Source organism: Barbus barbus (assembly GCF_936440315.1).
Source record: "Barbus barbus genome assembly, chromosome: 49".
Classification (NCBI taxonomy): domain Eukaryota; kingdom Metazoa; phylum Chordata; class Actinopteri; order Cypriniformes; family Cyprinidae; genus Barbus; species Barbus barbus.
Genome location: NC_136727.1, coordinates 6,610,596 through 6,754,774, shown reverse-complemented (window position 1 = coordinate 6,754,774; position 144,179 = coordinate 6,610,596). Strand labels below are relative to the sequence as shown.

At 37.2% G+C, this 144,179-nt stretch overlaps 1 protein-coding gene across 1 annotated transcript; it reads left to right on the top strand.

Moving 5' to 3' along the window:
* Positions 1 to 40,702: 40,702 nt before the first annotated feature.
* Positions 40,703 to 105,745, top strand: LOC306867316 (contactin-associated protein-like 5; the record flags this gene model as incomplete). Its single annotated transcript, XM_079412917.1, has 24 exons — positions 40,703 to 40,915; positions 56,723 to 56,833; positions 58,475 to 58,668; positions 60,481 to 60,628; positions 65,692 to 65,895; positions 67,868 to 68,052; positions 69,118 to 69,261; positions 78,143 to 78,407; positions 79,155 to 79,298; positions 80,207 to 80,378; positions 88,193 to 88,299; positions 88,424 to 88,543; positions 90,755 to 90,955; positions 92,985 to 93,141; positions 93,312 to 93,439; positions 93,898 to 94,068; positions 96,141 to 96,359; positions 98,545 to 98,784; positions 101,104 to 101,328; positions 102,778 to 102,911; positions 103,890 to 103,977; positions 104,182 to 104,385; positions 104,468 to 104,539; positions 105,543 to 105,745. The coding sequence occupies exons 1-24, from the start codon at positions 40,831 to 40,833 to the stop codon at positions 105,743 to 105,745; spliced, it is 3,921 nt and encodes a 1,306-aa protein (XP_079269043.1). The 5' UTR covers positions 40,703 to 40,830.
* Between the last annotated feature and the right edge of the window lie 38,434 nt (positions 105,746 to 144,179).

Genomic DNA, 144,179 nt, shown 5'->3' with positions numbered 1-144,179 from the left:
TCAAACTACTACTATAAAGCAAAATTACTTGACTTGAGTTGACTTGACTTATGAAGTTCGGAACTTCATATTATTTTGCATTGTCACATTATTTTAAATCATAATTTGTATAATATTGCTATTAAGTGAATTGAATTTAATTTAGTATAAAATAAAATTATATTTGATCTTTTATGTTGTATATTATCATTTCTGTATTGTATATTTAAATGGCAGTATAGGCAAGATGAAAGATTATGATATCTCCTATCTTTACTCCGTTTATTTATGACTTTGACATTTATTTATGACTCACTTTATTGCTTTGACAGTTTATGCCTTTACTTAATTATTACTCTTATGAATTAATTATTCTTATGACTTAAGACTATAATGATTGAGAAGAACGTATTCATTTTACTATTTATTTTTATTCAGATTTTTTATTTAACTATTATGCCTTATTTGACTTATTATATGATTTATTGTAACTCATTCATTTGACTTCTACTTTCTTTTTTATGACTTTATTATGATTTTTTTTACTTTTTATAGCTTATGACTGATAGTTTATTTAATCATTATAATGGTTGAGTATTTATTTAGTAATGTTTTAGTTATTACTTTTTAATGACTTTTTATGACTTTGACTTATTAATGACTTAAGATTTAATGGCATTAAATACTTTGATTTATTAACTCATTAATTTATATTGTGGCAATTTTTATGTTGCTGTTTGATTTATTTATGACTTATGACTTATTTTAATATGATTGATTAGAATTTAGTTTGACATTTGATTTATAACTGACTTCAATTTATGACTTATGGAATACTTTAACTCATTAATTTCACGATTTATTTTTTTTATTTAAGACTTTATATATTTGTCAATTATGATTTATTACTTTGACTGACTTGCTTGACTTTAGACTTATATAATACTTCATTATGAATGATATTTGTTATAGCTTAGTTTGATTATTTATTTATTTGTTTGATTATTGTTTACAGCATATATCCGTGTATATGCATTTTGTTTTAAGGCAGCAGCTATTTGCACTGTGTAAATAGCAATGGATTCTATTTACACTGTTAAAATAGAAGGATTTTCTGCCATTTATACTACTTATTGCAAATAGTGGCAATTATTTGCACCTCAGTATTGTAGTAAATTATAAAACAGTACGCAATAATAATGTATTGAGTGTAAATTATAATGTTAATTCAATTTATTAAATGGGTGCCACCTTATAGAGACAATAAAGCCCTCCCTACACATAGCCTAACCCTACCTCAACGTTTTGATTAATTCTTCCATTTTTATTGAAAAAAAAGTTAGGCAAAAGGCAGATTTGAACTCTGGTCGATCGTAGGGCTGCACGATTAATCGAATGTGATTATCATGCCCCCCTTTTTTCAGTAAAGCCGGTTCTGTAAAATCACAGACAATACAATCGCACGATTATGAAATCGAAGAAATCCTTCTGCTATAATGACTCCTGTTTGTATAGCTTCTCAGTGAACTATGGCTCTGTGTAGTATATGCTGTTCCATCTGAAAGCACGTGAAAATACCACATTTAATAACATGTTTTTACTCCAAACCCCCTTAACTCCAAACTACTTCAACTCACTTCAGAATAAGGCATGCAACTGATAAGATACGTATGACAACTAATCACGATTGCGATTTCATTGCGATTTATTGTGCAGCCCTAGTCGATCGCATGAAAAAGACTGCGGCACACGCTTTTACCACCTACGCCACTGAAGCTGATATTTAATGGTCGTCTTTTGTAGTATTGACTCCCCCAATCACACGTTGGTGGACGGAGTTAGTGTAAATAGCCTCTGCCAACAAGGTGGGCTATTTGCACTTAGTGCAATTAGATGCTTCGTTATTTAAGTGTTGCAAGTCTTAAAGTAATCTGCACTAGTTGCCTTGTTTTCAGCACATGGGCATTTGCACTAACAACAGAGCGGACAAATTACTGCTGGTTAAGGATCTTGGCTGTTGATGTGAAGGTTGTAGGTTCAGCTCCACATAGCAGGGGACCCTGAAACCAAAGAGTCATTGAGATCATTGTTGCAGTCCGTCCCCATTGGGCTCTTGAGTGAGGCACTTAACCCAAGGTTGCTCCTACGGGACTGATTCTCCCTGCAATTAGTGTACCGCGAGTCGCTTCAGATGAATAGCATCTGCTAAATGGCCAGTAAATGAACATTGGCACTAGTGTCCAAGACCCGTATTGAGACCTTAATAATGTTTCATTAGATTGTGACATTTCTTTGAAGACTTCACCCCAAAGTGTTTTTTGAAGCTTGAAAGCTCTAGTCTACATTCAATGTAACTGCTTGGAAAAAAGCTACCAGCATATTCCTCAGAATGTTCATTTTGTGTCCCACATAAGGAAGACATACAGGTTTGGATCGACCTGAGGGTGAGTAAATGATGACAGCTTTTTCCTTTTTGTGTGAAATATCTCTTTAAGATCCCTTGGGTTCAGTGAACACAGAGTGGTTCTAATACAAAGCCGAACAATGAAAGGTCAAATGAGATAAAAGTAAATCAACTTGATGTTGGCTTCTTGTAGTAAGTCACCTTTATTCACATCTCTCAGATGATGCCCTTGACTTTGTGAAGAGGGGAGTGTATTTGTGAAAGAGTTTGAGAGTGAACGAGAAGGAAAAACACTCGTCCCACACACACTGGCCAGTGTTAATTGGTACAGTTTTTGTGCTGGTCATATATTTTGTCTTTTTATATCTCATGAAGTATGTGGGCTAAATTCGAATTTTTTATGGCCTATTAATCCTTTAGAGATCACGTAGATTTCCATTTCTCTCCCCCTCCTCAGTCTCACCTATGTTATTCCTTCAATTTGCATGATACTTGACTTAGCCTATATCCAGTAATCTAGAGACACACTCGGTAAAACATAACACGCATGTTTAACACATAAAATAATGAGCAAAATAAAATGAGTATATATAACTATAAATTAATTCAACTATATATGGACTAAATGTATTATTTATTTATTTAACTATTCCCCCCCCCCTTTTTTTCAACATACATTTAGTTTTTTATCTTGCTAAAATTGTGAAAACACAATGTTATCTTATTAATTCTATTATTATTATTATATTAACAAATTTTAACTGAAATAAAATACAAGAAAACCTTAACTACCCCCCCCCCCAATTCAGTTATTGATTTCATGTTCATTTAAACTTAATGCACAAAAGACACCTAAAACTGAAATGAAATAAAAGCAATAAGCTATAAAAATACTATAAAACATAAAACTAATAAAATTGACAAACACAGAACAAAATTACAAAACACAAATTAAAATGTTTATAGAAAATATATAAACTAATTCGTAATGTTAATAAAAACATTCAATGATACTAAAATAACACTGTATATGTATGCAAACATAATGATGATGATTGTATAGTAAATAGGCTACTAGTTGTATATTAATAATATTAAAATGTTATTTTGTTTATATGATAACATACTATATGAAGACAACTATATCGAAAATACATTTTAACCTGCTAGCAAATTATTTTACTTAATCAATTTAGTCATCTATATCAAAAAGCCACAAGCCTCTTTTTCCAATGAACTTTTTTTATTAGTAATTTTAATTATAAAGTTACCACACACCACAAGAGGATATCAAGACTGCGACAGATTTCACAAGGGAAAAAAGGCCTCTGAACACTGTCTCACTTTCATTATCACGATATGGAAAATTATATTTTATCATCTGACTTCCAGGCCTTTCTCTCTTAGATGATTGGGTGATTAAAACACTTGCGGCAGAGGACAAACAGGGATCCATAGACAAGACTAATGTATACACAACTGATCCCTCAATGCTGTGGAAAAACGCAGAACCTCCGCATTGTGGTAAATAATTGAGCACCGCATGATTAATTATGCATTATGTAATACACTGTCAAAGCAGAAAGTTTTATTTTGTACCCAAATACACAGAGCCAAGCTCATTTTTTTCTCCTTTTTTTTTGGATCTGGGTCAAAATGTTTAACAAACGCAGTGTGCTCCACTTCGCCGTGGGTCTGACTGGTGGTCGACGTGTCAATCGGTGACTAATTGTTGCGAACAAATCCGATTTCCCAGGAGCTCTAAATGCTTTGAGCTCCATTTCTCTGGATTTCTTTATGCCAGGTGCCTCAAGTTCGTTAATTTATTGAAAAGATTCTAATTAACTGGTTCTAGAGGGGGAAGAAACATCGCAGCAAGATTTATAGGTTGTGCAATACAGCTGGAAGGTGGCCCGTCAGAGTCACTCCACATAAAACTGCTTTCGCTCTCTGTTCGTCGCATATTCACGTCTTCTAAATACGTGGGCAATTACATTATTCTGAGGTAATTACCGTAAATTCAACTGCCTGAGGAAATGGCAGTTCTTTCTACATAAAGGCACGTTTTTAGCACAGGCCTGTAGGAGTATATGAGCTGCTGGTTTTCAACTGAGGAAAATAGGTTGCAGATCAATTACTAATTAAATACCAGTTGAGACTAATTGGTTTCAAAGTACCGAGCCACGAAATTGGAGATTCGAAGAGCTGAGGATCACAAAAACTGTCAACACGTGTGACTCAAAACCAGCTTTAGCATATTTTGGGAGCTTCTTTCCCTGCTGTCTCTATTTTGAGCTTGGTTTTAGATCAATACCCAGACTCCCCCAAAGTGTCCTCTTTGGGGTAGACATCATTCACAGAGTACCTCGTTGACTGCTCCAGTTGTACACCCTGCTCGGGGCTACTAGCTTGAAGGATGATGTCATTACAAAAACTGTGCCATCTTACATTTTGTAAACAAGCGGCACTATGAACTGGGCGCACAAGTGTTGCAATCCTCAGATGTTATGTGGGTCTCGTTCCTCATGTACGCCACATCAAACATCATGGTTGGACCTAAAACGTAATGGCATCAGTCAGCGAGTTTCCATTACAGATTTGAAGATTTTGCGATATTTTATAAATGTCGATAAAAAGCTGCTGCGAATTGACAGCTTTTCCATTACTCAATGTTATGTGACTAAAACTTATTTTTTTTCCCTCTCGCGATAAATAATTGTGACAGATGTTGGCATTAATGGCCCCTTAAATTTGAAAGTGGCCACGTATGAGGTGTTTCTTGGAGGTTGTAGTACATTAAAACATGATTATGTGACATATTTATGGCAGGTGACCTGTAAATGTGAAAAAAAACTGCTTACATTGCAATTTAGCAAAATATTCCTTTTTCGAATTGCCTGAAAAAAACATCTAATGCGAGCATAAAACTGTTTTGTGATATATGGGAGTTTTTGAGAAATTGATGCGTTTCCATTGGCATATTTATTTTCGCAATTTTAGTTTTTGCAATTTCAAGGATAATGTCAACATGGACATCTGTGACGAGAGTCAAGGTTAGTATAGTATTGCATTTTTAATGCCAACAATTTGTATGTTTTCTTTTCGATCTTCTTTATTATTGTTTTATGACCTAAAAGTGTCTTGGAATCAGAAACCAGATGAAGATGAAGAAGAGCTTGTTTCAATACATTTAGCAAAAAGATTGACCTGTATATTTTGGTATGAAAAGTTTAAATTTGACTAACTTTTGCAAGAATTGTCCACTAGGGCTGTGCAATTAATCGCATGCGATTGTCATTTGCATCTCGTCAGTAAAGCCGGTTCTGGGATTGGTAGTTTATCGCCATCACCTGCTTTCAAATGGAGCGGCATTTACTACACAGAGCCTTTGTTCAATGACAAGCTAGGCATAATCGCAGATGAATCGCATTCGATAATGAACGTGAAATTGCCTAGCTTGTCATTGAACGCATGCGATTAATTGCACACCCCTATTGTCCACAAATCTCACCAAACAAAACTTAAAACCGGCTATTAATCCAATTTCACTTAACCTTGCTTGAAAGGGGTGTAAAAATATTTATTTGATAAATTTTATAGCTATGTAGTCTGAAGCATAAATGCAAATTTGTTTTTGTTGTTTTTTTATAAAAAAAAAAACAGTGGTGTCAGAAGAAAAATGTGGAGAATTCATTGTGATTGACATAACTAAGGAAGTTTTGGTGGAAAACAGAGATAAAAAGTGACCATCTATTTAGTTTTTTTATGTTTTTCAACCACTATTTTAAACATTTTTTTTCCATTTTGCTTCTTTCATTTAGTATTTATTTTTTCCAGTGAACAAAAATGCTTTTGTTGTCATTTTAGTATACAATAGTAATTTGAATTGAAGCATGTAAAAATGTTTTTTCCTTTTTATTTTTTTCTTGTTTTACTTGCCAGAAAGGCCCACACTGAGATGATCAGGATGGCTTTTGTGGCGCTAAATCGAGAGTAAAAGTGGATCGGCTGGCAACCGAGAAAAGGCCTGGTCTGGTTTTGTTTGATAGTTTGGACTGATATGTATTTTCTCAGCGTGAGTATACTCGGGCTCTCATTGTCAGAGGCAGAGCAATCAGAAAAAGACGACTGACCCACTGAGAACCGCAAGTAAGCGGAACGCAATAAGCCTCAAAATAAAGCTTGACGCCTGCACGTCTCCTTTGAATATAGAACAGCGACTGGACTCTAGTTCAACTCTGTGATTGAAAATGAAACTACAGGGATAAAGACCTGCTCCCGAATGCCCAACAAATTGCGGTAAGTCACATGTCCACCAATCGCCATTCGCTCAGGTAAGTTGTGGAAAACTAAGATGTCTTTTTCCTTCAAAGAACCCACTGCCGCAATCACCACTGCAGTTTAGAGAATGAATGGTGACTTCATAAGAGGCAAGGGCTTTTAAAAGGAGAAAATTATATACTCAGAGCTCATAAGCTATAAATGCATTAAAATTACTTTCCCATAAATTACTTGTGTCATCATTACAAATGGTTTCATTCCCATGCGTAACAATGGAGGCAGTTTAAACTGGAATGGTTTAGCTCCAGTTGAGTTTATTGAGAATCTGCTGCGTGGAGTGAAGATTAATAAGAGATTAATTATAGGAAAAGACAAATCATAGTCTAATTGTTTAAAAGAAAATGCCACATCTTCCTAAATACGGAGACTGATGATTGATGATTTTTGTTTCCAAAAAGAGCAAAAAAAAAATGCTGATTGACCCCCCCACCCCCACCCACACACAAAAAAAAACAAAAAACGATGTGTTCTTGCATTTCAAAAAGCTAGACAGAATGCAGTAGTATTGAATAGAATCCAAAATGTAGGCTTTGTAACTTTTTTTCTGGGCCTTGACAGTGTTATTTACTTGGCAGTCAATGGGGACAGTCACAAGCCTCCCAGTTTTCATCCAAAATATCTTAAATTGTGTTACGATGATGAATGAAGCGGAATTTTTAATGACAAAGGGGTAAGCAGGGATGGATTAACGCACGGGCCCCGCTGGGCCCTACTGGGCATGTGCCCAGGGCAGTGGATCAGAAGGGGGCCCAGCCTAAATACTCCCGTAAAGCGATTTCATCCGTGGCCCCTCAGATTTTTGAGGCAAGAGGATTTTGAATGCAGCTTCCAAAAGACAAAAATAGCCAAATAATATTTTTTTTTTATATTTGAATGAATGAATGAATGATGCATTTATATAGTGCTTTGTGTATTGCTGTACACCCAAAGCGCTTTACAATCATGTGGGGGGGTCTCTCCTCAACCACCACCAGTGTGCAGCATCCACTTGGATGATGCGACGGCAGCCACAGTACAATGGAGCCAGTGCGCTCACCACACACCAGCTACAGGTGGAAAGCAGAGATAGTCATAGAGCTGATCAAGTGGATGGGGATTATTAGGAGGCCATGATTGACAAGGGCCAGTAGAGGGAATTTGGCCAGGAAACCAGGGTTACACCCCTACTCTTTACAAGAAGTGCCATGGAATTTTTAATGACCACAGAGAGTCAGGACCTCGGTTTAACATCCGAACATCTCATCCGAAGACGGTGCTTTTTTTGACAGTATAGAGTCCCCGTCACTATACCGACCCACACAGACCTCAGGGTGAGCACCCCCTGCTGGCCTCACTAACACCTCTTCCAACAGCAACCTAGTTTTCACCGGAGGTCTCCCATCCAGGTACTGACCAGGCTCAACCCTGCTTAGCTTCAGTGGGCAACCGGTCTTGGGCTATAGGGTGATATGTCTGTGGCAATTTGATAAACGATCACACCGGTGTTATTAGATCGTTCAGCGAATGCAGATTTGAATTTAGCAGCTGATGATGCTCAGCACATCATCAGCTGCTAAATTCAAATCTGAGTTCGCTCAACTTCAAGCTGACTGGCACGGAGCATTAAAACCAATCACACATGATTCTGTTGAGCTTATGAGTACAATGGCCAATAAGAGGCGTTCAGATGAGGCATCGCTGAAATAGCTGTGTTTTATTCAGTGTGAGTACTCCCTGAATGAATTCTGCTCTCTGCCGATTTCTCTCATCAGAAACAACAAAGTGCAGATGTGCGTAAAATGTACTGAGTACTTTATGTACTGAGGACTGACTAAATGTACTTTAGTCAGTCCGTGCCCATGGCACCGCTGCGCCATAATCCGTCCCTGGGGGTAACTGACTTATGACAATTTTAATTTTGGGGTAGAGTAACCACCCTTTAACTTTTCTGTTTCAGCGTGTCTATGGTAGCTGCCTAAAAATATGATAAAAGTATTGAATATGACTGTTATGAACAATATTTTTGTTACAGACAAATGAAATTGAAGTCATTATTGACAGAAAATCACATTTGTGTTTACTTAATGATTCCAGACAGTATTGTTTTGTAATCAGTTGTGCGAATTTAAATAGATCTCTGGATAATTAAAATATTTTCAGTGAATAACAATTTAAATTTAACTTAAATTTCAGATTTTTTTTTCAAAATAGGTCCTGCAGAAGAACGCAAGTGATTTGAATTACTCCTAAGGCACACCAAGGACCATAACAATAAAACATATCTTTTTAAAAGATTGTTCAAAATGTAATATTTTTGCAAACTTTTAATGATAATGACACAGAGGAGCGAAATTGTTGGAATCAGCTGATAAATGATAAAAACATTGACAGCCAAACATAATCCATCCTGTGTTTAAGGTCCTGGAGCATTTAAAATGACAGATGACAAAACTCTCCAGTGTATGTTTATAGTAAATAGAACGTTATCATGCATTTGTGTGGGTGCGAAATAGTTATCGTTCTTCAAATGCATGTATATATTTTTGTCTTTTTTAAAACTTTACAGAGAGAAAAGTGCAGCATGAACACTCTTCAGCCAATCTTCTTTTCACGAGTTCACACTTACATATATTTAGCACGATAAACGTAATGCGTATTTGGCGAGTATGGTAATACGTTATTGGCGTGCTGTCCTGGGGAAGGGCTCTGTGCTCGGGAACTGCCCGAACCCAGAGTACCCCCCATGTGGTGAGAACTGAATGGAAAATGGAGGAGAAGGGGTGGTGGAGGGATGCTGAGTAATCGTCAAATGAATGGAGGTATGACGGCTGTATTTATATCCATGTACTGATGAACTTGATTACGTGCCACTTGTGTCTAATTAGGCTAAGTATCTGACGTGCTCCTCCCGAACTTTGTTAATTAAACATCATTTCACGAGTTCACACTTACATATATTTAGCACGATAAACGTAATGCGTATTTGGCGAGTATGGTAATACGTTATTGGCGTGCTGTCCTGGGGAAGGGCTCTGTGCTCGGGAACTGCCCGAACCCAGAGTACCCCCCAAAAGCAATATTAGACAGCCGCCATCTGAGATTTCCCCCCCCAAAATACGCACTAGAGATCTGGCGGGAGCTGGTATAAGAGTAGCGTAGATGATGAGCCGGGGGAGCCTGAGTGCTCTGAGGGAGCAGTTTGGCATGCGTGGGTAGGCCCCTCCGGCCGCTGGTGTGAACTGCGCGGTTGAGGGCGACCGGTCGGGGAGGGCTCAAACCGATGCTCAACGGTTGCTCATCACGTTGGGACGGGTGAGCCTTGCCCACCGATTGGAGGAGCAGCGTGATTGATGCCCTGACCAGGAGGACCCGAGTTGCCTGCAGTGGGACAGATCACGGAGTCGGCGTACGGGCCCTACTGGCTGTCAGCCCCTGCTAATTAGAGGACAGAGGGCGTTTATCTGACCAAGAGGACCTATGAAGCCTCCGACTAGAGCACAATACTCCTTCGTCGGACGAGTAGGACCTATTGGTTTGGCAGGTAAAAAGAGTTTGGGCCACCCGACAAGGATGCTCTCGCAACATCCGATGGGAGATCAAGACTCACGGCATCGAATGGATAAGCATGCCTGTGGGTGGCAAGTATAGGAGCCCAGCCGGGAGAACTGCGTCGACGTCCGACACGAGACCAAGGCTACATGCCGGCCGGAAGGTCCTCGCCGGGCGGGTAGGGAGAAAAGAAAACCCGGGACTGGTTTGGCTCTCGCAGACTCCGATGGGAGATGGAGACTCAGGACATCGAACGGGTAAGCTTCACCAGGCGGGGGGAAAAGATGTGGGGATAGAAGGGATAGTTGGACAGTGTTCGGCGGGCGGACGAGACCCGTAGCGGTAGGGTTGGGCCTCGCCGCCTGTCGGACGTAAAATTAGGTGGGAGGCAAAACTGTCACCGACTCTCTCCGGGATCCCAATACTCCCTGAGTCGAACGGGTAAGTCTCGCCGTCCGTAGGATGAAAACGATAAGGTCTGGCTGGGAGGCTCTCGCCGACGCCCGACAGGAGCACAATACTCGCTGTATTGGACGGGTAAGCATCGCCAAGCGTAGGACTTGAAAAGGTAAGGTGTCTGGCCGGGAGTGCTCTCACCGGCGTCCGAAGGGAGATCAAGACTCGCTGTGTCGGACACGTAAAGACGAAAGGGTAAAGTTAGGTCGGGAAGTTTTACCGTCATCCAAATGGTGGGCGTGCCCACCCGTTTGATGGGTTAACCTCGCTGACATAGTAGGAAAAGGTGAGGTAGTCCAGCCGGGAGGCTTCTGCGTCATCCGACGGGAGATCAATACTCACAGGTCGGATGGTTCGGCCTCACCGGTAGTGGACTGAAAGCTAAGTTGCTTGACCGACCGGTATGTAGTGATCGACTGGGGTTCGATATGGTGGTGCGGGCGGATAGAAAATGTAAGTTTGCCAGGCTGGGGCTCTCGCCAACATCCTGACGGGAGCTCAATACTCGTAGTGTCAGATGGGTAAGCCTTGCCGAGCCAGGGATTTGAAAAGGTAAAGTTGTCAGCCGGGAGGGCTCTCGCCGGCGTTCGTCGGGATATCTGGGCTCACCGAATCGAACTGGCTAGACGGAAAGGTAAAGTTTAGTGGTCGGGAGACCTCACCGTCCACAGACTGGAGATGGGTACTCACAGCCTGTATGGGTAAGTTCGCCAGCCGCAGGTTGGAAAAGGTAAGTTGTCTAGCTGGGAGGCTCTCGCCGACGTCCGAGGGGAGCACAGTACTACTGTGTCGGACGGGTAAGCGTCACCAAGCTCGAGACTTGAAAAGGTAAGGATGTCTGGCCAGGAGTGCTCTCACCGGCGTCCGTCAGAAGATTGAGATTCCCTCTGTTGGACAGTTTAAGACAGAAAATCCGTTGGGTAGTCGGGAGGCTCTCGCCGACATCTGACTGGAAATAACATTCGCAGTCTGGATGGGTAAGTCTCGCCGGCCGTGGGATGGAAAAGGTAAGTTGTCTAGCTGGGAGGCTCTCGCCGACGTCCGAGGGGAGCACAGTACTACTGTGTCGGACGGGTAAGCGTCACCAAGCTTGAGACTTGAAAAGGTAATGTTGTCTGGCCAGGATTGTATCGCCGGCGTCCGTCGGGAGATTGGGGCTCACGTATCGGACAGGTAAAGACGGAAAGGTATAGTTGGGTGGCCGGGAGGCTCTTGCCGTCACCCGACTGGAGATGGATACTCACAGCTAGGATGGGTAAGGCTCTCCGGCCGCAGAATGGAAAAGGTAAGTTGTCCGGCTGGGAGGCTCTGGCCATCGACCCACGGGAGATGGAGGCTCCCGGGTTGGATGGGTGAGTCTCGCCGAGCGTGGGACTCGAAAAGGTAAGTTTTTGACAGTTGGAAGGCTCGCACCGTTAAAATTATTTATTTTTATTTATTTTTTTTCTCTTCCTATCCAATGAGAGTTTGGTGGGCTGTTTTAATGTGGAACTGATTTGTTCTAATGTAACTTTGGAAAGCTTCTGAAGACCATCTGCCTAGAGTTTGGATTTGCTGTTTGGAGAGGCCTTTTTGGGCTGCCGATGTTGCTGCCCCAATGCGAAAGGAGTGGCTGGAAAAATTTTTAGCTGGGATGCCTGACGATTGCAAGACTGATTTGAGGTGTTTTTGGAACCAGAAGCGACTGACGGGTTTTTTGGCGTCGTCTATGAATAGGGGTTCGCGGGGAGATTTGGCCTGAGAATTTCTGAGGCGGAGATGCTCTAAGACGGCTTGATAGGGTTGAATGGGAGAAGAGAGTTTGAAAATGTAGATGAAATGACCTTTCTTTGCTTGGTCTGTCTTGCTTTGTTTGATCAGAAATGCGATGGTTTCGCTATCGAGAACTGTTAAGTCTGAGATGGTGGGATTGATGTCTGGGTCGAATTTGGAGGTGGTGGTGAGCTCTGAACATCTCAAGAACCCAAAAAATGCCAGAATGAACATGACGTCGAGTGTGCGGGCGGTACTGGGGGGCTGATAGATGGTGCGGAGGGAGTGGATACATTTGGTGAGGATGTCTAAAGTTATGGGTAGTCTGGAATCGGGACGAGTGGGCCGAGATCGTTGGATTCCTTTGATTAACATAGAGGTTTGAGAATTGCTTAGTTCGGGCGAGGGAGAGCCATACATGAATTTATGAAAAATTGGATGCCGCTTAGGTAACCTCTGATGGAGCTGATTTGGAGGCCTTTGATGCTGTTGAGAAAAGAGATAAAAGAGGTTATTGAAAGTAGAGAAAAATCAGGAAAAAGTAAGTTATAAGATAGGTGGAACGACTTAAAACATCTCCATGCTGTCACGTATGACTGGAGGGTCCTGGGAGATACCGCCTGGAGGATGGTGTTGAGTGATTCATCGAAAAGGGGTTTTAATGGGTGCGTTACGGAAATATTAGTTCTGAATAGTGAGGTACTGGAGTTGGGAATTGGTCCGCCTCTGGTGCCAGCATCCTGAATTTCTGCTAATATTTGTGCGCGGACGTTGTTTGCCACTTGTGGTGGTTCGGCGGCGATAGCGTTCGCTGGGATGGGCATGGGTGTGGCGGTGGAGAGTGAATATTGTGGTTTCGCTTGCAAGAGAGGGTTGGCTGGGGGTGGAGCAATGTTTGGCAGCTCATGGGGCCAAACGTTAGTCTGGGCTGTAATTCCTGAACAGGAAGGGGCGGGTTGCAGGGCTGAATGAGGAGGCCACGGAGGCCCAGTGCTTGTCTGTGCTGTGAATACTGAGCCATAGGGCTGCGGAGCTGAGGGTGGTTGCCCGGGTGGCCCTGGCCACGCTTGGGCCGCGGGCCCTGAACTCGGAAAGGTGGGCGGCGGGGCAGAATGTGCCGGCCATTGCAGCCAAGCGCTTGCTTGCGCTGCGGGCCCTGAGTTTAAGAAGGTGGGCTGCGGGGCTGAGATTGGTGGCGGAGGCGGCCAGGCGCCCACTTGAGTTGTGGGCCTTAGCATTAATGAGGGAGGAGCCGCGGTGAAATGCTGAGCTGCAGCCAGATTCTCGCCTGGCCTTGCTTCGGTGGAATAGGGGGCGTGGTCTTGGTTTGCTGCGGGCTTAGCGCCGCTGTTTGATGAGCTGGTCCTTGAGCTGGAGGAGAATGGAGGAGTCTGCCTTGGTGTGTTCATGGATTTGCTGGGTTTTTTCCCCTTCTTTGGGGCTGGAGTGGATTTAGGAGATAGGTTAGCTGGTCTTAGATTTTTATACAAGTCATATAATTCGGCTTTGGTAAACTTGCGTGGGGCCTGGATGTCAGCGTTGCTTAGCGCCTGCCTCAGGCTCGGCACGGTCCATTTTTCTATGGGTGGAATTGTTGGCCTGGTGGACTGGTATGACGACGCTGGGGAAACAGGTGGTGTTCTCGCCGGAGGAGATGAATGAGAACTTCGGCGTTTTGAGAGGCGAGAGGCTGAACGGGTTGTAGGCCGCCCGCGACGAGGAGCCTGGGGCTCGATTGCATTGCTGTGCGGGGAAGCGGAGATCCTGGAACCGGTTGGTTGGGGTGTTGCCGCCGGGGAAGAGACGGATTCCGCTCCTGATGAGGAAGTATCGTGGCGAGACATCGAGGACTATGTCAGACGAGCGAGCAGGATGCTGAGTAATCGTCAAATGAATGGAGGTATGACGGCTGTATTTATATCCATGTACTGATGAACTTGATTACGTGCCACTTGTGTCTAATTAGGCTAAGTATCTGACGTGCTCCTCCCGAACTTTGTTAATTAAACATCATTTGTGTTCCACAGACAAAAGGAACTCATACGGCACAAAACAAAAGTGACTTAATGACTGTGTTTTCATTTTTGCATTAAATATATCTTTAAAACCACAGCTGCATCTACAATCATACAAAGCATCATGCTTAAATCAACCTGTTCTGCAAATCTGTTCTGCATCTCAGCCCAAAGAAGACTAGACATCTAATCGAAGAATCTCAATTAATCAATTAACAAGACAGCTTTGTCAATTTTAGGTAGACTGACGAGACCCCATGGGTGTTGGGAGTTCGAGGTGCATCGATCAGATGGTGTAAATAAAACTAATTATGCACTTTTTTCACCCATTGTTTGTTTTTAGCATCACAGTGGTGCAAAAACACAAAATAAGCTACATTATGCACCTAGCAGGAGGTATAGCGGAGGCCATCTGCACCCCTCGGCAAAACGAATAAAGGGGAAAAAAGTGACTAAAATTCTAATTTATCCTTTAAACATGCAGAACGTAGCCAGGAGGCTGTTGCAGTGCAGTTTATGTAGTGTAAATGAATAACATGGGGATAATTGGGGCAGTTATTTCACGCTCACATGGCAATAGATGATAAACTCTCGTGTGCTCAGCATTTTGAAACCCCTGTTAGACGTGTTGGTAGATCTGTATTCGCTAAAGATAAACTCCCAGACATGATCATAAATACTAACCTTTTTTTTTCTTTAGATTTGAGTGAGAACAGCAGTCCAAGAGCTGCTTGTTTTTGCGAAAGGTGTCTGAACACCCAGTATGGTACAGACCTCCTACCAACTGACAGCTGGCTGTAGAGCAATTTTGAAATATTTTGAGTCTCAAGATTCTTGTAATAAAACAAAATCTAACTCTCAACACGAGCACAGAAATCCGATGGACTTAAACTGACGGAGAAACATGATCCGTATCTAGAGACCTGAATATCAGATAATTGAAGGTGGGATCTTATTACAACCACCCAGAACCGCCTAGCAACCACATGGCAACCAGTGCAGAGTTGGAATCTGAATTAAATTGGTCAGGAGTTTCGGTAAAGCTTGGAATACACTATGCCATTTTACAGTCTGAACAAGTTGACGCTAGTTGAGGAAAGTCAGAGCCAGTCTGCAGATTACAGCTGACAGATTCTACAGAAAATCACATAGTGTGTGATGGGCACAGACTAAAATTTTTTAGCTTCAGACTTTGGTTCTATCCAGTCAGAGGATATCAAACATGTTTGATATTTTCAGCCGATTTTAGAACACGTTTTCATTTGTCATGTGTCTCCTAGCAACAAGCCACACATTTCTGCATGAGTTCGTTGTGATTGGAACAACTTTAAAGTCTGGTTGTGTATGAATTTAAAAGTTGTGTAGTGTATTCCAGACTTTAGTTGAATCATAATTTCAAGACTTTGTGAAGCCAATATTAAAAAATTGTCTTGACAAACTTGCTTTTTAGTTAAATTTTACAGTTAAGTTGAATTCATTTGAATTTTACTTAAATTCAAAATCAATTTTTTTTTGTTTTCCTAGCTCAATTCAAATTCAACAATAGAGTGCTGCAGGGCTGACTTTGGTTGGTTGGTTGGTTCCACTGTCCTGAAATCGAGTATTTTGAATGGGTTTATATGTTGGCCAGTAGTGCACAATACAACAAAATCACAACATAACGTATTGGACTAATATCGTTGTGTTGCGCTACTTTCACTGTATTGCAGCTTGTTTCCATTGTGTTGTGCTATTTTTTTGTTGTTGTTGTTGCAGATTGTTTCCATTGTTGTGTGTTAGTTTTGCTGTGTTTTGGCTTGTTTCTGTTTGTGTTCTCTGTGATCGTGGCTCTTTATCGGTGGTCCAGTGTCGTACAGTGAGAGAGGTTCAAAGACAGCCGTTATCACAGTCTTGTGACCAAAAATAGCCTACGATACAGTTTGCTGGAACGATCCACATTTACCAACCAATAAAAATGTGACATGAAATCACAGCGACGTGGCACAAAAACATAAAACTCAAAACTCTTATCCCTTCGTCTTTTGCCGCTAACAATTTTTTTCAACACACATGAAAAATACAACTGCTAAAGTGTGATTTATCATGCTTTTTGTTTACGACTAGCGCATGCTGATGCCATTTTATTCTACTATAGTAACCTGTGTCATATCGTACGAGTCAATAGGTGTTATCATCGTACAATCTACACGTCGCAGCCAAGTTTATTAGACCCATGTCGCACAGTGTGCCATGCAGTGATCTTATAGGATTGCTAAAATCATGCAATGAGCTTTGGGCTTAACACAAGCTCAAGATATTTTCATTTCACATTTTATTCTATACCCCCCACCACCACCTTTATTTTTGAGAATCCTTGTCTTGAAAAGGCAGTTGCTAACAAGTGTCTAAAGACTACAGAGGCTGTCGGGAACATTAAATGTCATGACGCCAAACTCCTCTACTTGCTAGTCTAATTTCACAGCCTTGTAGTGTTTATAATCACACTCTTTCGAGCTGTTCTGACTCATATTTTCAAAATGAAAATGTAAGGCTGAAAGAGCTGTCGAAAGCTTAATGGTGGTGACATCATACAACTGTGGTTTAGTTCCTTTAAAGCCTATGTTAAGCTTCTACTGATTCTATTTCTCTATCAAAATTCAGTTCAAGTTGTGTTCATTTCTCTAAATTATCATGATGAACAAAACATGTAAGCATCAAACATTTGTTGGTCACACAGCTTGTTGTCTGCAATCCAAAAGCCAATGAAAAAATTGTAAATGTTTTTTTTTTTTTAAAGGAACCAGTGTGATGCAAACTTCCGGTTTGGCCAGCAAAAACATGTCATTTCTGCAGCACTCTATTGAACTGAATTTTACAAGCCATTTTCAGTTCAGAACGGCAGCACAATAAAATAAAAAAGCACCACATCTCCACAATAACTGCATAGCAATGCTCTGGCAACTAGCCAATCGTGGTTGTGCCTTTTGAACAGCCTAATACCAGGAAGGAATTGAATTATCAGGAAAAGTATCACGCAATACTATGAGTGTGTATATTAACAGAATAATTCTTCTGATTAAGTGTGCTGCCTTCATTAAAGTCCCTCACAAATTTTTGTATCTCTAGTGCTTGAGAACTTGAAACAGTGTAAAAGTATGAGAATAATGTCTGTGTGTGCGAGAAAGAGAAAGTGTGAGGGTATTGCATTATAGCATTATCTACTTGGGAAAAAAAAAAAAAACCTCTGAAAGAGATTTATGCCCTCCTCAAAAAGCACCGGGCCCAAACAAACGATACAGTTTGTTCTTCTGTTGGAATATCTGGCTAGTTCTGCTCTAATGCAATATAAAATCAGTTTCTGTCTTCACACACACGCACACACACATTTTTATCCTTTCTAAGGGTCTATAAGACTTAAAACTATTAAAAGCAGATTTCAGATTTACTCGGAGTGCTAACCACTAGACCATGGCTCCAACTAAAGTTTTAAATGTATTTTTAACGGTGTTTAAATGTCAACTACAATGTCTGCTTTGAAAACTACAAAAACACTAATTTTGTGAAAACTGTATTACGTTGCATGATTTTGTGTTCAGTCTATACTGGTGTTACGTGAGTACAGATCTGGACACAGGGGTAAGTATGAACAATGAATGGTTTATTGAATTGGTAGGTCAGAATTGAAGACGGGGAACTTGAGGTGGGTAATCCAACACTGAGTTTGTCCAGGGAGGTGAATACTGGGAGTAACAGGAATCCTTTGCCTTTCAGGAACTTGTGGAGACGGAGACCAGGACAACAGGGGGACCGGAGATCGGGAAGCACACACCTCAGCGTGAAGTTTGAAGCTGCAGATGGCATGCACAACTGGAGGAAGAGAATTCAGGTAAGTAACACAGGTAAGTCACTTTGCTAGTATCAGACGATAGTACCAGTAGGGTGAGTCCACTTCGCATTAACGAGATCGGACAATGGATGAAGCTGAGGTGTGTGCTTATAAACAGTGCCTGATTGGTGAGGTGATAAGGGACAGGTGCAGGTGATTAGTATTCAGGAGAGGCTGTGCGTTGTGACTGGCTGAGGGGAGAACCGACCTTGTAACAACTGTAGGTATGTGCTCAAGTGCGTAGTGTTTCTTTACAAGGTAACATCGCCAACTACTGGCCTGGCAAGCAAAATACAGTGTTTTTAGTCATTCCATGTGAATGGGAATCGATTTGACGATGTTGTCATGTGTACACCAAAGTTTCCAGAAAAAATGCAAAGGAAAAACGTGAAATGTATTAGTAGGAGCCATGGCATTGTGATCAATGCACATGTCCATTAGTCCAATGAGAAAATTTTAATTCAGCTCGCAATATTTCTCACTACCATGTATTATAATTTATTTATTATTATTTTTTAAATAATTTAAACAATTCAACACATTCAAACAGGTTTGAATTCAGATTTCCCATATAAGCATCACAGCTCATTTTTCAGTGTGTGCCAACTATTTTCACACAATTTCCAAATTAATTTTGGTCGTAAGATTCAAAGAGTACTTAATCACGGCAGTCATGATCGATTAATTTATTTGATTAATTGCTGCCCCACTGGATATTCATCATCAGGTTCTGCGCAGCACAGTTTTGTAATAGAATTCGGATGAGTGCTGAGAATGGGAAACGTTCCTTGGCCATTATTCCTGGATATGTTCACACACAGCCCAGAGACATGCAGAAAAGTCTCAGAACAAATATTGGCTCTATACCGCAGAGGAGGATGCTGCCGAGGTTTCATTTATGAAGCACAAACTCTATGAACTGCACTGAGATTTCGAGTGAGATGTTGCAGGATAATGTAGACAAACAACAGATATATAAAGGAAAAACAAATATTTCACAAGTGCTCCTGACACTACATTCGCTTCCATGATAATGGGACTCTCTTTCTTCGTTTCGTTCTGCGTTTCTTTCAAATGACTCTAAGGAACCTGCATGAGTCTGAAAACAGCCATATAACTACATTACTCAGTTCTCTCATACAGAAAACAAATCCTGTGGAGTTCAGACATAGATTGAGGTGATGCTGGCCCATCTTTCTTTCTCTTTAAATTTCGTAAACATCATTACAAAGGAAACTATTACTTATTTCTTACTTCCTACATTTGTAACTTGTTTGTTTGTCTATATATCATGAGAAATAGCTTTTTTTTTCTTGCTTATATGAAATACAAAATAATGGACAACATCAATATGAACCATGTCACTGAGATAAGTCAATCCTAAGAGGTCATTTACTTTAAGCATTAAAGGTACAGAGCAGCAAAAACAACTTGAACCACAAAATAATGTTATTTTGAAACATTGCATAAGTAATTGTGTATATACATACTTTTGTAAAGTTTGTTTCAGGCTTAAAGCAAACTGTTTTTGATGTGTTCCTGTGGCAACATGATTTAGGCCTATAGCAACGCTTGCATACAGGTGTAGTAAGGTCACTTCCTTCACCTTTGTCATCTGTTTTTTATCCAAAGTAATGCCATATTTCACTTCTACTGTTCTCTTTATTTATTAATTTTGGGTGCGCTGTGTTTCATCTGTTTGATCCATCGCGTTGTTCTGTTGTCACATTTACCAGTTGCGCAGCAATTTGGGAAGCACTGCCACCTACAGGTGCATTTTGCAACAGCAGCGTATGAAATACCGAATTGAGCTAAATTATGATATCGTACCGTTTGAAATATAATATATACCGGTATTTTTCCAGTATCGGTATACCGCGCATCCCTACTCTACCCTCAATACCACGACTGAGGTGCCCTTGAGCAAGGCACCGAAACCCCAACTGCTCCCCGGGCGCCGCAGCATAAATGGCTGACGAATTCCGAGTATGGGTCACCATACTTGGCAGTATGTCATGTCACTTAATTCACTTCAAATATGATCAAAGAATAACATGCCTTGTTAATCCTTTTGATCTATTGTTTAAAACAATCACACAAATATAACCTTTCATTGGAGAATAAGAAGTTAAAATTGGGGGAAATATCATTATGAAATAAATGTTTTTATCTAATACACATTAGACACAATTAACGGCACCCTTTTATTCAATAATTTTTGAAACTTCCATTTTCAAAAAGTTTTATAGTTTTCTCCTATAATGCCTGATGAGGTTAGATAACACCTGACAAGAGATCAGAGACCATTCCTTCATCCAGAATCGCTCCAGACCCTTTAGATTCACAGCTCCATGACGGTGCTTCTTCTCTTCAGTTCACCTCACTCATTTTCTACAGGGTTCAGGTCAGAGGACTGGAATGGCCAGCAGAAGCTTAGTTTTGTGCCCAGCAACCCATTTTTTGTGTTGTTTTTAAGGTTTGTGTTTGGATTATTGTCCAGTTGGAAGATCCAAACATGGCCCATTATAAGATTTCTAACAGAGTCAATCACTTTGCTTTTTTTATCTACTGGTATTTGATAGAAACCATGATGCCATGTGTCTAAACAAGATGTCCAGGACCTCCAGCAGAAATATAGGCCCACAACATCAAAAATACAGCAGTATATTTCATTGTACACATGGGGTAATTTTTATCCCTATGTTCACCAAACCCATCTTGAGTGTTTGCTGCTACAAAGCTACATTTTTTTGTTACATCTGGCCATAGAAGCCAGTCCCATTTGAATTTCCAGTCGTGTCTGATAACTGAATATGGAGATTATTTTTTGGTGAAAGCATTTTCTTTTCTTGATTTTTTTTTTTCTTGAAGCCCTACCAAATAATATGTGGTGATGTATGGGCTGTTTGATCATTTTTTTAAAGGTTTTCTGACCCTGAAACTCAACCTTTTTCTGCAATTCTCCAGCTGTGGCCCTTGAAGAGTCTTTAGCCACTCAAACTCTCCTTCACACCGTGCATTAGGACGATATAGACACACGTCCTCTTCCAGGCAGTTTCATTACATTTTCTGTTGATTGGAAATTCTTAATTATTGCCCTGATGGTGGAAATGGGAATTTTCACTGCTCTAGCTCTTTTCATAAAGCCACTTTCTAATTTGTGAAGCTCAATTATCTTTTGCTGCACATCAGAAATATATTCTTTGGTTTTTCTCATTGTGATGGATGATTAATTTGGAATTTGGGCTTTGTTTTTTTTTTGTTTTTTATATTTCTGTGAAACAGGAAGCCATGGCTGGATAATTTCATGTTCATAATCACGCTGGTGTGCTCAAAATTGTGAATATGAATGGGAATACATTTCAGATATATTGTACTCATAAGAATTTCTAGGGGTACCAGTTTTTGTCCAACATGTATTTGAGAATAACACTTATTTCATAATGATATTTCCTCCCATTTTAAATTCATATGCTCCAATGAAAGCTAAGATTTGTATGATTTTTTTGTTATTTTTTATAAAATATTAAAAGGATTAACAATGCACATTTATATTCACAGCCTTCTTTGACCATATTTACCAAGGGTACCATCAATCCTGACCAGTTGTTTAAATGTAGCAGCAGTTTGAAATGTACTGATAACCACCAGTGGTTGAAAAAAAAAAAAAAAAAAAGTTTGTTTCAGGCTTAAAATTAAATAAGCTTTTTTGCTTTTTTATTGTCTTATTTTATGTATTTATTTATTGTTTGTTTATGGAATTTTTTTTTATTTTCAACAAGACAAGAAAAAAATAAATAAAATAAAACTCATTTTCATGCCTGAAACAAACTTTACGCAAGTGTAATTACAAATGCTTTTAGCTACGTTCATTAAACTGTTGACATGTTTATAACTGATAGTGCATGTTAAATAGATTACTTATTTTGTTAATAAAATGTTATTTTCAGCTAAACAAACTTTACACGTTTGTATATACAAATGCTTTTAGCTACATACTGTAAGCTTGATCTCATACATCAGGAAAATGAATGCCTTGCACTCTTACTAAAATGTATTTTACAGAGCTGAAGATTTTTTTTATACTTTACTTGGAATGCAAAACAAGAAAAGGAAAAAAAGCTTGTTTAATTTTTATGCTCAAAACAAACTTTACACAAACAGAAACTTTACGTGTAAACAGAAATGCTTTTAGCTACTTTAGTTCAGCTGTTGGCAAGTGTATAACTAATAATGCATGTTACGCATGTATAATTACACACGTGCAATGCATCAGCTAAGAATTTGCATATTTGCACATGTATTTGCTTGCTTACAGCTCAGTATGAAATGTAGCTTGTCTTCTTGAACTCGTGTCGTCCACAACCATGTGGTTCTGTGCTCCACTGTTGTCTTCCCGTTTCTCAATTTCAGGGGCAGCGCTATTGTGGGTTGATTATCAACCACCATCACTGGCCCAGTATGTGTGGATCTTTCCATGCCTGTTTCAGATCAATGCAGTTGCAACCTAAGCATTATGGGACGGTTTCATCCAGGCACGTCAGCCATGGCTCTGGCCTGACCGGGACCTTCGATAATGAATCTGGTGAAATTCAATCCAAGACGAAGTTTAATGTAAGTGGCTGATGCTGGATGCTTCATTCAGAGCGATGCGATTATGATTGTACGTCAGGAAACCGAATTCAAGAAGAGAGCAGAAAAATTCATCTGAAAAAAGACACCTGAAAAACGGTGGTCTGCCTCATTCTCTGTACCATTTTCTTTCTCACTTTCTGTCTGAGAATAATAGATCAGAGCTTGGCACCTGCAGAGTGCTCTGCGGGATACTGAGGGTCTTCATTTTCATTAAACACAATAGCCCGGGGACAGCATATCCAGCCGGTCTTATCTAGAAAGAGAAACATTTTGGCTGGCAAGGTCAGTTCCATTTCTTCTCATTTCCTCTAACAGACAAACAAATAAATAATCTAATGAAACTTCCTTCACAGGTGGGGTGTTTATGGATGGTCCGGTTTGAGTCACAAATAAAAATGGAGCAGGGTGGGAAGGTGCCTTTTCATTCAGACTGAATGAACCACATTTAAATTTAATAAATCATATTTTGTGACACTGGTATTAATTAAATTATAACTTTTTAATCGTGTAGACTCAATAAAGGAAATCTGTGTTTGAAAATGATTGAAAGGATTTTGCAACATAATATCGCAGATGTCAAAAGTTCTGTAAACATCAAAAAAAGGAAAGAAAAAATATTCTTCTTAAATAACAGAACATTATACTGTAAAATATTACTGAAAATGTTGTAGCTGTAAAAGAGTAAGTTAAAGGTTGTAAAATCTTGTAGCCGAAGTAGATTAACTTGCACAATTTCACTAAGCTTCCAGGTATAAGACATAAAATGTATTTAACCATACAATATGCGTCATAACGACGTTGTTGACCATACAATATACTTAATTTTACAGTACAATATTGTGAAGTAAATAATTATGTTATAAAATACTTTTTGCAAAAAGTAACTACCTGTGGTAAAATACATTTGACTATATTAAATTAACATTAAATAATTATAAAATAGATATATAATGAATAACTTTTTTTTTTTTACCTACAGTACAATTCTGAAGGTCGTAACTGAACCCTGTAAATAAGACAGTACACATAACTGTGCAGTACAATATAGTAAAACTTAAACAATATAAATATAACTGCCTTATGGTTAGAAAAGAAATGTTATGTTATTTTATTTTAGAAATAAATATTAAATTAACTTAGATTAACTTACATTAACAGTCCATTAAAAACATTTCAAATTAATATAATAATAATAAATGTAGCTGCAAGCAGTAATTACGGGGCCAAGCACTGCAGAAGCAAGCATGAGACCAACTTCAGCAATGAGTAATTGAAGGCATTTTAAGATTATTGTAGTCCAAATGGCTGACAAATCATTTAAAACTACTAATAATATGATTGAGTGACTTTTCACTTTTGACCTACAGTGGTGTTCTGTGTGAGGTGACAATGGCACACACAAAGTTTGGTGTCAATATGCCAAAGCATGGCAAAGATACAGCCTCAAGTGTCATTTTGGAATCATGCTTCAAATTTGTTGTTGTGGTATGTGAAAACTGTTTTGTCTATCAACACAAAATAACTTTTTGTTAGCATGGTCTGAAGATGATATGATTAGATTTTTGTGAAAATCGGACCAACGGTCTAGGAGAAGTTCGAAAAAGTAAGTTTTTAAACAAAATCAAAAGGGCAGAGAGGAGGTTTGGCTGACTATGGCAACATTGGTATCACTGTTCTCAGCATAACCCAAGGAATCTATTAATACAAGTCTCACTACAATAGTCAAAATTCACAGAAAGCTATTAGCATTTATTTGACATCTCATTGTAACTTTTGACCACAAGGTGTCACTGTCTCAAAACTTTGAGTACTTTCAGGTCATGTTCTCGAGGGTACATACAAAGTTTCGTAATGGTAAAGCAATGCAGTCATAAAATATAGCATTTTATATCATAATACTCTATTGTAGTCAATGACACTTTCATGCTTTGTTCAATTATAGCGCCACCAAGAGGGACAATCCTACCCAATTTTTTATGTGTCCTTAGAGTGTGCCCATACATATGTGTCAAATTTGGTGTAAATATCTCATTTTGTTTTAGAGTTATAGACATATTTGTATATGAGTAGATGAAAAATGACTGATTACTGAATTTGTTTGCATTTTTGTGCCACTCAATATCAAATTTTTTGCAATTGGGCATTAGCTGATAGCCGGGACACTGTTTTCGAATTTCCTACGATGGTTTCGTGTTGATCAGAGTAACGGTTTCTAAGATATTGGCAAATGTTTTTTAAGCGCTAAAATGCAACACTGCACAAACCATAAGCCAAAATCTGGCAAATTTAGTTTCGCTGGACTTGGCAAGGATTCAGGAGTCTAAAAATTGATCTCTCGTGAAAATAAGTCAACCCCACTCAAAGTTATAAGCATGTGAATGTTTTATTTTACCACTAGGGGGCGCTACCTCGAAACTTCTCAGGCTCCTTCAGGGCATTGTGCTGATGACCCATACCAAATTTCATAACGATGCGTCAATGCGTTTGTAAAATATAGCATTTTACTACAAAATTCAACATGGCCGACGATCAAAATGGCTGACATGAGAAAATTGGATATGGTTCGACTCGGCATGATGCACCGAATCTAAAGAGACCAGTTTTGGCCAAACCATTCACAAGTTATAAGCAAAAATATGTATTTTTCATATCTCCTGACCACTAGGTGGCACAGCGCCGAAACACTGCAGGTTGCCTCAGGTTATGTTTGTTATAACACACACCGAGTTTGGTCTCAATACGTCAAACCCTTGCGGACACATAGCCTCAGATCCATTTTTGCATGCTTTTTGGCAAATTCGTTAGCATGTTATTCGAAAACGCTTGGATGAATCGACTTCAGTTCCATAACTTTTTGCCAGCATGGTCTGTAGATGATCTGAGCCAATATTGGTGAAAATCGGACGAACCGTCTAGGACGAGTTCGAAAAAGTACGTTTTACAAACAATTGAAAATAGCGAAAAAACTAAACTTTACGATTTTTGAATTTTGGACTTCATTCGACAAGGATTCAGAGGAAAAAATCATTTTCATTTTGTGGCTTACGGTTCAAAAGTTATTAGCGTAGACATGAGTGAAACTTTTGACAAGTGGTGGCGCTAGAGAGTTTGAGATAGCGACTCCAAATTTGGTGTGGTTAGTATTGACACTGTCCTCTATCAGTGTGCCGAATTTTGCAACTTTCCCGCAGTCGGTTCTATGGGCTGCCGTAGACTTTCAGAGTGGAAGAAGAAGAACTCCAACTGTTACAATAGGTGCCTACGTACCTTCGGTGCTTGGCCCCTAATAAGAATTCTAACAGTTTCAATACGTGCCTAAGCACCGAAGGTGCTTGGCCCCTAATAATGCTGTTACCGAAATTATAACCCTTTTTTTTTCTTGCTTTCCAGTCCAATAATGTAAAGAATTTATGATGTAACATAACCTTTTTTTAAACTTCATTATAATCAAGTGTACACAACATATTAAGATGAGATGTTTAAACTTTTGCTTTGTTCTTTTCGTGCAGTCTTCCTCAGTTGTGCTCATTTATTTAAAGCCTACATGGCTGCAGCAACAGGAACAGCAGCGCTGAGAAGAATTTAAAATACCACACTTGTCATGTGCAACAATTCTAACCTGTGGATTCAGTGAAAATGCATCAAAAATACCAGTGTGAAAGTAGAACAGATATTTTTGTTTTATTCCAGGTGTCTTCACAACTCCTCTAATAAGTTCAGGTGTTCGTATCTCTTTCACGTTTGCCAGATTGGCCCAGCTGGAAGATTAACTCAAGTACAGCTGGATGGGATGTTTTGAGATCTCTTATATCCATGCTTTATTTGTTCAGCATTGTCTGGGGAGCCGGTCTAATGCAACTCTAACCCTCAGTATTTTGGCCTATGGCATCCAAGAGATGTAGAATTCACTTGGATGGAGGTCATCAGATGAGATGAAGCCCTCCAAAAACCCCAGAAGAGTGGAGAAACAAAAGCTCAAGGGTTTGTGTGTTGATTAAGGTAACATTTGGAAGATTTCTTCCAAAGCAAGTTCACGAAACAAGTGGATTTAAGTAGGATGGTTTTGAAACTCCAATTCCTTTTGAATACGTATCCGATAATACCTTGAAGGATGCACTATTTTAACTAAAAACTAATTATTTTCAATTTTTAACTGATTGAGTTCAAATAAACACAATATGTGAGGTGAAATGCCATACACAGGGACGATGTAAGGGGGGGAAGGTTAGGATGATTCTAAGAGCCTGACGATGGATATCACCCAGAACGTGATTTACCGAGGGGAACGTGGAACGCAATCTGTACAGAGGGGGGAACAACCCCCACCCCCGGCAATACATGATGCAATAAAAGCTTTGTTTGACATTTTAATCTGTATTTCTAATAGGAAAAGCATTTAATGTAATGTTCTTTCCCACAAATTGTGAATTACACCTCAACAGTGGTTTGAAACCATTGACTTAGACGGCATATACTCCCACTATAGCGCTATTTTGCTGTTTAAAATGTATGCGTAGTAGCAAAGTGTTTATCCTAAAATTATAGTCATGCCTGGGAAGGAACCGCCACCATCAGCACGAACAATCTAAAGCGCCAAACACAGCAATTACCCATAAACACCTGCTGTGTGGGCCGCTGCGAGGGGGAACCGGCAGTATAGCTGATTTGGTGGATTCTGCATGTGGGAGGGATAGACACAATGTTGACCCTGTTTAGCTAATGAACGACACCATCTTTCCCGCACAACTGTACTAACTCTGTGCAGCCCAGGAGGCTGAAGAAAAGAAAGATTTTTCTTTAATACCGGACTGTGAAAGTGGAACTGTTATATGGTATATGGGTAAGTCGTGGCCTAATTGTTAGAGAGTCGGACTTGTAATCAAAAGGTTGTGGGTTCGAGTCTCTGGCCGGCAGGGATTGTAGGTGGGGGGAGTGAATGTGCAGCGCTCTCTCCACTCTCAATACCATGACTGAGGTGCCCTTGAGCAAGGCACCGAACCCGGGCACCGCAGCATAAATGGCTGCCCACTGCTCCGGTTGTGTTTTCACTGCTGTGTGTGTGCACTTTGGATGGGATAAATGCAGAGCACGAATTCCGAGTATGGGTTACCATACTTGGCCGTATGTCCTTTCACTTTATATCATAAAATATTATGTTTTGCTGTGTAACTGATGACTTTAAAGCTGTTGGAAGCGATTCCTGTGGCACAAGTGGTGATAAACTGAAATGGTCTTCCATTGTTTGGTCAAATGTAGACAGTACTGGTTCAAACTAGTGTAGTTGTCAACGCCTTCTCGAAGATTTCTGATTAGCTAAAAAAAATTATGACAAATTTAAAAGGATTTTGTAAAACATATCTCTAAATTGATTGCTTTTATTTTTAGCACAGTACTTTTTCCACAAGATTTTGCATGTATATTCATTTGTTTATTTGTCACATTTGAATTTAGCACGCTAATATGCATAATGCAACATTAGAAGTAAGCAAGCTAATATTTACAATACAGTGTGCCGAAAGGCATTAGCATAATTGCTAACAAGCTGATAAATTGGCAGTAACATTAAAAGCCAATTTTCAGTTCTTATGACACTTTTGAAGAAGCCAGAACAATATGAACACATTTTTTTCAACACAATTAATACGTTTATTTGATTGCTGCTTTTTCCCAATGTAACCTGTTAACATTCGAAAAAGACAAACATTTGCTGTAATGAAGCTAACATCATAAACGCGAACAGAGTTATAAAATGTTACAGTTGTCGAAGACATCCAATAATAACCAAAGCTTTAACAATTTACAAGCTTAAAAACTGCCATATTTTTAGAGTTGTTATAGCAGTGCACAGAAAAATCTTGTTAGCACTTCGCCTTGCTAACAAGTCGCGAGACCTCCTGTGAAGCTTTTCTGGAGAGATATCTCTCTTTTTGCTATCATAATAACAAAAATATCACACCGCTACAAGGTTTAATTCTTGTAGGGATGTGTGGCATTTTCTTGTGAGCTTCTCAATACCCAGACAGTAACTGAGAGAGCCATGGGCCCTTGTCATATTCCTTGACAGGTCGCATAATGGGCCTATTGACAAACTGCCTGAGCTTCCCCTGGGCGGACGACACATGAGTGGTGGTGAGTCTGAAACTCTTTTAGGAAAAGAAGTGTCTGATAAACAGTGCTTCGACCTATTGAAGTCCAACATAGACATAAATGCCATGGTGACAGCTGCAGAGACAGCCGGAAAAAAACTCTTTCAATTTAACAAGAGAGGAAATTAAAAAGAAGTAGAGTGTGAACGTATTAGAGGAAGCTGGTATAAACAACCGTACCTTCCCTGCCCCATTTTGACATACCGCTACATCGCCAGAGGAAAGTAACTCTGACACCTGTAGTCTTGTGTGGAATGGTAATATGGACCAGCGGGCATTGCAATGAATAGCATGGCATGAATAGCATGCAGAAAAATATGACATTCATATTGAAATTCTGGATCAAATATGGCACAGTTTGAGACACATGAGGCATATTGAGATCTCTTCAAATACTTTATGAGATTATTGGGGGGTTGTTATTTTGAAAAAAGAATGAATTATGCATATGTCATATTTGTATCTCCATTATATCTCATTGCGAACAATTGAGATATTTAAGTGACTTGGTTTGTTTTGGTGTGGACAACGCCAAATTGGGAAGATTACTGAAAAGGTTGCTGTTTTTTTTTTTTTTCACAGTGCATAATATTCTGATTTATGATTCATTTGTTTCCGTCTTTTGATGTTAAGATCTCTTCAAAAACTGTACAAGATTACTGGGGCTTTTTATTCTTGGATAAAACTGAATTATGCAAATGTATCAGTTTGACCTCCATTTTATGTCATTGCTGTGAAGGAGAAATAATTGAGATATTAAAAGAGATTTCCTTTTGTTTTGGTGTGGACAAGTGACACTTCATCCCATAAGGAAACTTACTGAAAAAATAGCTCAGAACTCCTAATATTCTCAGTCATGTTTAATTTAAGTATCAGCTTGCCATAGATGTTTCTCCTAAAACTCGCAAAGAGAAATAACAAATTAGGCAATTACTGAGTTCATTTTAAGGTCTGAGGTTTGATATTGAGATAATAAACTATGAGGTAACTGGGGCTTTTTGTTCTTTGGAGAAAAGGGTGGACTATGCAAATGTCTCAATGTGATCTCCATTTCATTCTCCATCTCATTCCTGTGAAGGAGAAACAATTGAGACATTAAAGAGATTTCCTTACTGTGTTGGTGTGGACAATGAATATACACGATACACGCATGCGCTGATTTGTGACTGCGTGTTTAGTTTAGGAGAATCAAATGAGATATTTGAGATCTTACGAGAGATCTTACGTCAATTTTTTTTTCTTTTTCAGGGTACACGCTGTGATTAAACAGAGAAATGGGCCATTCTATTTCATCGAATGCAACTAATTCATTTACAATGAAGAGGCTCGTTTCTGGCCTGCTCACCTTCTGCAGACACTTCAAAATGAAGCTAACCACACAAAGGCCCACAGCTGCTCAATATGAATGAACCATTGGGTAATTCCTCCATTATGTCACAAATCTCAGGCATTTACTGAAGCGCTTCATAATGGCTTTATAATGGAAATTATCGTCGTAATCGTCGGTCGTAAAAGTGAATAAATTTCAGCATATGCTCAGGGTTAGCTAATGTATAAGGTTAATGGCATTTCTTCGGGAACGGGCGGAGCGTTCCGTAAATTTACCCCACAAAGCTGCGAAACAGGACTGTCAGGCTGTTGCACCATAACCAGATCCAGATAATGAGTGCTGATTTCTCGGAAACACAAGCCAGAGGTCTTCAAGCTGAGGAGAATCTCCATTAAGGCTGAAGTGCTTTGTCAGCCGAACTGCATTGAATCTTGCTTAACGAGATTAAGTGAATTTAGATCTATGGGAAGCACGTCCAGCTCTTCTTTCTGGGGAAATAAAATCTGTGAAATATTTGTAATACCTTGAGCAATCAAAGGAGCCAAACACAGGTTCTCTAGAGTCACAGCCTGTTAGATGTGTAATTCACTTTCTCAGTCTGAATTCAGACATCAGAAGCGTAATTAGTCACCTCTCTGAATGCTTTTTCTCTCTGTAGACAGCGTTTTCGGTATATCCTCTCCTTCCCTTTTTATCTCCCTTTCTTTCCATCTGGCTTCCCTGCGAGGTGGGACAGAATCCATTGAAAACAGATGTTCCCTCACCTAGCCAGTTTTTTTTCCAGCATGGGCACGCAGGAGCGATTCTTCCACATGACCAGAAGTGCCTTTTCAAAACACTCGCACGCCAACGGAGGGAAGCGACGGCAATGCCGTGGTGAATGAATCTGAGCATCTGTACGTTTTCGTACATGCCTTATAAGAGTTGATGTGATGGGCTGCCATAAGGCCCATTGGGTAGGTTCACTCTATTAGTGTACTGATGATTTCAAGCCCCCACATGGAGCTCTCCGTGGAAGCCAATGATCCATGACGGATAGGACAGTTCCTCCGCCTTGGTTCCTTGCCATTTTCAGCACAGCCCTGATTTCCCTACAGTAAACTCGGGACTTTGGGTCTCGTAGGACTAGAACTGTACGGGTTGAAATGCCAAAAGATTGTATTTTGCTTTAGGTGTAAATTTAACGTAAATATAGTGTATACTAAAAAATATATACGTATAATGCTATAATATGAAAATATACTCAAATATTGCACTGGGATTCAAGATTCAAGATTTTTATTCGTCACATACACAATTATACAGAGTATAACCAGCAGTGAAATGTAAGTCAGGTCCGCTCCAAGGACAGTGCAATTATATAGAATACAAATATTAAGAAAAAGAAAATTAGAAAAAATAAAAGATAAAAAATATAAATATAAATATAAATGTGCAGGTCAGTATATTGTTAACTTAAACAGTAATATAAGAGGAATGTGCAAAAAGTTGTCCAGGGTATTTAAATAGCAGCAATATGAGGTAGAAAAAATTATGAATAGCTTATTGATATAGTGATATTTACATGGAGTCAAGTGATATTATGACATAGAGTAAGAGTTTAGGAGCCTGATGGCCTGGGGGAAGAAGCTCCTCCTAAGTCTCTCAGTTTTTGCCATCAGGTTACGGAAGCGCTTACCAGATGGAAGCAAAGTGAATAGACAGTTACCAGGGTGATTTGAGTCCTTGATGATTTTGACAGCTCTATTTTTGCAGCATTTGAGGTAGATGTCCTGCAGAGAGGGGAGAGCAGACCCTGAGATGCGCTCAGCTGTAGTGCTTTGCAGTCCTGATTGGAGCTGTTTCCATACCACACTGAGATGCAAGAGTCAATACACTTTCTATGGTCCCTGAATAGAAAGTTTTCAGGATTGCTGGTGAGACCCTGAATTTCCTCAGCTGTCGCAGATGGTACAGTCTTTGCCTGGCTTTCTTAACCTGTGTTTGGATGTGTGTAGTCCAAGTCAGGTTCTCGGAGATGTTTACACCGAGGTACTTGAAGCTACTCACCCTCTCCACAGGGGTCCCACTGATCATAAGAGGAGTGTAGGGCCGCTGCTGTCTCTTTCTAAAGTCCATGATCAGCTCTTTAGTTTTGCTCACATTCATTTACATTTACATTTACATTTATGCATTTAGCAGACGCTTTTATCCAAAGCGACTTACATTGCATTCAAGTTACAGTTTTTGTTTTTTTTTTACATTTTTTCAGCTCTTTTTTATCATTCAGAGAGAGACAGTTGTCCTGGCACCATGATGTGAGTCTCTCTACCTCATCCAAGTATGCGGTCTCATCATTGTTGGAAATGAGGCCCAGAACCACAGTATCATCAGAGAATTTGATTATAGATGTGGAGCTGTGAGAGGACACGCAGGCATGTGTGTTTGGACCCTCTTCAGTTTGCCTATCGCCCCAATAGATCTTCTGACGATGCCATCTCTCACATCCTCCACTCTTCCCTCACACACTTGGACAGCAACAATGGGAATTATGTAAGGCTGCTATTCATTGACTATAGCTCAGCTTTCAATACTATAGTCACCATCAAGTTGGCTTCTAAAAAATGCCACTCACAGTTTCTTCACAACATGTAAATCTCTAGTTTAAAGAGTTTGAGTTTAAAGAGTTGTTTTTGTTGTCGCGCAGTAGCTCTCTCAACTGAGATTGTACTGCTAATCCAAAACAAACAGAAGCCGTAATTAAAGTCCAAGACTCTTCCTCATGGATGTAAAGAACCCACACAGCCAGAGTCTAGACAGACAGAAATCTCCAGGAGAGTGAACACACACTGCTCTCTTAATGGATGTCAGCCAGCTGTCAATACCCATCTGCTGCTGGACTATACAGATGAATGAGGAGAGTCTATACATTTTCAGAGTCGAAGAACAGTTCCAGCTCTTACTTAAAAGTTAGGTGAATTTGGTTGATAGGGGTTGTGTTGCGTCCCTGATTATGACAATTAGAGGAATGCATAAACTAATACTTAAAATAATGCTTATGTTAAATTTAGCAGATGTTCTTATCTAAAGCAACTTACAAATGAAGAACAGTGATATCAGTTTACCATAGTAGTCAACAATGTCCCAAGTATCAGGTGTTAGCTAGAGTAGTACTCAGTCTAAAGTAGTGAAATACAGAAAATAATTATTGTTAATATAAAGAAGGACGCACCTTGATGGTTGTGGTTCAGTTAACAGATGTGTCTTCAGCTGGTTCTTGAAGGTTGTTCCAACACAGAGGAACAGAAAAGGTTCTGGAAAGTGATTTTGTACCTTGTGACGAAAACACTAGATGTTAATGTAAAGAACGTGCATAATTTATATGTACAATGCACTAAAACATATTTAGTTTTTTTTTCTGAAGAACATTTAAACTGAAGGATTTTTTAATCTAACTGAAGAACGCTATGTAGCTTTAATAAAAAAAAAGATTCTCAACCTGCAAATATAATTTAAAACACCTTTATGTTCAAAATGAACATGCAACTGTTTTCAGAACCATGTTTAGTTCATTAATGTGCCACATTTCTGAGTAAAACCGAATATCCAACACAAGAAAATGTAGAACAGGTAGAAGTCTTTCTCCTCTAGATTAGTGAAAATAGGAAGTTTAAAACCAGAATAGGAATAGACCTGAATGTGGAGGCTTTTCAACCAGGATCTTAAGCCTGAAGATCAAGGTCACCCTTGAGAGCACCGTGACATATTCCAAAAGTAATGCTTCTATTTCAAATCTATTATCCTGATTTAGACAAGATGACTTTTTCATTGAAATTATGGCTAGAGGACCTGTATTTTAGCAGGAATTTTGAAAAGTTTTTACACTTAATAGAATGGAGACATGTGGATTATTGTTCTTTCAACTATCACCAGAAAAACACAATGACAAAGTCCATCTTCTTTTGATCCAGGTTACAACTATGTTCTATTCTCATCTGATTTTCACATGTATTAATAACAATACATTTTATAACTAATCCTGATTTCCACAAAACGTTTGACATTTGCATTATAAGCCTAGGAACATACTATTTTTTTACAATATAAATATTGTATATTTTTTGACTTTCAGAGAGTTGTATAGCTTTTAAAGATACTGCAGAGCAGCCGAGGTTCATTTTGGGCATGTCAGAGATAAGAATGAGTCAGGAAGACAAGACCTTTATCAGTTATAAAGCAAGTGTTTCTGAGTCTCTGATGACTTGCATTGACTATTTGTTTTCATTGTTGTAAGTATTCACGTTTAGATACAAGATATACAGGAGCCAAACAGGCCAGTGCATTAAAATCGATGCGCGAACCTTCATCAAGTTCAACGATAATGAAAACCTGGACATGTGTATTGAACCTCTTAATTTTTAATGCCGAAAGAAAACCAAGACAGTTCAAAACCACACACAAAAAGGAAGAAAGACTGAAAGAGAGGGGAAAAAAAGAAGAACATAAAAAGAGGAAACATCATCCATAATATGTAATTAATAAATAATGTCATTATGTATTAATGGTTGCTCTTGCTCTACTCTTTTGTCTGTGTGTGGCTTTACTTTTGCTGGAACTGAAGGTGCTGTTTCACTAATTTTTTTCACTTCCTGTCTTTTATCTCTTTTTTCTCGCTCACCCTTTCTTCCCAAATCTTTGTTCCCGGAGATGAACATGATGTTCTTTTCACAGAAAGGCTCACTTTCTATCCTTCTTAGCATGTTTCTCATGCAGTGTTGAGGGTTTAGAAGCACATTTTCAGTAGCACAACAAAAGATCAGCTGGTTTCAAAGTAGTTTTTCAAGAAAAGCACAACCAAATGATTTTTTCAATGTCATATTGCTGTACAGCTCAATGTAACTTATGGCATGTTAAAGTACTACATGGTAGCACTGATAAGTGTTGATTCATTTAGTGAGTTGGTTCACTCCTCTCTTTCATATCATTAGAAAGTCTGGGATATTCTTGTGAATTTGTCGTTCTCGATTCTCACTTTGATTTGTAGCTTTGGAAAGTCTGATTCGTTAGCTGATTCTTTCATATGTACCATTTAAATATTTGATTCAGTTTAGTGAATCACTGCATCCTAAACACTTCATTCCCTGCTTCTTTTGCTTTATTCTAGTGAATTAGTTTGTTTAAAGTGCCTCTATTATGGATTACCTTTCATGCAGTGTGTAACACAGCTCTAAGTGAATGAAAAATCTTGCAAAGTTTTAAATCTGAAAGTGCACCGTGTATAAAGTTATTGTTTCTTAAAAGAAAGAGTCGACTCTAAATCATCGAAAGGAGTCGTTTTTTAAAACGAATCCCAAGCCGTTTCCTGTTGACGTCAAAATGAAACATTAGTATATTGCCCATCCACTTTTTGCGCGCACAGGCCTGGGGTCCGTTCTTCGTACGTCGCTAACTCAGATGTATTAAGCGACGTAAGAAGAAGGGGCCCCTGGGGAAACTTGATTTTTGCGTTGGTCTGAATGAAAATGCAAATTCATCCTTTGCCACTAGGTGCAGCTTTTGAAGTGTTAAAAAAAGCTGTTTCCCTGGTAACGACACAAAAGCAGCCCTGAGCTCACAAACACTGCTTTAAATGAAATCGACCAATTACTGCAGATTAGCGTCACGCAAAGGAGGGGTTTGGAAAAATGAATCTTTGAGCAAATAGTTTGGGAATCGTTGAGCAAATACGGTAAAAACAATGTTTTTTGACCTTGCGTGCATGTCAACCTGTTGTTGGGGACTCCCAAAACCAAAATATGAACCCTTCATAACCCATAATAAGGGCACTTTAAAACAAACAACTTGTTCATGTGTTAGTTAAAATGTCTGATTCATTTTAGTGAATCACTTTATCACAAAGGTTCCATTCCCTGCTTCATTTGCTTTATTCTAGTTTATTAGTTCTTTAAAACGGTCCTCTTGTTCATGTGTCTGTTAAAATATCTGATTCATTTTAGTGAATCACTTTAGCGCAAATGCTCCATTCTCTGCTTCATTTGCTTTATTCTAGTGAACTGGTTCATCTTAAACATTTGAACAGACATGTGAACAAGAGGATTTTCGATTCATTTTAACAGATCACTTCGTCCCAAAAGCTTTATTATCTGCTTCAATTGCATTGTTCTAGTAAATGTAATTATCTGCTTTATTTGCTTTCTAGTGTATTTGCTTGTTTTAAACAATCCTCTTGTTCATGTCTGTTTAATTGTCTGATTCATTTTAGTGAATCACTCCATCCTAAATGTTTCATTCTCTGCTTCGTTTGATTTATTAGCAAATTGGTTCATTTTAATCATCTTGTTCAAATGTCTGATTCTTTTTAGTGAATCACTTAATCCTAAATGTTTAATTTTCGGCTTCAATTTAGTGAACTAGTTTGTCTTAAACAATCCTATTATTCCTATGTCTGTTCAAATGTTTGACTCATTTTAGGGAATCAATTTATCCTAAACACTTCATTCTCTGCCTCATTCTTCATTTGTCCTAAATTACCCCAAATTCCAAATTAAAATTAATTCAGTAAAAACTTATTCCAAGACCATTTTTTTATTCAAGTTAGTTACTTTATGTATGTTATGTTATGACAGTATTTTGTGCATTTTTTACATTAGATTAACTACTTGATCATGAGTAGCTCATATAGAGCAAGCTACATTTTCGAAATGGCTTTCCCAACACCATTCTCATCTCACCTTCATGCAACTGGATGACACCCATCCAGTCTATCATTACCCAGTTTATTAAAACCAAATGAAATCCAAACACTGCATTGCAGGTGGAAGGAGAGAACCTTGACCGCGGACAGAAGATGTGAGAAGTGAGCAGCCAGCAGGAAGGGAGAGCAGGGAGAGTAAATTAAAAGCTGCTAATCTGTAAGTCTAACAGCATGATCAGAGCACAGCATGCTGGGACTTTAAAAAACGATGAGGCAGGAAATGGATCTCCGGCGAGAAAAGACCAGGATGAATTCCCAATGAGGAGACTGAGAAGGAGAATTCCAGAAGGTGAGTTGTAAAATTGCACTTCGGAATTATGTCATGTGACATAGAAAACTGTCTTAAATCTAAATAACTTATAACTCTATGCATTATATCAAACGTTGTTTTCTATTTGACGTAAAATAGCTGTTAAACATTTATTTATTTATTTATAATATTAAGTTATTATACGTAATAAATTGTTTATTATCTGGATTTACACAATTATACATTTAAACCTTAGTTGGAGTTTTTTGGAAACCTAACTAGGGAGGAAAATGGGGAATTTATGACCAGTTATTAATAGCAAACAAACAAACCTCTTTTCCTTGTAAAATAAATGTACATTTATTGTATGAATTTATATATTTAAATATATTTAAAACTCTGAGTTAATCATTAACCTTTTTTTGCTTCAAATATATTCACAAAGCATGAAAAGTAAGTGTGCATTTGTGTGATAGACAGACAGACAGACAGACAGACAGAGACAGACAGACAGACAGACAGAGACAGACAGACAGACAGACAGACAGACAGACAGACAGACAGACAGAGACAGACAGACAGACAGACAGACAGAGACAGACAGACAGACAGACAGAGACAGAGACAGACACAGACACAGACAGACAGACAGACAGACAGACAGACAGACAGACAGACAGAGACAGACACAGACACAGACAGACAGACAGACAGACAGACAGAGACAGACACAAACACAGACAGACAGACAGACAGAGACAGACACAGACAGACAGACAGACAGACAGACACAGACAAACAAACAGACAGACACAGACAAACAAACAGACAGACAGACAGACACAGACAGACAGACACAAACAAACAAACAAACAGACAGACAGACACAGACAAACAAACAGACAGACAGAGACAGACACAGACAGACAGACAGACAGACAGACACAGACACAGACACAGACAGACAGACAGACAGACACAGACAGACAGACAGACAGACAGACAGACAGACAGACAGACAGACAGACAGACAGACAGACAGATAGATAGATAGATAGATAGATAGATAGATAGATAGATAGATAGATAGATAGATAGATAGATAGATAGATGATATAGCATTAATGCAGAGAAGTATTTATGTGTCTGAGTTTATGTAACATTAATTAATCATCAGTAGCATTATATATTCATGAATGTACTTATTTTTTTCTTTAAAACTTTCAAATAAATAAATTCACTTTATGTACAGTATATAAAAATTATCTGTGACAAAATTACTGCAATTTCATCGTGGCTACATTCACATTTTCTGTAGAACATGTTGGAACTTGAAGTGTGAACAAAAACATATTTATCTTCTCAAAGATGTAGTAGGAAGATGCAGATAAACACTGCACCCATGGCTAACCACTATATCAGTGTGCAGACTGTATCAAAGTAGGTCTTTGCTCTTTGAACAGAGGACGGTATCATTCTCGGTCCAAATGACCTCTGGGATTAATGGTCTAATCCATGTACTCTGGATTCCTATAATCCAGTCTCAAACACATGCCATTGTGCCCTATGACCTGCCGACAGATTATCACCGCATCTATAAAATGCATCAACACTAATGTATATATATATATATATTTAGAGTATGTATCTTGAGCTTTCTCAGTTATGTGAAGTTCATAAAACAGTCGCATTATGATGTCTGCAACTTGGTTTTTCTCCATAGTGTATCATGATGGATCACCGAGCACTCGTCTTTGTGTTTTAGATGATACAGAGAATAATTACCTCACTTATCCAACTTTAATTCTTCATTCTCAAAGGAAATGCATTACATTAGCATTCTGGAGAAAACGGATGGTATAGCGATGCTAATCTCTGAGAGTTTGCAGGCAACATTTTTCAGTTAGAAAGCCTTGGGTTTGTTAATACTTTTAAATTAGTAGATAAACCATTTTCACTTGATTTTTAGAGACTGGTTTTCAGCCAGCAGTCTGTTTGGTTACTGGAAACGTGTCCTTGAAAGGACAAGTAGTGATAGGAGAGAAAATGAAAACCTTCACTTAAGTCTCAGATTGGAAACAACCTCTAAACTGACAGAAAACATTGTCTTAAACCAAGATACCAAAGCCAAATATAAACAAAAATTTGAAGTGAAGTGACATACGGCCAAGTATGGTGACCCATACTCGGAATTCGTGCTCTGCATTTAACCCATCCATCGTGCACACACACACACACCGTGAACACACACCCAGAGCAGTGGGCAGCCATGCTGCGGCGCCCGGGGAGCAGTTGGGGGTTCGGTGCCTTGCTCAAGGGCACCTCAGTCGTGGTATTGAGGGTGGAGAGAGCGCTGGACATTCACTCCCCCCACCTACAATCCCTGCCGGCCCGAGACTCGAACCCGCAACCTTTGGATTACAAGTCCGACTCTCTAACCATTAGGCCACGACTTCCCACTTGTTCTATTATTCTCATTATAGACCAAAATATACAATATGCACTGTTCTATTTGAATTTGTATATTCACATAGAACACTTTTTGTGGTCAAAAATATGAAATGTTGGAATGGAAAAATACAAGACACAAACAGCATCCTATATGACGCACTGCTTGTTTTAAAGTCTCCTAATTAATTTTAGGAGAAACATCAGATCAGTAGGTTACTCAGCACTATTTGTACTTGATATTTGTACTTGAAACTTGATACAGTTTAATTATTAGATGTAGCAGACAGATACATCAGAAGAATATGAAGATCTGAGATAAAATCAGTGCCACCGTGTATCAATTTACACAGTACTAGATGTAAATTTTCAAATACTGTGTATCAGAAAAATGTTAGAGTATCAAGATTTTAGAAACACCCCGCTAAATATAAACGTTAAAGATGTATAAACCTGGAATGTGTTTCAACGCGTCTTGTGTTAAACTGGAGCGCGTCAGTGAGCGCTGTCCACATATGTGCTGCTGAAATCCTCTCTCTCTCTCTCTCTCAAAACTGAACTGCTTTCCACAGATCGTATCATTCGGCTCACAGCGCACAACGTCTCCACGCTGTGTCTGTTGGCTTTCGCGCATCACGCACCACGTCTCATTCTGACCTCAGTATCTTCTCGACTTCAAGCTGGACCTGTACACTTCGGAATATGAAGCAGATCTGAAAACATCCAGGCAAACCCCTCCAAAAACTTAGTGTGCGTAGGGTCTCGTGGGAAGTGCCTAACGTATGTCTTTGAGAGGAACTATGGGGGGAGTGTCTCATTCGATTCATCACCGGACAGTCTAGCCGAAGAGCCGCTGGAGCCGAACCCGAACTGGCTTTTGGAGCTATTTTACGCGGGCTGGGAATATAGTGCAACTTGGATAAGCGTTGTTGTGCGTTTGGAGAGGTGATGAAGGTGGTGCTGATGGACGCGCTGAGTTTCCAAGCGTTCGCGCTCCTGTGCGCGCTACGCACCACACTGGCAGCAAACAACTGTGAGTACATACAGCATCTTAAAAAAAATAAAACTAATTTTAAAATGTAAAATTAAATAAAATATAAGTCTAGTTTACATTTTAAATATTAGGTTATATAAAATACATCTAGGTTACAATAATGTATTATTATATTTTAAATTTTATATTAATGTTGTATTTATATTTTCACATTATTTAACTTTTCAAATGTTAAGTATTATAAAATGTCAACTATATATGTTTAAAAAATATATGAATAGATATGAATACCTGCTAAATATTGTGTGTAGGCTACATATATCTGTTATTTTCAGGATCTGATCCATGAAGTTGCAATATTACTATTTGTAGCATTCGCTGCAATTATACCTTAGAGCGTAGTAGTAGACATATTGATTGTAATAGTGAGTTTTTGTGAGCAGATTTTCCTTTTTCTTTTTTCAGTATTAGGCTATACTTAAGTTTCAAGCTGCAGGCGCAAAACTCCGTCGGTTGTGATTTGGTCTGAATCATGTTAGTACACACACACACACACACACACACATTATTTTTAATGCTTTTGTACATTATGAATTTGTTATCCATGCATCTCTGTAGACAATGCGTTTTTTAAATGCATATTTAAGATGCTGCCATGGAATTGATGAGTGGAAAAACAGCAAGTCAAGGCTTTGTTTTTTACTTCCTAAAGTCCAGGAAGCAAATGCATGACACGTGATTCCGATAATTAAAGACTTAGGAGCTATAAATAAGTTATTCAATAGATACATTTCTGTATTGATCAGTACAATTTAAAGAGAGACTTCTGTAGTCCACGTAAGAGAGATTTCTGCCCGCTAGGCGGCGCTATTTCCTCGTATAGTTCAAATTGTAATGCCATTGACATCTAAATGAATCAGCGCCGTATTCAAGGGCCTTACACATACTATCAGTGGCACTTATAAAGATTTATGTAATTCGTAGGAGGACACTACTTAAAAGAAAACTTTAGCAGTAGAACTAAATGGCTTGAGGATAATCGTAATTGCAATTTAAAAGCCTATAATTTCAGAAACTTTCCCATTTGTAGTACATCACAGGTTATTAAAGATCCACGTTCTCTTTTTGGTTGATTCATACTTCGTGGATCGATTTTAAATTGCTTGATTTTAGAAAATCTGGCAACCAACCGTCCAAAGAAATAAAAATAGAGCAAGCAGGCAGGCAACACTTGGCAAAACTTATTTCCACACTTGTAAATGAGTCATATATCTGTTGAATTGAGATTTACATTACTCTCTGAGGAAGATTAGTTGCCTCAGACTCTGGTTAGGCACTCAGTGTTGTCCAACATGAATATGCAAATCCCTTATGGTTTATTTGCATATGAGTCTAAACATAACATCCATAAAAAAAAAAGACTTGGCAGGTTGGAATCCAGGCCATGTTTGTGGAGAGCAACTGGTGTCTTGACAGTTAATTTAATGTTAGAAATTCACCATTATCCATTATGATATTATTTTAAAATTATAATTTTTTTATTACAAAATATAGATATTTAATCTAATAAAATGTTTTATAGCTAGATAGACAAATAGATGGATAGATAGCACTTAATTTAACTTGTATTTCTTAGTTGCATAATTTATATAAAAAGATAAATAATCATTTATTATTATTTTTTATAAAATTATATAGACAGACAGACAGACAGACAGACAGACAGACAGACAGACAGACAGACAGACAGACAGATAGATAGATAGATAGATAGATAGATAGATAGATAGATAGATAGATAGATAGATAGATAGATAGATGGGAAATCATTTAGGTTGATGAAATGCTTTATAGATAGACAGGTAGATCGAAGATAAATGGATATATATATATTTTTTATTTAAATTAAAGTGTAACTTCTTTTTAGTTTCATAATTTAAATAAGTAATAATTTGTTTGATTTGATAAACATGATTTACAGACTGTAGATTGTAAAGTGAGAGAGAATTTTTTTTTAATTATTCAGTTTGCAAAAACAAATTATATATAATGTGAGAGCGATATTTTTTTGTTTGTTTTTATTTGAGTTGATTACATGCCAATTATACGTGTGTGGTTATACACCTATTGTATGTAATGTGTGTTTCAACTCCACAAGCTTGTGCAAAATCATTGAATCTGAGTGTTTAGTATGATTTGAGATTTGCATTTCACAATACAAAGCTTGAATTGGCCAATCAAATGGCTATTTATTTTGTAATACCGGCTTTGATTGGCCCGTCACGTTCTGTCTGATCCGTTGCAGCTATAACCTCAAAAGCACCTCAGCCTTGACTGGAAATGGCTTCATGTTTGCAGCATTATTAGTAGCGCCTTTCTGGCCAAATAAATATTAGTGTTAGAAAATAATTATAGATTAGAGATATAACAGAAGGCTGCAGGACGTTGCAGGCATGAAACCATCTGTGGTTAAGCGCGAGCAGTTTGCTGATATTAATAACAGCACTAACCGCGCCGTTCTTATAACCCATTAGGTTGCACAAATTATAATTAACAAACTCTTCATACAAACAGATTGCAGATAGATAGAAGTGAGTCTCGTAATGAAATGTGGAACTGGAGCGAGGCCTAGAAACCGGCGCTGAAAATAACAACGCCTCCATATACTTTATTTAGTGTTGTTTGTGAATGATTTGGAGATGTGTATTCTTGTGAGGTGAAAACTTTGCAGTCTATTTAGTATAATGAGGAGAAAGTGTCTTTGAGAGAGTCTGTAGTTGGTGGCCTAGATTTCCCCTCTGCTTTGATCGAACATGCCTTACAGCATTCAGCTGAAAAAGTCAATTACTGTTTTTAATTACCTGATCTGGAAGGTGCAGACTCCGAAAAATTAGTGGGGACCTTATTCTGCTCTTAAATCGTGAACATAAAGAGGTTGTAGAGCCGTGGTTGGTGCTTCCAGACCCAAATGGTATGTTTGCCAACAAGTGGTAGCTGAAATCAAATATTGACATTTTGGACGAAATAACATTGTGCATAAACCATTTTCATTCTTGTTTAACCCTTCAAATGCAAATCTCCCAAAAAAAAAAAAAAAAAAAACAATTTGCGCAAAAATCATATCAAGTTTTTAATTTGCAACATTTCACAGTGCTCAGCCAAAAATGTAAATTACTCCTTGTATTGCCCTCCATTACATGATCTGGAAGGTCTAGACTTAAAAAAATAAATACAAAATAATCATCTGTGACCTTATTCTGCTCTTAAATCATTAAAACAAGTGGCGACTGAAATCAAATACTCATGCTTTGACTAAATATGGTTTATCCACAACTTTTTTTAAATCTTATTTTAACCCTGCAAACTCTTGATGAATTTGTGCAAAAATTATATTGAGTTATTGATTCACAATACCTGAAAGCATTCAGCCAAAATTGATCTTTTTAATTGCCTTATCTGTAAGGTTCAGACTCTGAAAAAAACTGCTTGGACCTTATTCAAGGACCTTAAAAACTGCTTGGACCTTATTCAAGGACCTTAAAAACTGCTTGGACCTTATTAAGGACCTTGTATGATCTAGGTCCTTATTGGACCTAGATCATACAAAATTCAAAGGTCATGGAGCCATTGTTGGTGCTTCAGGACACAAATGCTACACTTGTCAAGAAGTGGTCACAAAAAAATCAAATATTTGTTTTGGATGAAAAAAATGTTGCGTATAAACTATTTTTTACGTTTGTTTAACCCTTTGAACCCAATCAGTCCTGTAGGAATTTGCGCAAAAATCATATTGAGTCTTTGATTTGACAGCACTCAGCCAAAACAGTTCATTTCTCTGAACCAAATGTTACGTTCACCAACAAGTGGTGACTAAAATCAAATAATGACGTTTTGGATGGAAAAACGTTGTGCATACACTATTTTTACTCTTGTTTAACCCTTCGAACCCATTCAGTTCTTGATGAATTTACTCAAAAATCATATTGAGTTTTGATTTGCAATATTTGACGTCAGTAACAATACAAGGTAAACGTTTACTCATTTTTAAACGAAAATAAGGTTGTGTTAATAATGGATGATTGTTGTTTTATTCTTTACAATGCAACACATTTTTTGGTTATCAACCCTCCAGTTGAGAAATGTTTTGATGGAAAAATTCAGTTATGCTGTCCATTCTGTTTAGATAGTTCAAAGTATGAGAGTGAACAAAAACTAGCTGGTTCACGGACAGTTAGGGCGTCTCGTCTGGCCTTGTAACTCTCAAACGTCTCTCTCTCCTTGTCTAGGAAAGAAAAGCGCAGTGCTTGCACTGTGCAGTAGATCATTGTCTGACTCAATAATTGCCTCTATCTTGTCAGCACATGTGTCAGCTGTAATTTCGGCCCCAAACAAGAGGCGGATCCATAGTCGCTGTAAAAGCCTAACCTCAGAAGTTAAAAACAGACAACCCCCTTCACCCACCTACAAACTCCCGTCCTGCTCGTAAATGGCCTTTAGTCCACGGACCTCTGTCTGATTTTCACTGCCGATGAGTGTTTATCACGACAGCGCAATTTTAAGATGTTTTATAAATGCCAGAAAATCTATTCTGAAAGATGCGTGGGTTGAAAAAAAAACAAAAAAAAAACAGATGAAGGCAAAGATTCTTAGTCTTTCTGAGAGATCCGAGGAACACATTGGTTTTTAATTAACAGCAAATTCCATAGGAAATCCTGAACCAGTAATCAAAAGATAAGTAATCAAGTCTGAATTCCTCTTCAGGGGCCCCTGTGGGTTTGTTGCTAGTACTAGTGAAATAACAAGATGTATGCTATATAAACAAGTTCTGTTTATATTCTGTTGGTAAGAACGTCATATTGACAAACAGCTGATTAAAATGTAAGCTGCTGTAATTAAAGTTGAAAAAATGGTTTACGTATTAAACAGACTGACGGGCTGAAAAAATTTCATTTGAAAATATTTTAACTTAGAAATTGCTAGTAAGTTACGCAAATGATTGTAATGAAGTAATTACAAGTAACGCATTAAATTAAACCTGGAATTTTAAAGTAGAAAGACATGTTTGTTTGTGGAGTAACATCCTTCCCAGAAACCATTCAAAAGCACAAATTTTGCCCGAAAAATGTTTTCATTTCAGTTTCGTACTCTGAAATGGCAATCTGATTGGTTAGCATGGCATGACTTCCTGAAGTGCATAAAATGTTGATCACATTGAGCTTCATTTGCTAATCATCCAATCGTGAATGTTGTTTTGCAGGAGTTGAGATTTATTACAGTTTGCACTTAAATTGACTTAAAATTTAGAGTACTTTAAAGTAGCAAATGAATCCAATGTCAATGTTGTTTTGCAGAATTTGGGATTTATCAAAGGTTTTGTATTTAAATTGAGTAAATATTTAGCAATAATATAGCAAACAAATATTTTAAAAAGTGTAGAAAAAAATTAATCTAGTGTTTTTATTTTTTTTGCATGAGAACGTTTTCTGTGCAAATAAATAGTTAATATAACAATTATCAGTTAATGCATTTTTAGTTAATGAAGTTCCTGTTTTTCTTTCTCTTTTTAATTGTTGTTGTTTTTTTTACGTTTGTAAAGACTATTGCGCAAAAAGTTGAACAATTTATTTTCTATGCTAATCTATTAATGTGGTACAGTCTTCACTTTTATTCAAAGAATAACTTCAAAGAATAGTATTTTCTTGTAAAACATGATCCATTAATCTTTATTTTTTATTTCTACTTAATTTTCGTGTGTTAAATTCAACGTCTTACTTGCCATTTCTTTGTAATTATTTGTGAAATTTACTAGCAATTTCTGAGTTGCTAGTAAAAAAAGTAAATCCCACACCACTTTTTTTCAGTGTACTTTGGAAAATCTATTTCAAATAATCTTGCATAAAAACAAAATGAACTGTGATCAGTCACTTTTCATGTCAAGTGAGCGGCTCTTAAACATAATAAGCTGCAGGGAGGACTAAACTTTATGCCACTAGTGAAAAGTTCTCCTTGTTGCCTCTCGGAATATACATGAACTCAAAAACCTTTTGAATGAGTAGACAGACATACAGTATACAAACTTCGAAAAGTCACATGCAAAGAAAATCTCCCAAGTATATCAAAGATATTTAACATATTCTCACGAAACGCACACCACAAGCAGGACCCTCCAGCCGTCACTCCACAGCGAACAGTATGAAGATGATTGACGGATGTGATCCATCAAAGTAAAAGCCAGTGATGATAAACGTGAACCCAGCTGAAGTTCACTCCCGACAGTCACTTGAAAACAGACTCCTTTAATGTATCTTCCCTTAATGAGATGCTGTTCAGTCTTTGTTAGTGGGCGTTGAGTCTGGCAAACATATGCTCCGCAACTTCGTAAATATCATCCAAAGCACAAGAAACTCTTAACAAGCCGCTAATGGCATTTCACAAATATCCCAGAAAGTTCTGCCGGCATCCTACACTCATCGTGAAACAGTGCCGGAGATGTTCCCCGCTCTCTGATCAGTGGAAAGAAAGGTTGCGTAAACACATTTCCATAGCTTTGATGGTGTCCCGGTTGTGTTGTGCTGTGTATTTATGTCAATGACCATTCGGAGGCCTCGATAAGTTTGTTTTTCCAAGACTGCTGTGTTAACCAAAGGGGAAAAACAGCAACAGTGTAAAACACTGAGCTATATCTGGCCACATATGTACTAAGCAGCTTCAGCTGTTACATTATTAATGCCTAAACCTTGTCATACTTCCAGATTCTTGTGTACACTAGTCCATAAAATTCCTCTAATGTCAAGGGCATTAAAGTTGAGTTGCTTCAAAATATCCTAGTTTTAAAATAAAAATAAATAAATTATATTTATCTGTACACACATATACATATATATATATGTATGTACAATATATATGTACAGATAAATATATTAGGGCTGCAAATATACATAATCGTGATTAATCACATTCAAAATAAAAGTTTGTACTGTGTATATTTATTATGTATATATAAATACACATGAATACACTAATGAAAAATATGTTATATTTGTATATAAAATATTTAACATTAAGCTTAATCTTTTATTTATAAAAGCGATTTTTGTTGTATACATACATATATACATTGCATTTAGTCATTTAGCAGACAAAGTCATTCCCAGATTCATTCTATTTAGTCGAAGTCGTGGCCTAATGGTTAGAGAGTCGGACTCGTAATCCAAAGGTTGCGGGTTCGAGTCTCCGGCCGGCAGGGATTGTAGGTGGGGGGAGTGAATGTCCAGCGCTCTCTCCACCCTCAATACCACGACTGAGGTGCCCTTGAGCAAGGCACCGAACCCCCAACTGCTCCCCGGGCGCCGCAGCATAAATGGCTGCCCACTGCTCCGGGTGTGTGTTCACGGTGTGTGTGTGTTCACTGCTGTGTGTGTGCACGTTGGATGGGTTAAATGCAGAGCACGAATTCCGAGTATGGGTCACCATACTTGGCAGTATGTCACTTCACTGTATGTCACTTCACACCTTTTATCCAAAGCGACTTACAAATGAGGACAATGGAAGCAATCAAAATCAACAAAAGAGCAATGCACAAGTCTCAGCCTGTACGCAGTACACGTAGCAAGTGTTTTTTTTTATTTTAATTATATAATAAATAAAAAGAAACAGATATAATAGAACAGGAAAAAAAAAAAAAAAAATATATATATATATATATATATATATATATAGTGCTGTCAAATTATTAACTGCGATTAATCGCAACCAAAATAAGTTTTTTGTTGACATAATATATGTATGTTTACTGTGTTTATTTATCATTTATATATAAATACACACACACACACAAAGTATATATTCTGGAAACATTTACATATCAATACATTTATGTTTATATTACTATATTTAATGTTATATTTAAATATATTTAATATTTAAACATAACATTTTTCTTAAATATATACAAGCATTTGTTCGTTTTTACATATACTTAATAAATATACGCAGTACACACTCATATAGTATGTAAACAAAAACTTTTATTTTGGATTAATCATTTGACAGCACTGATATATATATATATATATGTGTGTATGTATGTGTATGTATGTGTGTGTTGTAGTAGTAGTAATAGTATTTATTTTTTATCACTCATAGAACACATTTTCTTGATTAAATATATGATATGATATGATCAAATACGATCAATACTTTTTGTTTTTTACTATAACTGATCTCAGGGTAAAATATTCAAATTCAGTGAGTCATATTCCAAAACTGTAAGATGTCTTGTTATTGCTATTTTAACTGAGTGTGGTATTTTTCAAGAACTTTAAATGAGTGTGGAAGCAATTTGGATCATTCCCACAGTGCAGATCATCTACCTATCCGACACACTGCAGGATTGTGTAATGGAGGACAGAGAGAGTAGATTATATCTGTGTTTTACAAGTTACTATCATGGAGCCGCTGCAGGGAACATGGTGCTGTTGCAGTTGTGACTCCAAATCATTGTAATTGAGCTTTATGTAAAGACGAATAGTTCAAATCAGTTTAAAACACAAGTTTAAGGTTGTTTTCGAGTGAAACACAAAAAGAGCTATTTAGTCGAATGTTCAGGCTGCTCTGCCACCAAAAATGAATGCAAAGCATAAATGTGCCCCAAATGACTCATTCGCACATTTTCTGAGGTTGTAGAATAGGTTTGTATGAGATAAAACACCAAATGTAAATTGTTATTCAAAGAAAGTGTTTATTTTTCTTCACTGAATGCCAGAAGTGTCAATCGATACAGGTACATGCTCTCAGCATGAACTGCATTCAAACATCTCTGAACTGACTCCAAATCAATCAAGATCTGATTGAGTTTCTCTGCATAAACTCTTAGAAACAGTGTATACGTGATGAATGAAGGAGTTCTTTGTGCTTTAGGGTTGTTTTACAATAAGAAAATAGGCGTAAACGGTGCAATTCTGTAATAATTTACTCTGAAACGGCAAATAGATTCGCACACAAGTTTGGAACAACGTCAGGGTACCTAAATAATGACAAAATTAGGTTTGTTTGGTTTAAAGGAACAAAAATGTCAATCAATGTGGCTGAATTAACTTTTATGCTTAAATCTCCCGATATTCCATTCATGTTCCATGATGTAATTGCCTCATCCTGGTATCGAATCCTCAGGTAAATAGGTGACCGTAAATTACCAGGCTCTTCTCGTTGTGTTCTACCTGCTGAGGAGAGCGTAGAGTGTCACAATGGAAGTGAAGAGTCTCTCTGTGTCACTGTCAGGTTTAAATAATAGCCTCTCTTTCATTTTCCTCTATTACATCAGCCCTCGCTGCCATGGGCAACCGCTAGTAAAATCAGGTCAGCGCTAAATGCCAAGCTTGAAGAGGGGGGCAGAAACATGGCCCGAGTCATTTTAATTACCCAAAATGCTGTGAGATAGGGTGCAGGGGTCTGATGTGCTACTGTAAATGGGACGTCTTTGAATTTGAAGCACTGTTGTGGAAAAAAAGAGGATGTTACCTGGTTTTCTGAATTGTTTTTATCATTTTATTTTATTATTATTATTATTATTTTGACAGAAAAACTGTAAACACATTTACGACCAAAAATTTGACATTTTACGGTATAAAACTGTAATTTACAAACTAGAAAATTTGAATGTAAACCAGTAAATTCAACAACGTACAATGCTATTAAAATCAGTTTTGTTCCTTTAACATACTGACAACCAGCATAATAATGCAGGTGGTAAAACAGAAAGCCACATGAAGAATCAAAGCTCATCACAAGTAGCAGAAGTATATATACTAATATATAGAAGGTGCACATAGTCATTCACGCAAACACAAAAACCCATCATGGTAACACACATGACACTTAAATAATGCAAAAAACATTCATTAAACAACAGAAGATGTAACATAAAGCCCAAATGTACATAACTGATAACTGACCGTTGTCCTGTGGCTGCCATCGCATCATCCAAGTGGATGCTGCACACTGGTGGTGGTTGAGGAGAGACCCCCCCCCCGCTCATAATTGTAAAGCGCTTTGGGTGTACAGCTATACACAATAAAGCGCTATATAAAATGCATCATTCATGATTATTTAAGCAAAATACTTTCAAATGTGGAGTGTCACACAGGGAATTCTGGGAATATCAGTTTACAGTTTTTGACTGTAAATTATACATTACTGTTTTACTGATTTGTTCTATTTACTTCGAAAACTGTTCGATTAACAGCATTTTACTGTAAAATTACATTAAATGTCTTTTACAGTTTTTCCCTGTGTATAGTACTGGAACTTACTGTTAACCTGTTAGTAGCGTTTTTACAAAATTTTACAGTTAAAATTACGCTTATTTTTTACAGTGTAGTTTTCACACATAATGATAAAACAATAATAAATAATAATTATAAATATTATATTATTTAATAAAAAATATGTAATATTGATAAAATTTATAATTTAGTATCTTTTGAATAAGTATATTTTAAATTTAAAAAATATTTATTTATTATTATTATTAATATTATTATTATTATAGAACTATTCTAATTCATTAAAACACTGCTAATAAGAAATAATACATAAATTATTATTAATATTATTATTTCTGCTATGATTATTATTATTTAGGGGGGAAAGGGAAGTGGTATGTAGCCAAGTATGGTGACCCATACTCTGAATGTGTGCTCTGCATTTAACCCATCCAAGTGTACACACAGTAGTGAACATACACCTGGAGCAGTGGGCAGCCAACGCTGCGGCGCCCGGGGAGCAGTTGGGGGTTCGGTGCCTTGCTCAAGGGTCTCACCTCAGTCGTGGTATTGAGGGTGGAGAGAGTGTTGGTTATTCACTCCCCCCACCTACAATCCCTGCCGGACCTGAGACTCGAACCCACAGGCTTTGGATTACTAGTCCGATTCACTATCCATTAGGCCACGACTGCCCCTATAAATACTAATCATAACACTAAATTATTTAGACATACTTTACAATAATACTTTTTATTATTATTATTATTATTATTAGCAATCCATATTACACAGGTTAAAATTGGTACAAAAGACGGCAGAATTCTCACTCTGTTTAATCTACACAGATGTTGGTCTTAGTTTTATCTTCACATGCTTCACACCCCTCTCATGAGGCCCAGGAATGATCCACAAATCTTAAACTACTTAAACGCGTTGAGAATTATAATTCATTATCACATAGCATGAAGAGTATAAGAGAGTATTAGAATGATCGTTTAGAGCCTATTTTTCAGTGGATAGAGGTTTTAAGTTGCTATATAGTGCTTTGGAGATTGAAAAAGTCTGGTAGGTAGGTTCTTCAGATCAGTATCTTTTTGTTTCCTGAAGTGTGTAATTTCTCCACTACAGTTATCAAATGTACTGGCTTTGAATTAACAGAAGTAATTTGATACCACCATAGAATTGTTTTACAGTTGATTTCTCTGTATACATAAACTTTTTCAATTGTTGTGGAAGCTTGTCGAATTGTGCCTTTTTCTCTTTTCTTTTTTTTTTTGGAGGGCATGCAGTTTCTTGGTTTTGCAATACAAAAGATTACAAACTTTAATTTGTTTGTTTGTTTATTTAATAGAAGTATATAGCCAATTGAAAAAGGTGCATATACATTGAATTTGTATTTACTGTATTGTTTAGTAATCTTTATTAGTTTAATTTATTGTATTTAATTTAATTTGAAAGTGTATAGCCAATTAACAAGGATATTTTTCAATATGAATATGGAGCTTGATTAAATAGATTATTTGTTATTTTTGTTTTGTAACTGTTATTAATTAGCATTTGGTCTTTAATTTAAGAGTATAAATAGGTTTTGTTGCCAAATATAAAATTCTGCCTGAAAATGGAACTGTTTATTATGTTTCATTTATTTAATAGTTTAGTAACCTTTAGTGTTTTTTGTGTCATTTAATTTGAACTCATTTGCTGTCTAACATTTCTGGATTTTTTTTCTAACTAGTGACCTCATTTTTTAAGTCAAATGGCACATTTTGTAAACAAAAATTGTCATAACATTACGCATTTCACTACTTTTAAATGTTGAAGACTTTGCCTTACAAACTAGTGTCTGAAAACAAGTTTTGGTATTCGCAAAAGAAAGCTTTAATCCACAGAGAATGCATTGTGTTCTATGTACAAAGAGATTTGGGACACTTCGGGACCGTGCAAACTCTCCAACAGGATTTAAATGAGTGTTTCACACTTTCTACAGGATGTAGGTGTCCTCTCACAGATGTCTAGGCATTCGGCATTTTCATCAAACCACCCCATCCCCCTTTATGCCTCCATTGGAAAAGTCTGTTGGAGGCACCGGACTCAATTCAATGTGGGAAAAGCTTCTTTAAAACTGCATTAGAAATCACATGTTCTGTCACAGTGCAGATGCACTGGGACATCCAGGGATTCCATTAAAGGTGCGGACTCTTAAAAGCGCAGCTGGGGTCAGGAAACATGGACTGTCGTGCTGGGTTTGCACCGGGCTGCTTTTACGTCTAATAAAGCGTAAGAACACGCACAGGAGGAGGAAAAAAACCTCGGCTAAGAAATGCTATTTCTTGGATTCTTGCATCCGCTAATAGCCTCATACGTGTTTTTCCAAACCACATTTGCCTAAAAGCTTTCAGTCTTAAACACTCCAAGGAGTAGTGAACAGTAGAGAATTCAGTTAGTAATGTCAAATGGATGTTTTATATGATTCTGAGAGCTTGCTTTTGTAAACGTTCCTGAATAACAACCAACTCTTTGTTACAATGCTAACATTTTACGCCACCCGACTGTCTAGTAAGCAAAACGGCGAATTAGACGACCTATCCTCAAGCTAATACCAGTGCTGCTGAGTTGTTTTTCTCCCATAAACATTAATTTCGCAGCATGCATATGTCAGTAGATCTGGCAGTGCTGACTAGGAGAATTTCCAAGGTAAACATAAAAAATTTAATCTCCCCACCCTTCCAAACCGTCTTCGTATTCATGCCGAGCATCTGTCTGATCCCGGTAGAAACAATTACGCATAGTGTGTTTATCAAATGGAGGAAAAACAATGTTTTTTAAAGTTCAACACACAGCCCTGTGTGTGTGTTTACATCATTTGGCTTTCGCTCTTGTCATGAATTGTTATTAAAAAAAGTGAGCACTGTTCTTGATTCGTTAAACAATTTTATTAATTACATGCATACATGAGTACACTTCATTTTCACTAATTAATAAGCTAAACTGAGATTAATATTAGCATGATTAACCAATTATGTATGCAGCAATCAGGTCATTGTATTTGATTAGAATAAATTATTATTCTGATGATTGGCAGAAGTTCAAACATTACAGAGACGAAGTAGGCAGTTTAAAAAATCTTTGTAGATTTTGATTCCTTGATTAACTGTTTGTAGACCAGTAGAAAAGGTTAAATCAATCTGTGTTAACTTCTCAGTTGTTTCTCCTAAACAGAAACTAAATTAAATGGAGAGCAAAAGACAGTTTTAAGTCTCTTTCCCCCTAGATTGTGCTCCCAAGAAAAAGATATCAACAATGTCTCAAACTATGCTCAGATTTGTCAAACCCAAGAATAGTTTAAGCAACCAAACGTCTGAGATCTCAATATGAACACAAGCATTTCTCATCTTGAAAGGTTGATGAAGGCTCCTGTGATCTCTTTTTGTCTTCTAGGAGAAACGTTGATGCATGACTGAAAACTCCTTTCTTTATGTCTTCTGAGCTAAGACAGAGCAAGGTCTGAGCAATATTCCCTCCTAGCCCCCCCTGGGTAACTTTATTTCTGAAGACTAAAAAAGTATGCGATACGAAACAACTCGTAATTTGGACTTTGAGTATTCTGCAAAAACTTATTTGGTGTTGGGACTATGACCTTGGATGTTGATCCCAATCTTTCCCATGTAGTGTCTTATGTAGTCATGGATGTATTGTAGAACAATTGTACGTATCCAACTTAGGATAGGTAAAGAACACGCAATGCTGAGTATGTTGCAGCAGCTTTTGTTGCCTGATGGAGCATTACTTTCATAGAACCTTCCTCCTCCTACGTACATGGCATGCACAATGCCCTTTGGAACTACTGGATCCACATCATACTCTGAAAAACTCTCCAGGTATCCATAAATTTCATTTATCAACTGCAGTGGTTTTTAACCTCCAAACCTAAAGACCTAAAGGTCAAAACATTCCAGTTGCCGAATAACATTTGTGGATAACCCACAGAGTTAGGGCACTTTTGAGTTTTCATAAGCGAATGCTGTGGATCGATTGGCTTTGAATGGCACTGTGCATTGCAAAGATGTAGAAGAAGCAAGGATCAGCAAAAGTGGCACTCAGTCATACAACCAAAAGTTACACCAGTAAATAGATTTGTAGTTTTGTAAGAGTGGTGAATAAGTTGTTTCAAAGGGGATAGCTTATTGCAGGTTGTAGAAGGAAAAACTTTTGGAAAATGACAATGTGGCATCCGACCAAAAGTTAAGAACATTTCAAACTTTGCTGCAACATTGACCAAAGCAGGATCCAGTAGTGTTTTCAGAAATCCTGCGTGATTTCAAATGAACACCCTGCTCTTTCCTCACCCTCAAAAGATTTGTACACATTCCTGTCCATCAAACGCTCCATCAGAGCTTTGCCCCATGTGCAAGGGCCCACAAACATCTCAAGAAATGAAGCTGCTGGTTTATGATCGTGCTGTATCGATTCCCATCTCTTGTACCATCAGAGCAGCAGGTGCTTGGTAGCCACTAGGTCATTTTCACTTCCCTTCCGCTCAAGGAAAAATCTAATCTGGTCTCTTTCCGCTGGTAGACGCAATGCTGCCGATCTCCTCCACACGACCGTCACTGCAAGCAGAAGCGGAAGCCCCTGTCAGTCATTCCCATCATTCATATTCATGAGTTTCAGAAACATCACTTGCTCAATTTGCTCACTTTACACGCTTGCAGAGGGAAAGATTGAGAGATAGTCAGAGAGAGACTCCTTGTTGAAAAATGCATCATGGGGCAGGTTTTTAAATGGCTTCGTCTGGAGGAAACCTGCTTCGGAGGTTGCTTGTTTATTAGGGATTTTTCCCAAACTAAATATACCTTTGAGCCAGCAGAGGATGTTTCATTTTGGCTCAGGTATCTCTGTCTGTCAAAGCCGTTGTTAGAGAAGAGATGGGGCAAGCTACCGGCTTCTATCCTTCCTATGACCTTGCCCGGATACTCACTATTTCATGTTTTTCCGTCTCTTTATCTCTGCCTTTCTCCCTCTCATCTCCCTGTCTCACCTTTTACCTGGTCTGGAATACATTTGCAATTCTGTGAGTGAAGCTATTTGATGTCAGGCTCATTCAGAAATCATTTGAAAGGTTAATTAGCTGAGAAATCGGTGCTGCTTTCTCAAACATTGAAATGAGAGCTGTTGTCAGATTTCTCACTCTCTCTCCTTTCTGCTCGCTCTTTCTCGTCATTATCTTGCTCTGCACGTTAACCTGAGGAGTGGATATTGGAAGTCCCCCTTTTTTTGCTGGATGAATGAAGTTTACCCCATGTGTACCACATACTTCTTTCTTCTGGTCCATTAACTGGTATCTTCAGCCAAGATTGAGGGTGTTAACAATTACCATTACTAGATTTGAAGCATTCACAAGCCACTTTATGCCTGTAGGTGTGAAGGGGAAATTGGGAAAATGCAAAGGAGAGGACTTGATCTGTTATCCATTGGGAGCTGATGAAAAGTGGGCATTCTATATCAGAATGAACCAAAATAAACCAGTCATTCACAAACCTTGAATGTCAACTCTGATTGGTTAATCTATTTCCTGCTGTTCTAGATCACTGCAATGGGCCACTGGTTTCTGCTCTTCCTCCCACATCATTCCAGAGCTCCTCATCTTCCTCCGAAAGTCAGTTGCCATATTTTGCCAAGCTCAACAGAAGAGATGGTGAGTAATCCCAGCATAAAATGTAAAAATATTGAAAAGTACCCAAGTAATTATATTAGATTTCTATAAAATTACTTTAATTGGCAGAATTGTACAGTGATACTAATACTGTAGTAATTTAGATATAAATTATGGCACTGAATTATTATTTTGTTTATGTACTATGGTATTTACATGGCTCCTTAAGGTATTTCTATTTGCATGTCCAAAAACACAGTAAGACCATAAAATACATCTTACAGCATTGGTACAGCTCATGCTTGAGTCCGTTCCAGTGCATTCAAAAATGAATTTCTGTCATTTGATATGGCAAAGCAGGGATAAATACCCAGTACGATGTGCGATAGAGTATTAGCCATCATTACTCAGCCTTTTAGAGTGGATTTGATTGAAATTTAGTTAACCTACAGGTTAAAAGCAGACCGAATAGTGAATTACTGCCTGAAAGTGACAGGGACACCCATGTGAAACCCACCTCATTGGCTCGGTATGGTTGTGTAAGTGGAGCAGCTCTTTGTGCTATGACTAGCGCTGGGTTTGCTGTCTATTTGCTCAGCCTTTTTATAGATACAGTGCCAGTGTAAGTTAGATTTACTGAGCTAAGTAGTGTGAACAGACTGGCTTAAAATAAACTAACTTGGCAGGCTTGTCTGAAGTTGAAGCTTGGCTGGCTGCTAAATGCTTCAAATACCTTTTCTGCCTTTAGTTAAAACTTTAGCTTTTCTTAATGAAGGAATGTTTCTTAATTAAATACAGTGTTGAGCAGAAGCTAGCCAAAAGTAGCAATGCTAGCAATTTAACATTTTCAGTAGCATGGCAGTATCCATTTTCAAAAGAGTTGTTTTATCATTAGCTTGCTAGCTTCTCTTATAAATAGCATTGTAGTTTGACAGCACAGTCTTTTGTTGCTTTTTAACATTGTGCTGTGCACAAGTGAGCTGGCATAAAGTTAAATCATCCAAGGTTTCTTTTTTTGTCAAGAAGTTTTGGGAATTTAAAAATTATAATAATACTAATAATAAAAATAATCATTTAATTAGAATATTGGGAATCACAACATCATTTCCTCATGCCCATATTCATGTTGTGGTCTGAAATCATTCTGAATGCATAAAGTCTACTGTAAACACATCTTTGTCAGTTGATAAGAGTTATCAATAGGTTTTAAACCATTTGTTTTAGTGAAATTTAAGAGTTCACTTCAAATTAAAGAATTGTAATATATTTACAATTCATCACTCCGTAGTGTTTGTAAAAGACATACTTTTTTGGGTAAATATTTAGTTAAAAGGGCGGACACAATTACAACTGATCAGTACATTTTCGTGGAAAAATCCAGACTTTTCTATCAGAATCTACGCATTCAGAAATTCCATACAATGTCGAAAGATTTCCCTTGCAGATTTCGCAACGTTCAATTAAGCAACACAAAGTTACTTGGTTTGAAAGTGACTTCTGTGTGAGCAGTGCTTCATTGTTACTTTTTTCCCTGCAACATTTTGACGAAATTTTGCTAATGTGACCACAACTTAAAATTAAAATTAGCTTGTAGCCTGGCAAACTCAACACAGGTTAAGTTGCTTCTTTTTGTTACTTGTATCTGAACTCAGTTACAATGCATCCCTTCTGTTCTTGTGTTAGGAGGTGGCGGCTGGGCTCCAGAACGAACAGACAGGCTACGATGGCTACAGGTGGATCTGCGAGAACGGGTCGAGGTCACAGCTGTGGCGACCCAGGGTCGTTTCGGGAGCCCTGATTGGGTTACAAGTTACATGTTGCTGTACAGTGACACAGGAAGAGCTTGGAAGCAGTTCAGACATGAGGACAACATAGGGGTGAGTTATCCAAGTAGTCTTATACATAATCCATCCTTTTATTATAATGCATTAGTACTTCAGCCAGTGCAATAAGTACTGTAAAAGCTTTCCGGATAATGTGGATCAGGGGGGCTTTTATGACTGGAATAAAATGCATGCACACCCATAATCATTAAGCGTCTGTGTCTTTAATGAAATCATAATAATTTACTAGGATAAATTAATGCATCCTCCCATGCACTCTCAGCACACACTTCCCATCGAAAACCAGCCACCCACGAAATGTTCAAATTTTAATTACCGACTTGAATTTCACTTAATCGCCTAAACTAAGATTAAATTCACCCTCTATTTTGAGTGATGTGGCTTCATATCTCTTCCCAAACTTATTTCATGGTCTCCTGACCTCACCGGTCACTGGCAGTGCAGCAGAAATCCTTGTCTACCCAACTTGAATTACATTTTCTTTTTTTGGGTAGTTTTATTTTGACAACTTTGGAATCGATCGGCACGGCCCTTGCACCACAAGAGACAACGGTTGCATTGTCTCCACACTTACAGGCAAACAAATGGGCTTCACCCCCCTCTTCTGAATCAATACAAGTCATTTCAAAGCTCCATCATTCCCCTGCGTTCTTATTTAGCCCAGCTCGAAGAGATCTGGGGTGAAACATTACTGAGATCTTACCTGCCATCTCCGTTGTTTCTCATTACGAAACTTGGATTCCTGCTAATGTAATCATCGGAGCTAAACAAACACTGAGAGCCGTAGGAGGAGGTGGAGGTGGTGTATACATTTTCTGCGATTAATTCATTTCATTACAACTTTATTTTTATTTAATTTTTTGTTCGTTGATGGTTTAATGTTTGGTTCTTTTATCTTCCACCCAGCGGGAGGAAAAAAAGGTGCTGATTAGTTTGAGAACGGAGTTTAATGGAAGTCTTTGAAGGTGTGAAGCATTTTAATGAGTAGAAGATTAAAAGACGTGGAACATTTTTAAAGAGCGGGTAGGTGCCTCCTGGTCTTGCCATTTTTCTGGTAGGCTCTACAGCTGGAGGTAGGACCCCCAGCTATTCTAAACCTGGAGGTTTAGATTAGCAGCGTCGCTTTGAGTGCAGCTTAAAGAAACTAACGCTGCCAGCAGCACCCCGCTAACTTTTTGTGTTAGTTTTTTAAATCTTAGGTAAATGCAGCTTGGCAAAAGTTCAGCTCTATGTATAGATAATCAACTCTGACTTTGTAAGAGTTTCTTTGAGGCAGACCTATATACTAATTGAGACTAAGTTGGCTAAAGTACCTGCAGAAAGCTAACATACTGTCCCAATAACTTCAATATCAGTTTTCCAACTTCTATAAGTGACCTTCATTAGCAAATATCAGGGCAGTCAAAGAATAAATAGAATGAGGAAGCACATGCTAACTAGCCAAACATTAACACAGGAATGCCAACAATGTACAAAGTCCACAATTCCACTTTAGACACTAAATAAATTTGAAAGTGTCTCAAAGTTTACGAAAACTTACCTCACAAGATGTTAATAGATGTGGGAGAGCAATTAACACATTGGCATTAAGGTCTGGACTAACTTGAACACCTCATGCGAAATTCCTCATCATACAAATTCCCTGTTGTAATGAATGTTTTTTTTGTCCATGAAAACTCGCCAAACGGCAGTAAATATGGCTGCACCTCTACAAAAGCCCTTCATCCAGCAGGAAAATCTTGATTGAAGTTATATTGATTCATTAACACATGAAGTGAATGTACTAAGGCCAGATCTTGGACAAGTTGCTGTTGGACAAACTAACAATTTTTATTCTTTCTCTAGACTTTCCCTGGAAATACAAATTCAGATGGGACTGTTCATCACAAGCTCTCACACTCCATAAGAACACGATTTCTGCGGTTCTTGCCGGTGGACTGGAGTCCCGGGGGATGGATAGGGCTCAGAGTGGAGGTCTACGGCTGTGCATACAGTGAGTAGTGAATGTACATTTGGTGTGTAATTGGTGCTTTATGTATTCGGAATGAAAGCTGGGATGAAATGGACATTCATTCTATCTATTTTCTAAATGCATCTTATTGATTTTTATTATTAATGATTCATCCGTGTTCATGTTCCTTTTTGTTTGTTTATTCATTTATTTTAAATCACCTACAAAGCTTGCATTCAGTCCCTGTCATTTCACTCGGATGTATGCCACAATATGGAAGACATTGGCACTCTAACATTCTGTTGACAAGACAAATATTCAGTGTGCAAATTTAGTGCAATAAGCATTTTAATTTGAATTCAAGGCTGTTAATGCATTGGTTCAAACTGACATGGGCATTTGCATGTCAAAGGGAGGCAGTGCTTCCTCAAAATATTGGATGAGAATAAAAATACATTAAGAAGTGTATAAATCACAATTTTTTCTAAAGAAACACTGTCCAATAGCGACACCAGCAAGTAAAGTTACAGCAGGAGTCTGTATCTCTTACCTCCCCTGAGCCCATTGAATTTCATCAGAATGCTAAAGCATGTGGTGAGTTCGGTAGGGGATAATTATGATTGAATGGGGGAAAATCATGTGAGAGGAGGCATGCCTTTATCACGATATGATTGGATATGACTGGTTATGTTTGGATGTGATTGGTTCATGCGATAATCTCACCTGTTGTGTTCAGGCACGTTCTGCGTTCGCGAATCAGTCTGAATAAACAATATAATGGTGTTAAAACGTGATCTTTGGGGCTTTTTAGTGAGCAATAAGCTTATTAAAATGAATGGTACGTCTCTGTAAATTTATTTAGTTAATGGTGCATCATTAGTTTATTATTAAAAAGAACAGCTGAACATCATTTAAAAATAAAATATATAGTTGTTTAAATAAAATTATATTGTTTAAATTGTTACTGCCTTGAGTTACTATTTTGGAATAAATGTAAAAATTTGTAAATTTGGCTAAAAATCTGTAAAAAGCAGTTTAAGAATCTATAACCAGCTGTCTTTCTTTGTACTCTTGTATTTAGGGTTGTTTGATAAACATAGCTAATTTAAAAATATGAACTGCTGTTTGAAAACATGTAAATACTGTTTGACTTCATGACAAGTGAGATCTGACATGTAACGTTATGTAGCGCTTTGAATAACCAGGGTATTTTTGCTTTAAAAGCACCACCTACTGTCAGAGAGTGAATTTGGTTTTCGTACAACCCGTCTGCCATTTCTTTTATATTTGTTTGTGTTTCGTTGTAAATCGCATGTGAAAATCAGACTGAATTGTTTTGCTAGTGTGACCAAGCCTTTATGGAGGGAGATGTATTTTAATTTTATTGTACAAGTTTTATTGTAAATTAAACAGTCAAGAGCGTCTTGCACATACAATCATACTGACATGGCTTGAAGGAAGAAAGCTGTGGTTTCACCCTTACGAAAATTAATCATGGTTTTACTATAGTAAAAGTGTGGTACCATAGTTTTTTTTGGCGTATTGATTTCCATTTGTATAACCAGAGTTGTTCTACAAATACCATGATTAAACTATGATTAGTGTAGCAAAACAACGGTTAATTTGTAGTTACCACAATTTAACTATAGTACCCTTGGCTTTTTGGTTTTATTTGTAGTAAAACCATGGTTAATTTTTGTAAGGGCAAAAGCTCAGCTAGCCTGGCTAGTTCAATGTAATGCTGTTTTACTGCAGTCGGGTTGAGTTGGTTTAGACCTGCCTTCCCTGGGTATCAAAGTGCAGAGTAACAATCAATCGGTTACCTCAAGGGTAGCCACGTGCCTTGCGCTTGAAATATTTATAACGCAGGCTTGCTAGTGCTCGTTTTCTTTCTTTTTTTCCTTCCCCTACTCCCTCCTTGTTCCTTTCTCTCAGTCTCTCCTCAGGTGCTTTGTATTTGCAGTCTGTGCACTATGAAGACCGATTGTCAATTCAAAGCCTGACTCGCCGACCTATCACCACCATGTTTATTCTCTAAACGTTAATTTCGTGAGATAGGGCGGAATGTGACACCGATGGGGGCGACTCGGTTTACCGTGTTGATCAAACATGATAAGTGGGTGCTGACCACACAGTATTTCAGTAATAGGGTTTGATAACAGAGACGCTAGTGCTTTCTCAAAGTCAGACCGCTGGCAGATTAGCATTAGCACAGCTTGCATTCCAAAAGAGCCATGAATGAATCAAGCAGCGAATTAGTGCTCAGTAATATAATTAGCCCTGCGCTAATATGCACCAAACATATAATGGCTTCACACAGCAGTGCTCAATGTTAGCACAAAGGACATATGGACATGTATGCTAACCGAACTCCAGAGAAGAAATACAGAGGACAAACATGTTAGGAGGAAAACAGAAAATGTGACAGTAAATGGGGGGTAAAGTGAATTCAAACATGTCTGAGTCTTAAAAAAAGTGAACGCACACGTTCAGTATAGCGCATGGTCTCCTTCTATTCATATTTGTCTTCTGTGGGATAAACCGGATGTCCTCGGAGGTGCGTTGGCCTTATTCATGCACTGCTGAAATGCTCCTGAAGTCAATTAGTTTTAAATCTGTCAAGCGCCTCTGCTGCTAACTGCGATTTAAGGCCGTGGCTTCGTGGTATAAACTGTTTGTGTGTGTATGTCTAAAATGGGAGTGTGTAGCAAGAGCAGAAGTGTGTGTGTCCCTGTACAGTCATTAATTCACATTGGAGCACCGCTGTGTTGATGCCACCAAGAGACCCACAGATAAAGCGAGGTCTAATTCTGAGTTTTCACTTTGTGTGTCTCTTAAACAATAAGCAGGCCCAAACAGAATATACACATTTTTCACCCACATTTTTCCGTGCTGAGTGATTGGGATAGTTCTTGGAAGCAAAAAGATTTAAAATATGGCATGTTTATTTTCTTTTCAGTCTGATACCAAGGGTTGTCAAGATGAGCATTGCTGATTTCATTATTATTATTATTTTTATTATTATTACAGTGTATATCATTTTAATCCTTTGACGTATTTAATGGCCATCAACAGTATCATTAAATAAACAGCAAAAGGACATCAACGAATTACAAAGCATATTTCAAATACATTTGAAGTCAGTTTTGAATGTCAATCCCAAACACTTCTTTTCCAAATTTCTAAATAATCCATCTGATATTGACTGTATCCATTGTTATATTAATATAATTTTTGTATAATTATGGTTTTTATTCATATTTTGAATGAACATTTATTTATAGTTGGGTTTTTTTATGTGCTTTTGTCATTTTTATTAGTTTTTTTAAAATAAATTTTAGGTTCAACTTATTTTTATTGCTGCTTTAGTTTTTAATTATTTGGTGATTTTAGTGCTTGAGCTAAAACTTTTTTCAGTTAGTTGCCAAGGCAGCATTTCTAATTTTCGTCTTTTACTTTGTATTTTTTATTTTTTTTTACATTATAAAATATTGATATTTTATTCCAGCATTATTTCAATTAAGAAAATTTAAATATGTAAGAAATATGAAAGAAATTAGTAAAAAATATCAGCATTGAATGAGTAAGCTGTCAATTTAGTCTATATTCTCATCTCTTTGGACCCAGATTTCATGTAGGCAGTAAGATATACAGAAAATATAAGTTTATTTTGCCATCTACAATCCTAAATAATAAATTATTCAATCATGATGCGAATCTACTGTGTGTTGTGTTAAGCGAGCCGTCTGGCTGAGTTCATATGCAGTTGCGAGTTTGAACTTCATTGTTTTTGTTCTTTCCCCTCAAGAAGGATTATACAATATGCCCCCCCCCCCCCCCCCCCCCCCCCCTAAACCTGGCAGTATTTTCAACTTCTCTTCTTTCTTTCCTCTAAGTTCTCATGGTCATCGTTTATATAACTTCTATGGTTATTTGGTGATTATTGTTGTGCCTCTTTGATTGAAAGACTTCGAGACAAAGCTATATTTTCTTATCGTTCCATCTTGACACTCATTGCGCCTCCATCAAAACAGCAACTTGTGCAAAAAAAACGAAAACCAAACACATTCTCATCTGATACACCCACTTCATCTAACTTAGCCTCATTGCGCTTGCTGATGTTCCTGGACCCTCTGTGTTAGTTCTATATTCAGCAGATGGCTCCAAGCTCTTTGCGAGGCTTTGCTTGTCACGGCTAGTTAGCTTCAGTCTCTCGCACTCCGGCGTCAGGCGAGGATAGAGATGGAGAAAGAGAGCAAAAATATAATGTCTGAACTCTGAGCCTGAGTCAAAATCCACATTTCTGCCTTTTACTGCCAGGGTAGAATTTGTTCTGAAGGGTTGCTTCGAGACAGGCTTCATATTTCTTTAAATTCTGGCCAAAGTTTTAAGAAAGTAATCAGATAAAATAAACTGACCCTAACTCTTAAGACAGGTCTCATTGTGTATACAATTCTGGTGCTTCTTATCTTCTTTTAAATTTTGATAGTGTTTTACTAGAGCTCAAGAGCGATTTTATTTTAACTTTACTTTGTTGTAGTTGTTGTTGTTATAATTGTGTTGTTTTGGTGTTTTGCTTGCCGTTGTTTTCATTTTTGTTGCTTTGATTCACTTTGCTTTGCTTTTTTGTTCTTGTGTTTGTTTTGTTGTTTGCTTTTCTTTGCTTTGTTTTTGCTATTGTTTTGTTTTGCTTTTCGTTGTCATTGTGGTGTTTTGCTTGCCATTGTTTTTATTTTTGTTGCTTTGATTCACTTTGCTTTGCTTTGTTTTTGGTTTTTGTTTTGCTTTGCAAATTGTTTTGTGTGTGTTTTGTTGTTTCCTTTGCTTTGTTTTTGCTATTGTTTTCGTTTCTTTTATTGCTTTGTTTTATTCTTGTTTTGTTGTGCTTTTTTTAAATTAATTTATTTTTGGTGCTTTACTTTTTTCTTTTGTTATTCTATTTTTATTTGTTTTGTGTATAAAAGAATGTGACAGCAAACATTTTGATAAACATTTACTGATAAATTGTACAAAATATTTTCTTTTTTTTTTAAGAAACTAAATAAGGTTTATCTTGATTAGTATTCATGACCATGATGGATTCTTTTTTCCCTTCCATTTCTCAGAGTCGGATGTTGCAGACTTCAACGGCAGGAGCTCTTTGCTCTACCGGTTTAATCAGAAGTCCACCAGCACTGTGAAAGATGTCATCTCTCTATGGTTTAAAAGCCAGCGTGCGGACGGGGTCCTTGTGCATGGAGAGGGACAAAGAGGCGATTACATCACCCTAGAGCTGCATAAGGGCCGACTGGCCCTGCATATCAATCTGGGTGAGTGAGAGCTCTCTATAGCCTTTTAAACTCAAAACGAAGGCCTAAAATGTACTCTACGCAAGCCACAAATGCTTTGAAAAATCTGGATTTCGTGCATTTTTATGTTCAGAATTGTGGCAGATATTTGTTATGCATTCTCAGAATTGCCACAGGGGACGCTAATGCAGACATTTGCTTTTTTTTCAGGTCAACTATTGTGCAAATTCCATTATTTTTTTTTTTACTTGGACATATTTTATTTTAATAATTGTATTGCTTTTATTGTGATATGGTCTTTAGGAGCACATCTCAATTTTGCGAATAATTTTGCTTTCTTGCATCCAGGGACTATATCTGAGTTTTCATTCCTGAAAGATGGTATGCAAATTGCACAAAATAACATTTAAGTATACACTAGCATTCAAATTATCCTTAGATCTAATATATGTGGGCTAAAAGCCACAAAACACCCATTTTGGAGAGAATCAAAGCAATGTGTTTAGGTTAATCCGCATCTTTGGGTTTTGTAGAGCTCTTCTATCACTGTGCAAGAGGAAGTGTTCACAGACACAATCATGGCATCTTACCATAATCATATGAGAGGCAGTTGTGAAACAAAGATTTGATTAAGAGGCCAAATCTGCAGCGTAATCACATATAAGTGTATCGAGCTGTCACAAAGAGGGGTCTAATGTAGTGTCCCAGCGCTTTCCGAGCCTCGTGTTCAATTAGCACCAGCAGTCAGATGGAATAAGTTGCAAGTTACGCTAAGAGCGGCAGCGAGCTCTGATTGCTAAATATACCGAAACGAGATGATGTTGATGCTATTTATCAGGACAGTTTTTATTTTACATTTGCATTCATCCTGTGTCTGAAAGCCACAGAAAGCTCTCAAAGCTAATTTCAGATGTCATATCTTGTCTCTTTCATGGATAAATCTCACTATAATGTGTTTTATATTTCGCTCCAAAATCAGAAAAGGATTGAATTACTTAATAGAAAATTAAGCATATTATTATTTTAATTTGCTTTGTGAGACAAGTTACTTATGTCAAATTCACTGACACCATTATTTTGATGTTTCTCCTTTATTTAAAAAAATAAAATAAAAATGTGCTTAATTGACATGCAATTAATGTGACAATTCAATGAATATTAATGATGCTAAAAATAAGCTTACTTTTCTTTATGCAAAATATAATTTAATATTTCTTTCTTTTGATTTTGTGGTGAAATATGAGCTGAACATGTTCCTGATAGGCTTCTCTCACTTTGTCAAGATAGGCTGTTCTTTCTGTTCTTTTATCATCAATACAGCAGGTTTCTTTCCAGGAAGTTCAGAAGGATCAAACAGAGGAGACGGCACAAGGCACACCTTTCCTAAGCTATTTATGGCTGAAAAAGAGACCGTTTGATCATTTTCTTTCTAAGGTTGCCCATTATAAAGATGCTGTAAAATTAGAACCTGATAAAATGTTTGCTTCTAACAACATTTTAATTTGGTTTCATTTAGTTGCATGACATAAATGGTATTTATGTGCACCTGTGTAAGTGTTGGTATTGTTAAATAAGATTAAAACTAAAACTGTTAAAATTTGATCTAATTAAAAAAAAAAATAAATAAGATCTAAATATTATATGAAAAGCTAAAAAAAAAAAAAAAACTGATGAAAAATGAATGAAAAGGCAAGTTGGAGTGAAAAACTGAAAATTATAAAGCTAAATAAAAAAATTATAAATGATAAAAGCACTAAATAATAGTACTAAAATTTAAACTACAAATAAAAATAAAATGAATACTGAAACTATAATATAAAAGCTAATGCAAAATACTAATAAATACTATAATAGTATATAAAAATACTAAAATAAGACTGTTGTTGTAATTTCTCAAACATAAAAAATGGATATACTAACATAAACGAATACACTAAAATATAATTGAATACATTTATATAAAAAAAATATATATATATCTTTTTCTCTCAAGACGATGCTAAGACGCACCCTAGCAGTGGCCATGTCTCTGTGTTTCTGGGAAATCTTCTGGACGACCAGCACTGGCACTCCGTCCTGATCGAGCGATTTAACAAACAGATCAACTTCACCGTGGACAGACTAACCAAACACATGAGGACGGGTGGGCTGGATGATTCGCTGGAAGTTGATTATGAGGTGAGAATGATTTTGGTTGATTTACGTTGTTTTATTTATTAATTTCTTTGCACAGTATATTAGCAGATCCATATAGAGATCCTTAACACTAGCTTTTATTAAAGACCTCAAGTTTTACAGCTTTTAGTCCACTGCTGTTAGGTTTGATGTCACATTACTTTTAGCATATATTAGGATATCAGAAATTATTATAAAATTAGTCTTTTCCAGGAAAACAGATTTGATGTGTCATCCTGGACTATGTATTTTTTCTCCAATGAAATCCTTCCTAGAGTTATAAATATATTTCATTTATTACTTTATATTTAATTAATGTTTATTACTTCATGGGATCTTGAATACATGTATTTATTTATTATTAATTAAAATTAAATAATTTTAGACAATTAACAATTCAGTCAGTTCTGTTCTTTTTTGATCTCCTTTTAACTTAATTGTATATGCGGTGTCTATTTATATTGTTTATATGGTGTGTTTTGAAGAGCATTTTATGAAATATGGTAGTAAAATGTATGTAAAATATATAAATAAATTATTATTTAATGAAGTACACATTGTTTAAGCTAAACCTTAAAGTGCATTGAAGCGAATTACTATTTGTAATAGTAATTTTATTTTATATTTTAAAGAAGTGCAGCAAATTGTATACATTATGTTGTACTTTGAAGAGAAATTTATTAAATACACTATGCAAGTATCAATAATAATATGAAGAACAAGAAGAATACATTTTCTTTGTTTATATTGTTGCATTTCGAAGATAATTTTATGAAATTTGCTTTACAAGTAGCAGTAGTGATAATAATAATATATTTTAGTATTACTATTTTATTTTATTTTATTTCACCCCAAAAAGAGTGCATAAAATGTTGCAAATTGGACCAAGTCTACCTGTAACATGTTGGCTTATAGAGTGGAAACACGGTGACCTTAATCATGTAATTTTGATTAGTTAAGGGCATAACACACCTCATGCACCAAATCATTGGACTAATGATTGGACACATTTCCCGCTATGTTGTAAAACCTCTCCATCGCTGTTGTTTTCCTATTCATTTCACAAAGCTCAGCTTTGGAGGAATCCCTCTTCCCGGAAAACCAGGCACGTTTCTGCGGAAAAACTTCCATGGATGTATGGAGAACCTCTACTACAACGGAGTCAACATCATCGACTTAGCCAAACGACGCAAACCTCAGATCTACAGTGTGGTGAGGATGTTTATCTTGTACATTTATTATTGATCATCTCATACACTGTTATTGTTGTTGTCAGGGTCATGAAAAAGCTATAAAATAAGAAAAATTTTCACAGGTCTTGATGAATTAACACTCCCATCCAATCCTATCCATAATGGATGGTTCTTGACCAGAGTATTTAGTGATTTTCCCTAATAGCACCAGCATGGAAAGGTGCCAGAACTTTCTACATCCAAGTCTGTGGATTGTGATGAATTTGTAAAGAGATTGATTTATATTTTTATTCTCATTAGTTTTCACCTGCATTTTTCCAGAAATGCATTTTAGCGCTGGTTTAGTTCTTTATAGATAGGTCAGCAGGGAGTGAAATGGAACCATTTGGATTTTTTTGAGCTGTCTCCAGTATACTATGGCACCACAAGGGAGCTTTTTAAGAGAAGGAATTGTGGTTTTGTCCATATTATTCCCACAGCGCTGAGAGCTGTGTCATTAAAATATCTTTTAAAAAGTGGGCAATCAGTCTCCAAGAGCTGCTCTGGCCTTAGATTACACCTCATAAATGATCCTCTGACGAATACCTCATAAAGTTGCACCTCGCCAAAGGTCTGGGGAGTAAATTACAGTCATTTTGAAATGAAGGAGGAGTTTTAATGAGAGGGTTGGCTTTGTCTAATGACGTGTTTCTGCTTATCTGACTACACCACAAGTGTGATGTTCATATGTCCATATTATTTCATATTATTTTGGTTGTATTGAGATTAGGGGTGTACTGCGGAGCCATTATTTGTATCTGTATCTGTGACAATCTCAAAATTATGTGTTTCTGTATTCAGATGGATCCGGAAGTGGGCGTAGCTTAAACAGGAAGTTCGTCAAATTAAATTAAAATACCATTTTAAATGCAAATCTGTTCGATTCGTAGTTTACTTTTAACAACTATGCCTTGTATAACTAAAGAAAAAACTATGTTTTATTATAATTATAACTTTGTAAATATCTTCTATTTAAAACTACAGAAAATGTTGGTCAACATTAAATAACTTTATTCTTCTTGTTTTCCAGTGAAACTTTGTGTACAAATTTGTCAAGAGACAAGCATCCACAATCTTAAATAAGAGCACTAGTAGAAAAAAAATAAAGAAATGGAAAGTAAGTGTTCAGTACTCATAGCAGAATGACAATAAAGCTCGCTTGAACTTGAAGTAACTTGGAGATCATGTGTTGCGGGTGTCTGTGATCATTTACGAGTATTTTATTAACAGATCGCAACAAATCATCTGGACCCTCCAAAAGCCTTGATCAAACCTCGCTTTTCTTGTATAATTAAATGTGATGCCGTTCACGAAAAGGGCCAATACAATGCGTTTTTACTTACAGTTGGATTTCGAAAAGGTTTGAAGTCAGGACCGTTTTTAGGATATTTTTGCGAGTTAGTTGATATAACTCCAGACAAAGCTCTGATTTCTGGGAGACGCACATAGACCCCAACCCGGCTATTGATTTGCGCTCATTTTATTCATATAGGCTAGTTTACACTCATTCACTTCAAGACATGTTTAAGGCCTTGTTCAGCGACATGATTTTAAATAATTTTTCATATGTTATTTTTGAACATGAAACAAATGGGGGGGACCAATTATATATATATATATATATATATATATATATATATATATATATATATATATGTATATGTATCAGTGCTGTCAATCGATTAAAAAAAATAACTAATTAATCGCACATTTTTCTGAAATTAAAGTTTTTAAATATACATTTATATTGCAATAATTTCACATTCAATCGTCAAATCAATGTACAAACAACTTAAAGACAGTACATTTTTAATATTTGTTTGATGGCATCTTTATTTTTATGACTGAAGGCCAGTATCAATTAATACCGATTTCCCTATAAAAATGTTTCCCTCTAATATTTAACCATTTACTATAGCCATTCAACTTTACATTATAATTAAGAACTATCAATTTTAACATTTATTAGACTTTATTAGACTCTAATTTAAGTGAACTTAAAACAATCTTCACCTAAACCCATTATAATAAATGTCATATTTATTTACACCTCAGCAGATATATACAGAAATTGAATAAAGTTATCAAACACTCAATTCTAAACTAAATACAGATGAATCCTTAAAACTATAAAAGTTATTGGTTTCCTCTTTTTTTCTTTTGTTCTAGATGAACAGAAATCACAGCAGCTGGTTATTAGGTTGTTTTTGGCTGCTATTTCTTTAAGAGTTGCCGCTACTGAACATGACGCGGATCTGACACGCATCGTATTTTCTCTCAACCTTTTCTGACCCATTTCAGGTGGGACCCATTTCAGTCTCTTCTAATGAGCTGACGAGTTTAATCAGGTGTGTTAGATGAGGGAGACAGTGCTGGGATGCTCCAGGACAGTTTTGAAAACCATTTCAGAGACATGTTCTTAATGTAACTCATATATGACATATTACATACATGCATAGTTTTATGGCAGCTTTAATCGCCTTTTTGGTAACTTCATGACTTAACTGATCACGACATTGCATGCTCGTAGTTTCTTTGGCGATTTGATATGAGATGATTGATGATCGCAGTTGCTCTAAAAAAAACAATCCGGTGCCAAGAAAATAAAATAAAAAAATTAAAATAAAAGGTAGAAAACAAGCCCGTGCGTCACTCTCAAGGCTACATTCATAATACTGTGAAACGTTTTGGGGTGTTGTGGTTATGTTTTAATGTTGCAATTTCACCACCACCAACGCATTTATTCTCTCCGAGTTTCCATGTTCACTTATGAAAGATTGTGGTTCTTGTAGCCATGGTAACCGCAAATTACCCATGGTTTTGTTAGTTCAAGTAATATTATAAAAAGAAGTATTAAGATAATATTTGTTGTGGTTATAAAAAACAAACCTAAGGCAACAACAGCCTTTAAAATGACTTAAAATGCATTATATAAAAACAACGAGGCAACCCTGCTGAAACAAACAACAACAATAGAACCATCACAGAAAATTCTAATACCATCACAAATTAATCACAAATACCATTACAAAAATGACAAACAATCAACTTTTAACCATTAAAAAAATGGTTTTCTGTGTGTTTTGGGACATATTCCATTAGGTTTTAACAAGCCAAATAGACGGTGATCAATAACCAGTAGAGACCAACATTACAGTTTCCATTAAAACCAATACAAGTCCCATTACAACCAGTAAAACCATCACAAATTTAGTGATGGTGTCTATTGTTTAATCAACTTTATATGTTATTACTAAAGCCTGCAAAGGTAGCCAAAGGCCTGGTAATTGCTGCTATTACACTTACAGGACGATCATATCCTTGTTCAATAGGCTGTTGACCAAATATTAAAATCAAATATACACTTAATCTTTTTGGCCACCTTTTTGCTATAGGTGACAGGCTCGATAATTTCTTCAACAAAAATAAAATCAATCAATAAAATCAATAATAAAAATAATAATAAAAAAAATCAATCAGACAGCTGTATTAATAAAATAATAGCCAGGTAACTGTCTACAGCTACAATTTAAATTTGTACAATTTAATTACAGTTTATTTATTTATTTAATTAATTTTTTTATTTATTAAATTTTATTCATATTTAAGGGAGGGGGCATAAAAAAAGTCAAGTAGTTTGCTTCACTGAATATAACTGTCGGTCATTTAACATGTCTTTCGTAAAACGGTTGACTAACATTAAATGATTTGCAGCTTCCATCTTACCTCGTTCTCTTTCAATGTTTTCAATCTTCACGGGGCGCTCTGCATCTGTGAGCGCTAAACCCGTCTACTTTGATATGATTGGCCAGTTCAATTATTTTGACATTGACGAGCGCAGTTAGTCGCTGAGACAGAGCAGACTTGAAATTTTACTTTTTAGAGCTTTTTTATCATCCTTATGGAGGACAGCAGATGAGTGCAAGAATTTCAAATATTGGGGGGGACATTTGTCAATTTCTAATTATTGGGGGGGGCAGGGACTTGTCCCCCTCAATGTCTATGGTGGTCACGGCCCTGTCGCTGAATAAATTCATGTGGCTGACTCGCAGCAGCTGCGTAACGCAGGCTGAGTGAACGAGCTTGGCGCAAGTGCAGCCTCCACTCTGCTCTGCCATGTTGCCAGATCTAGTTATTATAAGCGTTGCTGGACTTGTTTTAATACTAAATGTAACAGAGTTAATAAAGTAATTAGGACATTAATAAACTGGGAAGATGAAGGTTGAGGTTAGAGATTCTGTATCCTATTTGCAAAATACAAGATTTAAACTTATTTTGATACATTTTTCAGGGAATTGGTTGTGTTTGTTTTTAGTAGCCATATTAACCATAAATATATGTTTTTTAATTGTAGATTAAAGCAATAAGTCAGGGAAGGGATGGATGGATGGATGGATGGATGGGTGGATGGATGGAGAACTAGATGTATGTGAATGGATGGATGGACACCTAGATAGATATTAATAAATGGATGGATGAAGAACTAGATGGATATGAATTAATGGAAAGATACCTATATGGATACGAATGGATCAATAGAGAACTAGATGAATATGAATAGATGGCCGATACTATGATGGAGAACTAGCTGGATATAAAATAAGAAATGGATGGATGGATGGATATAAACTGATAGATATACAGTAGATGGATATAGAACAAGGTAGATAAAGATGGATAGAGAATTTGATGGATGTGGATGGATATAGAACTAGATAGATAAAGATGGATATATATACATTATATATTTATATACAAACACACACACACTCACCAGCCATTTTATTAGGTACACCTGTTCAATTGCTTGGTAACATAAATTGCTAATCAGCCAATCACAGGGCAGCAACTCAATGCATTTCTGCATCTAGATGTGGTGAGGACGACTTTCGGAAGTTCAAACCGAGTATCAGAATGGGGAAGAAAGGGGATTTAAGTGACTTTGAACGTGGAATGGTTGTTGGTGCCAGACGGGCTGGTCTGAGTATTTCAAAAACTGCTGATCTATTGGGATTTTAACGCACAACCATATCTAGGGTTTACAGAGAATGGTCCGAAAAAGAGAAAATATCCAGTGACCGGCAGTTGTGTGGACGCAAATGCCTTGTTGATGTCAGAGGTCAGAGGAGAATGGGCAGACTGGTTAGAGATGATAGAAAGGCAACAGTAACTCAAATAACCACTCGTTACAACCAAGGTATGCAGAATACCATCTCTGAATGCACAACACGTCGAACCCTGAAGAAGATGGGCTACAGCAGCAGAAGACCACACCAGGTGCCACTCCTGTCAGCTAAGAACAGGAAACGGAGGCTACAATTCGCACAGGCTCACCAAAATTGGACAATAGCAGATTGGAAAAACGTTGCCTTGTCTGATGAGTCTCGATTTCTGCTGCAACATTCAGATGGTAGGGTCAGAATTTGGCGTAAAAACATGAAAGCATGGATCCATCCTACCTTGTCTCAATGGTTCAGGTTGGTGGTGGTGGTGTAATGGTGTGGGGGATATTTTCTTGGCACACTTTGGGCCCCTTAGTACCAATTGAGCATCATTTAAATGCCACAGCCTGCCTGAGTATTGTTGCTGACCATGCCCATCCCTTTATGACTACAGTGTACCCATCTTCTGATGGATACTTCCAGCTTGATAACGCACCATGTCACAAAGCTCAAATCATCTCAGACTGGTTTATTGAACATGACAATGAGTTCACTTTACTCAAATGGCCCCCACAGTCCCCAGATCTCAAGTAATAAGATCTCAAATAGAGCACCTTTGGGATGTGGTGGAACGGGAGATTCGCATCATGGATGTGCAGCCGACAAATCTGCAGCAACTGCGTGATGCTATCATGCCAATATGGACCAAAATCTCTGAGGAATGTTTCCAACACCTTGTTGAATCTATGCCACAAAGAATTAAGGCAGTTCTGAAGGCAAAAGGGGGTCCAACCCGGTACTAGCAAGGTGTACCTAATAAAGTGGCCAGTGAGTGTGTGTGTGTATATACAGTATATATATATATATATATATATATATATATATATATATATATATGTATATATGTATATATATAAAGATACATTTGGAACTATATAGGTGTAGATGCTATCAAACTAAATAGATATGGAACTAGACAGATATAAATGCATATGGAACTAGATAGATAAAGATGGCTAGAGAATTAGATGGATATAGAACTAGATAGATAGATAGATAGATAGATAGATAGATAGATAGATAGATAGATAGATAGATAGATAGATAGATAGATAGATAGATAGATAGATAGATAGATAGATAGATAGATAGATATAGATAGATATGCTCATTTTTAAACAGCTGTTTTAGTAGGAATATTTGGACATAAATCGCTGATAATGACAGAATTTTATATGGTACCGTACCCAAATATAAATCCACAGTCCTGCTTTAGTGTTCCACATTTTCCCAGTTCTGAGGCTCGAGGAATCACAGTCCTCTAAATCAAGCAACTTTTGCGAGTTCCCATTCTTATGGTCTCGTATTGTTAGTGCCCGTTTCCCCACTGTGATCATGTGTAATGGCTTGTCGTCGGCTGTCATATCATGTCACATCAGTGCAGTGGACTACACCAGAGCACAGCTAATCACTGCAGCCATTAATCTGGCCCACATGCTGGATATTGCATCCTTTAATGGACCGGGAGGGAGTTCAGTGGGACTCTGGTACTAATGACGGAGAGGACCGAGTCCCATTTATACCGTGCCACCCTCTGAGATTTTCACAGCGGACACCTCCGCTCTCTCTCTCAATTATGCAGTAAGTTTTCAGCGAGGCAAATATACAAACTCTTAAGGGGCCTTTGGAGCCCAATTAGAGCCAGGCAATGAGGCATGGTGTCTCTTGAGCGACTAGTGTGATCATAGTGGGGCTTCTGTCTCTTTTTGTCTTGACAAGAATTGTTTATTTGGACTCAGAACATCTTTATGACCACATTAAACTGACTTTTCAGATGCACACTCCACTTCGTCTCAGCGCAGGTGCGCTAGTAAAAGGAGTGCGGTAAAGACACAGGTGACGAGGAGCTTCTGCAATACAACAGTGAACTGCGGTCAGATGTTGTCAGGCCATATATCAGTAAAACCTAATTTTATACTGTGCTTCAATTGCATGCACAAATATGATGGCTCACACTGTAACATGTATCATTTCATATTAAAGTGTGAATGAATCTATGTGCAGAATGTTTGATAACTTTATTACATTTTTACAGGTAGCTAAATTTGACATTTATTATAGTGGGTTTATGCGAAGATTGTTTTAAGTTCTCTTAAATTCGAAGTTGTTACTTTTTAAAGTCTAATACCACCTCAGGAACTTTCCCCAGGAACTAGGGACTTTGGGCCGGTACTGGGTGTGATTCCACCGTAGGAACCAGGATCTAAATAAAGTTCAAGGTAAAAACTGAACTCCTCAGAAAGTCCCTGCTCGTGTGGTAGTACTTTTTCAAAGGTCTGGAACTTTCGGGGGCGGGACCCATCCCCCATCTCGGTACATTAGACCGCGATGGAAATGCAGACAGCAACAGGTCTGGGGAAAAAAAAGTTCCTGGGACAAATTGTGGAAAGGCGGCTATAGTCAATAGTTCCACAAATTGTGGAAAGGCGGCTATAGTCAATGATTAAATATTAGGAAAAAGAAAACGAAAACGAAAACGAACAACAACAACAAAAAACATTTTAAAATATATGAAAGCTGTTATTGTTAAAAACACATATTTATTGTTTGTTAGTTTGTTTGTTTGTCAGCTGCTTTTTTTAACTTACTCATTATGAAAATAGGAAAAAAATAATTCAAATGTTTTTTGTTGTTGGCTTTAATTTTAAATATTATTATTATTATTATTAAATATTAGTAATATTTTATTTGTTTATCAGAATATATATTTAACTTACATACATTTAATTACGTAAATATGAATGCTGTTTTTGGTTAACCAACTAACTATTTTTTATTTTTTTTTATTATGCTTTTTGTTGTTGCCTTTTATTATTATTAATATTATTATTACATTTACATTACATTAACATTTAGTCATTTAGCAGACGATTTTATCCAAAGTGACTTACAAATGAGGACATGCAATCAAAATCAACAAAAGAGCAATGATACGCAAGTGCTATAACAAGTCTATTATTCTATTATAATTATAAAATAATTATAAAATATAAATATATTATTATATTATAAGTCTAGTATTATTATTATTATAAATAATATTTATTGGTAATGCAAATGTTGTTTTCTGTTGGCTTTAATCAGTTGTATTTCCTTCTAGACTAAATAAAGTGTCACCCCAGGCTGGAGGTGTTTCTGTGGTGTTTGGGGTTTTAGCTAGCGCTCCTTCACCTCCTTGCTTAAAGAATTCAGACACGTTCTTTTTCCTCTGGTGGTTCACCATGCGATAGGCCAACATCTGGAGCCGGTCCTGTTGTGGCTTGCTGTCTGAGACCACAGAGAAAGACGGATCAATGGATTGTCCATTATATAGTCCAGTACCATTGGACAGTTGGTCTAAAAACAGACCCCTATTCTGTTTCTGTGGAGGCCTGCAGTCTTCGAAGTCCTGACATTTGACTTACTGTTTATTCCCCTGTCGCTCAGTCTGCCTGCCTGCGGGCAAAACCTGTCAAAGAAGGAAAAGAACATATTTCTGCATGGATTTGGGTTTAGATTCAGGGAAAATAGTTTATTGTGCAAACACTGAAATATTTACTACACCAAAAATACTTTTACATACCCATATCCTGATTTTTCTTTTTTCTTTTTTATTACTCTAACACTCTATTTTAACCCTGCTATAACCTGTCGTTTCAGGGGAATGTGACTTTTACCTGCTCACAGCCTCAACTTGTATCCACCACCTTCTTGAGCTCCAGCAGCAGTTTCCTGTCGCTTCCGTTGGACGCTGCCACTGAAACGCTGTCGTTGAAGTTCCAGTTCCGGACGTGGAACCGGGAAGGGATGCTACTGTCGGCCTGGCTGAGGCGAGAGTCGGAGAGACTGCTTTTGCTTCTCGTTCATGGCCAGCTTAGACTCACACACCACAGATCAGCGCTGCAAAGCTCTGATATAGTCATCGGTGAGATTTCCACTAGTTGTACAAGTTTGAATCTTGTGGGGTTTGTACCTACAACCTTCTGCTTGTCAGCCCAAATCTTTATCTCCTCATCCAAACAAAACCCACTAAATAATGTTGTAATCCAAATAATAATAATAGTAATAATAATACATATGTTTATATTATTATTAATGTTATGTTTATTGTTATAATAACAATAATAATAATAATTATTATTATTATTTTTTTTTCTTAGTTGTGCCAACTCTTAGTGAAAATATATCGGTTGTTTTGTTGCTGCGAACTGCTGTTGAAACAAACACCCCTTTATTCTAATTATAATTAGCTTAAATTAAGAACAACAGATGTGAAAGGGAAGACCCTCCAAGGGATAAATATACAAGGTTATGCGCTTGTCTTCATATTTGCGTCTCCGCCATACAACAACGTGAATAAAATCCAATACGTTCACATTAAAAGCGTTTACTGAGAATTCAAACAGGATTTTTAGTTGTAAAACACTCTTTGGCAGGCACACCTGTATGTCGACTGAATTTTGGATGCGGCTGCCTGGCAGGCTGCCATCGCAGATGGCAAACTGAATCTCTGCATGTCCCTCTCAAGGGGAATAGTGGATTCTCTGCCGGGCTGACATATGCAGATTAACTCGTTGAGCTCCAGCGCACAAACCCCAGATCTGTCAATCATTCGCCCTGATTAATGCGCAGCATTTGATGCATAACATAGCTCTGTGTCTTCCTCTGCCAGGTCAGGCTCTGAGTGACGGCCAATGGCACAAGGTGTCTATTAGCGTGGGAGGTTTCCAGGTTTCCCTCTCAGTGGACGACGAGCCCCCTTCCACCATGCAGCTGAAGGATATCGCACAGCCTGGGAGGAGCGTGCTAATTGGCGGTAGGGTGCTAGTGCATTTAAACAAACAAACTAATCCTTTAGTTTTACAAGCATTGACTTATAATTTATGTGCAATGCAGTTGTGTGGGCTGTAATTACAAAATTATGACTAAATGTAATGGATTACTAAATTCTTAATTGTGCAGGATTATACACTTTTCACCCCACAACGATAAGAAATATTAAATAATTGTTATTGTATTTTATTGAATTTTATTTTATTTTTAAATGTAGCCCTATTTTGTGTGATTTATATTTCTTTGTATTAGGCTGTGTTCTGAGCTAATATTTCTAAAGAACTATTAAAAACTGAACGAGCTTATATAGTCAAAACATAGTTACACAGGAGTTAAATAAACCAAATATACTGACAAAATATTATCAGTGGAAAAAATAGCTTTATTTCTAGTTTTAACTTGCTTTTAACAAGTAAAAATTAAAGTAGTTTTTAGTTTATATGATTAGATTTACATTTCTAACATTATTTTAGTATCAGGGAGATACTTAGATTTTTTTATTAATATTTTGAATTAGATTTTATTTGTATATTTTATTTTATATTTCATGATTTCATTTACATTTTAGCAATTATTAATTTAGGTAATTTGTGTTATGTCTATATACTTTTCAACAAATTTATTTCAGTATTAGCTTCTTTTTTTAGTACATCAAGTTAAACTAAATGAAAATGTGAAATGTGTCCTTAGAAAAGTAGCTGAATATTTTTTTTTTATATATATTTCATTTTATTACAGTTAAAGCACTTTTTAAGTAGGCTAACAAAAATTGTGTTTTTATGGTTTTAGTTTTAGTTAACTACAGTGACCACATGGTTGGTCCACATGGTTACACTGCCACATTATTGATATTCATTATCTATTATTTCTGTTGTAAATATTTTTCAACAGGTTGTCCATCAGTGTTAACCAATCAGGGTTGTCGGAATCCAACACTGGCATATCAAGGCTGCATGCGCTCTGTTCTCATTAACAACCAGCCAATCAACTTCTATCTGGTGCAGCAAGGCCTGCTGGGAAACTATAGCAAGCTCCAGTTTGACATATGTGGCATTCGTGACAGGTATATCTATTAGTCATTCTGCTTGAAATGTTAATGACGAGTGGCTTTTTAAATAAATTATTGCGATTCATTCATTATGAGATAATGAGTGACACAAACAAGCACAGTTTCAAAACAACGTAGCGCAGTGGTAAAATCCATGCCAGTGATTTGCAAGCTAATTGGGATTCACCTGTTTTGCCTGAAACTTCAAATATGTGAAAATGTTTCACACCTCTCCCAAGAGGATTGATGTTTAATGTGATGTGTGAGTAAAAATCTAACCTCATACAGTTTGTTTAACGATAGTGTATTCTGCGTGAGTGCAAAAGCCGTGGGCAAAGTTTAAAGCTGCAGCATCATTCAAGGACACAACCTTTGTAACACGTTTGTTCGGTGTTTAACAGTGTGAAATGAATTAGAAGTAATTAGCAAGCTGGGAGACCCGAGATTAGAGTTTAAAAGGAAAACTGCTTTAAAAGGTACTTTTTGAAGATGTTTTTGGAAAATGCATCACTGCTTTGCACGTTTGTGTGTGTTCTCATTGTGCAAATGACACCAAAGTACTCTACACTGTTGTTTGCACTGTGAGCGAATAATGATAGATTTAAATGAATAGAGGGAATGAGCAGATGAGACAGTTCCTCCATTATCCTCCATCCCTTAGTATCCTGGCCTGTTTTCCATGGTCTACTTTATGGCACACATAAGCGGGGGATAAACAGGGAGGAATAAATATGAGGCAGAATGGCAGCGAAAGAGAGAGAATGCTAGGCAGGTGAAGATAAGAGCATTTGGATGGTGGGGAAGCCATTCAGGTTAGGGTAAGACAAAAAGACTGATCCATTTGGGCTAAAAAGGATGTAAGAAATGATAAATGAAAGTATGCAAGAAAGACTGATAGGTGGATGTATGGAAGCAGGAAGGAAAGAGTAAAACATTGCTAGTTAAATTAGGATAAGAGCATTGGACACAGTCAAAGTCAAAAAAGAAAGCAATCTAGCTAGTCAGGTTTGGCTATTGCATTAGACAAAGAGAAAGATAGTTAGGGGACAAAAGAGAGATAGCCAGGTTTGGAAAAGAGCATTACTGAAAGGGAACGCTAGCCAAGGAAAAGGAGAGATGGGGTGAGATCGTAAATTCTCTGCTGTCAATCTCGTCTCTGCAGGTCTTTCTGGCAGCGTACTCCACATTCTTCACTGAGCAAATGCTCAGACCTGGCACCTCGGCAAATGGCTGTTGGCAGGGCCGGCGTGGGGATGAATTGTGATTTTAGCTCTGCCAACATGCTGTGAACGTTCCAGGGGAATAAGGCAGTTCCAGGCATGCATCCATGACCCACTCAGACTGATGTGGCCTTGTCAAACTAAATTTGAAATGCTCTTTTGACCAACCATCACCTCAGAATTAAAACAGGCCAAAATTGTGTTGTGACAAGTTTAATTGTTCACAAGAAACCAACAACATGGTAACAGCTGTTGAATTAGAGCATATGTTGTGAAACATTTACATTTAAGGTTTATTCCCTCTGTCTTCATTTTCTTATTCAATCTTAGCTACTTTGGGACCTGGATTCAATACCAAATTCTGACTTTTTAGATTGTGATAGTACATACTCTCTTATACTGATTGACAAAAAAGTTTGTTGAGTAATACAACATAGGCTAGCTAGCTAATCCTACTTGTTACTGACAACTTTTTGACACCTATGAAATACCCAAAATTATTGTGATGGGTTGTTGAGAAGTGCCCAGAATAGGGGCACATCAGGGTGATAGTTAGTTGTGATGGGTTGATGACCACCATCCAAAGTAGGGGCATGTCAGAAAGAGGGTTGTTTCTGATGGGTTGGTGAGTGACATCCAGACTGTATGCATGAATATTTGTAATTGATTGGTCATCAGCTCATTGAGTAAGAGGAATGTTGTAATCATGGTCATTTCTGATTGAGTGATCTGCAGCACCCAAAGTAATGGAAAGTTCTGACGGATTGGTAAGAAGCAACCAAAGTAAGGGTGTGTTAAAATGAAAGTAAGTTTGATGGGTTGATGAGCAGCATCCAGAGAAAGGGGTTCATCTTAGTGATGGTTACTTCTAAAGGGTTGCTGAAAATCTGTAGGGAATTTCAGAGCATTCAGAATAGGTGCTTGTCATAGTTCTGATCAGTCAGTGAACATAATCCAGAGTTGGGCCACGTCACCAGAGACCTTCCCGCAGGGGAAGCCTTGAAGGTTAGCTCAAAATGGTGTAGGATCCTGACAGGCAGACAATAGGTAGTTCTTGACTGAATGGAATTCACTGGAGGAGTTGCCTCAGTATGCTGAATAAATTCTGATGGGAAAGTGTGCAGCATCCAGACTAGGGGAAAGATGTAGTAATGATTATTTCTAAACAGTTGGAGAGCATCCAGAGTAGGAGCATGTGAGGCTGGTAGTTAAATGATTAGTTCACTTCTCGAATAAAAAACTCCTGGTAATTTACTCCACCCCATGTCATCCAAGATGTTCATGACTTTCTTTCTTCAGTCGAAAAGAAATGAAGGTTTTTGAGGAAAACATTCCAGGATTTTTAGTGGACTTCAACAGGGGCCAACTGGTTGAAGGTCCAAATACAGTAGCTGTTTCAATGCAGTTTCAAAGGGCTCTACATGAGTTCTATACTTTTTAACCAGAAATACTTGTCTTGCATAGCTTTGTGATGTGCGTCTATGACTTCATGCGTTGCGTAATCACGTAGGAAAGGTCACGCGTGACGTAGGCAGAAGTAGTGCCGAACTCCATCTGATTTTCTCCTCCAAATTTGACATTGTTGATTTACCTTTTTTTGTAAAGGGTGTTTGATTTAGTCTTTGCACATATGCCTTGTAAACACTGGGTCCGTACTTCCGTCTATGTCACGCGTGAACTTTCCAACCTGATTATGTAATGTGTGAAGTTGTGGATGCACATCGCAGAGCTAGTGCAAGATGAACATTTGTAGATAAAAAGGTTTTTTTAGACAATGACTGATCCTTTCACTAGATAAGACCCTTTTGGAGCCCTTTGAAGCTGCATAGAAACAGCAATTTGGACCTTCAACTCATTGGTCCCTGTTGAAGTCCACTATATGGAAAAAAATCCTGTAATGTTTTCCTCATAAACCTTAATTTCTTTTCGACTAAAGAAAGAAAGACATGAACATCTTCGATGGCATGGTGGTGAGTAAATTACCAAGACATTTTTATTCTGGAAGTTAACTAATCCTGTAATTATGATGGTTGGGTGAGCAGCATCCAGAATAGGTGCATAATGTAGTGATGGTGAATTCTGATCGGTCAATCAACAGCATCCAGAGTAGGGGCACATCGTCTGAGCCTTTCCCACAGGGGAAGCTTTAAAGGTTAACTCAAAAAGGTGTAACAGGGGTGTAATCTCGACAGGCAGACAGGGTAGTTCAGTTTGAATGAAAGTCATTGGAGAAGATTCCTCAATTAGCTGAACTGCTTCAATGTTGAAACAGCTCATCATTTTGTAAATTGACTGCCTTGACAGCGTCTTCAATGCATTTGCCCTGACATAACCATTTTGGTGGAAGTTATATTTGGATTTTGCCATGGAAAATGTGTTGTTCTGTAAGAGAAGTCATGGGAATATTGCGACAGGTATACTTGCCACTTCCCACTGATTTCACAAAATCAAACTTTTGCCAAAAATTTGATGGCAAGAAAGGTCCATTCTCTATTGTCAGTAGTGTAGCAAAGTATAAAGCACAACTCACACAGAAGTCACTTTTAAACGAAGTAGCTTTCTGTTTGTCATCATGTGGCCAACTGAAACTGGAATTTACATGGAACTTAAACATGAGGAAATGTTGGGGAAATGTTTTGTCCTCACAGAAAATTCCTGATTTCTATTGAAAAGATTGTATTTCTCCCTCGATAATTTGCCGTACAACGCTAACTATGACCACTCCCTAAAACTGATTTAATATGCGCAAGTTATCCATATTGACTCTTATTGATTGTTATGCTTTTTCCAGTGACATAGGTTACCATCTATTCTTACGTCCTAGTGATGGATGTTGCTAATTTTTAAAGGTTAGCCCCAAAGTATTATTGTCATAGGTTGGTTAATTTTGATTGGTTGGTAAGCAGCACCGAGAGTAAGAGCACGTCATCTTACAACGATCCTGAACGCTATTGACTTATGACTGTCTAGCCAAGCCAAGGACAAAAACATAAAGAATCATTTAAGGGACAAATGAGCCTTCGAGATGCAACATCATTAAGAGCCACATGAAGCTTGTTGAGTACCAAGGCTGTAGAAGATGTGCCTGTTTTCGCTTCACTAAAGCCTATCAGCCGGAGTAAATGAAGATAAGCGAGGCCAGTTGCTGGTTTTGGCTGTCCTCTAGAATAATTTAGAAAGTCTCGAAAAGGTACACTCCTCTCTGATGGCCTTTGATCACCATCCTAAATCATTTGTGTAGACCTAGACTAGCGTGCTTCAGACACTTTCTCCCTGTCTCTTGCTATATCTAGCCATCTCCTGTTTTTTCCACCACTTTCGTTGTCTCTTTATCATCCTGTCTAACCTATGGCTAGGCCCGAAGTCCCTGTCCTCGCCAGCTGACTGCAGTTTGATACGTCAAGACAAATCAATAGAGATTTGGACAAGACACATCAGCACCTGCCAACAGCCCCCCCTCCACCCATTGCCCTGAATAGCACCTGTGGGGAGGAACTGGCTCGAGGGTGAATATATGTAGCCATTCTTGTTGATCGAGAGGGGTTACTCAGAAGTAAGCAGAGAATGAAATGAGAATGAGAGAGTGATGGTAATCTGTAATTACAATCACTCTGACTGAATGAAGATTCGCACCACAGCACTTTGGATATCCTTTAAGTCATCATCCACGGTTTCTTAAATTTTGCTCCTTTTAACCCCCAAGATTGGCATTTGTGCTTAACCTCGCAGAAAAGACACAATTAAGATGTATTCAAATGCATTTCAGGGTTTAACAGTCAGGTTTCATCCTGCATTGTTCATCGGTTAGTACTGAGATCAGCCGGCACCGGTGTAGATTGACCCCTGCTGAGTTTCAGAGACGTCCGCAATCTTGCAGCCAGTGCGGCGAGACAGTTGTTATTCCTGTCCTCCCTACCCTCATCACACTTATTGTGCACGAACCATTGGTTTACTTAAAATTATTTAATGTCGTAATGTTATGCCTCTAAAACAGCTCGAAAACATCATTGTTTTGGACTACTGTTGTAAGTAATACATCATTTCTAAAATCCTGTCAATAATAAATAGGGCTGAGCAATTAATTGCATGTGCGATAATATCACGATATGAAAAAACGCGATTTTTCAACCGCAGAGGCTGCGATTACACTCTGTCACGTGACACGTGGGAGTAAAGAGGTGTGTTCGACTTGAAGATCGATTGGTGTATGACATCCAAGTGCGGCGAGAGAAAGCATAAGGAGACGTCCGCTCTCTTATAGCTCTCGCGGTATTTGATGACACACAGCGGGGACATTTAATTTGATGATCGGTCTAGCTGCGCTGCTTCAAGTCGAACACATCTAAGCAGTCTTCAGAAGAAGCATCTAGTTGACACGCTATGTTGCCAAGTCCGCAGTTTGCGGTCTTACATATCATACAGAATTGACGCGCTATGTAAATTATATCCTTTGTTGTATTTTTGTATTAATTGTTGAGTTCCTTTGGAATTTTTCAGCTTTTAAAAACTGTCGGGTTTTCCGGTAGTGGGCGGGACTAATGCAGAAACGGCAATCTCATTAGCTGGCACTCACCTATTATCCTCCCTGTTTTGATTTCAGCTAATCCGTTCGAGCTAACAACCTGATTAATATTCATGAACCCAGCAGCTCAATAATCCTTAGTGCATTTATATTGTTCTTATTAGTAGTAGAATTCTTAGTAGTTTTATCTTATTTGTAGTGTTTCCCCCTTTTTTTATAGAAACACTAAATGACAAACAATATCTTAAGCACCACCACCAGACCTAAGTTCAGTAAACATGACAAATATGCATTCATACATGGTTATTCTAATTACTAAAGTTATATCATCATTTAATGCTAAATTATCATAATATCATATAATGTTTGACTGACTGATGCTAATTGTGATATTTAAAAATAACTGTTTCATTTTCCAAACATAAGCATAAGTAACAATAGTTACTTTCCCTGGTAATTAGTTTATTTTATAATGATGTAACTCAGTTACTGTTTGTGAGAAGTGACTAGTAATATAACTAATTACTTTTTTAAAGTAACGTGCCCATCACTGCATACTATACAATGATTTATTACTTGTCTTTGTTGAATAATACAGAATATAAAAAGCTTTAAAAAATAATCGCATATTAAATCGCAATCGCAATATTGGTTAAAAAAATCGCAATTAGATTATTTTCCAAAATCGTTCAGCCCTAATAGTTAATGCTGTAATATAATGGAGGCTGATGTTAATGTTACTTTAATTTTGAGTTGAAAAATAAGTGTTGTTATTTGGATATGTCAAGATGTTCTCAAGGGTGACTTCTAACTTCCACAACACAAACTGCCAAAAGATAGAATTTAATATAAAATATACTAACATATTTTGGTGTTCAACTTCAGTCTGGTTTCATCCTCCACTGTTCATCCGTTAGTGCTGAGATCAGCTCACGCTGGTTTAGAATCGACCTCTGCTGAGTTCCAGACACGGCCCCAATCCTGCAGCCTATGAGGCGAGACGGTTGTCATTTCTCTCCTCCCTTCTTTCATCACACGCTACATGGATATGAGTTATTTCTGCCACAATGGAGTCTGACAGCTGTGTTTTCTTCTTCTCATTATCCTGGTATTTTGTTCCTTCTCTCTACTCTAAATTAATCAAAGTAGCAATCAAGCATCATAAGATTCTTTAAAGTTCTTTTTTCCACACCTCTGCAGGTATTAATATTTTGTACAGCATTTGATTAGTGGATTCAATTATTACATTTTCTTCTAGTGGCAGAAACTATTACAACATTAACACCTTTCAGATTCGACAGTCTTTGTTTTGCCGACAAAGAGGCGCTTCAGAAGTGAGCGCAATATTAGAGCTAAATACAAACCCAGATGGTTTTGTTGAATTATATTTTTACAAGGGAGTTCAGTCGTATTACAGTTTTAATTAGCATTTTTACATGCAGGTATTCAGCATAATCTTTGCATTAAATCACTTGTGTATTATTGTCTTTCGCAATTTAATTTCAGCGAAGTTTCCTTTCTGAAATTATTTGTTTGTCAATTACGATCCAGTAAGTGATTTTTATGAGTAATACATCATATGGATAAAGATTGTTTACCTGCTGATGAGAGAGAGATCAAACAGTAGATACACTCCATCTAATATACAATTAAAATGCAGGATGTCGCATGTACGTTAAGAACTTGTTGATCAAGAGTTGCTATAGTTGATATATTGCTTGTACCCTTTTGACGCATCCCAGCAGAGACAGCAAGAGAAAGTTCAGTTCTTGGCTTCAGATTTAACTTAATCACATTCACAATCGTTCATCACTTGTCCACCGTCCTCATCCTTGAGTGCGCGTTCAGTCTGTCGCAAAATTGATGCCTCCTTCGTGAGCTTTCAGCCTCGTTCATCTATTTCCTAATAGTCACTTGTGGTTATTGATTGATGCCACGTCCTTAAATCCCTCCGAGCACAAAATGCATTACCGTTCGGTATTGTACCGTATGTCGCAGTGTGTCATTTGTGTAATTTGATAATGTATTTTCCACCCTGCTATAAGTACCATCAAAGTTTGATCAGAAATCTTTTTTTTTTCCTGCAGATGTCTTCCTAACTACTGCGAGCATGATGGAGAATGTTCTCAGTCCTGGAACACGTTCTTCTGTGACTGTTCGGGAACTGGATACACGGGAGCCACCTGTCATAACTGTGAGTCGACTACAATGCAAAGCAACCAAACGCGTTCTCTACAATGCCAAATAAACAGTTTTCCTTCTTTGATGATGTGCAACATGAGCTGACTCAAGGTTTTTGTTGCTGTTTTTCTGGTCAGCCATCTTTGAACCCTCCTGCGAGGCCCACCGGCTCACAGGAAGTGCATCAGGCTTTTTCTCAATCGATCCTGATGGAAGCGGACCACTCAAATCCACCGTCGTCTACTGCAACATAACCGGTGAGACCTCTGTGGGATAAAAAACATGAGTGTTAACATGAATACTGCAAGTGTAGGATAAAAATAGAGATGCATACATACTGTACATGCACTTTTTTCAAGTTGTATATGTTAAGAAAACATTCATCCTTCAGTGAATGCGATTTCCTGCTTACAGCTAAGTTTGAGCTTGCCACTTTATTTTTAAGACCGTTTATAGTATTGTCTAGTACTTTTGGTTTGTTTGAAACTCATTGAATATTACAATAGGGTTCAATTCGCTGATGTTGTTGAAGGCATAGTTCAAAACCTTCCAAACACAAAAGAAAATATGAAGATATTTTGAAAAATGTGAACAAGCAAACAGTTGATGGTAGCCATTGACTTCCATAGTGTTTTTTTTTTTTCTTCTGTTTTTTTTTTTTGGAATGTCTTTTTACACTAAGTGAAAACACCAGAATGCAGTTGAGCTTTACAATATATTATAAAACCACTATCAGGAACCCTTCAGTGGCATAGATGATAAAATGCGTAGCGCAGTCTTTTTGTCACGATCGACTCGAGTTCGAATCCGCCTTTTACCAAACTCGTTCTTATCACTTTTCACATCTCATATCACATCAGAAAGGCATTTATTTTTTTATAAAAAAGAAGGAAATAATCGAAAAGTTGAAAATAAAGTAGGCTATCGGGTAATGTTAGGGGTAGGTGTTGGGAGGGCTTTATTGTCCCAATAAGGCAGCATTATTTTAATAACAATGATAATCTACACTCAATATGCTTTTACTGCATACTGTTTTAAAATGTACTACAATACTTAGGTGCAGATATTTGATATTTATAAGTAGTTTAAATAGCAGAAAATATGACTATTTTCAAATAGTTCACAAATCTCGTTTTGCACTTAGTGTAAATAGCATCTATTTCTAAGAAAATATGCTGTTTAATGAGAATAGTATGCTGTTATGCTGTTCATTGCACACTGAAGGTCATTGCACACGCAGGCATTTTTTCGTGTTTGTCATCCTTTCCTATCAAAATGCATGCTATGGATGCGAAAACGCAGAAAATCAAACCTGATCCGAATTTTTCGGAGGCAGGACGAAAGTTTCGGAGGCAGTGTGTAAATGTGATTGACACAACATGAGGTCGTATTTATTTTTTAGCGTGCGAAAATTTCGGACTCATCACTCATGTTAAAAAATAACTACAACCTCACGTTGTGTCAATCATATTTACACACTGCCTCCAAAAAATGTCGGACTCAATGTGCAAGGACCTTTACACTTATAAATAGCCGCTGCCTCAAGGGTGATTTGACTTTCCACCTCCACGTACTGGTCAAAAAGCTTCCTTAAAAGTTCTTGTCATAAGTATTTTGTCAGATTATTAATTTTTTTCTGGGATTTTTAAAGATACAGAGCTGTCGGGTTATGAAGGCAGTTTTCAGGCCAGGGGAAATCTGTTTGAATCCACACCAATGCAAAGTCATTAATCAGAGCTTGAACTTGTCCAATCGCTGATGGATGTTGCGTTGTCTGCCAGGGCTGCCTGGGTCCCATGGTGCAGAACGACGGGTCTGTCCGCGGGTAAACCGCGATCGGACCCGTTTTGCTGGACAGTTATACACGCTGCTGTATTCTGTGAAATATTACTCATCTCCTGCAGAATTGTGATAAAGCGTCGCACTCTTACACACACATCTGCTGGCTCAGGATCCACTAGAATAAAGTGCCATTGACTTCGGCCAACCTCAATTAGAAATGCCGCATGAAATGTAAATTACTGTACGCTTGGCATACGCAGACTTAAGTGCCTGCTGGCTGAGTAAACACGACCCCCCCGCTGAGGTATTTGCCGGATAAATGAAATCTGATGTCAAAGGTGTAGCGAAGATTGGCCTTAAGTCTGGGTTGGAGGAGACTTGCTATGCGGCTTTATTTTTAAAGCTAATTGAAGTCGCGCTTTTTTCTCATTAAAGTTTGTGTACGTTATTATCTGGATTACATCTCGCTTTTGTGATTGAATGAACTGGGGAGGTATGAAGTGCTATGAATTCAGTTTAGTATAGGATTGACTTTGATAGTGCAGAAAAGATGGGCGATGTGCTGCTTACTACATGCTGTGCGGTAGATACTACAGTATGCTGACTGCAAAAATAGCATTTTCAGCGAGTGTTGAAATACAAATGTATTATTTCAGGTTTTTAAACAGGTTTTTCGTATTTTCCAGATGATAAGGTTTGGACCGTAGTGAATCACAACAGCACAGAGATGGTGAGGGTTCAAGGGTCGTCGCTTCAGAAGCCCCATGTGATGAAGTTCAACTACAGTGTGTCTCTGGAACAACTGCGGACGCTTGTGGGCAGGTCTGAACAGTGCCAGCAGGAAGTTGTTTATCTCTGCAGGAAGTCCCGCCTCTTCAACACATGGGGTGGGTAGTGAACAATTTCAGCATATTAATATATAATATTATATATTATATATGTCAATATATAATATTATATATTAATATATAAATTATATATTCATCTATATTTCTTAATTATGCAAATTTTGATGTAATTTTTTTATATATGTATATATAATTGTCATTTACATTTTAATTAATGTCTCAGATCATTTTATCCAAAGCACCTTTCATATCTAATATTTATTATTAGTAGTAGTATTATTGAGGTTATGCTCTCTCTATTTAAGTCAGTATATAACGTTTCACAACGCTTTATTATGTAAACACTATTATGTAAAAGACAGTATTATTTTATTATTATTAATATTTATTTATTTATTTGTTTCTATTAATATTTTGCTTTTATGTTTATTAATTAATTAATTTATTTATTTTGTTATGTGCTTTCGTCTTTCTATTACTATTTGGATTTCATTTATTTTTAGTTAAGTTTTAGGTTTCAAGGTTGTTGTTGTTGTTGTTTTTTGTTGTTTTTTTTTCAGTTAGTCATTTTAGAGACTCATTTTATTTTATTACTATTTAGGTTTCTTTCTTTTTTTTCAGTTTTAGTTTCAGTTTTTATTTCCAGTTAAATTTAGTTTTTCTATTCAGTTAAATGTTTTTTGCACTTCAACTTAAACTCGTTATAGTAGCTGCTAAAGCAACACTTCTAATTTCAATTTAAAGTTTTTAATCCAATATTTATATAGTATTGCATTTCAGCTTTATTCCAGTTAACAAATATTTGTAATAGTTTTAGTTGACAATGAAAATCCTGATAATATATAACTGACCATTGCTTAATGTCATAATGTTAAATGACTTAATGCAACGGTGAAAATAGTGTTACTTGATATTTGTTGATACTGTGTTCCTATTAAAATCAGTCAATGATCAGTGTTCACTATCCGAACAGTTCCTCTGCGTACGTTCCAAGTCTTTATTCTTGATTAAAATGTCTCAGCTCATTGGATAATTTACCTAAAGTGGAATTTGTTCAGATCTATAATCTGATTTGACCCCAATCTAATTAGAATATTAATTGATGGGAAATTGCGACATTTATAAACTAGCCAGTCCTTGAAATTGTTCATCAGTTTGTGCTGGGCACAGAGATATTTGCATAATGAGATCTGAAGTTGGGTCCCGTTCTTGCGCTCTGGTGGCTGTAGAGTTAAGGAACAATGATTGGCCTGATTTTTCCTGGGGGATATGGAGTAGAAAGGCTAAACGTGTGGAATAATGGGGGCTGGATCTTGTGGGAATATCTCCATTGACTAGACTCTTTTCAGATCTCTTAACCTCAAAGGATCAGAGGAATCCAATGACAGTGACAAAAACCTTCAGGTCTTACTTATGTGCAGTTGTCAACTGTATATATATATATATATATATATATATAAAACAAAACAAAATATATATATAATATAAAATAAAATATTTTATTATTATAATATTAATGTAAAAATTAATTAATAATTAATCATTAATTTTATAAATTTTTTTAATTACAATATTTTTTAATTTACAATTAAATTGATATAAAATATACACTTTTTTTAAATTACAAAGGTTATTTATTAAATTATTGAATATTGTATAGGATATAGCATTAAAATATAAATATTATGTATGCATTATTATTAGTATAAAACTAGAATTAATATTAGAAAGTCGTAACAAAGTATTAAATTTGCATTTGTCAAATATAGTCAAATTTACTTTTTTATTTTATAGTATTTTTGACCTTGTTTGTTTAAAGTCGATTTTGATTTTTGAATCTAATACAATATTTTATTCATATTTTTCAAATTAGCCATCTTTCTCTTTTTCTCTCTATTTTTTTATGAATGTTGTAATGTTTTCATGTCTGATTTAACGTAAAACATGTAAGTGTAAGTAATTAATAAAATAACTTTGGCAGATCCCTAAGTCGTTTTTTGTTATCAAGCAGTGTTAGATGTCACTGGCAAAATAAAGAAATGTGTTGTCTGAAATGTGTTTGCTCCAGATGGAACGCCCTTGTCCTGGTGGCTGGACCGGGGAGGAGAGAGAAGGACGTACTGGGGTGGATTTCTCCCCGGGGTGCAGCAGTGCGCCTGCAGTCTGGATGAGAACTGCATCGATATGAACCACTTCTGCAACTGTGACGCTGACCACAGCTCATGGTACGAGCCATCACTGTTTGCCTGTTTCTACACTGGTGCTCTTTCATATTAGATTTTGTGTTGTTTGTTTGTAATCTGTTGAATATCATCTCAGCACATGTTGACAGTATCAATAGCTGTAGATAGTGAGAGCAGCCGTGTAAACACAGCTATTGTTTGCTGGTGAACAGGGAGAATGACACTGGAGTGCTGTCCTACAAAGAGCACTTACCAGTGACCGAAATCTTGGTAGGAGACACAAACCGAAGCGGGTCAGAAGCCATTTACAGAGTGGGATCTCTGCACTGCTACGGGGACAGTACGTAAGCATACGTATCTCATTTTATCACACTTTAGAAATGCACAAAAGTGCAGATGTAAAAGTGAATTTATATATAATTTATAATCTATAATTTTATCCAGGCTTATCCTGGGAATCAAATCCATGATCTTCTCATTGTTAGTGCCGCCTTCTACTACTTGAGCAACAGTTGTTGCTGTCAGTTTAATAACTGAATCGATCATGCTAAAACTTTTTTGTAGTTAAATTGTGCATTTTTAGCACATAAGTCCTATTAATACCATGTGTTATATTTAACAGTCTTAAAATTGTGTATATCGAGAACTTGCAATCAGATCTTGTCTTCACGCCTTAGCTATAAAAGAGTGATATAATTAGCTAATTTTCTGAAATGACTCCATAAATTCCAGGTCACAATTAAGTCTTATTATAAGAATATTTGAATGAAAACCATAATCAGTCTCCTCTTTCCTCAGGGTTTCTGTGGAACGCCGCTTCCTTCTATCAGGAGTTGTCCTACCTGCACTTCCCAACACTTCAGGCCGAGCTCAGCGCTGACATCTCTCTCTATTTCAAAACCACGGCTCCCTCCGGAGTCTTCCTGGAAAATCTGGGCACAAAAGATTTCATTAGAGTGGAGCTCAGTGGTGAGACCTGTTATATTAAGAACTAGACTTTCAAAAAAGTGAAAAAACTAACTTTTCAAATTAAGAAGTGTTAAAGCTGCAGTCCGTAACTTGTTTTGGTTAAAAATGATCCGAAATCAATATTTGAGCAAGTGTTCAAAACTATCGCCTTACTTTAGCCCGATTCACAACGGTTATCTTATAATGATGTTTTCTAATTTGAGTGGTACGGGTAGGTTTTCACGGTAAATTTGAGCATGGCACTGCGTCATTACGTCACGTCTGTTGTTGTCCCAGTGTTCTGTCGATTTGTGCTACCCTGTCAGATTTTGCTACCTCCCATTAAAACAGTGAGTAGTACAATTCGACAACGAAAAATGCTAACTGTCAAATTATGTTTTATTAATGTCTACACCTACCACACCCTAAACCTACCCTTACAGTAATATTACAGCGATATTGATAAGCCGTGGTAGGAAAATCTGATGGGTAGGATAAAATGTCAGGACACCGGCTACTAGGCTATCACATGTGAGGAACCTGCAGGTGGTGGATCGTTTATAGCCTTTTCTCACAGCAGCTAGAATAATTACATGTATCATTTTGATGGCGGATTGTAATCCAAAAAGGATTATGTGTTTATGAAACACGTGAATGAAATTGAATTATATTCCAGTTTTAAATGTGCTTCTAATTACAGATAGCCTGGGATTACACAGGATTTGTATTTTAAAGAAAACCAGTTCGAAGGGAGCTCAATATGCTTTTTGGGTAAAAATAATTTCTTAATATGAAATTCGAATGGCTTGACAATTAGACTGTACAGAAATTGAAATCTACACGTTAATACACACTATACTCATAGTCACACAATGCTGATGTTGTTAACATTAATAATATGAGAATAAAGTATAACAATAATAATAATTTGCATGGTTTGATGTGATATGAGCTAACCGATCTGTAGATTAAATCACCATTGGTAGCGTGATTTATTGTAATGCTTTTTTTCCTCAGTTGGTCAGAACAAACGTGGCAGACTTGTTACTTACTTGTTCAGATTGCAATATCCGGTTAAAATTCTTATTTGGGTTATATATTCCAAGACATAGGCTATAATCTGTGATTGCAAAGTACACTAAACATCCACACCGGTGCGTGACTGATTGCCACACATTCACCTCAAAACATTAGATTTGTGCCGTGCCGGAGCACATCCCACGCAAAGAAGATAATTTCACAAGCAGCTGCAATTCCAGGTTTTCAAACAGAGATGGCGACAAAGAGGGAAAATTTACGGACTGCAGCTTTAAGAATGCTATTTATTTATTTATGTGGTTGGTTTGAAAAATATGACATTTTTTCCTCTGTGATTTTTTTTTTTTTTTTTTTTTTTTTTTTATAATTGTATTTTATTTTTATATAAAAAATATATTTGTATATTAATTATTTTTATATTTGTAATATTTGATCACTTAATTTAAACAATCACAATTATTTCTAATAAATTATTTAAAATAGATTAAATTTTTAATATGACATATGACCATTTTTTTTTTTTTCTTTTTTTTTTTTCATGATCTGAACATGTTCCCTCACAGGTTTTGTGAGCTTCAGCCAATCTGTCTAATGCTTTGTCAACACAAATGTGAAATTAAAATGGTAAACGCCCCTCATATTTATGCTGTGTCATTAGTATTTGCAGCAAAGAGGAGAGGATGTAGTCAGTTTGAGTGGAAAGAGCAGTTTTTGTGAACTGTGCCGCTGAAACCATCAGCTGTGTAATTATTGTACACAGTTCACTGAGGCTGTTCATCTTCATCATGCTGCCTGCCTTCATATTTTTTTATATATTTTTCCCCCAAGTATAAGGTATAATTATTTTCACCAAGATTTGCCAAAATACATTGGCTCCATGTAAACAAGGTAGTTGCATTACAATGAGGTGTTGTTCCATGTCACACTGACTTTTACATATTTTTTAAATGTATATATTAAATACAATTAGCCTGACAATAAGTATCTAATAAATTATATACACAAATTCCTGTTGCATATGTAGTGATTTGTGTGTTTTGTTCTGAATCCCGCAGCACCCTCCGTTGTGACCTTCACGTTTGATGTGGGTAACGGCCCGGTGGTTCTGACGGTAAAGTCTCACGTGCCGCTGAACGACAAGCAGTGGCATTATGTCCGAGCGGAGAGGAATGTGAAGGAGGCGTCGCTGCAGGTGGACCAGCTGCCCTTGCGTTTCCTGGAGGCCCCGTCTGAAGGCCACACCCACCTTCAGCTCAACAGCCAGCTGTTCATTGGTAGGCACCGCCTTGAGTGACAGCTCTGTGCCAGCGGGGCGTGAGAGAATAATATCCCTGTACCTCCACAAAGATGCTGCTAATAGAGTTTACATGCTAATTACTTCAATATTAAATTCATTTCCATATTTAATTTTAGGTTTTAGATTAGCTCTAATAAATATTTCTGTCTCTTTTATGCTAAATTATGGTATACTAGTGCTAACAAAGCTTCCTGTGTTTTTTGCGCTTAATTTTGATGTACTAGCGATAACAAAGCCTCTTGTCATTTTTGCATGTAATTTTGATGTACTAGCACTAACAAAGCTTTTCGTCTTTTTTGCACGCAATTTTGTTGTACCAGCTTCTAACAGCCTTCTAACAATTAAATGTTCTCTCCTGGTGGAATGACCTGCCCAACTCAATCTGAGCACCTGAGTCCTTATCCATCTGCAAGAATCGGCTAAAAACTCTTCCATCTTTATTTGACCCTCTAACTCTAGCACTCTCTATTCTAATTCTATTCTAAAAAAAAAATATATATATATTCATTTACTGTTTGATTTCTTTAAAAAAAGCCCTACCAAAGCTTTGTTTTTTGCACTTGATTTTGTTGCAATAATGACGTTTTCTGTCTTTCTGCACTTAATTTAGTTGTTCTAGCACTATGAGAGTTTCCATCTTTCTGTGCTTAATTTTGTTGTACTAACGCTACCAAAGCTTTTTTTGTTTGTGCTTAATTTTGTTGCACTATTGCTAATGACATTTTCTGTCTTTCTGTGCTTAATTTTTTGTACTAGCACTATGAAGGTTCCTATCGTTCTGCGCGTAATTTTGTTGTACTAACGTTAACGAAGCGTTCTGTCTTTTTGCGCTTAATTTTGTTGTAGTAGCATTAATGAAGCATTCTGTTGTTTTTGCATTTAATTTTGTTGTGTTAGCTGTTAACTAAGCCTTCTGATATTTTTGGTCTTAATTTTGTTGAACTAGCCTCTAACAAACCTTTCTGTCTTTTTGCAATTAAATTTGTTGCACTAGTTCTAACAAAGCTTTATTTTTTCGTATTAGTGTTAAAGCTTCCTGTCTTTTTGTGCTTCATTTTGTTTTACTAGCCACTAACAAAGATCGTATTTTAACATTTAATTTTGTTTTATTAGCGCTAACAAAGCGTTGTATTGTTTTTTTGCACTAGTGCTAATGAAGTGTTCTGTCTTTCTGTGTGTAATGGAACCGACGAGACATGAGGCATGAGGATCCAATTGCAGACTGGTAAAACACAGGCAGGGTCAAACATCAGTAGACAAACAAGTTGAGGGCAAGACACAAGAGTATACCAAAAGCATGCGTGGTTCATCGATCAGTGAACAATATCCAAAGGGGCTAGGCAGCGAGATAATCCAGGTACACAAGCAATAATCCAAACACGGGTAAACAGGCTAGGCTAGGCTAGGCTAGACTAGACTAGACTAGGAAACTATGAAAGGCTCCGTAAGGTAGCTATCAGCAATGATAAGTGCTAGACAAAACTCAGCGATCTGTGCAAGGACGTCCATGGTTTAAGTAGGGTGTGTGATTGTGTAATAGTTCTCAGGTGTGAGTGTGTGATTGGAATCAGCTGTGTGTCATCAGTGCAATGAATGATGGGAACTGTAGTCCGATGGTGAAGTGCAGCAGTAATGTAGTGCAAGAGTCCATGTGGTGAGCGGATTACCTCTGGTGGTGAGCAAATGGAAGTCCATGGACCTGATTCAAGACACTGTGCTTAATTTGTTGCAGTAATGCTAATGAAGATTTCTGTCTTTCTGCACTTAATTTTGTTGTACTAGTGCTAGACAAGCTTTGTCATTCTTTGCTTGATTTTGTTGCACTAGTGCTAAGAATGTTTTCTGTCTTTTTCATGCTTAATATTGCTGTACAAGCTGCTAACAAAGCGTTCTGTATTTTTGTGCTTATATTGTTGCTCTAGTGCTAACAAAGCTTTGTTTTTTGCACTTAAATTTGTTGTATTGGTGTTAAAGAATCTTCCTGACTTTTTGTGTTGTTAAATTGTTGTACTAGCCACTAACAAAGCTTTATTATTTTTGCTTTTAATCTTTTTATACTATTGCTACCAAAGCTTTGTTTTGTTTTGTTTTTACATTTAATTTTGTTGTACTAGTGCTAACAAAGCTTTCTTTTTAAAATAACTACCTTTTTGTCTGTGCAGGAGGCACAGCATCCAGACAGAGAGGATTTCTAGGGTGCATCAGGTCATTAAACATCAACGGGATTACACTTGACCTTGAGGAGCGGGCTAAAATGACCCCAGGAGTCAGTTCGGGGTGTCCGGGTCACTGCAGCAGCCAAAACAGCTTGTGTCACAACAGGGGGAAATGTATAGAGAAGAGCAGTGGCTACGTTTGTGATTGCACACATTCGGCCTATGGAGGACCCAATTGCAAGACAGGTGCATTAATATTGGCAATAAATCTTTTGCAGTAATATTGAATTTGTTTGTATTGACTGTACACTTGGTTTCTGAAATATTATTGGTCAACAACAACAATGTAAAATACAGAAAGATTATTTTCTGTCAAATTTTCTTTAAGCACTGACTTTTCAAATTGATGGTGTCAATGATAGAATCTTGTTTTAAATGAATTGCTAATATTCATAATACATTTTCATAGTGACTGTTGACTGTAGAATTAAAGGTGCCATAGAATGCATTGATACAATATTTTAAATTGTTCTCTGATATGTACATAGAAGGTATGTGGCTTAGGTAAGGGCAAAAAATCTCCAGAAACGGTTTTACATGTCCATTTAAAACCCTAGTATTTGTCCCTAGAATGAAATGGTCTGTTATTATCTTATTTGGAAGGGTCATGAATAATAATGTTGAGCTCTGCTCTGATTGGCTGTTCCACAGTGCGGCTCATTTCAGTAGCTCACACAGCAGGAAAGAAACACAGGGAAAATATATATTTCAATACTTTCTCGCGCAGTTATATTGTTGGGTAATTAGACTGTAAATAAAATGCGGGCATCAGGGAGCCGCTATTAATATGCGGGGCATTGAAACTGTTTTCAAATGCACAATCGCTTTTTAGTTTCACTTTCTAAATACGCAATTGCTCGTACACTGCTTATACTATGGAGCGGCAGTGCTTACCACACATTTTACAAGATCAGATGCTTGTCAGTGGTGCTCAGGATCTGTAAATCATTCCCCATCATCCTCAGTCTTTTCTCCTTACTCTGTTTATGTGGTAACTGAAATCTTATGTACTATAATGTAACAGGCTACCGCTAGCAGCTAACCATGTCATTTTATTAGAACGCGTTACTTGCTTTCCGTGCCTTTCTGAATACAGACACCAACCCATCCCTGCACTTCATATCCCCTGCACAGCCTGGAACAAAACATGTATTTCCATGATCTGCCATTTCCGCTGTTGTCCTCACTTGTTTCTTCACAATACCTGCAGAACTTCTGATGATTCGGCTGTATAGGTTCGGCTGGCAGCTAGCATAGAACATGGGCAGGTATATTCAGATGTTGGGGGCGTACATATTAGTGATCCTGACTGTAACATCACAGTCGGTGTTATGTTCTGATTCGCCTATTTTTCAGTGGTCTTTTGCATGCACAAGATTTACATAAGAAGGAGGAAAGCTGGTGTTTGAGGCTCACAGTATGTCTTTTCCATGTACAGAACTCTCACAAAAATAAGAAAATATTTCAGTAAAGAAAATAAGTAAAGAAAAAGCATTTGCACTTAATTTTGTTGTACTAGTGCTAACAAAACTTCCTCGCAAAGCTTTCTGTTTTTTATATTATACAGCATTTTTGCACTTGTTTTTCAACCGCCAGTTATAATATCTTAAAAGCAGGTTGCTCAGTGTTTAACATCATACCAAGATCTACACAATAAATTGTCTTAAACAGCTGAGATATTCATAACTAAAATAAGATGCTAACTGCCCGATAATTGACCAACACATCTGTCTGTGACTGACACAGGTGGTTTTAGATTTTCTTGCAGTTCAAGGGAACAGTTCCTCATCAAAAATAGTTTGTTTCAACTTTATCCTCCTAAATCCTCTACTGCATATCAAAGAGCGTTCCAGAAGGAGGACGTTTAAGAGCTCGGCAACCTTGATTTCTGAAGACTGCATTGTGCCCGCAGATTGCACCTGATCAAAGCTGAGCTGGATAAAACATGAGATATTCAGTGCAGTTCTGCTATTCTCTGTCTGTCTCGCTGTCTCGGCATGACTCGTGTCCATGACCGTGAACCGCAGTTGTTTGGATGAATTTCGCTCAAAGGGTTGCAACCTGACCAATCCCAGCGGACACTCCCTGCTCAACACGCTCAATGCTAAACCTCTCTGCTGTCAATAAGCCTTTATCACATTTGATCCTCTGATATGTCAGACAGCCGAGCCATTCAACGCTCTGTGAATGAGACGCCGTTCTTGGCTTTGCGTTTTCTTTATTGGACTCTAGAGGGATGGTGTTTCTATTCTGATAATATTATGAGTAAATGAACACCATGTGATGCCCAGGGGTCGGTTTCAGTCCAAGCATAATTTTGCATAAGTTTAAATGATTCATTTCCTCTGCATTTTCCACTCTGTCCATTCAGCGCCGTGTCCTTGGTGTTCGACAGCACAGTAATATGCTGATAGGAAAACAAAAACACGGCCAATCACTGTCTATGATCTGCCCACAAGCGTTTGCACCAACATTTTCATGCTTTTGTGCTTTCTTCCTTTCCAGAAGTTTCCATGTCCTTTGAAAGCGGGTCCTCAGTGACCTATACCTTCCAGGAACCGTTTTCTGTGATGCGCAACCAGAGCCGTCAGTCCTCGGCTATCTTCGCCCAAAGCAGCAATTCACGAGAGAGCATCGCCTTCAGTTTCCTCACAACTCAAATGCCTGCCATGCTTCTGACAGTCAACACCTATCATCAACAGTACATGGCCATTATTTTGGCTCACAATGGTACTAACATAATTTTACATTTTTTTTTTTTTTTGCTATTGCTTTTTTTTTTTTTTACTTAAATTTGGGTGATTCTCTCAAAATATTTTTAGAACATGTTTTGGTCATACAGTACATCATCCCAAAATAATAAAAATGATACATTATATTTATATTATTTTTAAAAATAAATATTTCACTTCTCATTATTATGCAGAAAAAAAATCATAACTAATGCAGAAAACCCACATTCTCATTAAAAAAGAGAAAATAAATAAGCACATTTTTCACTCATGCAAAAAGTCTAATTATTAATGCAAAAATTACATGTATGTATTTTGTATTAGTATATTAATTATCATGGTAACATTTTATTTTAGGGTCTCTTAACTAGTTGCTAATTAGCATGCATATTAATAGAATATTAGCCATTTATTAGTAGTAATTATGCACATATTAATGCCTTATTCTACATCCCTAATCCTACCCAATACCTAAACTTAACAACTACCTTACTAACTATTAATAAGCAGCAAATTAGGAATTTATTGAGGGAAAAGTCATAGTTAATAGTTAATAAGTGTTCCCTATTCTAAAGTGTTACCATTATGGGTAATTCAAAAAGCCCATTCTTATTTTTATTGTATGGACTTTGTGATTTTATGCTAATCAAAATGTAAATATGTAATATTTTCAATATTAATGTCATACATATATATATATATATATATATATATATATATATATATATATATATATATATATATATATTATATTTTAATAAAACAAAATAAGCACATTTTTCCCTTTCATTATTGTGGGAGAAAGTATCATTATTAATGCAAAAAAAAAAAAAACTCATTACTTTCATGTATATTGTATAGTATAATGTTAATTATTATAGTTTGTATAGTAGCAGAGTAGTGTCCTTTTTTTGGACTGCCTTAAATATATGCTAATTAAAATTTAAACGTATAATATATATGAAAATTAAAACCACCTTTTAAAGGAATATTATGGTAATGAGAATGCAAAAAAGGGTCCTAAAATAGTTTTTTATAATAGGTATTGGCTAAATTGTGTTCAAATAAAGTCTAGAATTGTATATCATCAGAGGATAATAACAATGACAATACTGAATGCAGCAGGAAAATTGTATATTTCATTTTTATTGAAGATTTTGTCCTGTTACGGCATGTGCCAAATCACAGTGCTGTATTGGCCAATCAAAGCTGTTTTTTGATTACCTTCAAACTGTCAGTAGATGATTACTGAAATGATGGTGATGGTGATGATTGGAGAGCAGCATCCTTTTCTGTGTTCCTCGTATTTCAAAACAGCGGTCAAGCTAGCAATTAACCTCATCAGTGGGGAAGGAAATGAGCCATTCAATGTGTTGTGCTGACTTGATTCTGTCTTACTTATGTCTCAAATTCCCTGCGTTTCTTGCGTCTCATTGGCGTCCCACAGGGAGTTTGCAGATTTGGTATCGGCTGAACACAGAGAAAGAGCCTGACATCTTTACACCAACATCCGTTAATTTGGCCAACGGAGAGCTCCACAGAATCCAGATCCATAGAGAAGGAAGGGACATGTATGTCCAGGTAAGTTTTGCATATAACATGAGCAGAACAAATTTCTTAATCGTTTACTGTCCCTAACAAAGGCAACGTACATAAAAATGTTTTATGAACAATTTTGAATATGTATGTTGCAGGGATGCAACAATTTACGTAAGTATGGTTTTCCAACAAATTGCCCAGAAATTCAGTTAAAGCTTTCATACAACAATGTATGTACAAATAGTTTTAATAGAAAAAAAATGACACTGAAATTCAATTGAAGATGTTTGTTGCATTCATGCAACAATTTACATACAAATAGTTTTACGAACAAATTACATAGAAGTTCAGTCAAAGGTGTGAATCACATTTATGAAACAATTTGTGTACGAGCAGTATTGCGAATAAACTACACAGAAATTAAATTAAAGTTTGTATTTTGTGACACATTTTTACATTTTGCAAACATTAATGTATAGGCCACATTTTTGTGACAAATTATGTAAAATTGGATTTGCATAAATTCGAAATAAATGTTGCACTTTAATTAAGAATGGTTCGAAAACACATTATATTCTTGAGACAGTTTACATAAGAATGGTTTTACAAAATAAATTACATAGAAATTAATGAATGCATACATTTTAATAAGAATGCTTTTACAAACGATTTACATATAAATTTTGTTCCACTCGTGTTTCATAATTCAGTTCTGTTGTTGCTGAGGGAAAGTTGTAGCATCATTAATTGCATTCCTCTCAATTGATTTAGATCAGACTTTTTTCGGTTAAATAAAGTACCCTGATGTGCATGGCTGATGATATGATACATTGAAGTTTTGTACACCGGTAGCACAGACTTTATGAGCAGTGCTTAAACTCAAGGATGTCATCAGTATTCTTCACGCAGTGGTGCAGATTAACACGTGGCAGCTTTTGTCTCACACCAATAAAATATTTGTAGAATCTTGCGAATGTCACGCCGCATCTCTCTTTCTCTCTGCATCCTTCTCCTTCTTAGATTGATAAAGATACCAATCTGAAATACAGCCTGTCCACGGACAAAGAGTTGATCACGATAAGGTCTTTGACATTGGGGAAAGTCACAGGTAGGCGGTTTAATTAAACTCCAAGATTAAAGCTGTGGGTGTGCGATCTTGTGTTTAACTGACTTAATTCACCACACCAAGCCACCTTGAGATAGTTTGATGGGCAAGAATCCTTCATTTAGCACTAAATACACTACTTTAGTTTAGCACTATTTATTTGGCAAATAAGAACTTCCTGAGGTTTGGTCCTCTTGCCTCTGTCAGGTCGAGCTGGTGTAGATGAGGAGGTTCTTCAGGCTGGATCAAGAGGTTTCATTGGCTGTCTGTCTTCAGTTCAGTTCAACCATTTGGCTCCTCTCAAGGCAGCCATATTGAATCGAGGCAGCTCGTTGGTCAATGTTCTCGGTAACCTGGTAGAGTCAAATTGCGGAGAGCTGGCCGATAAGTCTTCATCCAGATCTTTGTCAGGTTGGTTAATATACCATCTTATGTTTTCAAGAAATGGCTAAATGAATGGAATCAGTGTACAAACAATAAACTTTATTCACAGATCATGTAGACACAGGAAGTAGAGGAAAAAAACTTACGAATGCTGCCCAAAGTGACTCCGCTGTAATTGGAGGTAGGTGCTGCTCCATTTTTTAATTAAAAAATAAAAATAAATAATTAAATCAAACCTTTTACAAATGAAGAGTTCAGATGCAAAAGCCTCTAAGTGCCGTCTAAAATGTTCTTATAAATATAGGAGCCTGATACAAATGCTCATTTTAGGTTTAGTTATTTCACTTTATTTACATAGAAAAGGACCTATACATTGCTATTAGAGTAAAATTACTGACCCTAAACATAGGAGCCTGATGAAAATGCTCATTTTAGAAGAAAATTTCAGATGGCACTTAGAGGCTTTTGCATCTGAACTCTTCAAATATCTCACAAATATATCTTGTCAACTTTTGGTAAGGTCTCTTGAAGGTGCAAAAGATGGCATTAAAGGTGTGGTCCCATTAGCAAAAAAATTCAGGGGCAAAAAAGGTCCATCGTTAATAGTGTAGCTATTTATAAAGCATAACTCGTGAGAAATGGCGATCTTACATCTGAGTCAAGACTGTATGTGTGTAATTGGAGGTAAGTGCTGTGTTCCTGCTCCATCTTTTAAGGCGAATGTGCTGTAAAATCAAGCCTTTTTTATGAATATTTTTGGTAAAGTGTCTTGAAGGTGCAAAAGATTACTTAAAGGTGTGGTCACATTGGCAAAATTTCAAATGTCAATAGTGTAGCTATTTATAAACCATAACTCATGAGTTACTTTCAAACCAAGCAGCTTTTTGTTGGTCAACATGGCAAATACTCGTGTCCAGTCTGTGTGGGAAAATCTTTCACCTTCCTGCGAAATTCCTAATTGTGTGGATTGCTACTGAAATAATGCATTTTGCCTGTGAAAACATTGTTAAATGTGACTGCACCTATGACCAATTGTAGAAGTTGCATTCAAACTAAGCAGCTTTCTGTTGGTCAATGCATCGAATCTATGTGACCAACTTGAACCAGTTGCAAAATGTGAATGAGCAAATATTTTGCCTTTGTGCATCAGCACAAGTGCCACTTACTTATTCTGTCTCTCATAGGTTTGATAGCAGCAGTAGTGCTCATTACCCTCTGCGCTGTGGCCGTGATGACCCGCTTCCTGTACCGCCATCGACACGAGCGTACTCGGCAGATGGCCTCCGTCAAGGAGAAAGATCACCAGCCCAGGCCAGAACTCAGATACCGGGCTGAGTTGGACCTACACAGTGCCATGAGAGACAGCAGGAAAGAGTACTTCATCTGACCTGTGGTATACGAACCTCGTGACCCCCACTGAGTCGCTGCGACCCTAATGTCCGGCGCCAACTCAGTGGACAGGGATTGGGGACAGGAAGTCAGCTGAGCCTTGTGGACACAGCCAGTGCCCTTCACCCTCCAAACCACTGTCCTTTAGCATCCAGGATTCAGGGAATGGAAAGTACACAACACAGATACGTTGAATTATAGCGGGACGCAGGCAGTGTGGCGGATTTTAACAGACCGGGTTTATATCGGTGGTTCTTTGCTGCGGTTTTAGACAAAACGTTCCCAAGAGTTAGAAGATCAGGTGGCTTCAAAGCTCAGAAGCTGTACCCAAACATGGCCTTCAGCCCTTCGTAGAGGATGGAGAATCAAACGTTTGAAGCCACTCTTTTGCTTTCAGGGCTAATTATTTAACCAGACAACAAAGAGATTACAGAATCATTTGTGTGCGCACACATGCGAATCACTCTGGCAGACAAACAAACACTTGACTGTCTCCAGTCTGTGGACCATGACCAATCAAACGGCTCTGGTGCAGTACTGATCCAGCACGAATGGTCTTGTTCAGCCACAGACGAGCACAATGTAGTGAGGCAAATAAAGTGGGTGATGTTACCAGTGGGGCTCTTTCACTTCCTCCTTCCTTTGCTCTGTTTCTCCTTCATACATTCACTCCTTGTTTCCTTTCCTAAGGACTACTTAAAACAGCATTCGTAATGCATTTAGCTTAACAGTCATATGACAATTTGCAGAGAGAGAGAACAGGAAATATGACTTGATTGTATCCATGATTGGGTTGTGAAAAGCAGGTGTTATGTTTCAGAATGGAGGTGAGCGATTGGAGGGGAGGGGTTGATGATAACATTTGAAAAGGAGGCGGAGCAAGTATTTCATTTAGATAAAAGTTCCCAAAGACTTATTTTATTATTATTTGGAGTAATTTCCACTGAAGAATCATTCAGAATAAAAACATTTAATTATGGTTGTCATATATTTCAAAGTGAAACTGGAAAAACGTAGGGTGGAATTTTATTTAGCGAGATTTGATTGGATCATTAAAAGTAGGAGTGATATTGTTCAATATTATTTTTCCTGCCAACTTGGTTACATCAGCAGAAAAGTATTGTGGAATATGTTTTATGAAAAACACTGATTCATGCACAATAAAACCTGGATTATTTATTAAGAAATTAGGCCCACGTAGTGTCAATTTTCATTTCGATTTGTTTGTAAAGACCCCATAAAATGATTTGACGCAGCTTTTGGGACTGGAAATTTGGAGTATTCCCTGTTATTGCTTTATTTTAAATAGCAGAAAGCCTTTACTTTACAGCATAGTTTGCATGTTAAATGATGTTGGTATCTGGGGAAGGGGAATTCTCATTCAAGAGGATTTGGACACATATCTGTGTAGTTCTCAAGATGAGTCCTCAGTCTTCTTGATCTGTTTTGCTAGAATTGATTGTAAATCAAGATTGTAAAATTGAAATGCATAGAGTGCTTAACGTTTATTTAGTCAACTTTTAAAGGCGCGCTACCATATAAATGGCCTCAAAGCTAATAGACGTGATCTTACAAGCCACGGAACTCTAATTTTGATTTCATAGGGTCTTTAAGTAAAGTTATACAGCCAATTTTGATTTTATGTTGTCTTTAAAGTCTAAGACTCACTCGTTCAGTGCATATGTTTCTAGTGCTATATCACTCTACCACATGCTTTTACAGGTTTGCTTTTGGAAGTGTACATCTGATGCACCCTACAGTATAAAGATTTTCCAGGTCATAATGCGACTCCTAAAATCTGAAGTCAGTGATTGGTTCAGAGAAATGTTGTTCCAGAAACAAAACAACAAAAAAAGAATGTTGAAAGGATGCTCTACTTGCATTTATCACGTTAAAAGTGAAGTGACATATCGCCAAGTATGGTGACCCATACTCAGAAATCGTGCTCTGCATTTAACTCATCCAAAGTGCACACACACAGCAGTGAACACACACACAGCAGTGAACACACACCCGGGGAGCAGTTGGGGGTTCGGTGCCTTGCTCAAGGGGAGAGATTGAGGGTGGAGAGAGCGCTGGACATTCACTCCCCCCACCTACAATCCCTGCTGGCCCGAGACTCGAACCCGCAACCTTTGGATTACTAGTCCGGCTCTCTAACCATTAGGCCACAACTTAAGTGGGTCTTAAAAACAAAAGTTTACATGGCTCTAGCTGCTGACAAAAATAAGCTCTAAAAACTTTTTTTGTTTGTTTTCCAGAAAAATCTATACATTCTTAAATCAACATTAAAAAGGATAGAATATTGAGAATATATAAATTAAGTTTAGTTTTATTACCCTATTTACAGGTCTGTTGTTGATGTTTCTTGAGTTAATGATGAATCTATTTTTTATGCTAAATAAACAAACAAATAACTAAATAAATGAGTAATGATTCTCAATATTATCCTAAATACCATACATATTTTGCTTATTTGTACTAGATGAAAAAAGAAAAAATACAGAAAATACTGATTATATATATAGCATTTCAAACTCTCAGCAAATGCTTAAGAACCTGAAATAAGGCCCCAATATTCCCCAAACAAGTAAGAAGAGACATTTACTTTTATGTTTACTGGTGTAAAGTCTCATATGCTGATCAGAAATAGCCATGATTTTTTCCGGGAACACAAAGTTCCCTGTGAATCACAGTTGCAATGAAGGGAAGGTTTCGCATTGGAGTGCATCAAACCAGTCCACAATAAACTCTTAGACTGGGAATATGAGAATTCATTCTGTACTGGTGGGACCTGATTCTATTGCATTATATTCCAGAGGAACCAAGTAATGGAGTCAAAATATAGTTCACAGCCTTTTAAAGGTTGCCAGGTCTTTCCCGTATAAGCCTCAAATTAGATCATATAATGATTGGTTCCTCGCTGCTATGAGATATAATCTAATTATTATTGGTTCCCGGACTCAACATGATAAAAAAAAAAAATTCTGAACAGAATAGCATAGGAAAGGGTCAAGATGTGCAGATTCCTCCGATAATACCCACAATGCACCAGAGCGAAGCTTTGAGGCTTTCCCCCTCATTTGTCATTTTCAGTGGCGTCGGGACAAAGAATCAGTAATGCTAGATATTTATCTAGCCGTGATCTATGTAAATGTCACTCCCGCGATAGAACAGAGATGATGGATCCTCTCTCAAACAGCCCTGGGCTCATAACTGAGTCCGATTTACAGCTAAATCCATCTCAGCATGGATAAACACCAGCCGGAATGTTGTACCACGATTGGCTCATACCTCTCATTAGATTTCGGTGCGTCTCACCGAGGTAATGAATCCTCAATCTCAGATATTCATGCTAGCGAAACTGAAATGAAGCGGGATGGCTTACCAAGCAATTTTAGCAGCTCACAGGAAGTTTAAGACGTGATGTGAAAGAAAAAAAAAAACACATCACGAGAAAAACAAAAATGGGAGCTTTTTTAATGGTGGCAGTATATCCACACAGAAAGAAAAAAAAATGTAGCGAAGAAACCATTTTCACTCAGAAATTGCTAGTAAAATTTAGAAGTAATTACAAAGAAATGATAAGTAATACATTGAATTAAACATTAACTTTTCTTCAATCATTTTTGTTTTATAACTTCGAAAAATCATATTTTACAGTGCAGGTGTGTAGCCACCATAACAAATGCAGGGGAAATAACTATAATAATTATAAAATAGTTCATATGAAAATATTCTATTAATATATGGAATTAACTTATTACATTTTCAGTTTTCATTTTAGTTTAACATTTGTAATTTTGTAATTTGCAATTGTTCTTTTTTAAAAAATGTCTTTATAGCTTTCTTTTTATTTCAGTTTTAGTAATAATTTTGACTAAATTAAAAGGACATTTATGTATGAATCAATCAATCAATCATTGCACACAAGCACTAATACCAGTCTAGCTAGCCCATTTGTCTGCTTTTGAATAAAAAAATCATTGAGTATTGTTGGATGAACATTAAAATGATTGAGTCAGGTTAATAAGGCTTATCAATTCATTCCTACAGCCCTAGGTACATCAGTTGTGAGCTGTTAGTATTGTGAATTTTCTCAGAAACCTGGAATATGAAGTAGTAGCTGCTGTATTTGAAGGACTGGAGTATCGTGTTTGTAGCCGTGGGAGTTGTGTTATGCTGTTTTGTAGATGTTTGGTTTTAGCAGAAATTCGCAGAATTCGCCAAGCTGCTGTCACGTAAGACACACATCTCGCTTCCTCCATAACAAGCCAGAACATCCGCCAGCCCAGAAAGCACTAACAAATAACTCAACTTTCACAGAACTAAAATCTTGTTATGCGAACAGTCTTGGTTGCATTGCTTCGGCTGAATGCCATGGGTCTGCTTGGATTCTTATGTTTGTGAAAAATCAAAAAAACAACAAAAACTGTGGTGTGCTTTGCCTAAACACATTTCTGAAGTGCATATAAATCTTTAATTAACACTACAAATCACTGAAAATTTTATGGACTATAATATCCACTAATGGTGTATTGTAAATAAATGTATATTTAATAATAAAAAACAGACATTTTTGGTAGCTTTATGTGGTACATTTCTGTGTCATCTTTTCTTCTAACCACTCATTAGTAATAGTTATGTTAGAAAAGATCTTGACATGCATTGAGAATCTGTCTTGGTTTTGAGAAGAACAAACAATGAAGTTTGTTCTCGTGGGTTTGAGTTCATTAAGCAAGTGTCAAGTGTTAGAAATGTCTGCTTTGGAACTGTATAAAGACAAACATGGGTTCATTTTTGCACCGAGTTATATTTTGTCCAAACTTTTATCCCGCCTTTTTTTTTTGTAGCATCATGAAGCACCTTTATTTTTAAGAGTGTACTATGCAATAAATAAATGATCACCACCACCTCGTACGTGGTTATAATACCATGTTTTCCTTCCTCAACATTTCATAAAATAATCAATTTTGAGCTGCATAAAATCAAATTAAACATTTAAAGGAGATACGTCTTGTCCTATCTAGTCAAGTCTCAAGTATTATTTTTTGTTTTTTGTCACTGAAAGCGAAATATTGAGCAATGTTAAAAAAGCTACAGCCAATCAGAACAAAAATACAGCTATATGCAGTGGGATTTTGGACCAATAACATTTCATGCATTACATAAATACAAAAATAAAGACCAGACGTTACTGTAGCAGTCAACACTTTATTGTACCTGTTTCTGACACAATATTTCATAAAACAATTACGTTATTGTGCTACAGAAAGAGAGATACTCATTGTCTTATTGTGAGTCACAACGCAGCAAATTTGGACTGTTTTTGCTATTGTTGCCAAAAGCAAAATATTTTGACTGAAAAAAATTATCAGCCAATCAGAACAAAAATCTAAAACTGTAAGCAGCATGATTTTAGGCCAATGAGATGTCATTGTGTGCAGGGCTACCTTGTACAACCAAAACAGAAAGTGTCAAAATGTCTAAATGTATGACTTGCACAACTAGTTCAAAGAGTTTGCTTAAAGACTGCTCAAATGTAGTACCATGCCAGGTTTCACTGTTAAAGTCAATTCTCGTTTTAAGAGAAGGCTTCATGTATCGGTTTCCACGAAATGGAAGTGCTGATCTAGAATCTACTACTATCCCATTGAATATGATCTTTGCAGTTGAACCTGGGACGACAGTCGTATTCGAGTTTCTTCATACCGATGCAACAAAGCTTCAGACGCTGATGCTGAAAGAAAAAATAAATAAATCAAGACCAGTTAAAAGCTTTTGGAGGAGAATTCCGCATCCGATGCAGGCAGCACTTTAGGGATTGTATCAGGTATCTGAGTGTCAGGGAAAATAAAGTCCAGGTGAATGTAGCGAGGTAATTCTGAGTCCCTAATGCAGAAAGACAGACAGGAAGGGATACTGTGTCGACAATAACCATCTAACAAGTTGTAGGACAAAAGGTTGAGTGTCAACTAACGGGTAGAAAAATTGAGGCCTCTTTTTATTTCCCTTTTCGCCCTGTTGTGGAGTCAGATAAGGTGGGATTCATGTCACCATTTTTATTGAGTCATTTCAAATTCCCATCTCTTTCCAATAGCCAATTTTTTTTTTTTTCATACGTTTTGCCTTGCTCATGTTATCCTCTCTCTCTTTCATCCGTCAGCATGGCTCTTTTAGTGGGCTGTTGAAGTGGTAGCTGTACTTTTATAATTCAAGTCTGTAATGAGTAGACAAGTAGACAGGAACATATAGACTCCCACAGTTTGCTGTTTGCAGGTGGTCTCCAGTGCCAGGGTTCAACTGTTTGGTTCAAACCAGAATTTGATTCCACCCCCTCATCTTCAAGACCCGCAGGTTATGTTTACATTTTAGTATTTTGCTATTAACATTTGTACATTTGCATTATCAATGTCATTAATTTAGTTAGGTAATGACTCTGGAACATATGCAATCAGCTTGACTGTTTTACTTGTTTCTGTATTTAGTTTTACTATCAAACCACAATGTGTGCGTGAAACAGTGTCCGCAACGTATGTTACTTCCATAATGTGAAGTACTTTTTTTAAATGGTATATTCAGTTGGAAATTTACAAAAAAAATATTACTGGATAGTGAAGTGTCTCTATATGTTAGTCAGATTGAGGGGAGGGGTCGAAAAATAAGAGGCATTGATGACAAAGTGTATTTGGGGGCAGAGTAAGTTATTATATTTTGATGAAAGTTTACTAAGATAAGAAAACGTGTTTAGTATATGACCAGAAATATTAATTAGGAATGTATATAGTGTCGATTTTGACTTTGTACACAGATTCTATACGAGTTGGGGTTTTTTGGTGATTTCAAATACAATCTTGCTGATTATTGTTTAAACTGAACTTCTCTTGAATTATACGTCTGTTTGTTAGAGTTCTGATGTTCTTGTTTTAGATTTTTAACCAGTTATTGATAAAATGTTAACCAATTATCCTCTAAAAGAGTTTCAGTTAACAGATTCTGAAGTTATCCAGTTTTTCTGAACTGCTATGGATTTTCATTCAATGCAGTTATATTAATGATCATTAAGTAGGGCAAAATAATATTGATTAAACATTATTTTATGTATTTTATGGTTTATGGATTTGTATAAGATGAATTATTAATTTTAAGATCCAGTGTGGGAAACATTGCGCTAAGCTGCTTATGTAAAATGGATTTTTCTTCTGATCAAAACTTTTACCTGAAAACATAAGCTGTTTATGATGTTCTCCACTCCTGAAACATGAAAATGATTCCCAGTTATGTTGTTTATGCAGAACCACTTGAGAGCTCAACGCATTTGCTAGAAGGTGTTTATTTTATCGCTAATGCCGTGCTTCTGCTAATAACAACTTCCCACTACAAGCTAGAGAAGGGTTTTCTGTTTATACTGTATTAAAAATGCCATTTGGCTCATCTTACTTATCATAATGGTATTGAAATAGGTGAAAAATAGGGCTGTTTGCAGTAAGGGACTGCTGGGTTATATGACAGTTTAGCATTGTATGTATGCTAATGTGTTAGTTTGGAATGTGTTCATATGGAAAACTAGCAGTAATTTCAGCTAGCTTCTAAAGCATGATTTTTATTTGTCGTTTTCAAGCTTCATGACATAAAAGACCACGTTCTAGCCTAGCGCAGTAAAGCAACAAGATAGGGCCGCTAGTTTGTATTTGTCACATTGTGCTGGTAAGCCCACAGTGAAATCTCATTCGTCCAAAAACTCACTTCAAATATCTGTATTTTAATACAACATGCGAAATGTATTACATTGTATGTACATTTCGCATGTTGTACCCATTTTCTACTTTGTACACAGCCGGTGTCATGCCATGCTGTTAGCATGATGCTAGCAATGTATAATGTAAGTAACCTACTTTGTTTTTAGGCAAATCCTGTGTAAAAACAAGTCAGTCTTCTTAAGAAACAGTGTAAACGTATAGCTAGCATAGCAAGAGTCAGTGTTACCAGGATCGCATAGCAATAAACTGTGCAACTAGCTGCAGTTTCAGTCATAAAAACTCATGAAAATCCATTTCTTTGTCAGATAAAGAACTGAATTCGCATTACAAATTGCATCAAACACTTTCTTAAAATTAAAAACTAGTGACTCCCGCTGTTTAATAGAGCTTGAAAAATGGCTGTTAGTGTGATGCTAGAAATGTCAAATGTATGTACCCTACTTTTATAACTTGAATACTGTGTAAAAACAAATCAGTTTGCTTAGGAAACAGTGTAAATGTATTAGTATATGCAAGCATAGCTAGAATCACTGCTAGCAGGGTCAAGTAGCAATAAACCATGTGCAACTAGCCACAGTTCCAATCACAAAAACCCATGATAATCCATTTATTTGTCAGATAAAGAATTGAATTCGCCTTACGAATTGCATCGAACGCTTGCTAAAATTAAAAAGTAGTGACTCCTGCTGTGTAATAGAGTTTGAAAAATGGATGGGGATAAAAAATAGCCATCTGAGAGGGCGGAGGTGAAGTGTTACGAATCATCAAACTCCCACTCGCCGCATATAGATGGGATTTAACCGGAGCAAAAGTGATGGCAGCCGTTGTGGCCACATATCAGCTTTTAATTTAAAGCTGGGCCTTCAACCAGTAATTTCATTAAAATGAGTCCAAGAGCGGAGTTGAACTCAGCCGTAACTATCTCACGTCATCACTCAAAACCAGCAGAAACACTCTCTCCTCCTTGATGTACGACCCCTCTCGTCAGATCGATCATCTCTCTGGTTTTCTGTCTCCTACCTAAAACCTCTGCCTCTCAGCTCATATCAAACCCAACTAATGGCTTCACACCGCCATCATTTATAAATGCACACCTCTAGCATTCTTTCCCACCTTTTTTTTCCTTCTGTGCTCCCTTCCTCCTCTTAAAATGAAGGGCATATCATTCATGAATCACAGTGTCACCCGTCGGTGACAGACGTGGATCAGCAAGGCTTGATTTAGTGCTAAATTGCACAAGTGTTCAGGATTAGCTGAGTAAATGTTGACAAGACTGAATCATACAATGCCAAAAGATGTGATGGACGTGGAGGATTATGGGTAAATGTATGATGTCCGTATCTAAATGTATTTTTTAAAGGAATACCAGAAACCTCAACCAAAATGAAAATTGTCATTCCTGCTCCAGAGGAAGTCAAGGCTTGGTTAGTAAGCATAATCAAGTTAGGTGGTGGTATTACATTACAAAAAATAGTTGTATATTCTCTTTATTTGTTTTATGTCATATGATTCAGTCTTGTCAACATAGATGGAGAGCTAATTGTGTATTTCTTTCCAGCTCCTTAGGATTTTGTCTACAAAAGTCTCAAAATGCTTTCAAATTTGTCCAGAGACCAAAGAGAGAGAGGCCCCAATAATTTCACATTTATCTTCGCTACAGTTTCAGAAGAACATATCAATGATGTTTCACAATGCACTTCTTTGCATGGAGAAAAAGGTCCCAATAGGTTCTCTAGGGCTTCAGAAAAAATCTCAACTTTGTCTCAAAATGCCCTCAGATTTGTCAAAATAGCAAAGAAAATGGCCCCAACAATCTCAAAATTGTCTCCTCTAGAGCTCCAGAAGAAATCTCAAGAGTGTCTCAAAATGTGCTTGGATTTACCAGCAGACCAAAATTAAAAAGATCCCAATAATTTCACATTTGTCTCTTCTAGAGCTTCTGACGAAATCTCACCAGTGTCAAAAAAATGTGCTCAGATGTGCAAAGAAAGCAAAGATTTCCCAATAATCTCAACTGGCTATATTGCTTTGGAAATAATCTCAACAGTATCTCAAAATGCACTCAAATTTGTCAAGAGACAAATAACAAAAAGTCCCAATAATCTCAAAAGAGTCTTTTCTAGAGCTTCAGAAGAAACCTCAACAGTTTCTCAAAATGCTCTCAGAACTGACAAGATATCAAAGAGAAGTGTCACAATAATCTCAAAATTGCTTTCTCTAGAGCTTCAAAAGAAATCAACATTGGTCTCTCAGCAAATCTTAGCTCATTTTGAGACAATGTTGATATTTATTTTGAAGCTTTAGAGGAGGCAAGATTATTGGGGGAGTTTTTTTATTTGGTATTTTGACAAATCTGAGCACATTTTGAGACAAAGAAAAACATTAATCTCAAACTTGTCTTCTAGATCTTCAGAATAAATCTCAAATGTGCTCAAATTTGTGGTGATGGCGCAGTGGATAAGACACATGCCTTTGGTGTGAGAGACCCGGGTTCGAATCCACTGTGAGACACCAATGTGTCCCTGAGCAAGACACTTAACCCCCTAGTTGCTCCAGAGGCGTGCGACCTCTGACATGTATAGCAATTGTAAGTCGCTTTGGATAAAAGCGTCAGCTAAATGAATAAATGTAAATGTAAGAGAGAACTGCCCCAATAATCTCAAATTTGCCTCCTCTAGTGTATCAGAAGCAATCTCCACATTGTCTCAAAATCTCTGTTGAGATTGCCCGTGAAGCTCCAGAAGAGACAGTGTCTCAAAATGCTCTCAGATTTGACCTATTAATCTCAAATCTGTCTTTTCTACAGCTTTAGAAGAAATCTCAACATTGTCTCAAAATGTGCTCAGATTTGCCAAGAGTCTGCATTTGACAGAAGTCTGCAATTAGATGTTAATTCTCAATATGAACTCAGACATTTCTCACCAAAGAGTTGCTATCTGTATTTATTTTATATTTCTATATTCTTATTATATGTCAAAAGTTGTCTTATTTCTTTCTAAAAAGGCACTTTAGGAGCAATATCTGAGGCAAAGTTGAGATGGTAATAATTGCAATGCTCTTTTACAAGTTTGCTGGGCTTAGACGTTGTTTCATAGTTCACTTTTGTGGCAAAAAACCCCAAGACATTTATCACAAAATACGAAAATGCAGTTTATCAGTGAGTCGTTCTTATCAACAAGGGTGTTTTGATGGTCTTTTACCCTTTAAAATACAGTCTGTAGGTTCTGTGCCCCGACATATGCTGACTCATTCAAACCAAGAGACGTTTCAGCAGAGCAGGTGGAAGAGAGGTAGAACATAACCCAATGTGTCAATGAAAAAAAGAGACAAACATCTGTCACAGTGCTATCTCAGCTCTAAAACACCTCGCCGTCTCTGCCTCACACACACATTATACAGAGCAGCGATAGGGCGCACTAAACTACTTTATAAACACACACGAAAACAAACCTGTCAGGTTCCTCCCAGAATGATATACATTTAAAAAGAGACAAGTACGAAAAAGGGGAAGGAGAAAAGGTAAAATCTTTGAAAAACGGAATAATGTGGGGGTGATGCAGTGTGTCACTATAACTCTGAAAGCAATTCATTCTGTCGTTTATGAGAAAATTATCTCAACCAGAGTAAAAATGCACTGTATTATTAACTAAGTTTTTACATTTTCTGAAGACAACAACTGTGCAAAACTAATTTCCACAATGTTGTAGATGGTTGTAAGGGTGTTGCTACATGGTTGCTAATGGGTTTTAGGTTGTTGCTAGGTGCCTGCTAGGATGTTATGAGTAACCGCTTAGTCTAAATATCTCACCACCATGTATCTATGATGTTCTAGTTGTGACTTTATATCTCACAATTATGACGTCATGTGACCCTCATAATTGGGCTTTATAGACCACAATATGAATTTATATCTCACAGATGTAGCTTTATTTCTCATAATATGATTTTATGTTTCCTAATATGTCTCTATATCTCTCACTTGTGGCTTTATTTCTCCTAATATGACTTTATATCGCAATATTGACTTTATATCTCACAATATTATTTCATATCTCACAGTTTGGACTTTATATATCTCAATATTGACCATCACAATATAACTTTGTCTCACAAATATGTCTTTATATTGCACTATTGTCACTGTAAATATGACTTTATATTTCATAATATGACATTGTATACCTCAGTAATTATTTACAATATATCTTTCAATACGATTTTTTTATCTCTGTTTGAACTTTGTATGTCACAATATGACTTATAACACGACTTCATCTCACAGTCATCCTAATATGACATTATATATCTCAATATTGATTATATCTCATCATCTGATTTTATAAACTACCGTATATAAGGTTTATCTCTCAATTATGGCTATATCTCATAACATGATTTTGTCGCATGAAAATACATATGTGACCCTGGACCACAAAAACAATCATAAGTAGCACGGGTATATTTGTAGCAATAGCCAAAAATACATTGTGTGGGTCAAAATTATCGATTTTTCTTTTATGCCAAAAATCATTAGGATATTAAGTAAATATCATGTTCCATGAAGATATTTAGTAAATTTCTTACCGTAAATATATACTGTATCGTAAATATTTCATACCGTAAATAAACTTAATTTTTGATTAGTAATATGCATTGCTAAGAACGTCAACTTTAAAGGACGATTTTCTCAATATTACAATTTTTTTGCACTCTCTGATTCCAGATTTTCAAATAGTTGTATCTCGGGCCAAATATTGTCCTATCCTAACAAACCATACATCAATGAAAAGCTTATTTATTCAGCTTTCAGACGTTGTAGAAATCTCAATTTCATAAAATTTACACTTAAGACTGATTTTGTGGTCCAGGGTCACATATATTAATATTGACTGAGATATTAATATCTCATAATTTGAGTAAACTACGTTTATCTCTCTATTTTTACTTTGTATCTTATTTTTGTGACAATCTGACAGTTTTACTTTATGGCTTAAAATATGACCTCATTTTTTTTTTTTTTTTTTACTTAACACAAATCTTATTTTGTAAGTGTCTCTTTCAATTCAAGTCTATGACACAAAGGTCATAGAGTCGCACAAGTTATTTTCACGAGTCGCAAAACGTGAAAATAGCTCGTTCACGACGCACAGCCTCTGTGTAGGAATTGTTGTAGTATTCCCTGAGCTGAACACAAATAAATTAACATATTTAAACAGACGTGTGGAAAAGACCAGCTGCTCATTCCTCTTATCTCTTCTGTGCCGTTTCCCTCATCACTTCAGGAAACCCAAATCCCTGCAGTCCAAATCACGCAAGTTCGTTCGCTAAAAGAGGGCTTTCTCACTTTATTTGGGTCGATACTTTGAGGAACACTGAAGACAATGTTGATTATGCGCAGTTTAAAAGTCAACTTGACATTTATAGTAAAAAGTATGAGGACAGACCTCTCAGTTTTTCTTGTTGAGTCGATACATCAGTGTTTGGCGTTAGATTTGTGACTGAAAGTGTTTTCGAAGTCTTCCCAACCTCGCCCTGCTGGTTGCCCAGCAACCCCTGTGAGATTTCTGCATTTGGCCCCTTAAAAACGCTGCGGTGAAGCACCTGAGAGAAATCAACATCCTTCAGGGCTGGTCTGCTAGCCGCCCGTCTCATTATCTCTCTCTCTCTATCTCTCTCTCACTAACCTACTATTCACACTTATTTCCATGTGAAATATTATGTGTGTCCCTGAGGACGTATTCGGGCAAATATAACTGTAAGTTATATTATGTAACTGATATTGTTTTCCAACACTGGAAAGTCGTCTAGACGACTAGCGTATTTGTAACAAAATACTTTTTAATTGGCTAAAAAGTGTTTCATTTAAAACTAGTTGTTGTTTAGTTATTTAGTTAATCGTTAGTTGGTTAGTCGATATATTTTTGTTAGATTGGGAAATGCCGTTATATCATTTAGGCCACGTACACACTACAGCTAAATTTGGTTGTCAGTTCACCTTTTGGTGTTTAATCCTTTTCTGTACACACAGTTCATCTATGTCCATTAGATTCTACAACCAAATTAACTGACTACAGAAAAATGCATGTAGTGACAATCACATTTGCAATGAATAACTATAGTTGCTAAAGAACTATTTAAAGGGTTACTCCACCCCAAAATGAATTTTGTCATTAGTCACTTACCCCCATGTCGTTCCAAACCCGTAAAAGCTTAGTTCGTCTTCGGAACACAATTTAAGATATTTTGGATGAAAACCGGAAGGCTTGTGACTGTTCCATTGACTGCCAAGTAAATAACATTGTCAAGGCCCAGAAAAGTACGAAAGACATCATCAAAATAGTCCATCTGCCATCAGTGGTTCAATCTGAATGTTATGAAGAACCGAGAATACTTTTTGTATGCAAAGAAAAAAAAATCACGACTTAATTCAACAATTACTCTCCTCCGCGCCACCGTAGAGCCATTTTGGAGAATATCGGATTATATGTTTTTATTCAAATCAAAGCGTAAATAAATGGATAAAACATATATGTGTGGCGCAGCTGACACAAAACTGAGAACAACAGTCTCCAAAATGACGCTACGGCGACGTGGAGGAGACAAATTGTTGAATAAAGTCATAATTTTTATTTTCTTTGCATACAAAAAGTATTCTCGTCGCTTCATAACTGTAATGTGGGGTTTTGGGTTTTGTTTTATGTTCATGTTTTTATGTCTTTTATTTTGGAGTTTAGTCAAGGTCCCTGTTTGTGTCATGCTTCCCTTGCCCTCATGTATTCATGCTATTGGTTCATTTGTTCATTGTGTCATGTTCTGATTGGTTGTCATAGTCATGTGTCCTGTCTCTCATTGGTTGGTTCTTGTCACGTGACCTTTATTGTTTGCTATAAGTAGCCATTATGTTGCCATTGTTCCTTGTCATGTACTGATGTTGTAACCCACTGTTGGTGAGTCAAGTCTGTTCATGTTATGTCAAGTTTGTTTCTGGTCAAGTCAAGTGTGTTTCAAGTCAAGTCAAGTGTGTTTCAAGTCAAGTCAAGTGTGTTTCAAGTCAAGTCAAGTGTGTTTCAAGTCAAGTGTGTTTCAAGTCAAGTTTTCGTTTGTTTGGATTTTGGATTATACTTTTGTAAATAAAACTTCACTTGGGTTCTTAACTCCTGTTACAGTAACATTCAGATTGAACCACTGATGGGAGATGGACTATTTTGACGATGTCTTTCATACTTTTCTGGGCCTTGACAGTGTTATTTACTTGGCAGTCAATGGGACAGTCAAAAGTAGGGCTGAACGATTTTGGAAAATCTAATTGTGAATTGTTTTTTTTTACCAATATTGCTTTTTCTTTTTTTTCTTTTTTTAAATGACTTATTTAAACGATTTTTTAAAGCTCTTTATGTCCTGTATTATTCAACAAAGACAAGGCAATAAATCATTGTATAGTATAACACAATATTAGATTAAACACAAATGTTATTTTCTGTAGGCCAGGCCTATATGTTACGATGAAATTAGGTGATGCATGAATTGATGACATTTTTATTTAACAACTACAATCACAGTGGTATATTGACTGATTTGTTGAACTTCCAGCCTTTTAAGCATGTAGGCTAATAATTATGACATCATAAAGCACTGACAAATAAGCCTGGCATAAACATTAATATGAAAGTCAGTAACAAATCACACAAACTTAAGTAGATTGCAGAACTATAAAAACAAATCTGTTGCCTTACCACACTATTTGGGTAATTCAAAGTCACTGAAATAAACATGTGGATTGCACTTTTTAAACACACTCTCTTAACTTTGGACAGTCTTTAAATAAATATATATATATATATATATATATATATATTACCTTTATTATAGGCCTATTATCTTAAGGTCGAAGTCTCCAGTAATGAAATGCACCGTTACTTCATGTGTAGTGTGCCAGGGTTGCCAAGTTTTCACAACAAAACCCGCCCAATTGCTACTCAAAACTCGTCCAATTGTGTTCCGAGGGGGTCCACCGGTAAAAATTGCATTCTGGGGGTAAATATCACATTTTTGCAGGCAAACCGCTTACTTGGCCACACTGTAGCGAGCCAGCTTGATGCTTCCTCTGAAGACTGCTTAGATGTGTTCGACTTGAAGCAACGCTGCTTAGATCGATCGGTGTGTGTTATCAAAGTTCCCAGAGAGCTAGTGGACGTCTCTTTATGATTTCTCTCACCGTACATTGATGTTGTTCAATCTTCAAGTCGAACACACCTCTTTACTCTGGCATGTCACGTGACGGAGTGTAATTGCAGCCTCTGTGGTTGAAAAATAGTTTTTTCATATTGCGATTGCAGTGAACCAAGTTCGATTTGACTCATTACTGTTGCCAGATCTTGCTATAAAAACAAGAGCATAATAAGCTTAAAACCAAATGCATTGTCTTGGAAATAAGTCACATATCAAAGTATTGTTTTTTTTTTTTTTTAGTCGGACTTGTAATCCGAAGGTTGCGGGTTCGAGTCTCGGGCCGACAGGGATTGTAGGTGGGGGGAGTGAATGTACAGCGCTCTCTCCACCCTCGATACCACGACTGAGGTGCCCTTGAGCAAGGCACCGAACCCCCAACTGCTCCCCGGGCGCTGCAGCATAAAATGGCTGCCCACTGCTCCGGGTGTATGTTCACTGCTGTGTGTGTGTTCACTGCTGTGTGTGTGTTCACTGCTGTGTGTGTGCACGTTGGATGGGTTAAATGCAGAGCACGAATTCGGAGTATGGGTCACCATACTTGGCTGAATGTCACTTCACTAGTGTCAGTCATTGCAATTTTGAGAACGAGTTCTGTTCTGTACAAACACAAAACTGTAATTTTCAGTCCTGTATTTAAATTTGCAAGCAAAATAGTGTTTATTTGAATGTGAGATGTTGTTTTAGTGGCTGATTTACTACAGAATGCAAAAAAAATAATAAAAAATAAGTGTACAAATACTATGCAAAAGAGAGAGAGAGCGAACCTCCTCAAAATCTGTGCTGCACACAATCTGCACATCAGTATGATGTACAATATAAGTAATAATAATAACATATACTGTAGATAATTTTATATGTACGCATGTGCGTTTATATTTCCACATAAATTTAGGCCTATATGCACTTTTCCTTCTTCCAGGTCTCATAATGAAGATAAAAAGTCAGTTAGCATAGATGCCAGGGGAGTTCTTTAGCTTGCTTTTAATTGAAAATTCGATTTTCCATTCAAGACAAAAACAATCTAACAGTCAACTCTCTATTTTTATAATCAGCCGCATCAGTTTGAAAGGTTCACTAAATGAATACGAGATTTAAAAGCTGTTTTTTGTACTCCCGATAAGTAATCGTAAACGCAATATGTGCAATATTTGTCCGCCAGCTAAACTGCTAGCACTCTTGCCCAAATGGCATTAGCTCCAGTGCAATAACAAATAATGAAAACAATATTTCCTGCGCCTCTTTGAGGCTCCTTATTTATTTGAAGATTATCCTGATATGAAACATAAACCCTTTTTATGAATTTGCTTTTAAGAATTTGCCATAAACTAGGACAGGATGTGAGCTGCCAACAACTTCCACATACATTACTTGTGACAAGCTGTACGATTGCGCTAATTTTGCCCTCAGGAAATAGTTTCACGTGTCAGCATGTGTCTGTGATTGTGTTTTGTGTATTTGTGTGGGAAACAGAGACCCTTTTGAGGAAGGATCGGTATTGATCATGTACAGTTCGTCTACAGGAAAGGCATCTCTGATTGAAGCTCTTGAAGGGACATTTGCACTAGATTACATTCGATTTCTCTAGAGTGCTAGTCGGCGTATTGTGCTCTTTTCTGCCGGCAGTAAAATCAATTAAAAGTGTCAGCGCAGACAACCTGCAACTTGGCAACAAAGGGCCTGAAAAAGAAAAGAGTACATATAGGTAGCATTGATTAAAGTGCAGAGAGATAACTTTAGAAAATAGTCCACATGCTGCAGCTAGCTAATAAACTGCATGGGCCATCTTTGCATTTGGCATTTGACTTGCTGCAGAAAGTACTAAGACATAGTGTTTATCTGTGTAAAAAAATGTCGCTATATGTTACTGTGTTGTGAGTAATGTTTTCTATGTAGCTTCTAGCATGTTGCTAGGTGTTCTACTCAGTTAAAAGGTTGTTCAAGTCCACAAGACCGTATTTTAAAGTACAAGCAAGTATTTACTACTTCACAAAAAGTAAATGTTTTAATAAGTTTTAATGACATTTGTTTGCAATGTTATATTTATTGTTCATTGGCCACTGCTCTGACTATGTGTTCTGTGTTCTTGCATCCTTCTGAGTTCGCTCTTCCAAGGAAGCCTTGCAAGACTGGTCTCCACGAGAACACAAGTCTGTTCTCTGCGTTCTTGGAATTGAGAAACAGCCCTAGTCTGCAGCTAACACCAATTACTTACAGCTGAGATTTAAAAAGATACATATTATTGATTAAAGTGCAGAGAGATAACTTGGTTAGTCAACATGCTGCAGCTAATAAACAGGGTAAGTCGTGACTTCTTTAAAATGTCTTACCATTTGACATTTAACTGGTAGCAGAAAGTGCTAAGAAATAACTAAATTGCTTAGTGTTTGCAAAAACAAACAAAAAAAAAAACCCTGATATATAATGCTAGCGTTTTGTGAGTACAATTAGCTGAGTGTTTTATCACATTTGTTTTAGTTGCCAGCATGTTGCTAGGTTCTACTTATGGTTAGTAGTTTTCAAGTCTATTTTAAATTATAAGCAAATATTTACTTTACAATAGTGATAAGTCTTTTTTAGCCATTTTAGCTAAGTTTGAGCTAGCAAAATAATACTGGTGTATTGTAAGTAGTTGCCAAAGTGTTTAGCTGCTAGTATGTTGCTAGGTTTTCCACTTACAGTAGATCTATTTTATAATTATGAGCAAATATTTAATTTATAAGTAGTGCTCGCAGTCTCTTTCCTAAGTATTTGCTTGGCAAACTAGCCTGGAGAATTGAGACGGAAAACACCACTAGTTAGCTGACGCCACATGCTGCAGCTAACTAATAAACAGTGTTATTCGTGATTTCTTAAAAATGTCCTACCATGTGACATTTAACTTGCTGCAGAAAGTAATAAGAAATAACTAAATTGCTTGTTTGCTTATGTAAAATATGCTAGTGTTTTGAGTTGCTTGAGCGTTTTAAGACATTTTTGTAGCTGTTAACATGTTGCTAGGTTCTACTTAAAGTTAGTAGTCCCTAAGTCTGTGTTTGAGCAATTACACTGTAAAAAATGTCAGACCTCCCAACTCAATTTTCTAGTGACTGATTATATCTAAATATGTCCATTGGCTCAACATATTATTTCTCATTGAGCCAATGTTAACAGACTGTTGCCACAATTGTTAAAATTCAGTTAGCAGAATTCAATTTGGCTAATTGAAAAAAATAGATGTAATCAGTCACTAGAAAATTGAGTTGGGAGGTCTGAAATACTTTACAGTGTATGCACAAAAGTAGTGCTAGCAGTCTATTTAGCCATTTTAGCTACAAGATTCCTCTTGAAGTTTATTAGTTAGCAAAAATGTGTGTGTGTTGTGTGTAGTTGCCTAAGTTTGTAGCTGCTAGTATGTTGCTAGGTTTTCTACTTGCGGTTACTAGTTTATTCAAGCCCACAAGATTCAAGTGTATTTGAAAGCAAATTCACAAACAGTGCTAGCAGTTTGTTTAGCCATTTTACCTGGTAATGATTCTTCTTGAAGTTTATGAGTTAGCAAAATGACATCATAAAATAAACAACTCCAGACAGATTCATTATTCAGTTGTCACCTCTTTTCAAAACCTCTTTCATAAGGCAGCGTTTGCTCTGCAAACTTGCCTGGAGAATTGAGACGGAAAACACAGCTAGTCAGCTGATGCCAGTGACTGTTAACAACGCTAACCCGAATTACTCGCTGTTGAGAGTTAAAAAGAAAAGGGGAACAGCTAAAATTCCTGATTGACTGCTCAAGGGACTGGACACTAATGAAACAATCTTTCCTCCGCTAGCTCGCGCTGACAGGTGGAGAAATAGAAGTGAAAGGGAAGACACCAAATTACCAGGCACCTGTATCTGCGCACTCCCAGGTTGGGTGTGATTGTACATTATGTGGGGTAATGATCATGACTGCAGGTGAGTCTTTATATGCTAAAGTGTCTCCGTCTTTTAGTCCCAGGCCTGCATCGTCAGCTGAGTAACTTTGATCTGGCAATCAGCAAGGTGGAGAAAAGGAAGATGAGGAAAATGACGTTTTTAACAGCCTGCTTAGATTTGAGGGATGCAACTCGAGGTTTGGATGTTCTGTATGAATGTAACTTTTCTCAGACACAGGCAGTTACTTTAGCAGTATCGAAATGCTATTCTGATAAGAAAAGGACATTTTTGTCAATTTTTTTTTCTTGGTGTAATCACTTTCTCTGGGCCAAATTAATTGCAGTTCTCAGACGACACACCCACAAACTGTCCAAAGTCATTCACTTGACTGTGTGATGTATATAGCACTCAAAACTGAAGAGCACTATCACAGTCTAGATAGATAGATATGCTCTTTCTCTTTTTTTTATTACAGTTTACAAGTTAATTAAAAAAATATCAAATTATTATTATTATCATTAATGCATAAACATGGTCTTAAATGTTGTTTTCATTTTTAAATATTATATAAAATATATCATAATTATAATACTATAAAAAATGAATCAATTTAAAATACATTTTAAAATGATCAAATACATGTATTATTATAAAAACAATGTTATTATATTTTTATTTTAATAAATAATTTTATTAAAAAATATATATAACTTGGGTATATCTCACATTAACTACATATCCAAATACAGAACTGTATATTCTTCTTTGCTTTATTACATTTTGCTTTATTTAAAATGTTTCTTTTTCATTTTAAATGATAAACCGTTATTATTACTATTGTAAGTAAATAAATAAATTAAATGCATTCATTATTGCATCTATTTCATTTTGTATTATATTGTTTTTATTTTATTTTATGTTGTTGTTGGTTTTAGATGCCAGTCAGATGGAAAGTAGTAAAAGTTGTTAGAAAATAATGTTTACAATTTAAAAAAAAAAAAAACTCAAGAGATGTATGCAAGTCACACTATAGTTTTTTTTTGTTGTTGTTGTTGCTGTTATTGCATATGTTGCAAAGTTAAAGCCAGATTATTTTCTCACTGAATCTAATGTTAATTTACTTTGCTATAAAATATAATTGTCAGGTGCTGATCATGAACTCATCTATACCCACCAAAACACAAACATGAGACTTCCTACCACCTCACAGGGGGTCTCCACAACACTTCTAGTGAGAAACCAGGTACAAACAAAAATATTGAATCTCAAACATAATAACAGTAATAGTAATAATTCCTTGTTTCTTTGTTTAAATGTCAGAGAAAATATCAGATTTAATCACACGGGTGGCATTACTTCTGTTAGCACGCCGCAGTCGGACAATAATCTGTTTACTTGAGAATTCTTTCGGTGTGGACCAGACTAATTTAAAAAGATTTGGCTTGTGTTTTCATGAGAGGCTGTGATATGAAATGTCAAGTGCAATTTGTAATATCTCTGAGGAAATCATTCTATTCACCTTCTAACCCAACTAACAAGGTTGAATGGACAAACACGTAAATATAAATAAATACAAATGTCTCATTGTATTGAATGGTCACTGCTTTCAGTTAACAACAGATTTGTTAGTGCATGCTATTTTAAATTTTAAAAAAGTTTGTGTTTGTAAACACTATCAAAAACTAAGTGATTACAGTTTTGAAAATTAGAGTGATCACATTTTAATTATTTACTCTCAATTTTGACTGACGAATCACATACAATAAACACAATCACATGGCAGTTCATAACTTTTACATTTAGATGGTGGCTAATTTGTACAAATCTCATTCGTATGTTTTCATAAGATCTGCTCATGTTTGTATTTAGAGGGGGACATTAAAGCTTACTTTTTTCTAAAATTTTCCATACGATTCACTTTGTAAAATTTAAACAATGCACGAACTCTCTTCCCTACAACAAACAAATTCTCATGGCAGTAACAAATTTTATTTTTTATTTATTTTTTTACGATCTGCTTATGCCGTAGTCATGTTTATGTTAGAGGTGGACCTTTTGCGTTTTTCTAAATCGTATGCTTTTATACATTTCACTTCGCGTGAATTTGTACAATCTCATTCGTACGATCACACTTGTCCATGTTTAAACAATCTTTTTATGCCCTAGTCATATTTTTGTTTAGGGGTGTGATTAAGGGTGGATTTTCATGCAGCTTTTCATCAAAAGCGTATGTTTTCGAATTCAATTACAAATTCATACTAAATTAATGAATTTAATAATTTTCATACAAAATTAAATTAATACGAATGAAATTCAAACTAAATGAATTTGCATGAAATCCCTTTTCTACAACCAACACAACCTCATGGCAATCCGTAACTATTTTACGTTTTGGCAAACTGGTGGCCAATACTAAATACTAATACTAAATTGGCACCTCATAAAATAGTTGAGACTGGGTTGCTAAAACTCGATCTGTTATGGAACACGCACACTTTTCACTATCCAATCCATTCTCAATGGATAAAATCCCACCCGTATTTATTTTCAGTAGTTTCTGCTGGTTTGAAGATAAAGATATGATGAAGCCTGATGTATTTTTTAACTGAGGTTAGATGGTGCACTGAATTCTGTGCACTGTATCTCCGCGGTGACCTTTGCCCCCTCCTACTCGCTGTCTGTGTGGCTGACCTGCTGGACGGGCAGCGGTTCTCAGATATTGGGGTCAGCTGAGTATGTCTTTCCTGTTTGCCGAGGATGAGCTACTCAGGGAAAATGTGCCACCTCAGGGACTAAAAACACCACAGTTGCAAGTTCCAGAGTTACAAGTTACAGTCTATATTCCTCTTCTGGGCCTGATGGCTGTGTATTTTTTTCTGCTAAGCTTGTATTTATGTCTCACAGTTGGCGGTGGGCGCTGATCAATTTTTGGATCTCCACAGCTACACGATTCCAATTTAATTCCCACCTGCTGTCTACAAAGCAGAGTAGTCTTTAACGCTAATTATTATTCTTACTTTTCTTAAAAAGACAAGCGAATGGTGAGTGATTTTAATAAAATAATTTCCATGCAATATGCGCAAGCATGTTTGTGAACCATGGCTCCAGAGACCTTTCCATCTGGAGTGTCGGATTATGATGTTTTCTGCTATTCTTAGGTCACAAATTGGGCCTTATAAAGCACATTTTTATGGTATATGAGTATCTAGAGGCTAGTTGGAATGGAAAGTAATGTTGGGAATTTCAACATCCCTTAATGGGAATCAATGTGCCATTCAAATAGATTGTCAACCTGTGTGCTAATTAGGGCTATAGTGTGTGCCATTATAAAATCCTGAAACCAGCGTTCATTCATGAGCTTTGCCTCATTTGATTGGATCATGATTCCCAAATCCATTTTAATAGATTCAAACCCCAAGAGTACATAATACTGACATGCTAGTAGAGACAGCGCTGACTTTTTCTTTTTCTTTTTACACAGCAAAGCTTTAAAAACTCTCTCTTTCAGATATTCAAAGCCAATGCCAGAGTATATAGCATGACATTATTACCTAGCCATGTCTGCTTTTGAAATGTTTCACATTCTCTGCGAACAAAAGGGCAACCTGCAATCTTTTTTTCCCCCTCATATTCTTCAATATGGAAACTTTTCAAGATTTTTAGGATGGATGGATAAACAAATAGACAGAGACAGATGAATGAATGGATAGATTAATGGATTGTCATAGATAGATAGTGCATTACTTGACTAAAAGAAATGCCACCACAGGGTGCTGTTTAAAATAGATTTAATGAGTAGTGCATTATGGGTGTATTCGCATGAATGTATAATCTTCAAATACCAAGACCTGCCTCAGGTGTTCATATGTGGCAATATGCAATTAATAGACATCAGGCAACTTTCTAAAGGCACTAACAATGAAACAAGGTTACCATAGTGACATTTGGACATTGTTTCTTTTCCATACAGCTTGCATTGCACTCGGTTTGACCTCCAGGCAGCCAAAGTGATGGTGGCAGATGAGTGCGAGTGAGATTGTGCACTTCGATAGTGAGGACAGCCGATATACTCTGGCACAAGGCCAAGCATGCTGAGAGGAATGGAAGACCTGCGTCAAAACCGGCACTGGCAACCCTGACAGCTGTGTAGGAGGGCGAATGGTCCTTTGCAACTCAAGAGCCCCACTTCACTGTTCCTAGCCCCAACCATAAATGGCTAAACATATGGACCATGGCCTCGAAGAGAGCAAAGATTGCCGAAATTAATTAAATCATGCTTTTTTGCCTCTCGTTAGACGCAATGGGATATGTGAGCAAACAGTGCTGGGATGGCTAGCGCATTAGTGAACAATTTTCTTGCTACATCTTACCCAAAGCTATGAATTTTCATGAGGATTTGAGGCTTTATTATTGGAGTTGTACGCTGGGTCTTGATTGATTCTGGCTCGTTGGCATTCACATTTTCCTGTCCTTTTGTAATCGCTCTTTAATGGACTGCTAGTGAGAACCATACTAAACCATTTAGTAGGATTACTGTACTTTAGGACACTAGCTTTCTGACCTAGAAGGAGCTTAGCGATACACTGAAAAAGAAGGAAAAGAACAGTGAGAACCATCAGGCCAATTGAAGTTGACCTCATTCCTTTGTTCATTGACCCTATGATCATGTAAAATCAGGTTGTAATGGAATTTTGTGAGACAATGAATGACAGAAATAACTATAGTGATGATCGCCATCACTATAGTTATCCAGGTGGATGCTGCACACTGGTGGTGGACGAGGAGACACCACCCCTCACAATGTAGAGCGCTTTGAGTGCTTAGAAAAGCAGAAAAGCGCTATATAAATGTAATGAATTATTATTATTATCGCAATCATCTTTGTATTTTGTCTACTGCTTTATAGACCTTCCTGTTTGTAATAGCTGTAATAGTTAATGTTATTGCAAATGTCTTTTTCACTATAAGATAATAATTTGCTATAACTTGTAAACTTAACTTTTTGCCAGCAGCACAACCCTGCAAGAACAGATACCTTAACCAAGATGGAATATAACTTAAATAGATAATCAAGCCCTGACTTTTTTATTATTTATTTATTTATTTTTTCCTCATTGAACACTGTTTCCCTCGGGAACACAACAGATTATGGAATTAAAATGAGTTGCGGAAAACTTTTGTTTCTTCAAGATGGCAGGGCTTTAGGGCCTGCATAATATGAGCTTACTGATAAGTCATGCATGGTTTCCAAAAATGCAGTCTTGCTGAGTAGCTCAAGGTTGGTCACCACCATCACAGCCTGTATTCCTCTACTATAATAATAACCCAAAAGTTGTAATAAGGTCTCTTCATTGATGACTCTAACTCTAGCTTTGGTTTCTAACACTTCACAGTTTAATTATCCTCTTTCCCGCCTCCAGTCTCATCTCTCCTTCTGCCCTGAGCTAACAGGTTAAAGACCGCTTTCTGTAACAAAGACTATGACATAGAGAGAACAGAGCACCCCTGCTTGCGTTTGAGGGGTTTGACTTTCCAAATTACAGTGGTATATTCTGGGAACCAGACTCGGCCATTTTTCTGGTTCCAACATTATGCTGGAGACCTTCTCCTGCATGATAGAGAGATGCTCATTTCACCCAGACGCAAATGAAGCCATCTCTGGACTGGATGCACATTTGTGTGGCTAAAAGATAACATGGAAAATGTATCACACGTTTCCAATCGCAGTTGTTATCACAAATGATTCACTTTTGCTAAGACTGCTTTTGTTAAGGCTAAATTGCAGTGTTCAATAGACGGTGTCAACCCTCTCATTTAGATTTGACTTGTTCTCGGTCAGAGACAGTTTGATACAACAAGAAAGGTTTGAGAGCTTAATAAATAAAGGGCTCAAGGCATACCATCTCCTTGTTTAAAAGGCAAAGCATTAGTCAGGAGAAAAATGTCAGAATGAGCAGCCAAAATACCCAGACAGTGCTTTGGGGATAACAGCAGTTATTGTTAGTAGGTGACATCCAATTTTACTACAATGGGTCTCTGACAATAGCAAACCTTTTTATGCAAATAAAAACAGCTTTTAAGTCATGATTCTTCAGGAATAAAAGGATGAAGAAATCAGGACTTGATGGATTCCCATGAGTTCACAAAATCTCTTTGCTGCTTTAACTTGCGTAACAGATATTTTCCTGGTTAGCATGGCTTTGTTTGTCCCTGCAGGTGGATTGTGTAACTACAGCATTGTGGGGGCAGAATGCATGCCAATTCAGAAATAACAAATAAATACACTACATAAATGGAAGGTTTCAAACCACATACCTCTGGGAAAAAATGTTGTAGCTGGGCAGCAGCCATTAAAAATATATGGGAATGCTATTGGCAAACTTTCTTCAGGTTGTAGTTTTTGTTGTTTGAGTTAAAGGAGTCATGAACTGAGTCAAAAGTAGCGACCTCTATACCATTCGGTACTGAAATGTTAAAAACGTCCATTTCCTGCTAATATTTAAGCGCTGTTTAGCAGATGCCTAAACAGCGCTGATTGGTTCTTGTGTTCACACACTCAAAAGATATGACTGTGATTATCTACAATGATCATTGCTTTACGCTCTTTACCAAGCGCTCACACAGAAACACACGGGAGCATTTGAAAGCCGCATCTATCAGCTGATCCGTCACGTCAACGGATCCCTAATATATTGCACATAGACTGATTCGCTGACAGACGCGGCTTTCAAATGCTACCGTGTGTTTCTGTGTGAGCTCTTGGTGAAGAGCGTGAAGCAATGATCATTGTAACTAATCACAGTGTGGGAAATGGACGTTTTTTTTATTTCAGTACCGAATGGTATCATGGTTAAAACTTCCCTTGATCTTTTGATAAATAAGAGGTCATTGTGCAATAAAAAAAAATTCTCTAAGTTTCAGAACTCAAAACTCTCTCATTAGTCTAAAACCAGCTTTTACTGAAGCCAGACAGGTTGTGGAATGTGCCACTATTATGACGTAATGGTGTGGCTAAACGCCACCTCCGCATAAAAGATCAACACCTGCTTCTACATCGCTGCCTGTTTACCCCTGCCTACCGATTCATGCACATAGTAGGTAAATGACAGGAGCGGCAAATGCAGGTCTATGCAGAAACCAAACTATAAACTTTATTTGATTAATTTTATTTTTAGTTAAGTGCCAGATCGCGTCAGTAAGAACTTGGTCCTTTTGTTCACTTTGATTTGTTTATAAACAAGGCACAATTCGATGCAGGATTTTCAGAAAGATTGAAACTAAAAGACAGTGATGTGCCGACTATATTGTTTATGATGTCACACTACACAAGTGTGAGTAACTGTTTTCATTACATGATCACTATAGCTTTGTGTTATTATAGATAGAGAGTATTTCCGCGTTTTTAATCTATATCACTGCATTGTCTATCTGTGAAGGACGTAGACTGTCAAATACCCAAGTCAGTCATAGCAGTGGACGTTTACTTCCGACTCTGCAATCCACCACGCCTATTCAAACACGGTGTTCTGTGGGGTCAAAACAGGACAGAAAATAGCAAAGATTTTCTTAAAAATTACTCCTAAATTTATGTTCTTTGATGTAAACTTCTTTGATAACATTATAAGTGGACCTCAGAGAGCAGTACAAAATAAACAACAAAGACAGTTCATGATCCCTTTAAGTAGTAGATAAGAGTTGTCTCAAGCTTTGGTTTTGACCATATTTGAAACTTGGATTAATCTTTTGTTTATTTAAGATGCGTACTGTTCTGTTGAAGCTTGACTAATCCATTTCCAGACCATTTGTGCAATGTCCACCATTGTGTGACCATTATCCAGTCTTCCAGACTATTGCATCCACACCTTGAATGAGACCAAGAAACATGTCATCCATTCAAGTGGGTTGAGAGGAAAACAAACCATCTACAGCTTCAACGCCCCTCCCTTCACCGTTTAGCTGCACCTGGACTATCACTGCTGGACAAAACCAACTCAGCAATCTAAAGTAGCTGAGGTGAGCTGGGCGCTTTTCAAACAGCACAAAAGTAATCAAAATATTGCTGTTTCCATGTGTACTGTGGCAGCATTATAGATGAGCATGAGCAAGCGTCTTCCATCACATTTATATACATGCGTTAAAAGGCAGAGAATAATGAGAAGGCTGGTTTTCTGATTAGCACAGGAACTCAACCAAGGACACTGCAGGAATAGGACCTGTCAAGCAGCTTAAGAATTTAAAAAAAACTGACAAAAGCTGTCACTGACTGTCAGCTAAGCTAATCTTCACACTCAAGGCAAAGAGCGTTGACGAAAAACTGAGAGGCAGCTTTGGTTAAATTAGATGTTTTGAGGGTTAGAACTGAATGACGTCTAATTTAATGAGGCGAGGTGGTAACTGTCAGCGACGGCACTATAATAACAGATTACAGCATTGCAAGATATAAAAAATCGTAACATTTCTGATTAGCTGCATGTCACCGCAGACTATCAAGCATTCTTGAGTGTTAAATGTTATTTAACATTTTACACCATCACAGTTTTATTTAACTCAGGGAGCAGTCAAGTACATCTTGCGCATTTGTCATGGACCGTCTTTGATCCATGTTCCTTTAACGTATGTCTTGTTGAAATGCCACGCTAGGTGTGTTAGTATATCCCATCATTCTCTTCACCTTAGAGGGCCTCAAAACAGTTTGTCTGGCTGTCAACTTATACAGCTTTCGTCAGCAGTGATGGTCTAATAAAACCCCCAGCATTGGTCTAATAGCAGACAGATGGGGCTAGACTAGACAAACCATTTGTCACCAGGGGGAAAACCTAGAAACAGGTAGTTGAGATGTGATCTGTAACATAATAAACATACTGTATAGGCGCCCTTGTGAAAAATATGTGAGCCTAATTGTGTTGAATGTGCACTTGGAATATTTTAAAAGTATTTTAAAAAATTGTACTTGCAGATATAATATTAATGAAATTTAAAGAAATAAAATGCACTCCTTCAATGTCAAACTAAACGTTTTACTTTAAAGTACATTACATCTACAAGTACATTAGATTGTTCTCACTTAAATTTTCCATAAGTACTAATGTGTACTTTTTCACAAGGGTGGTGTTGTCACAGAATGAAATTTGGATCTGCAGACCCATTTTTCATTTAATATGAAACGAAATTGTAATCTCTTAGTACAGCAGAAAATGAACATTTAGATTAATTCATTTGCTAGCTGGTTTTATCCAACAGTTCTGACCTAAAGTGCATTCACAGTGTATATCTTATGAGCTTGATTCCCAGGGAATACACACATGGATGATTACTTTGGTGTTATTAGCATCATGTTCAGTACAGCAGATTAGCATATGGTAGCGTTGGGTAATACCCTGATGGAAAATCCATTATAAACTAGTAGCTGTAATTTGAATCATGATTTTTAGGTATCTTAAATGCTAACTAGCGTGCTAACAGATATAATGTTCCAAAAACCTGCTTTTCCATTTTATGACCTGATTGGAACAACTAATGACAAGTTTGGACCTGTAAGAAACTAGCCAAAACACAACTGCACCAGCATTTTCTAGCAGGAGATGCAGATTTTATTTTATTTTTTTTCAGATAAAACCTCTAAGCTAATGAAGAGCTAAGTAAGCTTAAACCCTAATTCATAGCATTGCAACAACATCCTGAATTATGGACACCAATCCACAGGGGTTTAAGTTGAAATGAATCAGGCTAAGTTTTGACATTCATTTAGTTTAAGCATCAGTGCTACCAGAACCAATTAGTGTAATCTGCTTATCTGAAAAGCTACCACACATAGAGCTCTTTAAAACCTTGCAACAATGGGATGATATTAAACTGCTCTCCCCGAACAGACCAGTTGAGGATTTACGAGCAAAAAAAAGCATCTCGCAAACACAAGACTCTCGCAGACTATTCTGTAATGAGTCATAAAATGGAAATTATGATAATGATGCCATATTGAAACTGAGGCGCTTTGGTTTTCGAAAAAAAATTAGCATGCAAATTTTTGCTTTTACAGTACAAGTTAACAAAGTACATTGTTAAAAACACCCTTCCTTTGTGGTTTCCTTTATTGATTCTTCACAGTGAAATGCTAAACTAAGCTGACAAGTTTGATACATGGCTAACTCTCCATAGTAATCCACTGGACGTCTGTTTTTACATGATGGGGCAGTCGTGTATGGGTTTACTGGGACTTATTGATTTTAAACATGCACCATTTTAGATGGATTGCCAATACAAATTAAACACTCCAGCCAAGAAAGGATTCATTCAGCGCTGTTTAACATTCAGCCCACGAGTGCACGTATAATTAACTCTTGGGTGAAAATGCCCTCAGGAGAGTCGCTGTGGAGTCTCAACGTAGGGCTTCACTCAGCTCTGAATGTGTGTGCGGTCGTATAAATGTGTGCATACTTTACAGAATACCACGCTAGTGTAAGTGAATTAGCTTAAATGAATTAGCCAATTAAAAGCAATAGCACGGCCCAAAAGGGAATTTCATATTGCACACCAGCAGCATTAGACAACCTTATGAAAATGAGCAAACCACATTTCCCCTGCAGTTAGCATCATTAAAGCCAAGATTGTAAAATCTGTTTTGCATGACTTTCATCAAGCTTTTGTGCCAAATTGTAAATTTTCTCATAATAGCAACTTTTTCTCTCATATTTGTGGCTTCATTTCTAACTATTTTTTTTTCTCTGTCTCACAATTCTGACTTTATGTCCCGATCTGTCTGGAAGTTTATATGATGACTTTATATCTCACACTGTTAATTTTTTTTTTTTTTTTTTTTTTTTTTTTTTTTTTTATATCTCTCAACTTTTTCTGTTTTTGCTTTTCACTCTGAGGAAACAAGTTACCATTATAGACAGTTCTGAGAGCTAACAAATACAAATAAGTTTGTTGTTTAAGAATATAGCAGTATCTGTTCAGTATTGAACCTGTAACGCTCATGAGAAAACTGTCCTATACTTCTTACCATAGCTTTGTTCTTTTAGCAAATGTAATGCAGAAAATCTATAAAAGCCTATTTCTACTGTGAATAAACTGATTTCTAGATAAGTGGAAAAGGTTTTTTTTTTCAGTTCTTAGTGGGCTCATCAAATATTTAAGAGAGTTGAAGGGTCTGTTCCCCAAGAAATCACTTTTTGTGTGTTCTGTAAAGAAATTAAGGGGGAAAATGATACCTTCTGTTCTCTGCTTCCCCCTATGATAAATTGGTCCCAAAACGCTTTTTCCATTACCATCATAGAAAATTGGAAAAATAGATTGTTAATTTTCTCTATTTTTCACTTGCAGTATAAGAGTGAAGTTTTATAGTGGAATTCCAATTGGCCATTTTAGACCATCCAGCCCAATTTAAAGGAATTGTTCACCCAAAAATGTACTCTCCGTCAGGCCATCCAAGATGTAGATGAGTTTGTTTCTTCATCAGAACAGATTTGGAGAACCTGTAGCATTACATGACTTGCTCACAAATTAATCCTCAACAGGGAATGTGTGCCGTCAGAATGAGAGTCCAAACAGCTGATAAAAATATCACAATAATACACAAGCAATCCAAACGACAGCTCAATTGCATCAATTAATGTCTTGTGAAGTGAAAAGCTGTCTGGTTATAATAAACAAATTCATCATTAGGGTGTTTAACTTTAAACCATCAAGTCTACCGAGTCCATACTCCATAATAGCGCTTCGTCCAGTGAAAAAGTCCATCCCCTGTTGTCCGGTCACATCAAAATCCACAAACATATAATTGTATAGAATTGTTTTCACTCATAAACGGTGCTTGGTCTGTGCATATTTCTCTCCTGATTCAGACAAAATGTTTCTTACAAACATGTAGCTTTTCACCTCACAAGATGTTAATTCATGGACTGGAGTCGTGTGGATTTCTTGTGGATTATTGTGATGTTTTTATCAGCTGTTTGGACTTTCGTTCTGATGGCACCCATTTCCTGTGGAGGATTAAGTAATGTAAAACTACATTTCTCCAAATCTTTTCTGATGAAGAAACAAACATAATCTACATCTTGGATGGCCTCACGGAGAGTACATTTTTGGGTGAACTATTCCTTTAAATTGGGCTAGATGGTCTAAAATGGCCCATTGGAATTCCACTATAAAACTTCCATTGGTGAGCAAGTGATGTAATGCTAAATTTCACACTAGTTTCTCATTCCAACCAGATGTTTCCAAGTATATGTAGCTATGTAGTTTGTTAGTTGCTAGTGCTTGGTACCAAAAAAAAAAAAAAACTTTGAATGATGATCGAGTTCCGTCGCTTTTAAGTATGTTTTGGGTATGACCTCTGTTTGTTTATTTGTCGCTGTGTCTGTAATCTCTTAATCTTAATCCAACACCAACCAGGTCTGTGTTTTCGGTGAACGACTCATACCTACTTTATCAACTCGAATTGCTCAATATCTTGACAGAAATACCATTTACTTTTTTAAAGCAAGGCGAGAAATCTTTGCTCTCAGGAATAAAAACACAGAAACTGAGGCATGTTTTCTTTCATTTGAAATGTTTAAACTCCCGAAAATGAGATCATTCAGTTGCACCCATGGGATGAGGTGAGTGGTGAGCATATAATCTGTCTATTATATTCTTTTCTTCTTTTGCCAAGTTTCTCACTCTGTCTGCATTGTTTCAGGTTTGTTTTTTGTATGGCACATCCCAGACAAAAAGTATAGAAGCATGCATGCTTTGATTTATTTAAACGCAACCTATATTGCACTTTGTGCTGTTCTCGCAAGACTGAAGTGTGAGAGCCAAAGATTGTCTAGATATGCCCTGCAGTGCGTTTATTTATAGTTAAAAGATAACATTTATTTTGATAAGAACGGAATGTGTCTTTGAAATGCATTCGACAATGTTTAATATTAATCTTCACTCTGCGCTTTTGAGAAGTTCAATTAAAAAGTTGGAATCTAAGAATTTGGCATATTGTACTCACACTTATTTACATTTCTATCACTAAACATTTTCTCTGACTTTGCAACATTATTTTTTTTCCGGCAATGTTACGAAGAAGCTTTTTATTGTAGACAAGGACAAAGGAGTTCTCATACATAAATGCATTTTCTCTTACAGGGTCTTTCAAATGACCACCATTCCTTCATTTTTCCTACACAAGACTTTGAAAAGCTTCAGCAGCTCATGCAGTCATACAGATTCGATTCAGTCATCTCGCAGAATCCACCGTGCTCTGTCGATTTAGCTCAATTGACAGGCTTTGTATTTTCTTGTGCTTCAGATGAATACCCCCCTTTCATTTCTGCATGACTAGCCACAACATGGCAAAAAAAAAACACTTCAGCTTTGAAGGGATGACCAAAGCATCTTGTTGTGTAGAAATAGCTCTTGGATTGATAAAGATTTCTTACGTTAAAGTATGTGTACTTTGTCTAAATTTTATGTCGTTATCTAGCCAGCAACATACTTAAAATTCTATAAAAATGTATATAATTAAATTAATAATGACAATAATACATAATTTATATAATACATTTAATGATATATTAATAAAAATATGTGCATTTTTTAACAATTATATGCTTGTATTATACATGTGTGTGTGTGTACAACCACACACACCTACAGTACATACATAAATGCATACATTTATATTTATGCATGCATTATTTATATATATATTTATATTTATGCATGCATAAATGTATATACATACACATTTATAAATTAAAAATATATATATAATTTCATTTCCATTTAGTTTGTTGAAGTATTAAAATAATTCAAATAAATAAAACAAACTTAATAAAATACCTATACAGACATAATTTCAGACATTATTTAACTAAAATTAAAATAGATAACACATACAAATCACGAGAGTATAGTTCCCTATCAGTCGGTCACGTCGGTGACCGACGAATTGGGATCTTGCTTAGAGAGACCAATCTCCTACGAGAGTATCTAAACAAGCCAATGCACATTGGCATGCGATTATTGCATCCAGCTGCCGCTGATCACAGCGTGAGTATAAGTAGGCAGCAGGTGCAGCGCATATTCAGCTTTTCGCTTCAGAGCCGAGCGTTCGTCGTTCTGCTCCTGACCAATCTTCGACGGTGTCTACGAGTCAGCACGCTCTTAGAAACATTCTCGGTGCTGATGTCACGGAGCTTCAGCGGCGGTGGTTCCCTTACTGTCGAGTGGGTTGCACACATCAGATTGCACTACCCTCTGATTGTGTTGCAAGCGGCCATCTCCCCTGTGCGCTTCAGCACACTAAAAGAGTTATTTCTCTAAATAACGCGTCTTTTTAAAGATGCCTTTCCATCCATGCGTTTCTGGATGCGGTCGTTACCTGGTGCCGGGTGATGGTCACAATCGCTGCCTCTCGTGTCTGGGCATTAATCACGCTGAGGCGGCTTTCGTGGACTAGTCATGCTCCCAGTGCGGGAAAATGACCGTAGCGGAGTTGCGGACCAGACTCCGTTTCCTGCAAAGGGGCGGAGTGCCTGTGCCTCTACCTAGATCTAGGGCTCCACCTGGTGGCAGCCGGGGGAGCACTACTTCTGACAGTAGCTGGACCGGTCTTACGGTGACGGTGAGGAATTCTCCTCCGAGGAACCAACCTTCGAGAGCTCCTCCTTCCACCGGCACTTCGCAGACTGTGGAGCTGCCGAGGGAACACGCTGGACCCTCTCATGGAGTACCAGCTGTATCCTTTGGTGCTCCCCCCGACGATCGAATGTCGGTCGCTGCATCGGAGAGTGAGTCAGACCTCTCTGGAGATGGTGATTCGGTACCGCTGCCTCCTTCTGGGCGGCCGGCGATTCCTCCTGAGGAGGGATTTTCTGACTCAGAGACGGAGCACCTTGTGGCACCTGCATCCAGACCTCTGGAAACTTCATGTCTGGTCCCTGGACGGGACGCGGAGGTTCTAGGTGACCTATCCAAAGAGGTAGTTGACATCATCACTTCGGCGAGAGCGCTGTCTACGAGACATGCTTACGCCTTGAAGTGGAACCTGTTCGTCGCGTGGTGTTCTTCTCACCGAGAAGACCCCCGGAAGTGTCCGATCAGAGTCGTGCTGTGTGTGTGCGTGCGTGCACACACACACACACACACACACATATACACACATGCGCGCACACACAGAGTCAGGTCCATAAATATTGGGACATCGACATAATTCTAACATTTTTGGCTCTATACACCACAATGGATTTCAAATTAAACGAACACGATGTGCTTTAACTGCAGACTGTCAGCTTTAATTTGAGGGTATTTACATCCAAATCAGGTGAACGGTGTAGGAATTACAACAGTTTGCATATGTGCCTCCCACTTGTTAAGGGACCAAAAGTAATGGGACAATTGGGTTCTCAGCTGTTCCATGGCCAGGTGTGTGTTATTCCCTCATTATCCCAATTACAATGAGCAGATAAAAGGTCCAGAGTTCATTTCAAGTGTGCTATTTGCATTTGGAATCTGTTGCTGTCAACTGTCAAGATGAGATCCAAAGAGCTGTCACTATCAGTGAAGCAAGCCATCATTAGGCTGAAAAAACAAAACAAACCCATCAGAGAGATAGCAAAAACATTAGGTGTGGCCAAAACAACTGTTTGGAACATTCTTAAAAAGAAGGAACGCACCGGTGAGCTCAGCGGTGAGCTCAGCAACACCAAAAGACCCAGAAGACCACGGAAAACAACTGTGGTGGATGACCGAAGAATTCCTTCCCTGGTGAAGAAAACGCCCTTCACAACAGTTGGCCAGATCAAGAACACTCTCCAGGAGGTAGGTGTATGTGTGTCAAAGTCAACAATCAAGAGAAGACGTCACCAGAGTGAATACAGAGGGTTCACCACAAGATGTAAACCATTGGTGAGCCTCAAAAACAGGAAGGCCAGATTAAAGTTTGCCAAACGACATCTAAAAAAGCCTTCACAGTTCTGGAACAACATCCTATGGATAGATGAGACCAAGATCAACTTGTAGCAGAGTGATGGGAAGAGAAGAGTATGGAGAAGGAAAGGAACTGATCTAAGCATACGTGGCCTAATGGTTAGAGAGTCGGACTCGTAATCCAAAGGTTGCGGGTTCGAGTCTCGGGCCGGCAGGGATTGTAGGTGGGGGGAGTGAATGTCCAGCACTCTCTCCACCCTCAATACCACGACTGAGGTGCCCTTGAGCAAGGCACCGAACCCCCAACTGCTCCCCGGGCGCCGCAGCATAAATGGCTGCCCACTGCTCCGGCTGTGTGTTCATGGTGTGTGTGTGTTCACTGCTGTGTGTGTGCACGTTGGATGGGTTAAATGCAGAGCACAAATTCTGAGTATGGGTCACCATACTTGGCAGTATGTCGCTTCACTTCACTTCATACCAGTCTCATCAGTGAAGCGTGGTGGTAGTGTCATGGCGTGGGCATGTATGGCTGCCAGTGGAACTGGTTCTCTTGTATTTATTGATGATGTGACTGCTGACAAAAGCAGCAGGATGAATTCTGAAGTGTTTCGGGCAATATTATCTGCTCATATTCAGCCAAATGCTTCAGAACTCACTGGACGGCGCTTCACAGTGCAAATGGACAATGACCCAAAGCATACTGCAAAAGCAGCCAAAGAGTTTTTGAAGGGAAAGAAGTGGACTGTTATGCAATGGCCAAGTCAATCACCTGACCTGAATCCGATTGAGCATGCATTTCACTTGCTGAAGACAAAACTGAAGGGAAAATGCCCCAAGAACAAGCAGGAACTGAAGACGGTTGCAGTAGAGGCCTGGCAGAGCATCACCAGGGATGAAACCCAGCGTCTGGTGATGTCTATGCGTTCCAGACTTCAGGCTGTAATTGACTGCAAAGGATTTGCAACCAAGTATTAAAAAGTGAAAGTTTGATTTATGATTATTCTGTCCCATTACTTTTGGTCCCTTAACAAGTGGGAGGCACATATGCAAACTGTTGTAATTCCTACACCGTTCACCTGATTTGGATGTAAATACCCTCAAATTAAAGCTGAGAGTCTGCAGTTAAAGCACATCTTGTTCGTTTCATTGAAATCCATTGTGGTGGTGTATAGAGCCAAAAATGTTAGAATTGTGTCGATGTCCCAATGTTTATGGACCTGACTGTGTGTGTGTGTGTGTGTATAAATGTTTTTGTCCAATTGCATTTTTTCAGTTAAAAATTGGTTGAAATGCATATACAAGTACCACCTCTCCCACATATGTACCCATATGACTTTAATTTTTAATTTTTAATTTTTCTGTTATTCAAAGTGTCAAAAAATCATGTGGTGCGACCGTCCGGCCATAACTGTTGTTTAGGAAACATCTTTGAAATTACGCTAAATTTAATCAGATTAATTTTCTGCACTATTTGGCATGTTTTTCAAAGTCTTTTGTAATCCTGTATAAAATTGCAAAGCATTTGTATTTATATTTCCATCATAATATTCAAACAAACTTTGTCCGATAATCTCCATTTTATGAAATATCATGTGGTGCGACCATCAAGAAACTACCATTTTGGTACTTTTATGTTGAAATCTATTCAAAGATAGGACATTGCATCATATAACAATTTGCCAAGGACCCATAGAAGCACCAAGCAGGTTTGTAACTCTTTCAAATTTGGAAAAAAATGACCTTTTTAATGGCTTGTATGTAGTTACCACATTTGGATATTGTGGTATGACCTAAAAAAAAAACAATGAATATTAAGTTATTTCTACAAGCATTTATTTTAATTATAAATTTTATAGTGACCTTTCATGGGAAGCTAGCTTGTTTTGTTTAGGTGTCTAATTCTGTGCTTGTAAATTTTGACTGAATTTGAAAATAGCATGTGGTGTGACCAAATATCATGTGGTGCGACCGCTGCAGAGTGTTTTCTATTATAGATATATGTCCCAGATTCACAGTTTTGTGCTTTTATATTCAATTAATGGTTTATATACACAAAATATTTTTATATAATTTGGAATAGATTTTTATGCAGTTTGGGTCATTTTGAGTGGTTTGTGTAATCTTTGTACAATATGAGAAAAAAAATAGGAATTTAGAGCATCTCATTTTAGTTTGGTAATTATGCATTTATTAGTAATTTATTATATATTTATTAATAACTATTTTACAAGATTCCACTGCCAAGCAAAGTAAAATAAACGCTCACCATAGGCAGCATGTTAATTCTGACCCTGCAGTCAAGCACAAACTCCAGATGTAAGAAAGATGTTTATAATTTAATCTCCGAACCTGAGCCAGCAACTCTAAATTGACCCTTAGCAAAGACCCGCCCTTAGTTACTGTTGCTACATCAGACAAACCATCCAACAAACCATGGCACTTTTATGCCACTCATCATGTTCTCATGCAGTGAAAAATGCATCACAGAGCAAAGAAGACACTGACATACAAGACAGAGCAGGTTACTTTCGGTATTAAACAGTCTCAGAGTTCAAATTGTCTTTTTTTTTTTTTTTTTTTAAGAAATTCAAACCACAAGTACTGTTTTGTGGCTCTTTATTGTGTCGTGAAAGATCGCTGTAGCAC